Genomic DNA, 144,179 nt, shown 5'->3' on the forward strand with positions numbered 1-144,179 from the left:
CATGTTCCTTTAGTTCAGAGGAGTTTGTTATAACCCACCTTCTGAAGCCTACTTCTGTCAAGCCATGAAACTCATTCTCCATCCAGTTTTGTTCCCTTGCTGGGGAGGAGTTGTGATCCTTTGGAGGAGAAGAATTTTCAGACATTTTGCACTGGTTTCTCCTCATTTTCATGGATTTATCTACCTTTGGTCTTTGAAGTTGGTGACTTTCACATGGGGTCTCTGAGTAGATGTTCTTTTTGTTGATGTTGATACTATTTCTTTCTGTTTGTTAGTTTTCCTTCTAACAGGCCCCTCTGCTGAAGGTCTGCTGGATTTTGCTGGAGGTCCACTTCTGACCCTATTTGCCTGGGTATCACCGGTGAAGGCTGCAGACCAGCAAAGAGTGCTGCCTGTTCCTTCCTCTGGAAGCTTCGTCCAAGAGGGGCACCCACCAGATGCCAGCCAGAGCTCTCCTGGATGAGGTGTCTGTTGGCCCCTACTGGGAGGTGTCTCCTAGTCAGGATACCTGGGGGTCAGGGACCCACTTGAGGAGGCAGTCTGTGCCTTTTCAGAGCTTGAATGCTGTGTTGGTAGATCTGCTGCTCTCTTCAGAGCTGCCAGGTAGGGATGTTTAAGTCTGCTGAAGCTAAACACACACAACCACTCCTTCCCCCAGGTGCTCTGTCCCAGGGAGGTGGGGCTTATATCTGTAAGTCCCTGACTGGGGCTGCTGCCTGTTTTTCAGAGATGCCCTGCCCAGAGAGGGGACAGTCTGGCCGCAGTGGCCTTGCTGAGCTGGGGTGGGCTTCTGCCAGATTAAACTTCCCTGCAGCTTTGCTTACACTGTGAGGGTGAAACCGCCTACTTAAGCCTCAGCAGTGGTGGATGCCCCTCCCCTCACCATGCTGGAGCATCCCAGGTTGAGTTTAGACTGCTGCTGTGCTGGCAGTGAGAATTTCAAGCCAGTGGATCTTAGGTTGCTGGGCTCTGTGGGGCACTGAGCCACAACTACTTGACTCCCTGGCTTCAGCCTCCTTTGCAGGGCAGTGAACAGTCTGTCTCACTGGCATTCCAGGCACCATGGGGGTATGAAAAAAAAAACTCCTGTGGCTAGCTTGGTCTCTGCCCAAAGGGCCACCTAGTTTTGTGCTGGAAACCCAGGGCCTTGGTGGTGTAGGCACAAGAAGGAATATCCTGTTTTGCAAGCTGCAAGGACTGTGGAGAAAGTGCAGTATCTGGGCTGGAGTGCACAGTACAGTCCCTAATGGCTTTCCCTGGCTGGGAGATGGAGCTCCCTGACTGCTTGCACTTCTCAGGTGAGGCAACGCCCCAGCCTGCTTCAGCTTGCCTTTCTTGGGCTGCACCCACTGTCCAACCCATCCCAGTGAGATGAACCAGGCACCTCAATTGGAAATGCAGAGATCACCCGCCTTCTGTGTCAATCTCACTGGGAGCTGCAGACCCGAGCTGTTCCTATTCAGCCATCTTGCCAGCAACCCACATTAATGTTTTTAAAAATGATGGTTAAATACCTGTCACATACAATAGCAGCTGAAAATATCTAAAATATGAAAATGTATAGTGCTCTTTGGTTAAACACCTTTTCAAAAAGTCAAAATTTTGCTGCACATAAGCTTAGCTATTGTTTGGACAAATATTATGCTCTCTCCTTTTTTTACAAAGGAAAGAGGATCAAAGAAATTGCTTGGCAAGAATGACATATCTAGTGAGTCCAAAACCCGTGTTCTTTCCAAAACACAACATTAAAAACCTCATAAAATGGCACTTCAAAATATGCGTTGTCAAAATTATGGAAGGTTAAAAATCTAGAAATGAATCCGGGGAGACATAAAAATTTAGTATATGATAAAGGAGGCATTTCATACCAGTGGAAAGGGGATGGATGATTTCATAAGTGATCTTGAACACTGTTAAATCATCTGAAAAAACAAGTCTCTTTCTCACATCAAAATAAATTCTAGATAGACCAATAATTTAAATGTAAAAGGAGAAATCCTGAAAGAACTACAGCAAAATATAGGTAGTTATTTCTATACCTCTGATATGAAAATGATTTACTAAATATTACAACAAAATAGAAATCATAAGAGCAGCAAGTGATATATGTGATTACATGAAATACAAAAATTTCTTTAAGACAAATTATTAGATACAAAATTAATACAAACAGCACACATGAGAAACATATGCATGCTATGCCACAAAGCATTATTATTAATATCTAAATATTTCTTACATATCAATAAAAGGTGAACACTCTAAAAGAATAATGAAAATGTCTTAAATAGCAAATTCACAAAAATAAGAAAAAGAAATAACCAATAAACATAAGAAATGCAATCTTACTGTCACAGGGATTAACTAAGCTACAAGTTAGTATATGTCCAAATCCAGGATTAACTACAAGTTAAAAGATTTATACAAGGGTAAATTACTTAGTTTAACATTTCAAACTATGAAAAAGTCTCTGTTCCTCATTTTCCTTGCCTTTGATGTAATGGTATTAAGAGGAATTATGTCAGAGTATTTCATAGTGTTATTGTGAGGATTAAATTATGTAATTCATTTTAAATGCCCTAAAATGTGTTTTTCTGACATATAGTAAGTGCTGAAGAATTTTTAGGTAAACAATGAGAATTCATCTTTCACTTCTCATATTGTAAAAAACTTGTACACCTCATAATACTTCTAATAAGCCATGAAGAATTAGACCCTGATATACACAGCTAAATGAGTGCAAAATGTTGGAGTCTTTCAAAAGCACAAAATATATCAAGCCTTAAATATATATATGTATATATATATATCTCAAAATATATTAAGTTCTAAGCAAATAACTAACATTTATCAAATGTGTTATTTTCATTAGAGAAAAGTTAAATAATCAACAATCTGAAGATGGTTAAATAAATTGATATATTCTTTAAAAATATGTGTATTACATATATGTGTTTGATATATATGTATATACAGTAAATTTAGCACTATCTACATATTTGTACATATGTTTTATGTGGAATATAAGGCATAAAAGTATGATCAGATTTCAAGCAGGTAATATATATAACATGTATACACGGGTTGTTACTGAACACAGCCATGGCAGATGATTTGAAATTTCTTTTCTTTCTTAACTATAGTCTCCAAAGTTTTATAGTGATTAGTTTCATAATAAGAACAACAGTAAGAAAAGTGTGGCATTGTTGTTATTGTTGCTTTCCTTAAAAGGACAAAGAGGGAGTGGGAACTAGAGAAATATTGCAATAAGCATTTAGGAGAAGTTGATTTTAGATATCCATATGGTTCAGATTCTAACACGGTAAATGGGGACATTATCTCTAGGACTGCAACTCATTTAAGTAATGAGTGCCAACCCAAATCTTGCTAATGTATTTATAACAAAATAGATTGAGTGTTTCTTAAAACCATGGCAAAGGCTGTTAATATACTAGGCTAAGTCAAAAGCTAACTTGTTGACTTTCCCATCGACATCATATAAACCTTAGCAAACCAATCATCTAAATGCATATAAATAAGCAATTCACATGGATAATAGGAACATTACATTTGGTTTTCTAAAATATATTTATTGGGCATCTAATTTCACGCCAGTCCTATACCATACCCTAGGGAAACTGACCCTGCTCTAGCAAACTGCTCACTCAGGTTGGGGAGAAGAGACATTTAATACTCACTGTCAGATGGGAGGGGAAGTGCGGCATGCTGCTACTCAACAGATATTTACTAACTGCCTACTATGTGAGAGGTGCTGCTGCACACACTGAGGATACTGCCATGAATGCTGCTATTGAATATCCTTTCCCTTACAGAGCTTACATGCTAGTGAAGGAAGAGAGAAAATCAAACAAATAAAATACAAGGTAGGTGAAATTGTGGTAAATTCTAAGGAAAAAAAAACAACGGGAAGGTGGGTGGTGAATCATGAGCAACCGGAATTAGGTAAAGAATCATGGAAGCCTGCCAGAAAAGGTAATATTTGATGAAGACCTACTGGAGTGAAGAGGGTGAGCCATATGGTATTTAGAGGAGGATTATTCTGGAAGAAGGAAAGGAAGGAGAAGAAGGAGAGATAAACTGAAGAGAGGGCCCAGCATGGCAAGTCTAACACTTTCCCAAAACAGTAAGTAGTCCACATGGTTGGAGGCAGTGAGGAAGGAGACAATATAGCAGGTGATGCTGTCAAAGAGGTTAACAGTAATTCAGATCCTATGCGATCTGGCAGACCAATGTAATGGTCTTTGTGTTTTACTCTGAATCCATGGCAGTGTTCCAAGGATAGGAATCACATGATCTCTATGTTATAATAGGATCACTCTGGTAGTTTTATTGAGAATAGATTGAAGGAATGCAAATATAGAATTAGGGATACCAACTATAAGTATATTGTACTTGTGCAGATGATGACACAGGTAGCTTGGAATGGGTCAGTGGCAAGGTATGAGGTGAGAGGTTGCTGGATTCTGGATATAATTTGAAAGCAGAGTCAACATAATTTGCGGATGAATTGAAAATAGGGTATTACAGGAAGAGAGAAGTTAAAAGTGACTTTTAAAAATATATATGAGCAAGAGAAGAATGAAATAACCATTAAAAAATAAGAAAAAGCTACAGGAGAAGCAGCTTTTGAGAAAGAAAGATAATAAGTTCAGAATGTGAAGTTCAAGACTCCAAATAGACATCTAATGGGAGATGTCACAGAGGCAGAGGTATAGAAGGAATCTGGGGAAGGAATTAGGGCTGGGATATAGACATGAGCATCATCAGCATTTAGATGTTATTTAAAGTCATTGGACAAGAAGATGACTATCTTAAAGAGGGGCTATCAATAGAGACAAGAAGAGGTTCAAGACTAAGCCCCAGGACTCCAATGTTAAGAGACTGGGAATATAAGAAGGAATCACTAAAGGAGAGTGAGAAGGAAAATTTCTTACAATAGAAAGAAAACCAGTAAAATATCCTGGAAGCCACAAGAATAAACTGTTCTAAGGAGGCACAATGGATCAAGTGTAAAATGCTGTTGGTAGGTCAAGTAGAGGGAAGATTGAGAAATGACCATTAGATTCAGAAACATGGAAGTTATAAGTGACCAGGACAGAAACAATTTTAGAGAAGAGGTGGGGGTACACTCATGAAAGGAAAGGAAGCCAAGAGTTACATACAACTCTTCCAACAGTTTTGCAGTTTGAAAAATAGAAAAAGGAGAAAAATGGAGCCGATGAAGAAAGAAGTAAAATCCAGGTGGTGTCCAGATTTTTATTTTTAATGTGAGATAAATAACAATGGTCTGTATCTTTATAGGAAAAATTCAGAACACAGAAAAAGATAGATGATGCAAGAGAGGGGAGATTATTGGAGCAGTGTCCTTGAGTAAGCAATGGAGGACCCAGTCCACAGGTAGAGGGTGTCTTAGCGTGTGTTCTTACTAAAACAAAGGCTTATGTGTTAACATTTTATCAGGAGGGTGAAATCCCACCCAAGGAAGCAGAAGTGAGCATAAAAGGAGTGTTGTCTGAAAGAAAAAAAAAATCAAATATAAGAGAATATGTAGGATCTGACTGTAACTTTGTGACAAATGAATTGCTTAATCTTGCAAGACATCTTCAGAGATACTACTCTGGAGAAGTTAGTGAATTCCCAAAGAATTCATCCAAGGGGGAGACAGGGAGAAGAATTCGTTCAATTGTTCATTCCTCCCATATGTCAAAGTTGCCTCAGTGAGGGAGAATGAGGGGTGGGAGGCAAGAGGTGTGCGTCCCTAGCATGGAGTAAGGAAGCTGCCATTGAGTTATGCTTACCAATGACTGAAGACTTGAAGCAGCTCCCAGAGTACGCACCTTGTCTGGTGGCAGCAGCAGTATGAACCTAGCTTTTTAATGGTGTAAACTGTCATTGCTGCTCCAGGCAGAGAAAAAGGAAAGTACACTGATCTGTGGTGATACATAAACCGTAAACAGTACAATAGATTCAAACTTTTGGTTGGAGAATTGATAGTTCATCCAAGAGATGAACTAAGAGAGATGCCAAGTTATTTGGGCATAGATGGAGGTAGGTGGGTAATAGTGACACTTGTAAAAATGCACTTCTGTTTGCCTCTATTTATCAATAAAATTATCTGAAAATGAGAAGAGGGGATGAGGAGGTTTTAGAGGCTTGGGAAAAGGGGATGTTAAAATAGTCATGTAGGAGTATCGGGGTACTTGTTTAGAGAGTCTGCCACTGCTTCCTGGGGAAGGGAATCTTGAAACTGAGACCTTAAGAACAAGCTGTAGTTATTCTAACGAATAGAGGATTCATCTTCTGGAAAAGGGAATATAGTATGTGCTATAAGACCTGAAGACTGGGAAAAGCATAGCACATTTGAATCTGAATATTGCTGAGTCCAGTGCCTGATGAGAAGAGTAGGTTGGGATTATAGAAATAGATGGGTAGTAGATGTGTTTTTCAGGTCTTATATTTCCAGGAATTGTATAGATAATATCTATGCCAGGAAATAAAAATTAAAAATATACTAAATCAACCAAAATACATTAAATTTTAAAATAACTTATTATTCTTAATTACTTTTGATTAAGCAGGAGTTTGGTCTTGTCTGATGACATGGATAATAAAAATATCTGGTGAATTGGTTATTGAAGCACAAGTCAACAGAAGAAATGTATGTCTACTTGGAAATTTCAGATACACTGGAAATTACTGATTTCCCTAATGAAAGTCACAATTAGCTTCATGAACAGTAAGCATAAGTGCAATTCACAAACATGAAAAGTATTCATCATTTCACACATAATAGACTACATTATCCCCAGCTTCTCTGTAATATAGCTTTATAGCTATTACATTGGAGAGGAATTTAATGATGTACTTATGATATTTAGTATCTTTAGTAGAAGCATACTAAGAACATACTCAGAATTGCACAAACACACACCTATGCACAAACATATACATTCATAATTTTGCAAAGAAGCTAGATAAAATGTGAAATGGAAGAATATAAAAATAAAACCAATTACTATCTTGGCAATAAGAGTTCTTTCTACTTAGGCATCTCTCTGAAAATAAGAGTATGTATTAGCATCAATTCGGATAGTAATATGTTTCAATACTTACATCTCTAGGTGATTTTTATTCTTCTCATAAATACTTAAAATATACTTGGACATAACGGCATCTAAAACTATAGAGAATTAAGGGCAAATTTGATGGAGTAATAATTCTCTATTTAAAAAGGTAACATGGGGTATATTCAAATTTTAGGACTTCATATAAACTTGCTAATATTTCTGTATTTATCTCATGTGTCCTAAAATATATCTCTGAGGACAACCCTTTAATTTTATTCATTCTTCAATGTAGTATCAGTGTGTCTACTATGTTTTTAGAGTTATGTTAAAAGTTGTAGAGAATACAAAATACATCTCCTTGGGGAGATGCCCAGAAAATGCTTGTGAGAACTTCAGCTTTCCCTTCATCCCCCATTCAAATAAGGTAATCGGCTAGGCTTCTCTAACTGGAAGAGGGTTCTGGTAGAGTGCTTCCATCATTAGCCATTAAAATACAATGGAAAATTTAAGTCACCACATGCATGACATGCTGTGCTCCAGGAAGGGGGCTGAAGTGGCAGTGGCGTGCCTCCATTAATTACTCCCATGGAACTGAGCACATGTCTAGCCAGGGTCTTTTACTATTTTCCAAATAATGAGTACTCTAATGGCTTCAGCTGGAGCAGCCCGTGCTCATTCTAACACTCGGCAGCCAGTGTTCTTTCCTTTCTTCCTTCCCTCTATTCTCTACACACACATTCTCCCCCCTTCCTCCCTCCCTTTTTTTTTGGTCTAAATTTGATGAAGGTCTGGTTTTTACTTCCTGAAAGCTTAAGTGGTTGAATTAAATCCCAACTTACTTTGGTCAATCATCTAGGGAGCTCTTTAGGAATTGGGGAAACATTTTATTTATGACTCAGCTTTCCACCTGGCTGACATGGCATGGAATTTACAGCTATTATTGAAAGCGTTATAACCAGCACCTCAGAAATTCCACATTCTCTTGAGCTGCATTATTATGGAACATTTGTCAGGCAGCCAATTGTTGTGTCAGCCCCTAATTGATTTATATTAGCATCTGTAGCAATGAAGTGGGGTGAGGGAGGGGGTGAACCTGGGCCCACTTTAGACTACCTAATTGCCCAGTTACCTGTGGACATGAGAGATTTGCAAAAGAACTGAACACATATATCATATTTTTCTTTTTATTTTTATGCAATGTGTTTAACATTATACATGTTAATAAAGCCAGTATAAACTTTTATTACTCTGTGAAAAGTCCAGTGAGCTTAGCTTCTCCTTGCCATTATCACTTAACTATAAAGAACACCTGGCTCTAAAAGGTGGGCTTCATTTTTCCCTTGAGAGGGCATAAAAGAAAACCTCACAATTTTTTCTTCTCACAACTTTTATTTACACAAAAAAAGTAGTTAGCTTTAATAGTTCTTTTTTACATTTAGGCCTCACTCCTCCTGCATTAGAAACATACATTACTTATTTAGAAACACCTGGTCTGAGGTTGAGTCCAAGTGGAAGGAGCCTGAAGAAATTGGCAAAAGGGGGGTCATGGTGAGAATGCACAAGAGACGCATTCACTATAATTTTGGTTCTTGGTACAAATGGTTATATGTGAGAGTTCCCAAATAGTAGTGAAACTCCCAGAATGTCTTGACAAACATGATTTTACCTGTTGGCATCCTTGGTGAACACCGTGATCCCTGACACTTCCTAATGTATTATATCTGGCCTTTCCAGATGGTTGCCAGTCAGAACCACTCACTTCTTCTGGCTTCTGGACACTGTCTCTGCTACTCTTTGGGACCGCATTGAGATAGTGGTGGAGATGAGCAGGAATCTATCCCTTCATCTTATTAATCTTTGCCTCTTTAAAAGCCTGCCTTTCCTTCCCTTACAGAATATGACAGTACATTTCTATGAATAAATACTCAATGAACCTTTATTCGAATAAAGCTTCTCTTTGTAACCAACTTGCGGTGCTCTTTCTTTAGTAGAGGCTCTTTGCTGACCCCAAGAACAGTTAAGGGACTTGCCCTAGGATCATTCAAAAGATAGCAGCTCAACCACAAGAAGAACATGGGAATCCAACTTCCCCTGTGGGATCCTGGGTGCTTACACCTATTCTTCATAGAGCACTGTACAGTTTTCTGAGTGCTTTGGTATGTCATTTCCCTTGATCTCCACAACTTTCCCATGACAAAGACTATACTTTTTTCAATAACCACATTCCATAAGTGAGGAAATAAAAAATAATTTCCAGAAGCACTCAAAGTATAGTTTCAAGTTAGACCCAACTCTTTGATCTCTAATGTATGATCATAAGTATAGCTTTTCCTTTAAATCTATAATATCAGAGTGAGATAAGTGAGGTAACTGTAGGAGCAGGTCTCATTGTTCCAGAACAAATATAGAATTTGCCCTAGATTTTTACAGGCAGACATAAAACCATGTTTCCTATTTGCCCCATGTTACTCAATAATAAGAGTAAAAAAAAAAAGAAAGTTAGTAGCTCTGAGTGCTGGCAATCATGCACTCTTGCATTACATATAACAGTCATAGTAACCCTGAAAAGTAGGTGTTTTTCCAATTTACACATAAAATTGAGGCTTAGGGATATTAATAATTCATATATTAAGTGTGGAGTTAGAGTAGAGATTGGAGTCTAGATATGTCTGACTCCTAAATCTGGGATCTTGTTATTAAACGACTGTGCCACACTAAGTTATAAACATTTGTTTTTTTTGTGTAACATTTTCAGTGCTTGTTTCACAGTAATTAAAAAGCATTGATGAGGTCTGATATAATCTTTTTTATATCAGAAAGTTTTTCCCTTATTCTCATCCTCTTGACATATTTTCTCTTCATTCAATAGTAAATACCCAGACATTTCTAAAAATATGGCCTCCCTGAAAATAAACTCAATTGTAAATATTAAAACACAAAATAGATTTAGTTCATATATTTCTTTCCAACATTGAGCCTTCTTGATTGTGAAAAGGTAGATACATAATTTGACTGCTTTTACCAATAGGTATCTAACTGGTCACAAAGTAGTAATTTAATCATACAACACATCATTAGACTTAGCTTATCATTAAACTTTACAATATGGTCAATAGGAGTCCAAAGTTTATGAGCCATCTCGTTGTATTCTTAGAAAGCATTGCATTGGTGGGCAGGCATGATTAGTTACATCTGGCCACAGGGTGAAGACCTAATGTCTAAAGAAAATGATATTACAGTTCACAAGCTCAAACACAATTACATAATTGAGGATTAGGAACTACAGCTTCCAGTTCCACACAAAATACCTATCATGACCTAACCTCTTAAATAGGCTTTAGTTTCACTTACTTGTAAAATATCCGAGATGTTGTGGTTGGTTCTCAATTAGCCAAGATGACTACATATTTTAAGAATGATTTTCATTGACTCCATCTTCCAAGTCTATAAACTGAGTCATGTTTTTCCCCACCCTAAGTGTAACTTTTTTAAATCCTGCCCTCCTTCAAGGTACAAACTCATCTTTCATCCTCCCTTCATTGACACACTCCTTGGTAACAGTTTACACTTGTCTTCACCTCAAAACCACTATTCAACTCACATAGGTTCTACCACCACTGCTCTTCTGATATTGATTTGACAGTCATAAGAATGCTCAAAACTAAAGACCATTTTTGGCATGCCTTCTATTGGAGTTTTCCACAGAATTGACATAGAAAGAACACGTAGGTACATTCCTAGGCTCAGGCCCTGAAATTCTCTCTTTCTCTGTCTCCTTCTCTCTGTTTCATCAGTAATTTTTAATTGTCTACCAGATCTCTCTAATTGGCATATAAATATGCTGGGGTTTACTTATCATCTTATAAAACAAAACCAAACAAACCTCTTTTTACCTAGTTTTTCTTTTTCAGTGACTGTTCTATTTCTTGTTCCTCTGACAGTAGAATTGAAAGGATTGTTTATATTTTTTGTATCTAATTTTTTCCCCTCCCACTCTCTCTTGAACCCATTGTAATCAAGCCTTGCACCCATGAATCCATCGAAACAGTGACTATCATGGTCACAAATGATCTCCAGATTATTAAGTTTACTGATAAATTGTCAGTCCTCATCTTGTTAGCTGACTTGACATGGTCAGTATATTAGCCTGTTTTCATGCTGCTATAAGTGTTACTGGGGGCTCCTTGCTCCCAGAGCTACCAAGAAGGTGGCAGGCTGCATCCAAGATGGTGGCAAGCCTTGTGTTCTCTGACCTGGGGTTATTGGCCTCACAGATTCCAAGGAATGGAATCTTGGGCCATGCAGTGAGTGTTATAGCTCTATTAGAAGCTGTGGGTCATGGAAGAGAACCGTGGAACCCAGTGACTAGTGTTCAGCTCGATTAGGATGAACCTGGGCACTTAGCTATGCAGGAACAATGGCAAGCCTTTAGCCCGATCCAGAGTGGCAATGGGTGCCTCACTGGATCAGAAGCACAGCGGACACCCTGCTGGATCCGGAGGGATGGAAGTCAATGGTGGGTCTGCGATGGCAGCAAACAGCAGTGGTGGGCAGCGAGCGAAAGCTCGGCTCAAGCCATAACAAACACGGACCAAAAGAGAGCGCAGTTGCAAGATTTAACAGAGTGAAAACAGCTCCCATACAAAGGGAGGGGACCCAAAGAGGGTAGCTGTTGCTGGCTCGAATGCCTGGGTTTATATCCTGATCATTGTCCCTCCCGCTATGCTCTAAGGTGATAGATGATTGGCTATTTCTTTACCTCCTGTTTTTGCCTAATTATCATTTTAGTGAGCTTTTTTTATTACTTGATTGGTCGGATGTGAGCTAAGTTGCAAGCCCCGTGTTTAAAGGTGGATGCGGTCACCTTCCCAGCTAGGTTTAGGGATTCTTAGTCGGCCTAGGAAATCCAGCTAGTCCTGTCTCTCAGTACCCCCTCTCAATAGGAAAACCCAACTGCTGTTGGGGAGTTTGGCCGACGACCACTCTAACTGCTTCCTGCTGAATTGGGGCATAGTAGAGGTTGTGCAGTTGAGATTTCCTCGGGAGGGGTGCCTTCGATGTCATTAACATTGGAGCATGGGCTAGCAGGCCAGTCCAGGGGTCCCTAGTAGATTTTAGTCATGGACTGCCTCTGGGGATCCATTTGAAGAACTATTTGTAATTTTACAGCTTTGATTCTGGAAGAGACACACTTAACAAGGAGGTTAAAGATACAGGGATTGAAATGTGTGGCCTGCAGTGCAGGGGATTATTTCCTTGGCACACTTCACAGGCCCTAACTATCTGCTTGATAGTTTTGAAAAGGCCTGGTCCAGTAAATAATGATTTGGCCATCTGATGGTGCTATCAATGCCTAAGTGAAAGGTTTGGTGAAGGGTTTTAAGTAATTTCCATTGGTTAGCTGCAGGCAGAAGTATTTTTCCTTCTTCAGTGGCTAACCATCCTGAGGGGAGGAAACTATGTCCTCGTGAGTTTCCCCATTCTATTTCTTCTGCTGAGTACTGGGGGTTGGTTTCCCAGAGGGGATTACCCATACTAGGGGGTCTTTCTATAAGCATTTCTAATGGAGGGTCCTGCCTTGAGGCTCTTTTGGCTTCAATATCCGCTTGGCAGTTCCCTTCTATTTCCCTTTCCTTTGCTTTCTGATGACCCCAGCAATGTAAGACTGCCACCTCTTTAGGTTTCTGTACAGCCAATAATAATCTCCTAATGGCTTCCTGATGTTTGATAGGTGTTCCTTCAGGAGTTAGGAATTCCCTTTTTCTCCCTATTGCTGCATGGGCATGGAGGACTAGGTAAGCATACTTAGAGTCTGTATTTATATTTACCCTTTTTCCTTCTCTGAATTCTAGTGCCTGAGTGAGGGCTATTAGTTCTGCCAGCTGAGCGATAGTTCCTGGAGTGAGCGGATTACTTTCAAGTATTCCATTATCACTGACCACTGCATATCCTGCTTTTTGAAGTCCTTTTTCTACAAAGGAACTTCCATCAGTATACAAGTTGAGGTTGGGATCAGTCAAGGGAACCTCTAGAAGGTCCCCTCAAGCAGTGTAGGTTTGAGCAATTACTTATTGACAGTTATGTTCTATCTTTTCTTCATTGTCTGGAAGAAATGTGGCTGGGTTAAGAGTTGCATAAGTGCACAGTCACAGCACTGGCCCTTCAAGTAATAGAACCTGATATTTAAGTAAACAGTTGTCTGACAGCCACAAGTCTCCTTTAGCAGTGAGTATGCTGTTCACATCATGAGACGTCCACACAGTAAGATCTCTTCTCTGTATCATTTTAACTGCTTCAGATACTAAGACTGCTACTGCCGCCACTACCCATAAACAATGAGGCCGACCCTTTGCGATGACATCAATTTCCTTACTCAGGTATGCCACGGGTTACAAGCTCATCCCTCAGACCTGTGTAAGGACTCCTTAGAGCTATTCCTGTTTTTTTCTGTGACATAAAGAAAAGTCATGCCCCATTGGCAAGCTTAACACTGGGGCTTAGGTTAGGGCCTTCTTTAGGGTCTTGAAAGCCACTTCTGCTTCAGGTGTCCATCTTACTAAATGGGTATTGGCTTTCTTAGTTTCCTTAATTAGCGTATATAATGGTCTGGCTATTTCACCATATCTGAGAATCCATATTCGGCAGAAACCTATTATGCCAAGGAATGCTCTTAGGTGCTTTAGGGTTTTGGGATGAGGATAAGCCAGCATAGGCTGGATATGTCCCTCACTGAGGGCCCTGGTGCCTTTGGATAATTTTAGCCCTAAGTATTTAACCTGCTCTGAGCAGAGCTGAGCCTTTTGTTTGGAAACCTTGTAACCACAGGTAGTGAGGAAATTTAAGAGTGCTTGGGTGGCTTGATGGCACAAGGTTTCTGAACAGGCAGCTAAAAGTAAATCATCCACGTGCCGAAGGACAAGAATGTCTGGGTATGAGAGCTGGCCCAAGTCTTGGGCTAATGCCTGGCCAAATAGATGGGGGCCATTCCTGAACCCTAGGGGTAAAACAGTCCAGGTGAGTTGAGACGTTGAGTTTGAAGGATCTTCAAAAGTAAACAAGAATTGAGAGTCAGGATGTACAGGGATGGAGAAAAAGGCATCCTTAAGGTCCAGGACTGTAAACCACTCTGCTTCCTCTGGTATTTGGGAAAGCAGAGTGTAAGGGTTAGGTACAGCTGGGTATAGAGGAACAACAGCCTCATTGATAATCCTGAGATCTTGCACTAACCTCCACTGTCCGTTGGGTTTCTGTACTCTTAAAATTGGAGTATTGCAGGGGCTATTGCATGGTTTTACTAGGCCTTGGGCTTTTAGGTCCTTAACAATCTTTTGGAGTCCTTGTTGGGCCTCGGGTCTAAGGGGTACTGCTTTTGGTAGGGAAAGGAGGCGGAATCCTTTAGTTTAACTTGAACAGGATGGGCATTCTTTGCTCATCCATATTGTACTTCTGTTGCCCAGACTTCAGGATTAATTCCTTCCTCAAGCAGGGGACAACAAACAAGTGTTCCTTCTCCTATGTTCAGGTGTATAACGGCCCCTGCTTTTGCTAGGATGTCTCTCCCTAACAAGGGAGTGGGGCTTTCAGGCATAATTAGAAAAGCATGTGAAAAGAGTAAAGTTCCCCAGTCACAACTTAGTGGCTGGGAGAAGTATCTAGTGACTGGCTGTCCTAGGACCCCTCGGATAGTGACAGATCTAGAGGACAGTTGTCCAGGACAGGAGAGTAAGACTGAGAAGGCTGTGCCAGTGTCCAGGAGACAGTTAACCTCTTGGCCCTCAATGGCCAAGCATACTGGAGGCTCTGTGAGGGTGATGGCATGGGCTGGCACTTGCCTCAGGCACCCTTAGTCCTGCTGCTGGATTATCTGGTTAGTGGCTTCTGACTCAGAGGACCTTCATCCCCTGGGGCAGTGGGCCTTCCAGTGATTCCCTTGGCATAAGGGGCATGTACGAGGGGGTGGCTTATTTCTACTTGGACAATCTTTTTTAAAGTGTCCTTGTAGACCACACTGGAAGCAAGCCCTCTTAGGCATTCAATTTTCTCAGCTTTTCCCTTTTCCAGAGCCTCCAAAGTCTGCTTGCCTGAGGGCCATGACTAAGGCAGTGGCCTTTTTTGTATCCTGTTTGACCCATTGTGCTTGCTCCTCCTGATCTCTATTATAAAAAACCGAGGTTGTCAAGTTCAATAGGGTTTCTAAGTTTTGCTCCAGGCCTAAGGCAGATTTTGAAGTTTTTTTTCTAATGTCTGCAGCTGACTGAGTGATAAACTTATCCTTTAAGATTAGTTGGCCTTCAGTAGAGTCAGGTGACAGGGAGGTATGCTTCCTCAATGCCTCCCTTAGTCTCTCCAGAAAGGCAGTAGGATTTTCTTCCTTCCCCTGTTATAGTGGACATCATTGAATAATTCATAGGCTTCTTCCTAGTTTTCCTTAAGTCTTTCTGGCATGCAAGTTAGCAAATATCTGTGACACCAATCTCCATGTTCTGATTCTGTGTCCCAGTGGGGGTCTACACTGGGAACTGCCTGCTGGCCTGTGGGGAATCGTTCTCTTTCTTCTGTTGTCATCCTATCATTGACCTGACTGAGATACCAGAGATCGCCAAACTCTTGGGCTGTAGTTATGGTGGCACTTCTCTCATTTGGGGTTAGCATCTGATTTAGCAGTAACATTATATCTCTCCATGTCAGATCAAAGGATTGTCCTAACCCTTGTAAAACATCAATATAGCCATCAGGGTTATCTGAGAATTTACCTAGGTCTATTTTAATTTGCTTTAAGTCTGAGAGAGAAAAAGGTACATGCACTCTGGCTGGGCTGAATTCTCCTCTTCCCACTGCTTGGAGGGGGCATAATTGGGGAATATTGGCACTCTTTGGTTCATTGTTTACCCCTTTGTCTATCTCCTTTTGGACAGTTTGGGTTAAAGGGGGGTACTTATTAGTTGGGGAAGGAGTTGGGGGCATGCTGGGGTAGGGAGGTGGACTCTGAGGGCTTCCTGTAGGGCATAAATCACACTTTTTACATAATTGCGAATTGTCTCTTAATGAAAAGAAAGTTTGTAGGTATGGCATTCCACTCCATTTGCCTTTTCTACAAAAGAGGTCTAGCTGTAAGATAGTGTTATACTTTATACTTCCCCCAGGAGGCCAAGTTTCTCCCTCTTGAAGGGGATATCGTGGCCAGGTGGTACTGCAGAAGAATATAAGTCATTTCTCTTTTAGCGTCTGAGGGTCAAACTTGTCTCAATTCTCCAGAATACATCTTAGGGGTGTTTTTGCCTTGGGAGGAACATATCCCATCTGGAAAAAGAACATAGGGATGCCAGCACCCCTAGTCATTTTCTGATGAGCATTAGTCCTAGAGTGTCCTCTATGGTACTAATGCTTATTCCTTTCCAGGGTGTGCAACCACCATGGACTTCTGCTTATCAGATTAGTTACACTCACTGATGCAGCAGTCCTGCACCCCTTTTTCTGCCTTTCTTGACCACAAAGAAAGGGGTCTGGGCTGCTGAATTCTAGTGGTCCTTTACCAGGGTGCCCAACATTGCCTTTGTGCTCAGGGGTGAGTCCTAGAGCTGGGCTGGGTTCCTGAGTATTTCATAACAACCCAGCTGCCCCATCAAGATGCATTCCCATAAACAGTTCTTATGCAAATTCATTTCAGAGAGGGTGTAGGTAAACTTTTGAGTCAGGATTGAGTAGTCTTTTTTGATTCTGTAAGTACTTTAAGGCTTGGCTGAGTGCGAACAGCTCACACGTTTGAGGAGACCAATTATTAGGCAACTTTTCTAACTGCTTCCACAAGAGTCTCCCTATCAATTACTGAATACTCATTGTGGTTTTTTCCTCAATCACCTGGGAGGAACCATCTATCATCCTGTCCTGAAGGGAATTCCTCCTAGGTCTTGTTGGACCTTTATATGGTAATTAAGATTTAAATCCCCTGTTAGGAAATCTGCTGGGTTAAGGGAATTATCAGTGGTTGGTGTTAAATTACCTTTTTTTTTTTTTTTTTTTTTTTTTAACAGGATAGCCCCATACTTTAAGATTTTGAGTTAGTATGCTACCTTTTTCCTTTTTTGACTTAGGATAATTCTGAACTGGTGAGGTGTGCTCACAATGAGGTTTCCTCTAAAAGTTTCTTTTCTACTTTCTTCTGTTAGCAAAGCAGTTGCCGCTACAGATTGAATGCATCTGTGGGTTACAGGGTTAAGGGTAACCCGTAGGTTAGGAAAGCTATGGGTTGTCAGTGGTCTCAGTGTTTTCAGGCTACGCCCTTGTTTACACTGACAACAAGGTAGTATTGGAGTGTTATGGGGTCACAGAGAAGACCTTCAATTATCAATTATAGGTTTTAAATTTACCCTGGCTTTTAAAGGAATAGGGCACACTGTTTTTTACTATTACTATCTTTCTCTTTCTCTTTGACTCCCTCTTTTTCTCTCTCTCTCCTCCATCTCTCTCTCTCTCCTCTGTCTCTCTCTCCTCCGTCTCTCCTCCATCTCTCTCTCTCCTCCGTCTCTCTCTCCTCTGTCTCTCTCTCCTCCATCTCTTCTCCATCTCTCTCTCTCCTCCATCTCTCTCCTCCGTCTCTCCTCCCTCTCTCCTCCATCTCTCTCTCTCCTGTCTCTCCTCCATCTCTCTCTCCTGTCTCTCTCTCTCCTCTCTCTCTTCTCTCTCCTCCGTCTCTCTCCTCCATCTCTCTTGCCTCCATCTCTCCTCCATCTCTCTCCTCTCTCTCTCTCCTCCATCTCTCTCTCTCTCTCCTCTCTCTCTTCCCTTTCTCTCTCCCTCTTCCCTTTCTCCTCTGTCTCTCTCTCCTCCATTTCTCTCTCTCTACTCCATCTCTCTCTCTCCCTCTCTCCTCTGTCTCTCTCTTAGCCATTTACAAACTTGGGACCCTGGCAAGGGTGGTGGAGAACGGGTGCCACGTAACTGCCCATGTTGAGAGCTGTATGCCTAAATCGGGGGGACACCAGAGATAAGCTTCTCGGGTTTATTGTCTAGATGCCTAATGATGCAGCGTAGAGCTTCCTTAGATCCCTTTGGAGACACAACTTGCTAGAGGAAATGAAAGTCTGAACCATTAGTGCCTAGGAGGCAGGGATCAGAGGAAGTAGATTCAGAGGTAAGGAGAATTTTGGGGCTACACTTTCAAGAAAGTCCTGGTCAGGACCCAGGAGGTATGGGTCAAAAGGAAAGGTAGGGGTGCACACATGGGTGACTGTTGAGTAGAGACTTCTGGCTGTGCCATGATCTCAATGGGCTAATGCCTCTAGTCAACCCTCAGCTTCCCCAAGAAAATGGAAAGTGGAAGCTGGTTGTAGGCTCCCAACCCCTGATAGCCTCACACCTGAGTCTTAAGTCTGGCGGCCACGCTAATCATTTTTAATGGGCTGACAGGTGCTCGGTTTTTTCCTCCAATTCTAAGGAAGGATAGGACAGAATAGCAAGTGAAAGTGGTCCAATATTACTCACCACTTTGGAGGTCCCTTCGTGGTCACCAAAATGTTACTGGGGGGTCCTTGCTCCCAGAGCTCCCAGCATGGTGGCGGGCTGCTTCCAAGATGGTGGCAAGCCTTGTGTTCTCTGACCTGGGGTTCTTAGCCTCATGGATTCCAAGGAATGGAATCTTGGGCCATGCAGTGAGTGTTATAGCTCTATTAGAAGCCGTGGGTCATGGAAGAGAACCGTGGAACCCAGTGACTAGTGTTCAGCTCGATTAGGATGAACCCGGGCACTTAGCTGTGCAGGAACAATGGCAAGCCTTTAGCCCGATCCGGAGCAGCAATGGGTGCCTCACTGGATCAGGAGCACAGCGGACACCCTGCTGGATCCGGAGGGATGGAAGTCAATGGTGGGTCTGCGATGGCAGCAAACAGCAGTGGTGGGCAGCGAGTGAAAGTTAGGCTCGAGTCATAACAAACACGGACCAAAAGAGAGTGCAGTTGCAAGATTTAATAGAGTGAAAACAGAGCTCCCATAAAAAGGGAGGGGACCCAAAGAGGGTAGCTGTTGCTGGCTCGAATGCCTGGGTTTATGTCCCAATCATTGTCCCTCCCACTGTGCTCTCAGGTGATAGATGATTAGCTATTTCTTTACCTCCTGTTTTTGCCTAATTAGCATTTTAGTGAGTTTTTTTTTTATTACCTGATTGGTCAGATGTGAGCTAATTTGCAAGCCCCGTGTTTAAAGGTGGATGCGGTCACCTTCCCAGCTAGGTTTAGGGATTCTTAGTCAGCCTAGGGAATCCAGCTAGTCCTGTCTCTCATAAGGACATATCCAAGACTGGATAATTAGTAAAGGAAATTGGTTTAATTGACTCAGTTCTGTAGGGCTGGAGAGGCCTCAGGAAGCTTAAATCATGGTGGAAGGGGAAGCAAACACATCCTTCTTCATGTGGGGGATGGAAGAAGTGCCAAGCAAAGGTGGAAAAGCCCCTTATAAAATCATCAGATCTCATGAGAATTCACTCACTATCACGAGAACAGCATGGGGATAACTGCCTGCATGATTCAATCACCTCCTATCATAGGTAATTGAATCATGTGTGTGATTCAACTCCGTGTCCTTCCCACAACACATGGGGTTTATGGGAACCAAAATTCAACATGAGATTTGAGTGGGGACACAGCCAAACCTGGACACTCCCAAATGTCATGCCCTCACATTTCAAAACCAATCATGCCTTTCCAATAGTCCTCCAAAGTCTTAGCTCATTTCAGCATTAACCCAAAAGTCCAAGCCCAAAGTCTCATCTGAGACAAGGCAAGTCCCTTCTACACAGGAGCCTGTAAAATCGAAAGCAAGTTAGTTACTTCCTAGATACAATGTAGGTACAGGCTTTGAGTAAATGCAGCCTTTCCAAATGTGATAAACTGGCCAAAACCAAGGGGCTACAGGCCCCAATCAAGTCCGAAATCCAATAGGGCAGTCATTAAACCTTAAAGCTCCAAAATGATCTGTTTTGACTCCATGTCTCACATCCAGGTCACAGTGATGCAAGAGATAGGCTCCCGTGGCCTTCGGCAGCTCCGGCCCTGTGACTTTACAGGGTACAGCCTCCCTCCTGGCTGCTTTCACAGGTTGGCTTTGTGTGTCTGCAGCTTTTCCAGGCACAGAGTGCAAGCTGTCAGTGGATCTACCATTCTGAGGATTGGAGGACAGTGGCTCTCTTCTCGCAGCTCCAGTAGGTGATGCTCAGGGGGAACTGTGTGTGCGGGCTCCGACCCCACATTTCCCTCTGCACTGCTGTAGCAGAGGTTCTCCGTTAGGGTTGAACCCCTGCAGCAAACTTCTGTCTGCACATCCAGGCATTTACATAGATCCTCTGAAATCTAGGTGGGAGTTCCCAAACCTGAATTCTTGACTTCTGTGTACCTGCAGGCCCAATACCATGTGTAAGTCATCAAGGCTGGGGGCTTGCACCCTCTGAAGCCACAGCCTGAGGTGTAAGTTGGCCCATTTTAGCCACACTTGGAGCAGCTGGGATGCAGGGCATCAAGTTCTGATGCTGCAGACAGCAGGGGGGCCTTGGACCCCCTAGGGGTCCCTCCTAGGCCTTCAGGGCCTGTGATGGGAGGGGCTGCCGTAAAGGTCTCTGACATGCCCTGGAGACATTTTCCCCATTGTCTCGGCAATTAGCCTTTGGCTTCTCATTTCTTATGCAAATTTCTGCAGCTAGATTGAATTTCTCCCCAGAAAATGGGTTTTTCTTTCCTACTGCATTGTCAGTCTGCAAATTTTCCAAACTTTTATGCTCTGCTTCCTCTTGAATGCTTTGCTGCTTAGAAATTTCTTCTGCCAGAAACCCCAAATTATCTCTCTCAAGTTCAAAGTTCCAGAGATCACTAGGGCAGGGAAAAATTTTGCCAGTCTCCTTGCTAAAGAATAGCAAGAATCACCTTTATTCCACTTCCCAGCAAGTTCCTCATCTCCATCTGAGACCACCTCAGCCTGGACTTTATTGTCCATATCACTATCAGCACTTTGGTCAAAGCCATTCAACAAGTCTCTAGGCAGTTCCAAGCTTTCCTACATTTTCCTGTCTTTTTCTGAGCCCTGCAGACTGTTCCAATGTCTGCCTGTGACCCAGGTCCGAAGTCACTTCCACATTTTCACATACCCTTATAGAAGCACCTTCACTCCCAGTACCAATTTACTGTATTAGTCCATTCTCATGCTGCTATAAAGGCATATCCGAGACTGGGTAATTTATAAAGGAAAGAGGTTTAATTGACTCATAGTTCCACAGGGCTGGGAGGCCTCAGGAAACTTACAATCATGGCAGTAGGAGAAACAAACACATTTTTCTTTACATGGCAAAAGGAACCAGTGCCAAGCAAAGGGGAAAAAGCCCCTTAAAAAACTATCAGATCTCATGAGAACTCACTACTCACTACCACAAGAACAGCATAGGGGTAACTGCCCCCATGATAAAATTACCTCCCACTGGGTCCCTCCCACGATATGTAGAGATTATAGGAAGTACAATTTGAGATGAGATTTGGATGGGGATGCAGTCCCCTCTCCTTGACACTTTTTTCTCTTGGCTTTCACTACCTTTGCTTCTTTTCCTCCTACGTAACTAGTGGCTCCTTCTCAATCAGCTTAGATGAATACTCCCCATCTTCCAGACCTGTTACTGTTGGAGAGGCCCAGAGCTCAGTCTTGGACCTTGTCTGTTTTCTGTCTATGCCCACTCCCAAGGTGAACTAATTTGGTTCAAAGGCTTTAAATACCATCTCTATGCTAATGACTTCTGAGTTTATACATTCATCCTAGATTCATTCAACTACTGCCAACTTGACAGTTCCATTGAGATGTCCCTCAGAATCCATACATTTATCCAAAGCTGAGCTTTTTTTTTTTTTTTTTTTTTTTTTTTTTTTTGAGATGGAATCTTGCTCTGTCGTGCCCAGGCTGGAGTGCAGCAGCACCATCTTAGTTCACTGCAACATCCACCTCCCAGGTTCAAGAGATTCTCCCTCCTCAGTCTCCCAAGTAGCTGGGATTACAGGTGCCTGCAACCATGCCCAGCTAATTTTTTGTATTTTTAGCAGAGAAGCAGTTTCACCATATTGACCAGGCTGGTCTTGAACTCCCAGCCTCAGGTGATCTGCCTGCTTCGGCCTCCCAAAGTGCTGGGATTACAGGCGTGAGCCACAGCGCCCGACCAGCTGACCTTCTCTATGAACCTGATCCTTCCACAGACTCCCTCATCTGAGATTTGAAAACTCCATCTCTCATGTTACTTGAACCAAAAACCTTATGGTCATCTTTGAATCCATTTTTTATGTCATACCCTATAGCCAACCTATGGCTATATAAACAATAACCTCACTACCTTTACAGGCATAACTCTAGTCCAAGTTACTATCACATCTTGCCTGGATTATGAAATGGTTATAGTCTTCTTGCTTCCAGCCTTGCCCTCTTTAGTTTATCATCAGCATAGCCATAAAATGAACCTGTTAACATGCCTTCCCTCTGACCAAAGCCCTTCAACTTCTATGCCTGTCCCATAGAGAAAAAGCCAGAGTCCTTGCATGTAAGGCCATTTTTAGGACCCCTGTGTTACCTCTCTGGCTTCATGTGTGACTCCTTTCTCTCTTGGCCAGCTGCTCCTAGCTACCTGCTCCTGCCCCAACACCACTTCACTGGCAGTTTGTCCATTCTGTGTGGAGTGCTTTTCCTGCACATAACATGACTGGGTCCCTCACTTCTTTAGTACATAGGTCAAATGAGTGAATTTCCCCTATCTAAAATTTCAGCCCCCACCCCTTGTAAACTCATCCCCTTGCTTCTTCTTTCTAGCACTAGTCACTATGTAACATACCATATAGCATTTATTTTGCATCATCATCTGTCCTTCTCTATAGGCTCAATGAGAATAGCATCTTTTATCACTGTATCTTCTGCAGGTAAACACAAAAAATAAAAAGTGCTCAATGCATGTTTGTTGAATAGCAGGCAATGAATACATTTTAAAACTCTTTGTTGCTCTTCATTTTTCTTTTACCTTTCTGAAAACTCTTTTCAGGTTTCCTTTTAATTCCACTTCATCTGTTTGTCCCCTATACTTTTGTATCTTATCTACACACTCAACAAACTCTCTTCATCTTGTAACCTCTCAGAACCTAGACTCTAGCTTGCATGCAAGCGATTCTTGCCTCTTCAATCTCGAGCATTTTCACATTATACCCACTTTCTAAGAACCTATTGGAATTCTATTTTAGTTTTCTAATAAATCTTTCAAATTGTATAAAATAAAATGTATTATGTCCTCTCTCCAAACTTATCATGTTTCATATTTTGCTTAGTCATGTTAAACTCCATCTAATCACAAAAGCTAGAGCCACAGTCTCTTCCTCAGTTAGGAAATCCCTTTATGGCCAGAATAGCACTATGCTTTAATCTTTACCCAGCAAATATAAACATATATGCATGTGTATGTGTCACATATATGGTACATACACATGGCTACATATGAGACATAGAATTAGAGAACATATTTATGGACCACACTCAAGCAACAAAAAACAACAGACACACACACACCAGTGACAGAGACTAAAGTCAGTGCTCTATAAAGCTCTACGTCAGAAAACTGGCAGATCCAAAAGTTTAATCAAGAGCCAAAAGTTCCCTAGGTGTTGCAGGAAATGGAGACAGGCTCAAACTGGACATGGGAGCAGGGCTCTCCAACTATGGAAACAGCAGTGACCACTGACTACGACTAAGGTATATGTCAATCTGTGAACTTACAGTGCTTGAAGGAGGTAGTACTTGAGGCAATGCTGGCCAGCTCTGACTGACCATGACAAGTACCTACATCATCCCTAGCTTTTAATACAAAAGCTGGTTCTGGACTAAGAGTCCCGTGGTACCACAAGGCAATCATAAAACCACTAAAAAGGGAGAGTCAACCCTAAAAGGAAGAAAAGGAAAAAGATAAACCTGCAAACAAAAATTCCAAAGCACACAACCAAAACTAAGAGAGATGGTAAACGAGACAGAGATTGTGTCAGTTTTGAAAAAATAAAAATACAACCGTCTTTGCAATTTTGAAATAATTTTAAGATTATCAGAGACACAAGAAAGTAGCACTGTATAATTTTGTGAAACACAGGCAGATACAATTTAATAAGAAATGGCTAAAAACAGAAACATCTAGCATTCTGACATATGTAAAGATACAGTCCTTGACATAAAAAAGGACTTTTTAGATTGCAGCTAAAAATTAGAGCAGTAAGATAATCTTAATAATTAAGATAATTATTCACCTAGGAAGAACACGTGAGAGTAAATGAGAAATATAAAAGATTATTTGAGGCTCCAAAACACATCTTAAAGGGATTTGAGAATTTAAGAGTAAATGGAAAGACAGGTAAGCAGTTTTCTAAAAGGTCAAGGTTTTTCCAGAATTATAACAAATTTTCAGATTAAATGTGCATCAGGTCAGGTATGTTAAATAAACTCACATTTAGAACCATTACAATGAAACTGAAAAGGATGAGAGATAAAGCAAAAAGACTTAAAAACTACCAGAGGGAAAGATGGATCAGTAGCAGAGCACTAACAATAGAGTGAGAACAGATTTCAACAAACGATTCTGAAAGACAGTCAAGTAAAACGACCAACAATTTAATACTTTTTATTCACTAAACCATAATTCAAGTTAGGGCAAGATGAGGATATCTTTAGACCCATAAAAGCCATGAGAACATATTTTTTAACAGGTTAAAAGAATTCCTAAGGAATACACAGCTGGCTCTTGAACAGTCTGAATTTGAACTACATGGGTCCATTTATATGGAGATTAAAACACACACACACACACACACACACACACACACACGGACCAAAAGTACAATATTCAAGAGATGCCAAACCTTCATATAAGGAAAGTTGACTTCAAATATGTGGGTTTCACAGGGCCAACCACAGGACTCGAGTATGTGTGGATTATGGTATACACAGGTGCTCCTGGAATGACTCCCCGGAGTATACTGAGGGACAACTGTGGTTTATCAAGAAGAAAAATTAACCAAACATAATGAAATTAAAGTGATTGAAGGAATGGTAAAGTATGTTGGTCATTCTAATAAAGATGAATGAAGACAATGTAGGTGAGCAGGAAAAGTTTGTTAAATCACTATCTTTTCTGAGAAGACAAAGAAGTATAACCCTTTATTAGTAAAAAAAAAAAAAAAAAAAAAGAGGAGAGGGATAGAGAGAGAGAAAACATGTTAAAATTTTAGTGGTAACTTTACAAAGAATAAAAATATAACTAACCTGTAAGTTCCAAACTAGCAAGGGAAAACAAGAAAAAACTCAAGTCAAGAAAAGGAGAAAAAGAAAAATGATGAGAAACAGAACAAAAAAAAAAATAGCAGAAATAGTTCTGCAGAGCGTGCTGGCTCACGCCTGTAATTCCAGCACTTTGGGAAGCCAAGGCAGATGGATCACAAGGTCAGGAGTTCAAGACCAGCCTGGCCAACGTGGTGAAACCCCGTTTCTACTAAAAATACCAAAATTAGCTGGCATGGTGGCAGATGCCTGTAATCCCAGCTATTCAGGAGACTGAGGCAGGAGAATGGCTTAAACCCAGGAGGTGGAGGTTGCAGTGAGCCACTACACTCCAACCTGGGTGACAGAGTGAGACTCTGTCTCAAAAAAAAAAGAAAAAAGTTCCAAATGTATTCATAATTCTCAAATGATAATAGCATGAACTCACTGCGATGGTTAATTTTACATGTCAACTTGACTGGGTTAACGGATACCCAGATAACTGGCAAAATATTATTTCTGTTTTTGAGGGTGGTTCCATTAGAAATTAGCATTTGAATCAGTGGACTGAGTAAAGAACATCCCTTCACACCAATGTGGACAGACATCATCCAATCCACTGTGGGCCCAGATAGAACAAAAAACAGGAAGAAAAGTGAATTCACTCTGTTGTAGAACTGGGAAATCCATCTTATCCTTGTCCTTTGACATCAGAGCTCCAGGTTCCCAGGCCTTAGGTCTTGGACTGAAAGTTACATCATGTTTTCTGGTTCTCAGGTCTTTGGGTCAAGCTGCATTACATCACTGGCTTTCCTGGTTCTCCAGCTTGCAGACAGCATATTGTGGGATTTCATAGCCTCCATAATCACATAAACCGATTCCCATAATAAATCCTCCCATATATCTATATATATCCTATTGGTTCTGTTTTTCTGTAGAACCCTAATACACACACCTATAAAAAACTATAGATGACCATGTTGGGAAAGTTTTAAGTATATTTTGATTATAACAGACACAATTTTTTTATTGTGATTAAAACAACACAACATAAACTTACCATCTTAAAATTTAAGTATATAGCTCAGTAATGTTAAGCATATTCACATTGTTCAGGAACAGATTTCCAGAACTTTTCCATCTTGCATATCTGAAAATCTATACCCATTAATCAAGAACTCCCATTTCCCCCTCCTGCCAGCCCCTGTAACTACTATTCTACTTTGTTTATTTGGCTACTTCAGATACTTCAAAAATGGCACAGTAAGATTCGAAATGACAAAACTGGGAAAAATACACCAAGCAAATAAAAAATTAACTTTGTAATGAATAGACAGACATCAGACACTCCAAGCAAGTTAAACCTTGAGTAACATTGATTTTTAAGAAGTGGGCCATGGGACATACATCAATGAAAGAGACCAAGGAAAAAGACCAGCAAGACAAGTAGGACTGGAAAAATGTAGAGATTCAGAAAGGTGCTACAACAATGTTTTAGTCCAGTAAAATAAAAACTGTAAACATATGGTCAAGTTTGGAAGTTAGGAAAATTGGTGAACTTGGCAAAAGCAATTTCAATTGAACATGAACAAATTTTGATCTTCCGAGGTTGAAGAGGAACTAAGATTTTGAGATGTTTGAATGAGAAAAATAAGAGAGGGGATAATCTAGAGGCAAGGTTAAGGGAAGATAGATATCACATTATAGGATTCTCACAATTATATTTATAGGTTGAGGACAAAGTTAAGATGGAGGGACAGCAACTTCTCACTCCAGCTACATCACTATAGTTCGTTCCCCCATAAACCCCGTACTTCTTAACTTGGAGCCACTCACTGTTCCTACAGAAAAAAAAAAAAAATCTCTTGATGCACGTGGCCATCTGTTTACCTTTAGTAAACTGCATAAGTTGACTTCCTGCTAAGTGCCCACACATCATCTAATTCATCATGTGATTACACTGCTAAGTGCTAGACCATATCATCTGGCGACTGTCAAAAACACAGATTGTTTTACTTCATTTCTTCCTAGAAAGTATCTGATTAACACAGAGGTTAACTGTTTTTAGTATTTCTTATACAATGATATCACAGCTGGCTTAGTAACTATCTGCTTCCCTGTGATTTTCTCAGATGGTTCACAGGGCTCTATGGGAAAATAGCTGTTATGCTTGGGGTAAAAGCAAAAGCTTTGTCTTAGAAGAACTGGATTCTGCCAAGTGAGAAAGAAGAAAAAACATTTCAGGACAAAAGTTTTGTCATTTATCTAGCACTTTCTTGAGAGAATATTTGTCTTGGTAATGTTATCATAGCCATAGCATCTAAGATAGCACCTAGCCCTGTAGCCACTCAAATGTTTGCAGAACTGAAGATGAGATAATATATACAATGATGTTTAGTTTATAAAAGGACACGGTGCATAGGGGCAGATAAGGAGTACTGTATGGTCAAAACATTCGGGGGTGATGAGAGCATGGCTTGAAGGGTGAGCTGGGATGTGTACGAAAGGTCTTATATGACATAACTAGGATTTAAAATCAGTCATCGAAGGTTTTTAAACAGGGAGGTGGCCCATTCAGATTTATTTTAGAAAAAAGTATTTCTGGTGACAGCAAAGACAATGGATTGGATAAAACAAAGGAGGAGAAAGACTAGTTAAAACACTGCTACAAAAGACAGATAAGGGGCTGAAGTTCAGCTGTGGCAATGGGATAAGAGGGAAGGTATCATCAGCCTTGAGAAAACTCAGGAGGAAAACCAACAGGAATGGTGATTACTGGTGATTAAGCAAGAAAGAGTACCAGAACTGGAACTGCTGTGGAATGCAGGTGGAGAAAAGAGATAATTGGCTTAGCCTGGGACATGCTGGTGAGGTGCATGTAACACTTCCAGGTAGTACAGTTAGAAAGTAAACATTCGGAGACAATCACTGCCAATTACAGGGGCCTACTGAGCTATAGCATTTAACACATCGATAATAAGTATTTATTCATGAACCTGCTTCCTGTCCCACTGATAATTAGAATAAGATTTTATTCATTTTTCACATCACCAGAGCATAAGAAATGTTTGAAAACTGAGCGTATTGTTACCAAATTTTAACTCTGAGCTGTAGATGAAAATAAAGCCATAGGAAGTAATCTCAAAATAACCAACAAAACAACTACAATAACCTCATAAAAGTATTAGGTGTTGTACTGAAGAAAAAAAGAATTAAGAAAAAAGTTATACTTGTAAAATAGAAGACAAAGTTCAACATGAAACCCAACAAAGGTATATAAAAAAATTATAGAAGAAAAGCAAGAACTGTACAGTTGTGAATTCCCTTGTCATATTCTTTAAAATGTATTCGTAAAATATCTTTAATTAAAACATGTAATTTTAATTAAAAGCCACATGTGAATGTTGGTTTAACTTTTCTGGTCTTCATGGATATCAACCATCATGCAGGCAGATATGGAATCCAGATCTGACACTAAAAAAAAATAGGAATGAAAAATGAACTTGTAATTTTTACAATAGTAAGAATGGACTTGATAAATTATGCACATTTTAATCTAAAATATAGACTTTCATATGTTTTATCTTAATAATATACCTTGAGTAAAATAAAATGTCTTTGTCAAAAGGCATCCCATTCAGTAACAGATTTTTCAACAACAACAAAAAACCAAATGGCCCAAGATATTGAGGTAATTCAGAAAATATGTGGGCAAAACCTCTTCTCTATTAAAATAAAATACCAATGAAAATACTTCTGTGCCATTTTAGCTCACGTTTGAGACCAAGCAAGACAATTATTTCAGGACTTTCCTATTACACATTAGTTTAAGAAATGCCCCATAAAAAAGGTTAAGTTCTGGCACCTAGATATTTCTGGAGTATGAAAATTATTCAATTCATGAAGAAACTGTACCTCTCTTTGAAGACTAATTGTTTTCTTGGCAGGGTATTGTGTTATCCAATGTGTTAATAGAATGCTGTCTTAAACGATGAGTTCAAAATTATCCTATTACATAAATCTGATCATTTCAGATCGCAAGAGTGGGAAGGACAGCTCAGGCATTTTGCAAGGACATTTGGTTCCCATTCTCTTGAAGGATACCAGTGTAGCACATCTATCATAATATTGGTTATAAATTACTTCCTATCAACATTGAATTGAAAGAAATAAAGCCTCCCAAGTGTGTAGAAACACCAAACCACTTTCCTTCCTTCTGTCAATCTTTAAAAAGTAGTATGGCTCTATTCTGAGCAGTAACTTTTGGTTTCTTTCTGTAGAAAGGCTGTGAAAATAAATTATATATATTCCACAGATACTTAACTTTCATAAAATTTTGCCAGAACTAAGGAATATTTTTCCCCAATATCCTACAATTAGTGCCAATAGTGGAATTAAGATAAAAATAATACAGAAATTTTGTGAACATCTATTAGGATATGTTGTACATGAACTCATATCAAAAAGCATAGGATGATTAAACTGGAATTTTTAAGTATTCCTCCAAGCAATGTGACATTTATGTACACTAGGCTTTTTACCTTGCGTCTATGTTATTTTAGGTTATCTTACCACCTACTAGATTGATTTTGTTAATTCAGTTTGGAGTCTCAAAATCATATATATTCTTTTCCTGCAAATGTCAAAGAGAAATCAAGTTCCTACTCTTTCTCCAGACAGTTAACATTACATCTAATCCACAAATTTCAGCACATACACACAGTAAAAGGGTAAAATCATACTGATGTAGAGTGAATCTAATTTTTGAATTTCAGGCGTTAATGATTTAAACCTTTGTGCTTAAGTATGGAAAAATTAAATCCTTTAAAAGAAGTTCATAATAACTGAAAAAGGCCCCATCTGGCAATAATGAAGACAAATTAACAATAAAATTTTGAAAATCTGGCAATATGATCAAGCCAAAGCATACGAAATTACTTCTCTGTACTTAGTCACTGGTGGTCCAAAGAAGGATCAACTTCCTGTCTTGGATTCTGGCGTCTAAATTAAAGCAGGAAAATCGACTGCAATCTGGGTTCCAGGCTTCTGGCTCACAAGCAACAAAGCTCGAAACTCACTAAAAGCAGGAAGATTTTAACCCCAACATATTCTCTAAGAAGAATCTGCTTTTTGAATAGCTGCTTTCAGTTTAGTTCAAACACAAGACAATGGCATAAATTCACACCTTGGAGGTTAGTTGATTTTTAAAGCTTATTGTGCTATATTAACTCCTTTTGTGCCAATTTATCTTGAGCAAGAGGATTTTTCTTTAAACTACACATATGAGAGCTAGAATTTACTACAGAAGAAAAAAGTTTTATAATCTGAATTATTAAACTGAATTTTTTTCCTTTCAGTTATTTGAATTGTGTCATCTAGTTTTGAAAATATGGTTATATTCCAATGAGAACACATGGACATAGGAAGGGGAACATCATACACCGGGGCCTGTTGTGGGGTGGGGGGAGGGGGGAGGGATAGCATTTGGAGATATACCTAATGTTAAATGACGAGTTACTGGGTTCAGCACACCAACATGGCACATGTGTACATATGTAACTAACCTGCATGTTGTGCACATGTACCCTAAAACTTAAAGTATAATTAAAAAAAAAAGAAAATATGGTTATATTCATTTTTCTGTGTATATATGCCTGTCACGTAATTACATTTTTCAATGAATACTGTTTTAAAACAAATGTTTTAAATAGTTTTATGTGCTTAAGGAACAGATTTTATACTTAGTTTTTAACCAAACCTTGATGATCAAAGAAAATATTTTGGTAATTGTTCAAGAATAGCTTAGAAGTACCATTTATATACAAACTGCTCTTCCAGCAGAAAATCAATAAAAACAGAAAACAATTCTAGCAGCATCTCATTATAACCTGGAACAGTGCATGAAAGTCCACTTCTGCTATAGCCATTTTAGCTATAGACGTATGCAATAAACCACTTGCTTGTTGTAAGAAAAGGGACGGCAAAAGTGAAACTACTTGGATAAGCATAAGGCATTAGACCACGTAAACCATTATTATAATTAAAGAAACATGAATTGAGAAGTGATTTACGGTAGTTGTACTACATTACACCAGATTATAACAACAAATCTTTTTTTGTTCGTAGATTTAGAAATAAATTAATGTACCTTAAATCTCTGTAGCTCCTTCTCGTTTACAATTGTGCTTTCATATGCACAATCTGATTTCAAACTGTATTACAACAATCCTGGGAGGTAGAAAGAACGGTCATTTTTGTTCATACTTTAATGGGCTAAATATAATTCCTATGCAGTTTGAGACGCGATAATGTGAACTAATTAAGCCTAAATTGTGCTAAAAATAATAAAAATTGTTACTGTATAAATGGGACTTGGCATCAAATTGACACATTTTATTAAATATGTGCAAAATATAATGAAGTAACTTCTATTTAAAAAATGGTACAAGGCAGGTATTATTTAAAATGCTTTAGTAACTCATTTCCATAAAAAGAAATCTGGCATTATAAAAATACATAAAATAATCATGATTTATATCATTAATTTACGTAAGATACTTTTTTGCATAAAACAAAGTTAAAAAATAGTTTAAAAAGGTATTCTTATATGAGCATCATTCCCAGTATAAAAATTTTCATAACTTTTTGTAATTTTGGTTCATCTGTTATAAATAAAGCATTTTTATCCTTTTAAAATTCATAACTCCATTTAAAAAACATAAGATTCTCTCTCTTTTAAATAAAAGTTCACTTGAGGTAGTATGTTAAGCTTTTCCTTTGGTCTCATTCAGTCTATGTGTCCAAGTCATAAGACTGAAAATTTGGAGTCCTGTAGTTTTCTAAAGTCTGTTTAAAGGTACAAATGTGATTTTCTTCCTGAAAATCTGTCCTTTCTTTCCCATCTTCCTCTGACCCAGAGTCCAAGTCTGGGGAAGAATGAGCTTTCAAATAAAAGGCTCTTGGCTGACAATCTGATGGCTGTCCAAAGCTTGAATAGGCATCTAGGTGAGGTCTCCTGAGAGCTTTTCCAAATGTACCTGAAAGAAAGAAACACCTTGAGCACATGGGTCCCTTTGCTAGCATGTGAATCAATAAAACCCATGGCAAATGAAGGAACATCTTACCCCATGAATATGAGTAAGTGTTTTCTACAAGTCCACATTATGGCACTCACATACATGTACATCTGTGTTACAGACAGATCACTTCTAGAATGGAGCAAAAGATATTTGCCTTCCCTCATATTTACATCCACTGAACAAATGCATCTATTCTTTATCATTTCTCATGACCTGCAGTAATGTTAATGGTCATGCAATAAAGTTCCCCAATGTAAGTTTCCCCATATCCTAGCTGAGAGCCCACCAATTTTGGTGACGGGTGTGTTGGATGGTAACATCCAAGTTAACTGAGGCTAAATATAGAAATTTTCCTTCAAAATAAACCTGTGTCCTGCCCTTTCTTCATTAATTGTGGCCAAATATTACTCAATTGAATCAAGTTCTTGCCTCAGTCATACAAAGCATATTATTTTAATTTTTTCCAAAAAAGGAATGTAAATAATTACACCGGGATAAAACATAACATTTCGTAGAAGTTGGGTAAAATATTTGAAAATTCTCCTTTTTTTAATTTTATTGTCAACATGGCAAGTTGTGGCTGATTTTCCCATCTCTCTGTTCAGTGAAAAGATGACCTCAGCTCTTCCATCCTATTATCCCCATGCATCAGACGAAAAAATTCACAACCTAATCTCAGTGCCAGCCAGCGTCTAACACCACCAACTTGGACCTTAAGACTGGTTTTCTTTGCCAAAGGTAATCCAGCTTGTCAGACTAGCAGTTGTTGCTAGGTAGGATGCTGTTTTCCACCCTTCGACTGTGGGTTCAGTTGGAAGCCACCAGACATACCAAACCACAATCATGCAGAGCACACAACTCCACCCCAAAGGCCGTGGGAGCCCAAAACCACTTTTTCCACATGGCTGACAAGCTGAGCTCCTAAGTCCTCCCCAAACCCTTGTCTTGGAGTAGATGCCACACACGGTGCTACTCAGAAAGCTCCTGAGGCTTAGTTATAGATTAAACACATCATCAAGTAAAATCACACCTCTGACTTTGCTTTTGGAGGCATTTACACTAACTAGTCGGATGTCATGGCAGCCTCATTCAAGAAACCATTTTTTACCAGTTTGACATTAAAGGCTCTCATTGCTCTCTCACACACAACTTGGAGTATGGATCCTCAGACGAGGTACCTGATAACTTAATAAACTTACCCATGAAAGAATTACTCGAGGCAACCGACGCTGGCTCTGGATTTGCACTAAAATCTAAAGAGGACTTGTTTAGACACAGATTTTTCATCCCGGGTCCTTCATTTTGAGAGTAACTAGTATTAAGTAGCTTCCTCACATGTGAAGGCCATGCTACATTACTGAAGCTCCGTTCGCAGGATTCTTCTGAAGGATGAGAACATGGGTAGCACTCCTTTTTCTTTATGTAACTGGGCTCATAGTGGTCCATTAAAACTGTTCTTGGGTCAGGACTGCAACCTTTTTAATATGGGGGTAATAACAGAAGGAGATTACAGTTAGCACATCTAGAAGTCTCTCTAAGAAACAGAACTGTACTCAAGCAAGAAAACCACCTACCTGTATGATACGTTTCAAAAGGATCTGAGCCATACACATTTCCCTTCAAATACATAGGGCTTGTGGATCCCAAAAACGGACAGAGGAACAGATCTGTGGCAGCTTCCACATCAGCTTCACTGCTATTGTCAATATGGCAGGTCCCTTTGAAACAAAAATCTTAGTCAATGATCCAATTATTCAAGTGCCATTCAACATTCTCCCCAGTTTTGGCATCTTTCATATTTACAGACGAAAATTTGACTAGAACTTTTGTCACATAGACAAAAAAATTGCAAAAATTTACAGTAGGGTTTTAAGAAATTTATTAGAGGACTTGATTAGCCATTGTGCTAGGTGTGGCGGCCTTATTGCTCACTCAGTTTCTACGGGAAACTGATGTGTGCAGATCCTGCAGCCAAAGCAGCCATGCTCTAAACCACATACCATCAGCACTGTCCCCTTCTTACAAAAGGTCCCAGATGACCAGAACCAGGATTGGCACTTGGCCAATGACCTCTTAATGCCCATCTCAAAGATAAGCTCAGCTAAACATATCATCTCATGAGTATTTGAACCAAACAACACAGAAATGATACGCCATTTACTGCTGGACACAGCAGGTGAAGAGTAAGTGACACCATCAGGGTTAGAGATGTCAAGATGACGCATGTTTCTGGGAAGCAGAAACTGGGCAGTCAGAGGTGGTGGGCTGAGAGAAAAGCAAATATGCAGAATGTGACACAGTAATGCTGGTGGCCCAGAGCTACTCTGGGAGCAGTCTCATCTCCAGCCCCAGCATCTAGGCAGCCTGGCATTATGATGCCCCAGTTCTGTCCCTTTAGGTTTTCCTTAAGTGTCTGTTTTCAGTTAACCCCATTATACTTAAATGAGCTTGGGTCTCCACTCTTTGCCTCTAAATGGGTCTAACCAGAATACTCACTTCTATGCTCAGATCCTGTAACTCTATGCTCTCTATTTCTGGCTTGCCAAGCGCTTTTAGTTTATCTCACCTCTGACGAAACTGTGAAATTGAAAACATATACTTCTCTCCCAACTACAATGTCTGGCACAGAGCGTATAATAAATACTTATGGGAAAAGTTGGTCATATATTTTAGAATAACATCGATGGCTTCCACTTGCTGAGCCCTTAATATGTGCCTAGCGCCATGTAGTTTTCCATCTTCATTTCATTTGCACAAGTACCTCACCAGAAAGTACTGCATGTGCCCCACAGTACATGCAGTAAGTCGTAGGTCTTGTACCAAACCTGTGCTCTTGTATTATGCTGTCTCCATTACTATTCTCAAAACTATGCAGCATTGAAAGCAAGGGTCAGAATTAGACTTCTCAAAGAAGCTGGGCACGGTGGCTCACGCCTGTAATCCCAGCACTTTGGGAGGCTGAGGCAGGCAGATCACCTGAGGTCAGGAGTTCAAGACAAGCCTGGCCAACATGGCAAAACACCGTCTCTACTAAAAATACAAAAACAAAAAAAAGCATTAGCCAGGTGTGGTGGCAAGTGGCTGTAGTCCCCAGTTACTTGGAAGGCTGAGGCAAGAGAATCATTTGAACCCAGCATGTGGAGGCTGCAGCGAGCCGAGACCACACCACTGCACTCCAGCCTGGGCGACAGAGCGAGACTTCGTCTCAAATAAATAAAAATAAATAAATAAAAAATAGACTTCTTAAAGAAATAATGTAAACCGTTTGACTTTTAAGCCCATTCATGTAACTAGTTAATATCATTTAAGGGCCAAAGAACATTTGTAACGTAAAGGATATACAAATATCCTTTACACATGGAATAATTACATTTTTCTAAACCTACTAGTCTCTTTTTGTTAGAAACAAAGATTTATTTTTTCCTAGTATTTAAGAGAAGGGTATAGAACTATACAATTTCAACCTTGCTAGTGATCTTGGGCCAGGTCCTACATGTCAGTGTCTTGTGAAAATGTCTTGTGAAAATGAATATCATATCTGAGCCTTCCACCATATGACTTCAAAATAATTACAGCCCACGTTCATTTTAAACACTTACCATTACTGTCATGTTGTGGTAAGAAAAATCCAGCACCTGAAGATGTGACAAACTGGTGGTGGCTTCCACTTTCTGAAGACACGTACCCATCCTGCCTGTCAGCTAACGTTCCCTGAGATGACAAATAACTAGGAATATCTGCTGGCAAGTTGGTCTCATCTGTAGTAAAACAGCAGCAATTTATTAACCAAGAATGATCGTTAATTGTCCCACAGGCATCCCGGGTGGATGGCATAGACTATTTTGGCTTCTGCATACATCAAATTAGGGGAGATCTACTCTGGCAAAACCATCTCGATTGTACAGTACTCTGGAATGGCAAATTAGCGCTTTGCTGCTCTGGGACTTATAAGCTGACTTTCTGTTTTATCACCCATTGGATGCACCTCCCAAATTTCAAAACAACAAATGTTTAAACAGATTTTTTAAAAGGCTGAAGGCCTAAGAATTTTCATGGGACAGTATCTAAGCTTTCGAATTACGCTTGACTATTGCCATATTCCCTGCTTAATATTACTAATCAATATCTGACTTTGCACATACTAAATCAAGTCACAGCCCCTCTTCCACTAATAAAATCCAACCTAAGTACATTCACATACGCATACACAAGAAGACATACAACTACTGCAGACAGTAAACCTTATCATTAAAGGGCTGTTCCTGGTTCTCCATCACTATCTTATGAAGGAGTTAGAAATATTTTAGTCAGTGACTTGGATTTTATCTCACAGCCACAGGGTATCCTGATGTCATTTTAACAAAAGGTATTAATCTTTAAACATCAGCTTTATTTGGGGCTGGAGTTTTTTAGCAAATCATATTTCTGCAGCTTGAAACAAATGAGTCACCCTTCTGGGATGAATTCAGACTGCAAGACACACATTCTAGAAGTATTTGCAGAACCACAAATACACATGACTCCCGTGACCTGTGCCAAGCTTCTGTTTACACACCTGTGTTGGTAATGCTGCAATCTTCATTCCTCCGCCTTGTGTGGTATATGATGACCACCCACACGAGTGACGTGCCCACCACACAGCAAACCACGGCTATGATCACGACACCCACAGTGGCCCATCCGTCATCGTCTAACGATGGGGCGGTCATCTGAGGGGAGTCGCAGGTTGGAGTGGGGATCACACTGAGGCGCACGTTTCCTCTCTCAGTGCCAAGGGTATTAGACATCTCACATGTGTATTTCCCAGCATCACTGACATCTGAGTCCACAATAATCAGAAGCTGATTGCCTGCTGCAAAAAAGTGCCTCTCGGTTACCACTAAAGGGCTATCATCTTTGGTCCAGTTCAGTCTAGGGGGAGGGCTTCCTCCAGCAATGCATTGTAGGACGGCCGTTTCTCCCTTGGTTACAGTTCGGTCCAACAGTGGCCGCAAAAATGATGGTGTTTCTGAAATAACAAGTTATGCTTTTAATTTCCCAAATAAAATTTAGTTTCCATATCATAAAATGTAGCATTTAAACTTATTCAAACTGTAGCCTAAAATTTTATTCTCCCACAACTTACTGGACATGCTTTTTTAAGAGCCTAAACATATACAACATTCAGTATTTCACTATTCTGCTGTCATTTACTCATAACACCAGTTAAGGATAATATCTACTATTTTTAAAATCTCAACTTCCCTCATTTTTGCAAAAGTCGGGAAGCTGGTAGTAGGGGGGAGAGTGGGAAACAAAAGCTTTTTAAAAATAGAAAGTATAAAAATAATTTCAAGCACAAGGGTATGTTGATAAATAAAAAAAATCAGAATGTTTAAGTTTTTTAAGTGAAACTTTTTAGGGCCGGATGCCTAGGCCTATATTAAAACTCTGACAATAATTTACTTTTATTATTTAGTATCTTAATAGGTTACTTTAATTAGCTCTTTCAAAGATACGTGAACAATAATTGTGTTTACATTTTTAAAAAGCATTTGTTTAGGTAAAAGATGAAAAAAAAACTCTGACTTCCGGAGAGGTATGGTAGGCAGAGAAAAGACAGTAAGGCCTTACCAATTTGTTCCTACATTTTTTTTTAATGTTCTTTATGGTGTTAAGACTACTGAAATAGACAGCACAGTGGGGAAATTAGAGGAGGGTGATTCCCCCATAAAAGGGAAAGCATCCCAACTTTTCCTCGGCCCCTCTCTTCAGGATGGAGGGGGCAGAGATTCACCTCAGTGGCCAGACTTGAGGATGTCATGCAATCCCTGACTTCAAAGTGTTCGAGAGGCCATTTGCATTAATACTTCCCAGGAAAAGGCAATGCCCCATACATCTTCATCTCTTACTCTCACAACTTCTGGTACTTAGGGACCTTGGATGAGCTAGTATCTTCAAGACTGATTTATACTACAGAATCTTAACAAATTCACCCACCTAGGACAGTCAGAGTTGCATTTGCAGAAATACTTCCTGCACTGTTCTGAGCTGTGCAGCTGTATACCCCAATGTCCTCTATCTTCACATCCACAATAAAGAACACGTCATCCTCGGGCATCACATGCATGCGTCTCTCCCGTGCAGCTGGGAAGTCTGTGCCCCCATCCTTCTGCCAGGCTATCTGGGGGGCTGGGTGCCCCACAGCAGCACACTCCAAGCGTGCCATGGCCCCAGCTCGGATGGTGAGGTCCATAGGGGTCTTGGTGAATGAGGGAAGCACTGAAATCAGAGAAACAATATAGGCATCAGCACAATGGAGTCTTACAGGTTCACTTGCATTCCTTTTTATTATTTTTTTGTTTGTTTGATACTTACAGATTGTCCCTGACATAGATTGGGCACCAGTTAATTCCAATTTCAAGTCAAGGAAATTAAAGTTGAGATGGAAAGATTAAAAGGCTTGCTCAAGGTTACAGATACAGAAACAATGAAGTCAGGATAAAACAGAGGTCATCTGATTCTCAGAATGAAGGTCTTCCTGCTATTTTCTGCCACTTTTTAGTTTCCTCAATAATGAACTGTGAGATTTTGGGCATATCAATTAATCTCTTTGTACCCTGACCACTCCCTTCATCTATTTTTTTTAAAAGTCTCTCCTGGTAGCTCTAACATTCTGTGACTTTTAAGATGTATGTTTTGCCCTACAATTTAAACTCAAAACTGTTCTATGTGCCAGGCCACAGCCATCATTTGCTGAGTGAATGCATTAAAGAATCGTATTCAAAATCTTCTACCATGGCAGATACAGACAGTTAAATGATAAACTGGCAAGGATCCTACTGTAAAACTGTATACCTACCACACAAAGCAAACAAGAATAGACTTCTTGTTTGCTTTAACAGTGGCTAACAGTGCATTTACTGAGCACTACCTTGTAGCCATTTTGCTACATCCTTTACACATATTATTTCACTAAATAAGCATAATGCCTCTAGGGGGCAGGTCTTATTATCCCTAATTGAAAGATGTGGAACTGGAGGCAGAGACATGAAGTAACCTGCTGAAAATCACGCGGGAGTGGCAGGATCACACAGATCTCTGAATTAAAGGCAGTGTGCATCCAGCATGATGCTTTGCAGCCTTCCAGATCAGTATACCACACTGTAAACTCTCAAAGAGGAAAACACGGCTGGGCATGGTGGCTCACACCTGTAATCCCAGCCAGCACTTTGTGAGGCTGAGGTGGGCAGATCACAAGGTCAGGCATTCGAGACCAGCCTGACCAACATAGTGAAACTCCGTCTCTACTAAAAATACAAAAAAATTGGCCGGGCATGGTGGCACACGGCTGTAATCCCAGCTACTCAGGAGGCTGAGGCAGGAGAATTGCTTGAATCTGGGAGGTGAAGGTTGCAGTGAGCCGAGATTGCAACCAGGATGTCATCCAGCCTGGGTGACAGTGCAAGATTCCGTCTCAAAAAAAAAAAAAGAAAAAGAAAAAAAAAGAGCAAAACATGTCTGGTTCATCTCTGTGTTACTCACCACACTGAGTACGGTGTCGTCTTCAACATAATTGCAGGTTTAGATACAAATAACCAAGAATCTTAATTTTGTGGAATGAAAGGTAGGGAAAGGAAGAGTCAGGTGGGGAACTGTGAGAAGAAAAGACAGGGTTTAAGATTAAGAGAGAAAAACAGGTGCTTTCTATTTCTAAAAGGTATCTTTAAATGCTAAAGGAAAAGTCAGATCACATACTATTTACTGTAAGCTTGGCTTTGACAGAGTAGGATGAACCAAAGTGATTGGAGATGACACACTGATATTTCCCCTCACTGGCAAATTCCACCTCACGCAGCCGAAGGATGGTGGTATACTCCATCACCTCGCCACCTTGGGCCCGGAGGTGTGCATAATTTTCCATTTCGGCATCATGCAGTAGCTCATTGTCTTTTTTCCAAGCAAAAGTCATTGGGGAATCACTGCTGCTGGCAGCTGAGCAGATGAAACTCAAATTGGAACCTTTTATTGCCGACTGTGTTTCTGGCTGAACCGTGATCTGGGGTTTGGGAAAATCATCTGTTCAAAATGGAGAGGAGGAGACAAAACAATGTTAAAGCTCAAGAGTCCAAATACTACTGAAATTTGAACACCAAGAAATGCAAAAACAGCGGCTTAGGTTTTACCCTTTGTGTATGTTTTCCAGATAGACTAGCAGTCCCCGTGTTGAAATGATACACTGGGAGTGTTTATAAAGTAACTCATTTATCTCGAATACAGATGGAGATCTATTTATCAATCACTATTACCTGAGAAAAGACTGTTATTTTGGAGCTATCAGAAAACCCACACTTTATTCCTGATCCCTATGCTTTCTATAAGTAGAAGAAGAAAGCAGTCTAAAAACTTCCAGGCTCAGGGATCATTTTTGAATGCTACTACTATCAGCAACTGCAATTGTTCCCATGTTCTCCCCAGATAAGGAGCAGCAAAATTAAGAAATCAAACATCAATCATGATTAATCAACAAAGACAGCCATTAACACTCCATTTACCAAAACAGAACCACTATTAAAAAACAGTAATTTAGGTAGAGGCAAAAAAAAAAAAAAAAAAACCAGCTGAGAGCAAAACAAAAAGCATCTGTAAAACAAACTGTAAGACACTGGCTTCGGCCTGGAGCTTTGAGAGGCCAATCATGCTGCTGTGCTACCCTGTCAAAGCTACATTATAATTAGAGCTAAGCAACTCTTTCATTCTAAACAGTTATTTTTAGCTCTCTGTTACTTTTTGGAAAAGTTACCTTTTTGAACTTCAGTTTCTCAGAGATGATCTAAACCCAGAAGGAAACATCTGAGATCTACCAAAGTGTACCATTTGGGTGCTACCACTATTTGAAAAAACAACTTTTTGTGTGTATTGAATGGGTTATGGGGGATGCTTTGATAACTCCAGTGCTGCTATTTTTCAATGTCTGCATATTGTAATCGAGGTGGTTTCTTTTCTGTATTATTCTGAAATTCTCATCTAATTGTAATCTAGGTGGTTTCTTTTCTGTATTATTCTGAAATTCTCATCTAATAAATCGATGTTCAGATTCACAAGGAAGTGAAAAGAACTATGGATACTATACATGTGTTTCAACGTAATACGGGGATCAGATCTTGGGACTAAAAAACTATGAAATAAGGACCATGGGAAAGGAGAAGTTCAGGCCCTTACAGATGAATGCCAAAAGCTTATTCAGTTCCAAAAGCTACATCAGAGGTTTTATTTCCAGAAACTACTGGCACTGCTTAATGCTGCAACCTAAAAATATATATCGTGGACAAAGCAGTTTTAAGTAAATTTTTAAATGCCAAGGCAAAAGAAGGTTCTTAATATTTTAACACCCATGCTTAAATAAAAGCAAATTCTGATTTACTGTTTTATAAAACATATTTATTTTTACAGAGGTCTCCATGGCAGCTAATAGTAAATAGCAGCATCATGTAATAGATAGAAAGTTGCAACAGAGATGAAAACTTTTCTTTTAAATCCAGATCTGCTACTAACTAGCTATGTAAAGTTCAGGTAACTAGATTTCTAATGCTGAGATTCTTGGATGCTGAAACAATGGACCTTAAAATTATTTATAATAAAATCACATTTCCTATTACTTGTAAATGTTTTACCTGCCAATAGTTAATTTTTTAGCACCCCATAAATCATTAATAATTTTCTCTTTCATGTAAACCTCCCAACAAGCCTCAGAGTTGGGAAGAGAAGAAAGGAGAGTCCCCATTTCATGGATGCAGAGACTAACGTTTAGGGAATTTAAGTTAAGTAGAAGGGCTGGGATTATCCTTCCATTCTCCCAAGATCCAATTTCATTCTCTTTCCACCACACCATCCTGATGCCAAAACAAAGATGAAGCAACTTTAGAAAACTCTCTTTCCCATCTGTGAAATTAAAATAATCAGCAAACTACAGACCCATTTTCCTCTACCTCAGCAGAAATGAAAGCTTTATAAAGAGATCATAAATCTATTCAAAACCATTATTTGGATAAATGGGAGGGGGAAAAAAGAAGAATAAATAAAAGGCAAGGGCAATACTTATACTCACCACACACAAAGCCATCTGGGCTAACAGCAAAAATGCTTCTTCCTTTTAGCAGCTGAGGATGGGCACAACTGGCATTTACAAAGCTCTGAAAGTTGTTTTCTGCCACCCACTGTGGGAGCCATTTTAGTTGGCAATCGCACAAAAGGCTTGATGTATTTAAATGCCTGAGGAGAGTAATTACATTCAATTTGTTCTGTATGAAATGCAGATTTCTACAAGTAAACTAAACCCAAGTAAATATTAACAAAGCAATGAATTTGGAAACTGAATACACACATCCCATGGAATAAGTATCCTTACAGTCCATTTTAAAATACAAGAAATGTATCTAGCATGATTTTGTTGTTCTTACTGTCCTACTGAGACAGAAGTGTTGATTTATCAAAAGTTCTTTACAACTGAAAAAATTACTACTATATTGGGTGACTGTACTATATTTGGTCCCACAAAGTTGCGAATTTAAAATAGAAAGAAAAACTCATTTCAACAAAAAGAACAAATAAACTCCTTTTCTGTTGCCTAATATAAAAATTAAGTATGTTAAGAATGTGCCAGGCACTTTTTATAGATACATAATCTAGGGTGACACACCATATGACAGTTTTCCCCTCTATACTTTCAGACTCCTAGAAGGAAAAGAAAAGCTTACAATTGTTGCAGTTTCTTCATTTGTGAAAATGCATTGCCTTGTAAAGACATGATTGCGTTGTCACTCAGGTCTCTGAAAAATCACCAAATCAAATGCATCAGAGCAAACTACCATCATTTCGTGCTTTTGGACAAAGTTTGGGCCCACATTGTCCACCCCATCTGCCAAACAAATACTCCCTCTATGTGTTAAAATACATGACTGGGGCAACCCCAGAAGAATCTACTGCAAAGCTTGTGCTGAAGACTCAGGGCATTTGTATCACAGATAGGTTTTGTTTTAGTGAAAAAGATTCACTTTCTGTCATCACTTAAAGATTATTTGACTCATTAGGGCCCATGCTGTTCTATTATTTCATTCTATTACTCTTTATTCAAATTAGCAACTATTAGAAACTTCTAAATATACAAATAAAATTTCTCATAATTATGCTTTTATAAAACATTTACACAGTATTTTTGAAGATATGCACTCAGCTAAGTGATTTACATGTGTTACTGCATTCTTACAACCCAAAATATGATGGCATTACTACTTAGCTCAGCACGAAAGGGGAAGGGAAGGGAAGGGTTGAAACAATTATTTTCAATTCCAAAACCTGTGCTTTTAACCATTAACCTAATTCTGTCACCCACAGCTCACTAACATAAATGCAGTAAGATGTTCAGACAAGATATACTTGTTAAAACAAATACTTCAGGCAGGAAATTCATAAAATGAGCACACATTCTGGGTTAATTCTCTTTATACAGAGACTTATAAGCACTCTGCATTAAAGTATTCACCACAATGATTACCACTCTGTTTTTCTTTACAGGGGTCAGAGTATACAAAGGGAATACTGAGTGAGATAAGGGGAAGAGAAGACAAAGAAAGAAGGGACCAGACATGGCTAGATGAAGAGGCTGGGGCAATCAAGGAAGATTTAAGAAAACTGAAGCAGAGATTAATACTCCACTGATCCACTAATTCCACTTTCCCAGAAATGGAATGGGCCAAATGACAAACCCTTTTGGCCAGTTTTCTTTTCAAAATAATTGGTTTCAATAAATACCGCAATGTTGGTCTGCCCTTCCAAAACTCAGCTTTGCAGAATCATTCTACTATGATTTGAACTGCCACACTCACTGTCAGGACGGCTCACGATCCAAGTCTCCCTCAGACGAACTGGTGCAGTCAGAAGTGACAACACAGTGGTTTACAGATAACAGCTAAATCTTCACTCTCAATACACAGCACACATAGGAGAACCCAGTATGTATTTTAAATGGAAACTTCTTTTGTCCTGGTTAATACATATTAAAACTTCTGGCTATAAGCATTCCTTAACAGTCAGAGTAGATATTATACATTACTTTGTACTTTTACTGTACAAGCGTAAAACATACACCCACGGTCATAAGCAGCTGGTTGGTTCCCTTAGTTAAAACATGCAAGTTTTGATTCCTATCAATGTTAGCTAGCTTTCCTTTCTTAGTGGCTGAAAATTCCTGAGCCCCTAAATGACATTTCAGAAATGTGTGCCAGGAGTTACTAGGAGTTACTGGGAGTAGCGGCAGAGATTGTACAGGCAAGAGCTAGTGTGATGCAGGGACACTGTGAAAGTCGGGGCAGCTCTGGGTTGCGTCCTGCTTCTGACAGCTACTAACTGATGGGTCAAGAAGAAACAAAAGAAAACAACAAAAAAGAGAACAATGGTAAGGGGGGGTTGTATGTTTCATAATTAAGCAACAATAAGAGACCAACAATTCTCAAAGTAGTGCTAAAACTCTCCTATGTCACTCTTAAGGATTGTGGAACATTGTCTCTGTTCTTTAAAAGCCAAGTCATCTCCTTTAACTGTCCAGTGGAGTCAATAAACTCTTAGAAACTCCACTTAACAATAAAGATAATAATAGCTATTGAATTGTATTCTGATTAAGAATTAAATGAGAATATATGCGAATATGTGGTACAATGCCTGACATATAGTGGATGAACTACATCTAGTAGTTTGTTGGTTTTTTTAATTAAATAATCACTGTTTGAGAAAAACAATTAAAAACCCATTAACGAGATACAGCTTTTGTCCTTAAATACAAAGGAAAGCATATACCTGTATACTTCTATACAGGTAGGTAGGTAAGTAGGTAGACAGAGAAAAAGACAGAAAGATAGGGAGATGTTTAAATATATTTTATGGAACCGGAAGGAGCCAACAAAATTACATTCCAGTTTGTTTTATCTTTCATGACACATAAGTAAAAGCCATCTTAGAGATTCTCTTTAGGGTAACTAAATTCTAGCTACTCACAGATGCTCCAATGCATCCAAACCAGTGAAGGCTTTTTTAGTAATAGATCGGATCCGATTTCCTTGGAGTATCCTGGGGAAAAAAATTACATTGGAACACTTAATTTAAAAAGCCATTTTGGGGTGGAACTCTCATAAACAGAACTGCTTTTTAAATTATGTGTGAGCAATTCCTCATTTTCTTCAACTAAACAATATATCCTGTAAAAATGTGTCCATGTCATCTATTTCAATAATGTAGTTGAACATGGTTTTCAAAGCATTCAACAAAGAGCCCAACAAAAATAGGTATTCAAAAGTCACTCTGCTGATTAAGTTAAATCATTGTTTTTCAGAGTCCTTTTAGGAATAGGTAGAGACTTTATTTCAAGTAAAGTGTCTCAGAACACTAACAAAGCAGATAATAGTGAACGTTTTCTCCTTCGTCTCCTTCTCTGTGGATACCTTCCATCCACAGGAGTTTGGGACTATAGGGAGCTGAATTTGAATACTGCTGGCTTAAAACATGTAATTTGACCATCTGCAAGACCATTTTATGGCTAATTGTAAGATGTTTTCATCTTGTTTTGCTTGTAACCTACCGCAGCATTATCAGTGGCTACTAAATTACTTCATTAAAAAAATTCCTACGAGGACAGTACAAAATTGAGGATTTCAAAATGTGGAAATTTGCATGCACTAACTTTTACGCAATGATAATTCCAAAAGTCTAAGCCCTCAACATAGATGAAAATTATTATGAGGATATTAAAGTAAATTACACACACTAAAGTGTTGAATAAAACACTTTCACCTAAGGAAGAAAAAGTTAATAATATACATCTCATGCAACAGCAGGCATTTGGGGAGAGGATCAAGGGTGGTAACCAGATTAAGCACCGATTTCTCATCTCTTCATGATGTCAACTTGTATAGCTGACTTCAGTGAAGACAAAATTTTTAAATCAAAGAGTGAGCTAAATTATGAGGCAATTCATACTCACAGCCGCCTCAGTTTGTCAAGCCCAGAGAAAGCACCATTCATGTCTTCAATAGTCCAGGAAATTTCATTGTTCTTCAGATCCCTAATTTTAAAAGAAGCATTCCCTTTAGAGTGATAAGCTCAGAAAGCCTAATATCACCACCCAGGTGGCATATCATTTGTAAAAAATTTCTCATAATTCCCCACATTATCTCCACCTCTTTCAAAATAATAGAAAACTCTTTTTCTCCAACTTACTTCTTACACCCTGCCTGACTCCCTCAACAACATTTTAAGTTTTTCCCTAAAATCAGAAAAAACTGACACTGGCCCTATTAATTCCTCTATCAAAATGACTACATTCTGAATGATCCAAACAGTCTGAAAAATACATTAAACTTTAAAACCACTGTTCCAACCACACATGCAGAAGTTCGCCAAAGCATACAGTATGTCTTTCAATTATGTAATGCTTCAAATAGCGAACAGAGCAAAAGTTTCTGACAGAGCAAAAATCAAAAGCCCATTGCACAACCTTAAATTACCATTTGAGAAATTTTTCAAAGGTTAATTAATTCAACTCCCTTTTCTTTCTCTTAGGACAGAGATCAGGTTGAGGATATAACTGGAATGATAAACAGTATCTTCCTTGCCCTTTGTAGACCTTTTTGCTCTAAGTAATTTTTAACCTGTATTTTACAAAGAAAACTTAGTAGACTTAAAATTGTTTCCCTCTTAAGCAGTTACCAATTTCCTGGAGATCCTGAGAAGGTTCACTGTAATCACCAAAACAAATTGATCACTGTCCTTTTGAATCCCTTTACGAAACACATATGGATGAAATGGATCCATTTTAATCAAACTGATCTGGGAAAGATTAAGACACTACTTCTGAGGCTGTATGCATTTCCTTGACAACAAAGGAAATCTGCTAGGAGAAAAGTGGGCACATTTAGGAACCAATTAGGTTCGTGTACTGACAGCAAAACGTGTAACTTACAAAGTCTTTAAACTGGAAAGCCCCCGGAAGGCACAATCAGCAATGTAGCTGACTCTGTTGTTCCCAATGTGCAGTGTATTTAGTAAGCTTAGGCCAAGGAAGCTTGAATCATCTAACCTTGATAAGTGATTGAAAGTTAGGTCCCTGTAAAGAAAAAAGAGAAAAACAATAGCTTTTATTTTTCAATTCAACACAATGATTTCGTTTTCCAAAAGACAGGTACTGTTATGAGCTACGCTAATCCTTATTTTTAAATTCTGCCTTAATAATACCCAAGTAAATACTTCTAATATCAGTGATTAAAAAAATACATTCTCTTTACTTGAAAATAACCATCATTGCTTTTGCCAACGTGCCATAGAACTGCAACAGTAGAATTGGCTTCAACTTATCACAACAAAAATAAGACTAGGTTGCATGTGAAAAAAGCTGTCACCTTGGAAACTTTGTTATGAAAATTTCACAGATCAGCGGTAAGAAGCTCATGCCCTGGCATGATCCCTGCTCTCAAACCTGAGGAGAATAAAAGGCAACTCACAGCTCACTGAGCTTCTGGCAGAACTCCCAGGCATCAGGGCTGATCCTGTTGATGGCATTTTGGCTGAGATGAAGTTCCTGCAGCATCAGCAAGCCGTAAAGCCAGCCTTTGGTAATCTCTGTTAGGTTGTTATGGTCCAGCTGCCTACATTTACAGTAAGAATCAAAAGCAGGATCAAAACTTCATTATCTAGTCTCTTCAAAGGGGACATATGATTACAACCTATTACATATTCCTATTGTTATTAGATGTTTAGCTTTTGTTATATGAAGACATCAGCAAAAAATACTATATAGTCTATACTATACTAAATTTAGGTACTTATAAATTATTGATCACATTACCTGAATCAAAACTGAATATTGAATTATAAATAAGATTGTGGATGATGAGATGTTAACATAGGATTTCACATAAGACCTACTGAATGTACACTGAGCATTCTATGATCATACTACCTCAGTAGGAACTGTGATAACCCACACTTACAAAATTTCCATGTTGCTCAGCCCCCAAAAAGCTCCATCCATAAGTTTCGTTACTCCATTTCTTTGCATTTTCAGAGACTTCAGAGCACCAAGCCCTTGGAATGTGAGTCCATCTACATTTTTAATCTTGTTTCGGTTCAATTCGCTGCATTGAGTATTACAAGAGTTAGCTTATATGACAATTAAATTCTGGAGGTAGTAATAAAATGTATCATTACTACAATACAGTTCAACCAGTCAGTGTTCAATTACATAGAGTGTTTTCAGTTTCTAAACATTTTTATTGCAAAGAATTTCAATTTGTTAAGCAGGCAGTGAATTTCCTACTGAAATGTGTCATGTGTTTTTGGAATAATAAAATACTGAAACTAGACTGCACTTTAATTTCTAAAGTCTTGTCCACTCAGTATAGACACAAACAAATTAAGATTTGTTTTTAAACAATCCAGAATGAGATTATTAAATGTTACACTAAAACATGAGGTCTATCAAGGAGCTGGGCCTCAAGTTTATCCTGTACAATCTGTTTACAAGTTGGTTACTATCTTTCACCCTTCTTTTTAGGTTTACTGCTTTCTCTTTAAGGCAGTAGTTCTCAGCCTTGGTTGCACACTGGACGCAACCTGGGAGTTTTAAAAATTTCTGAAGCCTGGATCTTACCCTTAGAGGTCCTTAATATAATTGGTCTAAGGTGTGGCCTGGGCAGTGAGATTTTTAAAAGCTCCCCAAGTGTTTGTAATGTGTAGCCAAAGTTGCCCTATTGCAGGAGTCTGTTCACAGATCGCTCTACCATTATTAACGAGACAGACCTTTACAGCCACTTAAGCTATCAGAGCCTCCTGGAGTTGCCGGTATTCTCATAAATCACAGCTGTTGAGACCTCGGATTTTTTCAGTGCCACAATGGCACTTTTGTACCAGCGTTGTTCAACGATTACACTGTTCACTCTTTCAGTAACAATCTAACGTGTCTTGTCAAGCAGCAGCTGGCACAAGATGACGAGATGACGTTTAAGGCTCTTTCCAATTTGGAGATTCTACAGCTCCAACTCTCAAAGGAAAGGCAGCTACATCCTTGTTCCTAAACTCCTTTTTGCCACATTGTAGATTTTAAGGAAAAGACACCAAGGGTTTGGAGGAGGTGAGAAACAGTATCTAAGAGGACATTTTACTTACAGGTGTTGCAGTTGGGGCAGTTTAAACATCTTGGGTGGGATAGCTGAGATTCGGTTCCTGTTCAGCTTTAACACAAGGAGTGTGTTGGCCAAATTGTCAAAATACCCAGGTTCCATTGATGTGACTCGGTTGCTGTTGAGATACCTGTTGAAAGTTTAAAGATGAGCTTCTCCTTCTGATTTATTTGCAAGTTAAAGTGCAGGCCATCTCTGTATTAGAAGGAGTCTCCAGAGAACCTAACTGTCAATGGAAACTTAAAATAACTACTTTTTAGGTCCTCAAGGACAGATGTTAAGATTCACACATATTGCTGGGAAAAGAGTGATTAAAATATGTGACGGATGCAAAATTTTTTTTATAAATATCCACTTTTTATGACATTCATTTATTAATAAAACAAAGCAATGGTCTGATTTTGATTGTTTTTTTAAAAATGAGCACTTTTCACACCATCTAGGTTTTCTAATAAAAAATATGTAATTTTTTGTAATCTAAAAGTGTAAGAATAAACTGAAGATTGTGGTCGTTCGAGCTTACAGCAAATTTCGTCAATAAACTACACTTTCAATCCATCAGTAGTAAAGTAGACAAAGTTTGTTATATCTTATTTTTTCATTGTAATATTTTCATTACAGGTGAAAGTTTTTGCTAAAGAAAATTTCACTTACAGATATTTGAGCTGTAGGGCTGGAAATGCAGTTTTGAGCTCTGAAATATTGTTGCTGCTAAGGTCCAAAGTTTCAAGGGACTGAAACTCTTTCAGATGTTCAGGTAGTATTTCAACAATCCTGTTTCCAGCCCTAGAATTAAAAGAAACCACAGTTAACAAGGTTAACGGTACAACAATCTGAAAGAAGAAAAATATTTTCTATTCCTGACTGGTTCTTCAGAAATATGGAACTGACTAATCTATAAACAGTACTTTTAAAAGTTAAAGAGCAATACCATGGCCATTTTAAGTTATTCATTAAATTATAAATCATAATATTCAAATATGTGGAAAACATTCCTATATAAATCTGGGGTTCTGTTTAGCAGCTGTGGCTGTCTAAATGCTATGCACTTAAAGACAGCGGTTTGATTTTTATCCTATTTTTCTTTTTTTAAAAAATTTTTATTTATTGTTTTTTTTAGAGACAGGGTCTCACTCTGTCACACAGGCTACAGCGCAGTGGCACACTCATAGCTCACTGCAGCTCAAACTCCTGGGCTCAAGGAATATTCCCACCTCAGCTTCCAAGTAGCTAGGGTTACAGGTAAGTGCCACCTCATCTCGCTAATTTTTTGGTACAGTGGGGGGGGTCTCACTATGTTGTCTAGGCTGGTCTCAACTCCTGGCCTCAAGCAATCCTCCAGCCTCGGCCTCCCAAAGTGCTAGGATTACAGGTGTGAGCCACCACACCTGGCTATTTTTTTTTTAACAGCTCTGCTCCCTTCTCCTTATTAAATGGTATACGAAATGCCCAACACCAAGGTGGCATACCAGGCACTCATGAGTTAATTCCCTATTCCTTCTTCTTGATTCCTAATCTATTTCCAATTCTTCTCTTGAAAAGTGCCCATATTACAGGTGCCAATGAATTTAAAATACTCGTCAGATTGGGGATTTTTTAGAACCATGCTAGAGAGATCCCCTTTTCTTTAAGAAATAGCAAGTTTCAAGGCACTGCCATAGTCTTCAATACCAATGAATATCCTCCAGCCCTTTCAATAGTACAAAAGTATTACATAAGAGCACTCCAGTTTGAATAATGCCTTGGCATAATTAGATCCAAACATGTTTTACATTAAAAGTCTTAAACATCAGACCATGACGTCCAGTATGGCAGCCACTAGCCACATGAGGCTCTTTAAATTTAAATTAATTCAAATTAAATGCTAAAATTTAGCTACTTAGTCACAGTAGCCACATTTCAAGTGCTCAATAGCCATACACTCCTGGTAGCTATCAAATGGTACGGCACACATACAGAATGCTTCTACCATTGTGTAAAGTTCTATTGGTGAGTGTTATACTGAACAAATGGAAAGAAAGAAACAGAAAAAAAAAAAAAAAGAGGTCATTTCAAAGTTCTTCAAAAGTCATCAATCAATATAGTAACTCCCAAGAGAAAATGCAGCATTAAATGACAATTTTGTTAGAAAATAGCAATCAAACGGATGTGCAAGCCATCATAATTGTCATATTAGATCAGGCAGTTTGGTCTTTTTTAGACCATCTTTTGGCAGGAGAAAATAACGTCAAGTTAGAAAGGATACCTACAAATCATAGAAAGGTCTCCTCTTTACAACGCAAGAAACAATGAAACAATCTGAATGCTCTAAACAGAATTCTGTGTCTTATATAAGTCACACACTGGTGTTTGTACACGGTCTGCAGTTAATCTTCAATTAAAAAGAAAACTTACAAAATATATCTTGTGCATTTTTTGTACCCAAAACTGGATTTCTATAGTGTTCTGAGCTCTTCTGCATTATTATAACTCCTCAGTCTCTCACTATCGCAGTAGCTTCCCAAGTGAGGTGTACCTCTTACATATTTTCACAAAATCTTGTGCTGCAAGCTGACGTCGAACTTACACCACTGGTCTTCTCTGCCATACTGAGATATTCTTAGAAGCAGAATTCTCTCTCTATATCACCCTTAGAATGTGTATAAAATCTAATAATATTGAAGATCGATTAAGTGCCAAACCGTATGCTAAACACTTTTCACATATTATGCCCTTTAATCATAATAAAATTTCTCTGGTACAGACATTACAAAACATCTTAAAACTAGGGCTTTTCACCTAACAAGTTCAAGCATTCCCGAGCCAGCTCAAAGAATAAGCCCAATTGTTCCTAAAGCAATCCCTTAAGGCTTCTTTCATAGAATACAGGGTATGAAAGATATTCTGGCATTTAATTTCTTATGCAGATATGTACCTCCCTTGAAAAGGCTGCTACTTCCCACCTTGCAAAAATGCTGAACTTCTGGTTTTAAACTGATCTGGGAATCTACCCTGGCTCACTGAGCCATCATCATGCCAACATTAAGAATGCCCCAGAACAGAGGCCCTCCCAGTCTGTGCTTGCCCACTTTGCGGCTGAGAGGAGGCCCCAGAGCTTGCAAGTATTTACTATCTACCAGAGTCAGATGGCCGACTTTCTGTCAGGTGCCACCTTCTTCACAAGAGAATAATAAGGGGAGAAAACAGGCATACATTTTAAATTTAAAGAACAAATTAAGAAAGCATCTCGAAATATTGTTAAAACTCTTCTGAACAGTATTTTTAAGGACTGTGGGTGGATTGCCTTTTTCCAGCTTTAAAATCCAAGTCATCAGAAAATCTAATGTCAGGTAACCAGCATAGATAATGTATATCTTAAGAGCTGAACTTTATGATAATAGTAAAGTTTTAAAAAAGAGACCATTCAGCAGTCCCATGTACAAGTCACAAATGAATATCAAGCCCTTCAGATTCCCATAAAGTCTTACAGGCTTTTGTTTAGAGTCAAGTCAGCCACGACCTCTGATTTTGACCATTTCCCACATCTGGATTTGCCTGTGTATAAAGTCCTTGATCTAGCTGTGAGGTATAGGGTAATGCAAGTGAGACAATTAGTCAATTCCTAGGTCCCGGAGATGGATTCCATCCAGGAGACAAGCCACAAGGCCTTAGGGTCAGGGTGTGTGGGTTAAATAAAACCACACTGCTCTAGGGGACAAAAGTTTTCTCTTAAATGCATAATCCAAATGTTTGCATTAGTAGGATGTCCTCCTACAAACACTGGAGTCACTCTGAAGTGCCTGAGTGCCCCTCTCTCTATCCCCTCCCCCATCCCTAGCCCTATCTCCCTTCAAACTTTGCATCTGGTTTTGGTCCCCAGGCTGTCTGAGGCAAGTATAGATAGCTACACTTGTATTTAACAACAACAAAAACAAAACACTCAGCTATGGATGTGTGCAATAAATAAAGCAAATTAGTTGGGGGCGGGGAGGCAGGGAGGCCCACAGGTGTCTATCATGTTGGTCAAATAAGGCTACCAGTTAGATAACAGACCATACAATCTTTGGTTTATATATTCGTTTGTTTATAAGGTAATTATGAACAAGGTATTAAAACTGCCAATTACTTGAGTGACGAATAAAATTTTCCTTGCAGTAAAAGTATGCTCCAGCCAAAGCCAGCAATTTCCTGAACTGCACACCTCCTAAATTGCAGTGTGAAAGTGCTCAGTTATAGATGGAGCGTGCACAGTGCTGTCTTTGTCAGCACTGCTTCCTAGCACAAAAATCCCTTACAACTGCCAGAATAATAGTCCTTGTATCACAAAAATTTAATCTGTCCTAATGGAACTGAATTAAATCCAAATACTCGTTTCTTATTAGCTCTCAGACTAACTGGCAAGTAACTACCTGATATACACCATAACAGTTTAACACAAAACAAACAAATAAAAAACTTGCTTTGTATAATAAAGAGAGCTAAAAACGAGAGACAAGTACCTTAAAAAAGCTAGATTAAAAAATCTTTTTTATCATCTAAAATCCTCAAAAAAAAAAACATATTTTATGGAGTTGGTCAAAAATATCCACTTCTAGAAGACAAAGATTCAACTCAACCCCAGCTTTAATTTTTCTCCAAATAGGAATAAATGCCAAACTTGATCAACACATTAAAAAGCACTGTAGTTAATTAATATTTTTGGCAGGAAATGTGCAACACTTGAACAAAAACAAAACTCTGAATACCTTTTTCCATTACTTAGTGTGGAAATACCATCTTTCCATTGTTCAAAAATCACAAACTAAACTGTAAATACTGGAAGGTGTTTCAGTCTCGTACAAATCCATCTTAGAGACTAGGAATATTTTGGTCTTCTATGTTTGTTGATAGTACACGGAGTTCCACGGTTAACTAATTTCTGAAGTGAAGTATAATTAGTCCCTTGTGGACACACAGACCTGGGGACTTGGGTTGGTCAGGAACGCCAGATGGTTCCCTCAGGCTTCTAAGAGGCCACTGGAAAAACAGGAGTCCCAGGTATTTTGGCCTCAGCTTCTCGGGTCTAATGATAATGGTTTCATTTTGTTGCCAATTTCACTTTTCAACCAACTTTGCCAAATACCTTTAAAATGTAGAGGCAAACATGGCTTATCATTTTCATCTGATGATATTTACTCTGAGAGCACTGGAGTTCTACATGAGCAAGATGGACATGCCCCTTGACCTCACAGAGCTTAAAGTCTAGTGGGGAGGACAGCAGGCAACAGGGAGCTGTCCACAGTGTGGTAAGTGCAGCGACAGGAAAGGAAGAGTGGGCAGTGGAAGTACTGTGGACAGACTTCTAGAATGTTGGAGGTCAGCAAAACTTCCCAAAGGAAGGGAAGAAACGGCCACACTGAACTCTGTGGGATGAGTTAGCTCAGCAACGGACAGTAGAGGCTAGTGCTCTAAGCCGAGGCAAAGATTTGGGCAAGTGAAAGCAGAGCAAAGCTTCCCTTAGAGGAAATGAAGGAACACCTGATGGCTGCGTACAGAGTGCACGGGTGGAGAATGGAGAAAGAAGAGGCTCAAGAGTGAGGCTGCTGGGAGATAACAGCAGTCAAGTTGGGCCCTGGAAACCACATCAGGCATTTGACCTTTATCTCAAGATCAACTGTGGGGAGGGGGCCAGAGGATGTCAAATGGTGGGGTGACAATATCACATGTACATTTTAGAATGGCTACTCTGATGGCTGTGGGTGGAAAGACTAGGGGGAGGAGGAGGGCATGACCAGGTGCAAGGGCACCAATTAGAGGCTCCTAACTCCATGCAGGACAGACGACAGAAGGATGACGGGCGACCTTGATGCCCACTTGGGGGGCAAAGCACCACACTTCCTCTGGTTTCCAGGGCACACACTGTGCTTTTCTCCTTCCCTGACATACAGGATCAGCAGCTCTTCCAGCTCTGCAGCCTCTGGCCATAGGGACCCAGTTCAGCTCTACTGCAGTTCTCATTCACTATCCATTACCATTGCATTTGGTGCTTCTGATATGGGAGGTTTTCTAAGACGCAGAGTGCAGACTAGGGTCCCCCTGTGCTCAAGTGTGAGATGCTACTGCCCAGAACAGCCCAATACTGGCATTTTAATGCATCTGTAATCACTAAGAAAATGGATAAGTGCATTATTCTCACATATAAGAACTGTGCTAGTTTGTTCGGATACTCTTAACACCTGCCTTGAATCTAAATCTGGACCAAATTAACAACAGTAAAATACAACTTATGAGGTTAGTGATATGACCACTTACTGTGATGATTGGTTCTACTTCTTGATTCACTGTAATCTCCAGAAAGCCTAAGTGTCTCAAAAGAACGTTCATGCTCTCTTAAGTGGATATAAATGGTGTTAGTTTAATTCCAGGGTCTGAAAGGAGAACCACAGAGTGGAATATTCTTTGTTAGTGAGGAACCAGAATATCAGGTTTTCTCACGCTGGAATTCCTAAACCAACAAAAGTGTAGCTTCCTGTTGAATAAGATATATCTGTCGAAAGTTTTAGCTGTCTCCTACCTAGTACATGGATAACAGGCAGCTTAAGACCTTGCAGCTGTGATGTGTAAGGACATGCAATCTAGGCAATTTAGAGAAGGTACCTGCATGCAGCATTTGCCTTTTAGACGATGTGTGCGCTGAAATTTTATGTGAAGCCATTTTTTATGTTTGCAATACCGTCTTTTCTTAGAATGCATCACTCTAACCACATCCCCTAAGTCCAATTCAGTGATTGCAACTAACAAATTGCTGAATCTGTGGTCATTCCATACAAACAACCATCGAGCAAGCAGATTAAATGTATTGACTGGTACAGTCAAGCCTGGCCCCAAGGAATACTAATTTCTATATATAACTTGCAAACAACCAGCTTAGCACCATTTATAAAGGAATTACAAACTGTTAAAGAAAACACTACATTCTGCAAACACATTAAAGGTCACTTATATTTCCAACAATAACCCCCACTCCCTCCGAAAAGCTTCCTTGAAAACTATCTTGACTGGAATAATTAACACCCCATAATATCAGGCAACTTTTAACAGAAATTTGGCAAGCAAAGAACTCCTCTCATACAGATAAAAAATAAACTGTCTCTGCTCATCATTTTTCTAAAAAGATAATTAAGAGCTTTCATTAAAAGAACACATGTTTAGACTGGTCCATTGGTACTGTGGCATCAAAGAATAAAGCCAACTGAGGAAACTTGTGTAGGGAGACAGATTCTTGATGAAGAATTAAGGACACTAACCAGCAAACGAGTGTTGGTGTAAGAAGCAAAGAATCAGTTCTTTCAGCAAAAAGTCAGGTCAACACAAAATATAATTATCCTTTGGATCACAAACATAATAAAGATGGCCACATATTAATATTTTAATATAGAGGTCCTGCAATAATCAGTGTCTTATTCATGCACCAGTCATAACACATGTTAAAAATGAAAAAAGAAATATAAGCCAAGCTCCACGGTGCATGCAAGTAATTCCAGCTATTTGGAAGGCTGAGGTGGGAGGATTACTTAAGGCCAGGAGTTCAAATCCAGCCTGAGCAACATTGCAAGACCCTGTCTCTTAACACAACAACAAAAAATCAATAAAATAAAAATAAGTCAAAAGCCCCATTGACACCACATACAAAACAGCCCTTCTTTGATCTCCAAGTATAAATTCAATCTAGTCCTTTATGTAAATGGAAATTTGAAAAGCAAATCCTAGAAGACAACAGGATAAAGAAAACATTGAAAAAATATTTACTCTGAAGTAATTTATGTACAATAAAAATGGACTCTTTGATTTAGTAAACTTAAAAATTTTTACTTTCTTTTTTGGGGCAGAGGTCTTCCACAGTCATTTTCACACGTCGGACCATTGATCTCGTTTGAGTCTCCCCTACTAGGCTTGTGATTTACTTGTGAGTAGAGAGAACCTCTGATTTATCTTTGGTTCCCCAGAATTCAGAATAAAATGAATGGGTACAAGACCCCAGAGTGAACAAACTAGAGTCCATACACTCAAGAGCAGCTGTAGACTGCACCATAAGGATTTATCTTAGCTATTGTTCAAAACGCATATGAACATCAGAAAACAAAATGTCCATTACTGCTGCCAGCCAGAAAGCATAAACATAAAACTGTGATACTCTATATTAATCAACCTACTGATAGGATCTGACACAGTAACTCAAACTACAGCTCCCCAGAGAGGAGATTTAGATTCTATTCCTGGTTCTGTGCCTTTATCTACTATGTTTTTGTGAACCTTAATTTTCTCACCTGTAAACAGAGGGAAATGAAATGAAATGATCTCTTCCAGCTCTACTGAGTTGTGACTCTAGATCTGGATGAGAAACACTGCAAATGACCAGATTTGCTGCAGAGAAGTCATACAACTGCATCATGTAAATACTGTAGCCTCTTGTAGAACCTACCCTCCCTCTTGGGGGTTTCTTTCACCTCTCTCCTCCTGGGAGTCCCATTACCTTGGCTGTCTAGTCTTCCTCTTTCTTGGCTTGCTCCTTCATTTTCCTGGGGTCTATCTTTTGTTAGCTTTGCAAGAAACCATGTGTAAAAGCTGTCATTTCATGTTTGAAAATACCTTTACAGGACAATTTGGGTGTATATAGTTTAGGTTATTAATCCTTTTCTCCCTTTTACCTTTTCCTTGAGACGGAGTCTGGCTCTGTTGCCAGGCTGGACTGCAGTGGCACGATCTCAGCTCACTGCAACCTCCAACTCCCTGGTTCAAGCAATTCTCCAGCCTCAGCCTCCTGAGTAGCTGAGATTACAGGCACACGCCACCACGCCCAGCTAATTTTTGTATTTTTAGTAGAGATGGGGTTTCACCATGTTGGCCAGGATGGTCTCGATCTCCTGACCTCATGATCTGCCTGCCTCAGCCTCCCAAAGTGCTGGGATTACAGGCGGGAGCCACCATGCCCAGCCTCTCCTAGGATTTTGAAGACACTGCTCATGGATCATGCCAGCTTGGGGAGCCAGAGGCCATTCTGACTCTCTGCACCAGTGTTTTGTCAACTTTAACACACATCAGAATTGGTGGGCAGGGGCTTCTGGAAGACCAGATTGTTAAGCCCACACCTTCAGGGCTTCTTTTTCTCTGGGTGTGGGTGGGGACCAAGGAAGCTACATTTCTACCAAGTTCCCAGGTGATGGTGATGTGCAGTCCTCATAGGACCATCTTTGCCTTGTTTTCATTGAGACGTAACTCAGTAGGTCCTTTCAATCTAGAAATACATATGTCTCACTTGCAGGAAATTCAAAATTTTTTAACTTTCATAGTTTTCTCCTTTCCATTTCTACTGACGTCTCTTTGTGAAATTCCAATTAGATAAGTGTTAGACTTTTTAGTTCATCTTCCTATTTTCTTATTTTTTCCTCCCATGATTTCCATCCCTTTGTTTTTTGGTTCTTTTTTCTGAGTTTTTCAACTTTCTCCCAACATTTTTATTACCTTTTTAAAGTGTCTGGTACTGTATTTTTAACTTTTCTGAATATTCCTTTTACTGTTTTTATTTCACCATGTTTTTCTGATTTTGTGGACATAGTACCTTTTCTTTTCTCTCCAAAGATATTAAATTTGTTTTGATGTTCCTTTCTCCTTCCATTTATCTCTGATTCTCATTTCTCATTTGTTTCAAACTCTGACTTCATTGTTAGAACCGTCTTCAAAAGTCTGATGATCACTGGCTACTCATTCATACTTAATAAAAAGCAGCACTAAAAGCCTCCTGAGGGCTGTGTGTGGTATGGGCTTGTTGAATGGTGAGTGCCAGCACAGCTGAAAGAGGGACCTATTTTAGGACGCAATAGCCACATGTCAGTTTCTGTGAATCTTCTTTCAAATTCTCCAATCTCCAGTCTGGTGAGTACAGCTTGGATGCTACCATCTGGGAAGGCTAACACGAAATAAACTGAGGGCTGGGGGTGTTGCCTTCAGTATTCATATTTGACTTAATTTTCCTGATTTCAGAAGATGTTGCCCCCCTCAATCATTACCCCTGCACAGCTGGGCCTCTGTCCTGAATCCCAGATACTTTCTATTTAAGGTCTCCCAAAATTAAATTTCCAGACCTCTGTGTCATGGGAAAAGTAGTTACTGGGCTGAGTTTTGGAGGAGAAACCTGGAGGTCTGATTACTTTTATCTTCCTATACAAAAATTTTAACCAATCCTGTTTTCAGTTCTACTCTGCACTCCCATCTTTATAGGTTCTATAAAGCATATAAAATATGCTCAAAAAGCAAGATGAGAATTGAGCTGGGATAAGGCAGTGTTTTGGAATTTTAATCAAGCATTTTTACAAGGCCTATGTAAAAGCAATTCTTATGAAAAGTGACAACAAGCTTACTAATAACAGCTGACCACAAACTCAGTATGAGCCAATAATACAACACGGTACTTAAAATGCTAATATAATCTTAAACTTCATTAATGTCTGGTATTCTGGTTGACAGATGACCCCACCATATTCTGTATAAGTCAGACCACATCTCAGTTACCTTGTTCTGGCCATTGTGTTTATACTGTCATGCCAGACAGGTGTGTGATGGAGCAGAGTTTAAGGCTCTAGACTTGCATTTTCCAGTATAACAGCCACTAGTTATGAGTGGCTATTTAAATTTACACTGAAAATTCAATTCCTAGGTCACACTAGCCACATTTTAAGTGTTCAATATTCATGTGTCTAGTGGCTACCACCGGGTAGAGCACAGATACAGAACATTTCCATCACTGCAGAAAGTGCCATTGGACAGCACTTGTCTATACGCCATGTCATACAAGAAATGGGAATGAGAATTTGACCCAGGAGAAGGGAATGCTTTAAGAAAATCTCTTATTTTAAGACTTACAAGAACTATGCAGAAAAAAGAATTGCTATCTCCAGCACACAGAACTACGACAATAGGTAGAAGCTGCTGAAGGGTAGACCTCTGCTTAACGTATAAAAAGACCTAGCAATTAGAATTAGTCACTACGGAAAGGCTGCTCACCAAGAATGAGCTTTCATTCTTAGAAGTGATTAAAGAGAGGGCAGTCAGACAACCACCCTTCCAGGGATTTCTCTATAGAGAAAAATGTCTCTTCTGATTCCAAGTTACTAGAATTATGCAACAACACACTAAACTATCAACAAATGGGTTATAACCAGTTATATAATATAATATAGCAACCTGTTCCTAACTCCTTTCACTTTTTCTTTGAAATTTACATGGCAACTGTACTGAGGAAATTAAGACAGGAAAGGCCAGAGGAGAATAAGAAAAAGAGAGATTTATACAATTAATTGACTACTTCCCTGAGTCTGTAAACATCCAGTCATCTTTGAAGAGTACTGTCCTCTATCCTAGGTCGATACTTTGTGTGGGATCACAAAGCAACGTGACTCAATTCAAAAGCATCTTATTCTTAAAAAAAAAATTTTTTTTTAAATGCTCATTTTGATTCTATTTCATAATTTCTTATTTTAAAAATGGTTAAAATTGCTCATGCACACTAAAAATGACAGTCGAAGAATGTCTACTATGTTTATCCTACACTGTATGGTACCTGCAGCATGAATGTTACCTTAATATTTCATTTTGCCTTCCACCTCACTCTAGAGACTGCTCTATCTGCTCAATAAAGCTATATGAGAGACAGGGAGACAGTGGGCAGGTGATTTTAAGCATTAGAAAGGAGGTGTTTATATTTATAATTGCCATTTCTTTCATGTTTTAAATTTAGTACTTAGGCAACTTTCAGCCAAAGAGAGAGGAGGTGGTACTGCTAGAGCTCTGTTTCACTGCTTTGGTCTCTATCAAACGAGGGCCCTGAACCTCTGCCCTATAGAAGGCAACTGAGAAACCAAAATAAGGAAGAGAAGGGGGAAAAACAACTAGGCCAGGACAGAGACACATGTTGAATCTTGCCATCCCAATCATGAAAAGAAACTGGCTGTAGCTTTATCGTCTTGTCTCTCTTGGTAGAACAAGTCTCCTTTTGGCACAGAGAAGTCTCTTGGTAGAAGTTGTACCTGATACTTTAAAGCACCAACTGAAATGGCTATTAATAGAATGAAGGTGAGAGAGGGCATGACGGAATGGTGTGGGTTCAGGATAAATATCGGTAATACAAGAGTTTTTGTGGCAAGCTATACTGAAAAGTCAAGTCACGCAGGTGGAAATGAATTTTACGGGCTTCAAGAAACACCACAAAAAGGTTGCCCAAAATGGGTCATTGTCAAATCTAAAATTGTCATTACCTTGGAAAAACCAAGTCTTATTAAGGAAAACAATGGAGACACAGGAACAGAAAAGTTACCCACATATATTAATCTGGACTAAGCCATCCATTCATTCATCCAACACACATGTACTGAGCATCCACCATGGGCCAGGCACTGTGCTACATGCCAGGGTTGCAATGGGGAAAATAACAGACATGATCTCGGCTGCTGTAAAATTTCACTTTGGTGGGGGAAACTTTTAAAAGAATAACAAATAGATGAGTAAAAAATACAATTACTTATATGATGATAAAGTAGACATTATAATAAAGAAGATATAAAAATGTATAAGGGGAAACCTAAGAGTCTGATTTAAACAGTGCAGGCAGGGGGAGTATTCCAGGCAGTGGGAAATACGTATGCAAAAGAACCCAGGGCTGGAACAACCTGGCACATCTGGAGAACTGAGGAGTGACTCCAGAGACTGCTCAATGGGCCAACAGGATGCAGATCATGCAGAGCATTGTATGTCTTGAGAAGGATTTTTTTCTTCACCTAAGAGCAATGGGAACTGTTGAAGGGTTTAAGGAGCCATGCAGCAATTACAAATTTATGTGTCAAATACAGTCATTCTAAATTGAGAATTCAAAAACCTAGCAACCTTGAATTCTGGGGGCCAGTTTATATTTAAATGTGAAGATAAACTTACAGTGTTTGTCACAAATACAGCTCTGTGTATAGTAAACTCTCTTTTATGTGTAAGTCATCTATAAACATTTAAAATCCAATGAAAGATTACAACTTATCATATTAAGACGTTTATGTGTTTATTTTGTAAGACTTGAGCTTCATAAGTTTATTTCCATTAAATGTAATATCTGGTTTGTATGTACTGGTAAAGGTTGCAGTCCCCTGCTGTGGTTTTAACATGTGTCCTCTCCAAAACTCACATTGAAATGTAATGTTCAATGTGGTCGTACTGATAGGCCCTTTAAGAGGTGACTGCATCATGAGGGTTCTACCCTCGTGAATGGATTAGTCTATTGATGAATTAATGGTTTAATAGATTAATGAGCTATCATGGGAGTGAGACTGGTAGCTTTATAAGAGGAAGAGACACCTGAGCTATCGTGCTCAGGCCCCCTTGACACAAGATGCCCTACACCGGCTTAGGGATTCTGCAGAGTCCCCACCAGCAAAAAGGTTCACCAAATGAGGCCCATCAACCTTGGACTTCTGAGCCTCCACAATAAGAAATAAATTCCTTTTCTTCATAAATTAAAGATGCTATAGGTATTCTGTATAGCTTTCTGCATAGGTTTCAGGTATTGTTATAAGCACAGAAAATGGACTAGGACAACCTCTAATAAAATGATGTCCTTTACATGTGAAGCAAACAGCCCATTCATCTGCATCAGGACAGCACACGTTCTAGATAAATTTGGCAGTAAAGACGGTCAAATTCCATGGGCTTCTCTATACTCAGATCAGAGTATAAAGATGGGATATGGTTTCTGTCCACTTAATAAAAACAAAACTCTCCAATTTCCCCAGAAACTTAAGTTCTAATTGTGGCTAAAGCTGCTCCTCAACTTCCATAATTAATATGAAAAACTGATGACCACTTTTCAAATACTGAGTTATAAAAGTTCCCTTTTTTTAAAAAAGGTAGCAACTATTTGAGCTCTACTGAGATACCCTCACTTAAAAAAACATTTAATGCTTGCCTTCCCTCTTTGCAACTTTACCTCTGAATTCAGAGCATATTAAAATATCAATACCACTTTAAAGTTATAAGTTGAGTTTGATGAATTAAATAAACTCTGTGCTATGTACTCAAGCAACAGTCTCTCAAATGTTTCCCAAACTTGTTTTTTTAATGGTCTGATTTTTGAAATGTAATGAGAAATGCATGCTTATGAATGAAATTCTCACTTAATATGGTGCTGGGTTCAGTATATAAATAGCAGAATATTGCAGATCTTATTTGTGATCACTACGGCCAACTCTACCCATCATTCATAAGCTATCGCTCCTATGACTCCCACCTCGTGGCCAGTTTCCCTTTGTGAGAAAAAGAGATGTGGCCCTAACACATAGTAGGGCTCACAACACTGAACAGCTCCAGGGGTCAATGGATAAAAGGCATTTGGCAAGTCAAAATTATTATCAAAGCCACATTTATTTGTTTTTATCCACTTGATTTTGAAAATTAAATGACTTTAATGAATGAAAATGAATGGCCTTTAGTACTATCAAACAAAAGGAGAAAAAGTAGATTCTTTGCTTAACTGTAGTCATTTTATTCCCCTGCTTTAAAAAAAAAAAAAAAAAAAGTCTTCAATGAAGACTCCCCAAACATGCAAACCACCTAAGCATGGAAGAAGCTTCCTGAGCTGATCCCTACAAACTCACACAAGTTTCCTTCCTTCTCCAACTCACTTCCCCTCACGCTCCACACATCCTGAAACCTATGTGCTGGTACATGCCCAGGCATCTTCCACTGTCCCAGGCACACTCGACGTGTGCTATGTCTTTACTGTCTGTCTTCTCTCTTGTTCAGAGCACCTTGAAAGTGGGGGCCAAATCCTATTTTACCTTGTTCCCTAGCACTTAGCACACAGTAGGCATTGTTGCTGGGCATTCTGAAGAGCTTGAAATTCACCTTATAGTTACACAAGCCCCCAGGCTACAAATATTGTTGTTATTTATAATTAAGTACCCACCAAAATTATTAGAAACTATGAAGAGAGAAGTTTTCCTGAAAATTCACCCCCAATGCAAAATGGTTTTTCCTTCCCTCATCTCTTGCTGCCAGGATAATGTTTCTAAATCCTGCATTCCTCCTGTGACCCTCCCATTCAAGAATCCACTTTGGCCCACTGCCTCCAGTCTCTGCTCCTCTGCCAAGCCCACCACAATGCAAAAGCAGCAGCTGCCGGCGCTCACACTTTCAGAACTCTTTCATGTACATTATGCCATCTGATCCTTTACCGGAACCCCAGGAGAGAGATGGGCAGACATCTTAGACTGTTTTCACAGATAAACAAAGAAAAGTTAATTAAGTCTGTCTAAGGTCAGACAAGGTTAGTAGTGTGAGACGAGACGAAAACCTGTGCATCTGTGAGTCCAATTCCCAGCTCAGGGCTCTCTTCTATCGCACAAGGGCCCGTGATTTCTCTTGTCTACTTGATTCTTAGTGAGCACCTTCTGTGTGTCTGAGACTGTAGTGGGCTGAGGGGATTGAGAGCTCGCTAAGATAAAAGTTGGACCCTGGAAGGAGATGTGTGACCATGTCATTAGAGACTACACATGCTGTGCTTGTGGAAGCTTCAAAACTGGAAAAGAAAAATTGCCATCCTTGGGATTCTACAATAACGATAGTTAATGACACAAATTGCCAATAGTCCCTACCACCCAGTATTGATCTCTGTAGCATAGAAATGGGCATGACTGTCCTACTTTCCTGCACCCCCAAAGCATCTCCAATACAGAAGGATGCATGATGTGATGGAACCACATCTCGCGGCATTAGGTTCCAAGCCAGCAGATGGCGGAAAACCACATATCATCAACACACCCTTGAAGATCTCTTATGACACCAGCAAGGTACTTTATGTAGACAGTCTTCCCCCCTCTCAATGAATCTAACATGGGCAGTTTTCCTTCAGTGTGGGAAGAGATCAATGTGGAAAGAGGAGGGTTTTGTCATTGTTGTGCATTTCAAATTTTTGGTTCAGGGCCTGTTTAAGTAGTTCAGAAATGTGATCGCTTCTCGGCCTTTTGGCTAAGATCAAGTGTAGTTCAGAAATGTGAAGGGCACGGGGGCTGTGAAAAAGCTGTATGCTGAACACCAAAGTCACCCTCAGTGGGCTGAGATATTCATGCTTAGAAAGGCATATGGGAAAGGGGGCTTTTATTTCCCTCATACATACTCCAGGGCATGCACTCACTAGCTACGGTGGTCAGCTGAATCCTTGTGTTAAGTGACTTCTCTTGTTCTTTTTTTCCTTTTAATTACTGCTGCTATTGTCAGAATTATTATTATTTTCTCAAGCGTGCATAGTTGAACACAAGTTACGTAAAACATAGGTATGCTGTTGCCACTGTAAATCTTTAGCCACTGGTTTAAACTAAGTGTATAGAAGGAGATCTGTCTGAATTATGCTAAGTGCAGCAGCATGTGGTTATTCCATGAATATTCTTTAATTCATACATTCATAGATAATGTAATTCATACATTAATTAAGCACTAACTTATGCCATATACCTGCATTAAGTGCTGGGGAAAAGAAGAGTTAGCTACAGAGGCCTCAAAATACAGCAGAGGAGAAAAATATAAACAAAATTATTTAATTACTGCGTAAGTTGGATATACAAGGTAAAATGGGCCTGAATGTGGCAGGGCAGGCTCAGCAGAGATGACTCAATGTCCCCAGAAACACACACAACTCCCTCCCTCACTTTCAGTCCCTGATTCAAGTATCTTCCTCCTGGCAAGCCTTTCTCTACATCCCCATTTAAAACTGTAAAACCCCTCTTTGGCCACATGCTTCTGACACCTCTTCCCTGCTGCTTCTCTCCAGCACTTAATCCCCTTCTGATCACATCTCTTATTTATTTTTTGTGTTTCTCCTTCCATAAGCAGGTCAGCTATAGAGGGCAGGGATTCCTGTCTGCTTTCTGAATCCTAACCTTAGAACAGTACCCAGAACATAGTAGGATTTGGTAAATATGTGCCTTTCCTGACTACATTAAAGAACAATTGCCAGAGCTCTCTAATCCCTTCATTCTTTCTTTCCCTTCATAGCATTGATCATGAACTGATGTTATCTTTTCTTTTCTTCATTTATTCTTCTCTCCTCACTAGAATGGAAGCCTCAGGCGTCAGGATAAGAGGGAGTTTGTGTGCTTTTTCACTGGGTGTCCTAGCACTTAAAGGAGGGCTTGGTACATAGTAGATACTCAAAACATTGTAGTTGAATGAATCATCATCCTTATCACAGTTCACATTCACTGAGCACTCAGTACATGCAAGACAGCTTTACCTGTATTCCCTGTATCTTCACAATCACTCTATGAGATAGACACCAGCATTATTCTCATTTTAGAGACGAGGAAACACAGTCAGTCAGTAAGTTGCCCAAGGTTACAAATCTGGCAAAGGGTGGAGCCAGAAGTTAATTCCAGGCCACCTGACTTGAGCTTTACTTTTAATCACTGTTCTACTGACGTGACTTCACTAGAGAACAGGCCACCATGGCTTCTCAACCATCATGTGGTTTAATTATCTGCCCCTCTAAACCATCCTCCTGCCACCTCCAGGTCATTTGCCACACTAAAGACAGTATGACATTTTCAAATAGCAGATCTGATCATGTCATTCTGCTTTACATCTCTTCAATGGCTTTCCATTGGTAGAGTACATGTTTTGGTGTCCTACCAGCAAAGGTAATCAATATATATAATAACCTCTCTGGAATGATGACAATGTCACCTCTGGGAAGATGACAGGCTATAAAGACAAGATGCACTAAGAAATGCTTTACTTTTGAGATAAGAAATAAAGAGAAAAGGCTTACTTGATTATGATATGACCTTTATCAGTAATTCTAGAAATATTTATGCAATATCTGATTAGAATATTGCATATGTTAAAATGGATACTCCTGGGCCCCACCCAAATCTACTAATTTAGAATCTCTAGGGATAGTGTCTGATAATCTAACAAGTACCCTGGCAGGGCGCGGTGGCTCACGCCTTTAATCCCAGCACTCTGGGAGGCTGAGGAGGGCGGATCACGAGGTCAGGAGATCGAGACCATCCTGACTAACACGGTGAAACCCCATCTCTGCTAAAAATACAAAAATTAACTGGGCGTGGCGGCATGCACCTGTAGTCCTAGCTGCTGGGGAGGCTGAGGCAAGAGAATGGCGTGAACCTGGGCGGCAGAGCTTGCAGTGAGCTGAGATTGCGCCACTGCACTCCAGCCTGGGCGACACAGTGAGACTCCATCTCAAAAAAAAACAAAAACAAAAACAAAAAAAATCAAGTCCCCTAGGTGCCTCTTTGACAGTCACCGACCTAACATTCTTCAACTCTAGGACAACAGGCAAGTATCTGCATGCTGGGTAACACTATATAAACCATTAGCATCAAGACTAAGACCCAACTAGCTCTATTTAATAACCAACAAGGCTCTTTTGTTTAACTACAATGCTGTAGAACTTGCAGATTCAAACTTCCCTAACCCAAGGCACAGGTTTCAATCATGTCCAATGCTCGAGCAGGTCATTCCACACCATGCAAAGCCAGAGTTCGTACATTCAGAAAAATCAACTCCCTTATGTAAGCCAGGTCAGTAGAGTTTTACTGTAAGGTATGTTCATTCCGAAGACTATTCCACTTCTTTTAAAATATGCCATCCTGCAATAGCTAGGATATTGTGAGAGAAAAATTTAAAAAACATACAAATCATGCCTTGCACCTAGCACATTGGTTGACTTCTGAGCTAGTTGTGTGTGGAATTCAAAGGACAGCATGTCTATTCAGGCCTTGTGCATGCTAAAAGATTCCTAAAAAGGTTAGAGATGAGCTTTGTTAGTGGGAAGATTATCCCAGATTCCTATCATCCCAGATTCCCTGATATTATGAGAACAGGTCCCTAACTGAATTCGTCTCTGGACATGCGGTACCCTTTGATCTAATTATCAGCTCCTGGCTCCTATAGCTATGAGAAGACAAAAGTCTCACCAGGACAGTCCTCTCTGCATGCAGCCCCTCCATCTGTGGGGGGTCTTCATGGCACAGAGTAGAAAGAGTATGGAGCAGTAATATTAAATCCTATGGTTAAGACTTCAACTAATTACTCATTTTCTTTACACACAAGCTTTCAAACTATTTAACCTGTGCACATAACTCATAAAAATGTTTTCCTCTGCAAAATGTAAAAGATACAAACAAAAAACAACCACAAAAAATTCTTAATATGAAAGTCAAATCATTCTAAAAACTACTTTGAAAGGTATGAGATTTAATTGTGGTGCTACAGCAAGTTTTCAATCTGTGTCATGTTATATAACTTAACAGATTTTTTTTTTTTTAATCTCAGAAAAGTATTTCAGAACTCATTTTTAGCTTTATTTTCAAGTGTTTCTATATAAAAGAAAATGTTTTACTCTACACAACACAAATTAAAAGTGCTTGAGAAACAATGATTGCATATTACAATATCCAATCAAGCCTGCAGGAGGAAACAAAACATTCGTAGATGAAAACAACCAGAGAGGTAAATTTTTCAAGATATTTCATAGGTATAAAAAGAAGTTTTTACTCTCCACATTGAATTATCAGGCCCATGATATAAATTACTCTTCGCAGAGACTATGTAATCTAGGTAACACATTGGATGTATCATTATGTGAGATGAACAAAACAATCACTAGCCAGAGGTACTGTAACGCATTAAGGAGAAAGAAAGTGAAATTATTCAGGGTGATTTCACACCCAGCACTTGCTAAAGTGAAACACAAAAACAATATGGAGAAGAGGACAAATTTTAAAGGAGCACAAATTTCTAACTTTTGAGAGATCATTCTAGCTTTCTAATTATAAGTTATAACTTTAAAGTGTAAAACACTAGGGGCTGGGCGCAGTGGCTCACACCTGTAATCCCAACACTTTGGGAGGCCGAAGCGGGATGATTACGAGGTCAGGAGATCGAGACCATCCTGGCTAACACGGTGAAACCCCGTCTCTGCTAAAAATACAAAAAACTAGCCAGGTGTAGTGGCGGATGCCTGTAGTCCCAGCTACTTGGGAGGCTGAGGCAGGAGAATGGTGTGAACCCGGGAGGCAGAGCTTGCAGTGAGCTGAGATTGTGCCACTGCACTCCAGCCTGGGCGACAGAGCAAGACTCTGTCTCAAAAAAAAAAAAAAGTGTAAAACACTAGGTTACTTATAATTTTCTAACTTCCTCACAAGTTCTTAATGCTCTCAACGCTATACCATGCCAAAGAGTAGACTGCTTTCCCCACCCCGCCCAGATTACAAAACTGCACTGCAGATCCTCTCAGCCATGAAGTATGCCATGACCCTCAAGCTCTCTTAAACATACTGACAGAATCTGCCAATATGCAGTGTGAGGACAGCAAGAGCAAAGTGGAATTTAAAAAGGCCACCTTGGTCAAACAAGAATAGCTGCAGATGTTTACGATACCAAAACCAGCACTCCATTTAGATTCGAAACTTTTAAGCAATTGTAAAAGACAAAGAAAAAAGGTATTTATGCTAGCATAAAAATGTTTTTTAAATACAGTGTTTATTTGTCAAATACCAACTGCTTTTTCTTTCATTCCTTTCTGTTTCTGATCTTTGGAAAAACCACATCAGTATCAAATGTCACTTAGCTCTTATTCAAACAGAGGAAAGCAGACACAGCGGCTGCACCAGTGACTTAGCTGACCTGGGCCCTCAGTAAAAACAAACCGCTATAAATCACCAGATGTAAGCAATTGGGTAGTGATCACTCTATTAATTGAACAGCTTTCCTGAAATTTACTGTATAATTTCAACCCTCCCAACACCTCTCTCAGAAGCAACTAACAATGGTGGTTTTTTCCTTAAGTTGCTTAAAGAAAAACATTTTTTAACATCAGTAGCTTAACTATATTTTTAAATTATTTAAGATTAAGGTGGTAAGCTAATTAGATTTTAGAAATTAAACCACAGGAATTCTAAATGCTACCTTTAAATGCTGAAAGTCAAAATTATTCCAAAACCTACGTCAGTGCGTGTATATACAATGTTACCTACACTAAAAATACAGAAAACTTGGTACAACCTTAATTGTATTTGAAAACTCATATTTGCAAAACAACCTGCAAAGTTATTTCTGTCTTCAGTCACATATTTACTTTTTTTGAGTTGATGTCTCTGAACTCTGATTTCCACTGCAGGTACCACACTTAAAAGAGGATACTCCAATGGCTTATTCTCAACTCCAGTTTCTCCTCACAAAGGAACTCTGATCATTCTCCACTAGGAACTACGTAATATGTAACCCACAGATCCCCATGCCAACCATTCAATAATACCAGAATTAAAGTCCTAGTCTATAGAATATGATAAAATACACATTTCTATGGTGTAAAGCTGGCCCCTTTGAATCTCGAAGACCAGTTCAGCAACAACAGCAAAGTGTAAAGTGTGTTGTTATAAGAATACATGAAATTTAGCGGTGACAGAGTTAGAGGCTAGAAAACAAGTTAACCAATTTAAAGAGCATATCTGTACTATGCCCTGAAGAAAATATTCCATTTTTTCTTCTAAGATCTCTATGCTAGTCCCTATGGAACTCCCACTCAAGGTTCCTGCAAACATACATGAGGAATTCTGCTGATATTCACTTACAAGGAGAGAAGTGTAATATTTGCCGAGACTGGTCCCAGATTTGGAATGGTCTCCAATTCATTGTTGTTCAGTTTCCTACAAATGCCAAAAAAAAAGAAAAAGAAAAGCTGATTAGGTAATCTGTAATTCACAGAGGTGAAAACTTTACATATTATTTCAAGATACCTCCCAAGTTAAAAGTTTTGAATAACTTACTATAATCCAAGTATTCCTTACAGTTAAATAGCATAAGGGGTAATGTATTTTACTCAAACCTTAAACACAAAATAACGAAGACTCACACTTCTCGAAGGCTTTGAAGGTGGCTCATGGAACTTGCCTTGATGAAAGATAATCTGTTGTGACTTAAGTCCCTATAAGAAAACAAAAATAAAATTATAAGTCATTTCTAAAAATCACTAATAGTGCTAACTGGGCTTATGAAGTATCTCTATGAACACTAGTGGGAGCAGGAGAAATAATTGATCTATTCTGTCCACAAACTAGATGGCAACCAAAATGCCAAACTCAAAAATACAAGCTCCAAGGACAAAATTAGTTTAAGGAGACTGGCAGATTCAAATACTTTAAGCCCACAAACATTTTAAGAGATGTTTTTTGGCACATGGTGAACAGATCTTTTGTGAACTGGCAGGTCTGCTTCACCCTCCCATCTCCCCACTCCCAACCTGATATGATGACATCATGGTTTATGAAAAGGAGCTAATTAGGCAGGTTGCTGAAACTAAAGCCTCTACAGAAATCTTTTTATTGTCATACATTTAAGCATCAATGTCCTTATTGCAATCAAGGAAAACAGAAATTGCTTTGCATACATATTTGTTTCTCTGCGTTAAAGCACCAAATCATTTAAAGTATTATTTTGTGTGTGAGTGTTGAGAGGGTAGAAAACAATCTGAACTCTCTGCTTTCTTAAATTCCCCAAATCTCAATATCTGGTAATATATAATTTAAACCACATCGCCATCTAACAAAGTTCAGCAGATTGCACAAAAACTTGTGAACAGATTTCAATCATTAATGTGCTTCTTACCCAATAACTCAATTTAACTTAGTAACAATTTCCATAGAACATCATTACTATTAAAAACAATAACAAACTCATACATATACAATACTCTAGGCTAGAAAGTCATCTCATTTAAGATTCAAAATATGGAACAAATTCCAGCAACTACTCTTGGTTATACTCCCCATATGTGTTAATACATTGACTATGTGCCTTCAAAATAGTGTAATAAAAATGAAATGGTTCCAGAGTGATGAAAAACCGGGATAACAAATAGTATGGCTTGAAGCTTCCCACTGAAAGGGTTATCCAACCCATACTAATCTTTTCAGTGTTTAAAACGGAGATTTTTAAATAACCAAAGTTGATTGGAGAAAAGCATGAATTATTTGTTATATGCATAAGTACACCCCTCCTAAAAAATAAATAAAGAGAAATCACCTCCAGAGAAGCACAGTGTTACTCAGTGTTTAGTTAACAATTAGAAATCAGAGATCCTTTCAGTCTTTGAGTTTTTGTTTTGAGAATAAACCTGGATTCTCTTTTTCACCTAAAAAAAAAAAAAACTGCAAGGTTTTATTTGAAATATGTTTGCCCAAAGACCTACCAGACAGTGACAGACATGAGTAGATTTGTTCTGGTAGAGTTATAACATGAAAAAAATCTGGCACAGTCTTTAAACTATAAAAATCCTGCAATTACAACCACTGCTGTGCATGCTCACCACGCTGGCTGGAGCCAGACACTTTCCCTCACAGCCCAGCTCAAGTCCATCTGGAGTTCATCAAGGAAACCGTGAGCCCAACAACTCACGTTAGGATTCAAACAAAACCTGTGTGCTTTTAGCACCCCAGACAGTCACAGATTTCCCACATGGTTTAAAAAACAACCAAGGAAAAGAGTCTTTCACCTGGGAGGTAGCCTGAGTCAACAGAAAGTCTCATTTGGACCCACTTAACTGAAGAGCATTGAGCCAGCGTAAAACTGCATCCCTTATTGTTTCAGGTCTTAAAAAGAAAGGGGAAGCAATCTGGCATTAATATTTAACACAGGTGATTTTCTTTTTAATTAAAAATAAAAAAAAAAACTAAAACTGAGCACTAACTTCATTTTAAGGATTATTTCACAGGGCAATCCTGTGAGAGAAATGAGACGGAGTGCTTAACTTCTTTTCAACTAGTAATGGGATAAGATTCCTCCTACAAAAGACCTGTAAAAAATAAGAAACTCCCTTCAGAGACCAGTGCACATGCTGGGGACCCCTCATTTCTGATCCAGAAGCAGGAGCTTGAAACTTTGAATATTTCAGTTATTGCAACACACTTCCATTCCTGAGTTTTGTGTACTATTAAAACTACATTATATGTAGGAGGAAAAAAAACACCCCTTAAATGACATTTACTGCTAAATACTTACAGCTATGAAACTTTTAGTGCACCTAAATTTAGATTTAATATAGTTTACATTTGAGAAATGATTACTTTCCAGTTAAGGGATGTCACATTTTCCTAAATCTTCCTTACATTGTTTTTATGGCTAGACCATTAAAAACAGATTCAAGTTGTACAATGTCGATGTTTTCTTAAACCCAGATCATAAAACATTCAATAAGAAAGGCAGATTCTTCATGTTTGGAGTTCCATTAATAACATCTTCCCCACAAAACTTTTACAAAAACTTTTTGTAGTGGGGTTAATGAATGGGAAAGGTAGTAAGGTACGGAAGTGTTAACTATGTACCCAGAGCTCAGCTGGCCAAAACTTGAAAGTCAAACTCTTTCCATATGGTTAGACAGACTTCTCTCTTCCTGAATATTAGCAAATGAATAAATATATATGAAAATAATCAATTTGCAACATTTGGTTCAAGCTATCATTTTCTTCCTTTTAGCACTTGGAAATCTGACTTCCAAGTCAAATTTTAAATGCAAATCCAGCACAGCTTCTTAATCAATCCCACTGGGGCCTGCAGAGCTGCTAATTCAGCACAAATCTGGAAAGCTGAAAAACAAAAAGCCAGGCTATAGCTGTTTTAAGACACTGATCCAAAGTGACTCATAAATCAGCCTGCTATATTCAAGTTTTAGTCTGGAAAATATAGAAAAACAGCTGTGAAAACCGTAAGGACTATTACCCCCACCCCACCCCCAACTCTGGTCCGGACCAGAAGATTTATAACAGGTCAACACTAAAGAAGTCACACCAGCAGAAACTACCTTTGGGACTTTCGCCTGGGTCCTGTTGAGAACTCAAACATTTCTACATAAGACAAATAATTCTGAAATGCCAGTGAGAATTTAATAATACTGGAAGTTCTCATTGGCAATTTAGCAACTTTTCCGTCTCTGGGCTAAATAACATTCTAACAAGCACTCCTCTTTAGGTTGAGAACTGTTTAAGCGCAAACTCTCGACATAAACTCTAGCTTGCCTTTAATGGCAGTTGTGAGCAAGGCTTGGCGTAGTTACTGGGTTGTTTTTTTTTTAGACAAAGTCTCGCTCACATAGTTACTCTTTTAAGAGCCACTTTCATTAAAGCATTAGAGGTTATTTTCTAAAAGGAGTACTGATACAGTATTATTATTTTACAGCTCAAACTATTTAACTTTTCACACATGGGACTCCTATAGTAATAAATCACAACCAAATAAAGTGGAAAAAATACATACACACGTAATTTTTCTTAAACTTGCAAATTCAACAAATGAAACAAAAGATAGACACTGAACTTTTTCTGAAAAGTGCTTTCATAAGCCAGTCCAAAGACAAACTTCTACTATTTTGATTACCCAAGGAAAGGGAAGGTAAGATATGAGGAACAAAAACATGCATTTTTCTATTTATACCTGAACTCGGAAATCATCTCCTTAAGACGATTTTTCTAATTATGAAAAACTTTAGTAGCTTTTTAGACCACCTATTCTAAAATACCAAATAACAGAGAAAGTAAAACTCAATTCCACGTGTTTTTCTGCTCCTTTCAAAAGTGGAAAGAGGAGACCTCTAGAGCTTTAGGTAGAAACAAAAGAAATATTTACAATAAAGAATCCAGACCACATGGTTCGGTGACACCTACAAAGATGGTTAAAAGTCACAGAAGTACAAGAATGACAGAGCTGTCCAATGAGTGATCACAGCAGGGTTCCTGACAACAGACTGAGTGCTTATTTATACAAGTGGAACTTATTTTCACGTACATTTAAGGAATGTGGGCTAGTATTGAGACAATTTACTGCTGGCGGAAATGTAATTAAAGACTGTGCTAACCAAATAAACTCTAATTTGTTTTTAGTGTGCCACCAAATTATCTGCAAAACAAAATCCTAATTAGGTCAGCTACTTTTAAGACAATGTTTAAATAGGTATCGAACCCCTTTTGGTTCAACTCAACTTCTAATCAACGGCAACACAGATTTTTTTTCTAAACATCTAAATCCAGGAAAAAAGAAAAAAAGTACTGCACACTAGCATGATCACAATAGACAACTTGACATCGAAAAACTATCGAACACAAGTTAGATGCCGTGAATAATCTAAGCATATCTAAATACACTCCAGGAAGCACTGTATTCATTTTCTTTCTCATCCCTCTATTATTCCTAAGTGTTCACCTCCAGTCATTTACATGTTCAGTTCCATATGTTGTCAATAGAGCCATTCACTCATGAATAAGGCAGCATGACCTCCACAAGAGGCAATTGAACAGAATTAGCCACAACTAATTGAAAGTCTCCCTGCTTTGGGTTAAAGACCTTATCTCCTCTTCCAATTGCAATAAAAACTACTAAATAAAATGTCCCAAGATAAGAAATTAAATATCAATCCAATACTAATTCTACTTTATTAAACTAAGGCTTATTAAAAAGACAAGGAATATACTTTCTGATGGCCAACAATTCTACATTCACAAAAGTTATTTAGATTAGCACAATAATTTTAAAATATAAATTCTTAAACACCTGACCAAACCTCCCACCACATTAGGGCATTGGAATAGTTCACCAGAATTGTTTTAAAAACTTAAAATTTTCATTGCAATTCTGCTAAGTCAAAATATAAGATTACGTATGAAGTGCACTTTTATTTATTTTAAACAGACCTACTTTAAAAAATACAAGTTTTGATTGTTTAATTTTTACAGCACTCCAATTTTAAAACTGGGACTGAGAAAGAAAAGAGATGACATTTGGAAAAGATCAGCATTTCCAACTAAATTACATTTTCTTCCTTGTTCTTCACGCAGTTGGGAGTGATTTCAGGTTTTCAGACTTCGCAGCTAAAATCCAAAAACTTGCCTAAGAGCTCCCTGCGCTCTCCCCTAAACCGTCTGGGCGTTCTGAGGAGCTACAGAAATCACGCCCTTGATTCTGGATAATCGAGTTCTTCCCTTTCCATAGCTACCGACCAGTCTTTACAATCTGGTTGAGGAGTAGGAACTTACGGTCTGCTAATGTGAAAGCAAGCAGAGGGAGAAAAACAAAAGTACGTCCACCATAACTTGGAGAGTGACCGAATTCTGTTGAGGGGGCTTCCCAAATGAAAAGCCTGACTTCAATTACTGGGTGGGAACAGGAAAAGGAGTCTGACGCAGCTAGAAACTAAAACTGAACCAGACTCACAACTCAGCGAGAACTGCAAACTCCTGATGTGCGCAGGCTGCCACTTATCTCCCCTGCGCCTGGCAGAAGCAAGCATTTGAACCCCTTGGCTAGCTTAGGGCACAGGACTTCATCCCCGACCTCTGGCGTCGTCACTGGCCCCCACCCCTGGTCTACCTGCAGCCAGTTAGGACGCGCCAAGAGCCCACCTGCGCCACCCGCAAAGCACGTGGGAGGGAAACTGAGGCCCGGACAGTTCTTTTTCCACGCCCACGGAGCGCCGATCGAGGCCTGGGCCAGAAGGAGCTATCCGGAAAAAAAGGCAATGCACGCCGAACCCCAAGCAACCAGGCCCTCGGCGGCTCCTGTTTTCTCGAATCTCCAGCGGCCCGGCCCCCCTCCCCCCCGCGGGAAGAATACTTACAGCCGAGCGACCCAGGACGGGAGTGGCTCGGGAAGACGCGCTAGCCGCTTACGACTGCAGTCCAGCAGGTCCCCGAGGCAGCGGCAGGTAGTGGGGCACGGGCGCTCGGCGGCTACCCCAGAGGGCTGCCCGAGTTCCCCGCGACCGCCGCTGTCTGACCTGCCAGCGCGCCCCAGCACCGCGCACAGCAGCAGCCCCAACCCCGCCGCGCGCGCACGGAGGCTCGGCGCGCTCATCGCGGTCCAGCGGCCTCGGTCTCTGCCCGAAGCTCCCAGCCGGCGCGCGCTCGGGGCCCGGCAGAAACTTCCAGCCGAGGGTGCACGCCCGCCCTCCCGGTCGCGTGCGCGCTCCTCCCTCGCGCTGCCGAGTCAATTCCTTCTTTTACTCCTGGCGGCGAAGCCCTTTCATGCCCCCAAACAGCAGGAGGGAAACTGAAAAGAACTGCCAACTGCAACAGAGTTGCAGCTTGAGCAGCGTCGGCTCGCCGAAGCCCCTTCTTGTCGGCAAAAGAAACTTTTTCGCCTCCACCCCGCGGCGCTGCGCCGAGTCCCCGCGCGGCTGAGTAGCAAGGCGGGGCGGGGAGAGGCCGACGCGCGTCCATTGGCCGGCCTGGCTGCGGGCGTCCCCGTGGCCACGTGACAACAACACCGCTCCAGCCGGGGGCCTACGCGCGGGAGAAAGTGGAGCTGAGATTGTAGGAAATTCAGAGTTATATTTTCCAGCCTCTCCAGCCAGAAGTCTCCACTACGTCGTGGGAAACATATATCAAATGGAGTTGAAAGGCAAAAGGGAGTGAGCAAATACTGGGCTAGTTCTCGGAGTTGGAGGTATTTAGGAGAACTTCAGGGAAGTAAAGTTTAATTAGCAGTGTTTTCAGGAAACCTTTCAATTCCAAATTAAAAACACTGATAAATTATCCTACCATCCACAGATGAAAGAATGGTTTCAGTGAAAACAGTTCTTTTAACGTTAATGCTGGTGGGTTTTCCCCCATACATCGGCTTCAAAAGTAAAAATAATAATAAAACGTAAAACTCGAGGTTTTGGAAAGTGTATATTGAGTTACAAATAGCCAGCCTTCGTGCACTGGATAAAGCTGGGCGGGGTGGGGGATGGGAGATGACCTTCTAATAGACCTCGATGGCAATCATAGATTCCTGGTAATAGTAATAATAAAAGTAGTCACAGTGACATTTCAAAGTAAAATGAAAACTAAGACCTTGGAGAAAAAAATTAGTATATGCACCTTGGTCCACTTGCGCTTTGAGTAATGACACATGTTGATTGAGAATGCTACCAGGGTAAAAGTACCTCCCGGCCTCCTCAGCTGGGGGAGTGGACGTTTGGGGCTGGATTCAGGCTACAGGACTTCCCAGTGAAGTTTGTTCCTTAATTTACAGGTGATCAGCGCCACAAGATATTGAAACTAATGGAGACCGCAGAGATCATGTGCTAAGGGGCCTTCCTCCTCTGGGTAAGGAAATAGACCTAGAGAAAGTAACTAATGTGTTTGTTGCAAAAAAAAAAAAAATAAAAGCAAGACAGAAAACATGAACAAACCAAAAAACAAACCCTGGAAGCTTAAAGTAAGTTTTCACTTCTATACATTGTTTATTACATGCTGTTTGCCCAAGCTTGTCTGTCCTTGGAGTTGCGTAAACTGCTCATGATTATGGAGTGGAGATAGCTTGTGGAGTTGAGACTTTAACCCTGACTCTAAGGCCCATTGATTTTTCACTGTAGCAAATCACTCCCATTTACGGGGGGAGGAAAAGACTCACTTTGAAGTTAACACACCCTATTTTAGATACGGTATCCCATTTTCTTATTTCCAGCTACCATTAACAACAACCCCACTACCTTTTTGGATGATATATAATTATAATTAGAAAATATCTATAATGATGGCACCTTGGTTTTGAATTTATGATTTTGTCTGCTTGGGAGTGGACAAAACACACTACAGTCATGGTAAGGATTTTCCAGCCTCAGTATCCCCCATCTATTTTTATTTATTTTTTTATGTTTTTATTTTTGAGATGGAGTCTCTGTCTGTCACCCAGGCTGGAGTGGGGTGCAGTGACGTGATGTCGGCTCACTGCAACCTCTACCCCCTGGGTTCAAACAATTATCCTGCCTTAACCTCCCAAGTAGCTGGGATTACAGGTGCCCGCCACCACACCTGGCTAATTTTTTTGTATTTTTAGTGGAGACAGGGTTTTACCATGTTGGCCAAGCTGGTTTCTAACTCCTGACCTCAGGCGATCCGCCTGCTTTGGCCTCCCAAAGTGCTGGGATTACAGGCATGAGCCACCACGCCCTGCCCGCCATCTATTTCATACAAGGAAAATTAGGTATAATTCATTGAAGTTTTTAAAAAGAAGAAAGATTCCATTATACACATGCCATTATGCGTAAGCATGGTAGCATCAGTATGGAGGCTTGCTCTTGAGACATGAGACATATGACAGGGATATAAATGTGCTACCATTTTGGGGAGTTTTGGCTCATTTCCTTTTCTCATTCTTTATTCTCCTTGTATAATTTCATCTTCTTCCATGAATTCCATTTACATTTACATGCTGACATATACAACATCCGTATTTCAGCCCAGGTCTTTTTCCTAAACTTGAAATCCATATGTGCAATTACCCGCAGGTCATTAAAAATTGGATGTTCAAATGTAACATGTCTAGAATTAAATTTCACCACCCTTGAAACTGACTGGTTACCTCCCGAATTCACTGTCTTAAAGAATGGATACTTCCCTCCATCTAGATGAATGCCCCAGAAACCTGAAAGTCACCTTAACATTACTTCATTCTCACCACCACCACCACCACCACCACCACCACAGTCAATCAATTAGCAAGCCCTGTTAAAGCTAGCTCCCAAATATATCTTCCCTCTGTAGAAATTATGCAAATCCAGACCACCAGCAGCTCTTGCCACCTATCAGGCATTCCACTCCTTTCTCCTCAGGGCAGTCAAGTGATATCTCTGAAGGTCAAATCTCAGCTGTGACTCAACTGACCAGTTCTTTTCTTGGGTTCCTAGTGTCTTGAGAATAAAGTTCAAATTCTTTAGAATGACTTATACAGTTTTGTTTGTTTGTTTGTTTTGGCGTTGAGCCTCTACTTATCTCTTTAATTCATTGTCTTTCATCATTTTTCTCCTACTCTAGGAGCTACTTGCAATTCTCTTCCCAGCTGTGCACTTGCCTTCAGCCCTCTTGCAAATGCTTCTTCTGTCTAAATCATTCTCTGCTCCTTCTTCTGCCGGTTGATGGCATTCCTCCTTTGGCAAACACTTCCCTGAGTCAGGTTTAACTATCTATACCTCCAGTATACTCCCAGCACATCAGTATTGACTGGAATGTAATAGACCATTTTCACTCTAACCCCTAGGTAATACTATAGAATTTTCCCAGAACCATGTATTGCTTATTGCCTTTAAGGGTTTTCCCAGCTATTGTGAAGTTAAATTACTTAAGTTTTCAGTACCCCAGTTTCTCAGTCTGTAAATTGGGAATACAACAAAAAATGATCTTATCTGGCTGGCTTCCATTTATCAGTTACTGGATTAACAGTCACTCTGTTCTCTCTGTGCAACCTACTGACTGATGCCTATGACCAGCTGAAATCTAGAAACTACCAGCCTCTCCCTAGAACAGCCTTTGCATATTTGCTCCTACCTGTCAGGTGCTGATCCACAGTAGTTACAGACTTGTTTATATTTATTATTAATGTTACACAATATTGTATAAACCAAATAAATACAAATGCAACAAGAAAATACCTTTATTTCTATGATAATGGATTTGAAGTTTGGGAAAGATTCTTTAAAGGTAATCGCTAAAACAATGCTATGCAATTAGATGAAGATAAGACAGTTGTAAATATGGGAGGTGGAGATTACAAATATCTAGGAGATTTTTTTGGAAAGATTACTTTGCAAGTAAGATCTTGTTCCACTTTAATTGTATTTGGGAATTAATCAACAGAGAATGTTTTATGGGTGTGGCTTAAGCTTACTCAGAACTTAATGTGATCCTTGAGAGAGTAAAAGAGGATGACATGGAAAGAATACAGCACACATTAAAAATCACTGTTCTCCATTTCAATATGTGGTTAACCATGTGGTCAATACAAAGGGGAACTAGTCCTACATGAAAACTTTATTTTTTTATTTTTATTTTTTTGAGACAGGGTCTCACTCTGTCACCTAGGCTGAAATGCAGTGGCAGGATCTTGACTCAGTGCAGCCTCAACTTCCTGGGCTCAGGCGATCCTCCCACTTCAGCCTCCTGAATAGCTGGGAACACAGGTGCATGTCACCATACCCGGCTAATTTTTGTATTTTATATATATATATAGATAGATAGATGGCGTTTAACCATGTTGTCCAGTCTGGTCTCGAACTCCTGGACTCAAGAAATCCATCTACCCGTTTCGGCATCCCAAAGTGCTGGAATTACAGGCATGAGCCACCTGCCTGGCTGAAACTTTACATCAATGTAATATTTTCACAGGCTTCTCAAACCTTTCATGAACCACAGGGCAGAGAGAACTTCCACTGGGTATCCATCTGGGCAGATGAGAACTAATATCTTTTGATGTCCCTTACAGCTCTGTTCTGATTCCTTTATAGTAGATAGAAAATAGGCATGAAGGCAGAGTGACAGCAAGGATAGTAGTAATAGAGGAAGAAAGGGGTACATAAAATTCTGTTTAATCTCCCAAAATTTATCCGGGAATAACAGTGACCTAGAAACAGGATTAATGTATCACTGAATTCTCTGATACTCTTATGATGTCATTTTCTTGTATACACACACACACACACACACAAACACACACACACAGAGGACACAGTGCTATCAAATGTTGAGTCTCAGTTTTTGTGGCTAATGTCTTACGAATAAGAATTTAGTATGAGAAAGTCAAATTCATTTTGACCAGAGGTCTTTTAACATTTGAAATAAAATGAGATAAGATGTTGGATTTCTCTACTCCTTCAGAGGTTTACACCGGTTAACCAGGTAGCTGGAAGTTGGCTTTCCACTGGAAATTGCTGAGATCACACCAGACAGTTTCTCGTTTCCAACTGTGTCCCAGTGAATGGCAAGTTTCATCCATTTTCAAAAGGGTCTCCTACCGCCCATTTTGTGGTTAGCATAACCGAACCCCAGTGCTCTTTTTAGTTTTCCTGGTCTTTTTTCTTTCTCTGGCAAGTGTGAGACTTTCTTATCTTGAGTGCTGGCAAGGCCAGTGACTCACCGATAAAAAGTAATAGAGGTGCTAAACTGTCAGTTTTAACATCCAAGGACAAGAATGAAAGCTAAACACTCAGTACTTGCTTTATCATTACAATGAATGACACAGTTTGTGTAAGTGTGAGCTGTGAAAAGGGAGAAGAGATAAGGCAAAGGAGGAAGAAAAGCACAAAAATCCCCAGATAATGATGCCAAAAGCAAATGTTGCTGTACTTTGTAACTTAACCATATCTTTTTCCGTTCATTAAGGCATTTTAGAAGAAATAGATAACCTTCCTTTCTCTCTCTCTCTCACACACACACATACAAACACACAAAATGCACAGCTTCACTTAGAGAGCAGATTACTTTACACAACCCCTGCTATGAACATGTATTAACTTTCAGAAAATATTTAGAAAAATAAAGATAGCCACCCATCTGTTTTTCTCAAGGTGGCCAACTGTATGATATTATTTGAATTGAAAACAGTGTTATCTGAACTGCAAATTAATATATGCTATTTTGTATTTTACTCATTTCCCATGTCACCTTCTGGGAATAATGTGAGCTCTGAGGAAAACTCATACTGTAGACAACACTGGATATCCTGGAAATCATTTTGGAGCTACTGGGAGTCTGGAGATGGGGTAGGGAATGGGAAAACGGGGAGGGCGCCTTCAGCTTCCACCAGACCCTCCTCAAGGCAGAGTGTCCTTCCCAGCAGTAGAGCCTTTGAGTGGTCTCTAGTTTCCCCATTCCTTTGAGAACCTCAGAACACTTTCTCTTCTTTTTCCAATCCTTGCTGCTTCTTCTTCTCTCTTTTTTTTTTTCTGTAGCCAGCTGCAATCCTAAAACTCCGCTGAGAATCTCAACTCATGTAAAATAGCCTCCCCTGTCAGGAATACAGAAATCTAAATGCTTGAAAAATTGTCAGAAGAAGCGGGGTGGTCAGAAGGTGAAACGCTGGAACTTTGGATTTCCTCACACTTCTATGCTCCATTTTTCTCACCTGTAAAATCCAGTGAAAAATGATACCTTGCTGTACCGTACTACAATATTTTGTAACTATAACGTCCCATATAGATTCTAGTTCCTATTACTTCCAAATTGCTGTTTTCATTATTCAGGAAGACAAAGTGAGTGCGCTACGGAAACATCCCACTGCTGAGATTAATTTCCAATGGAATGTTGGGATTAAGTAAACCTTCAACTATTAATATGAAATAGAATGAGGAAAATAATATTTAATTTTAAAGTGAAAACAAAACTTAAACCACTTTTAACCTTAATACAAGGCTCTAAATCTGTCTGTTATGACAGCATACTGTACATATTCTGAGATTTTTTTTTAGTAGGAATTTTATTATGCCATCTCAAGAAGTTACTGCATAACTCAATTTGTTATGATTTATGCCATGAGTTCCGAAAGAATCATTAGGCATATTTACTAAAAAGACTTATATATCCCTCCTGGGAACTTTTTTGCAGAATGTTTTTCTCCCACTTCTTGGATGAACAGTTGGCCTATACGCTATTCTAAGAATTAATTTGCATTTCAGAACCATGAGAGCACTCATACATGAGTTATTTATTGCTTTTATTTATAGTTTCATCCTCTTACACATACTACATTTACCCAGGCCTGACTATCAAATTATTAAGGTGACTTTGTCACAAACATTGTCAGAATCAAGTTCCCTGCACTAAAAGCTCTGCTTCTGTCCCTAAATATAAGGATCGCTATCGAGTTATAATATGATTCCACATATGTATTTTCAAATAGACAGTGAGGGATAATTCTGGTGGAATGGGGTCAGTTTCAGCAAGATGCTGTGCACCTGTCACAGTAGGGACAGTACGAATACTTTCTTGCTAAAATCTTAGAATTTAGCCCAAAGCTTTCCACACTTCTGCTATGTGTATACATCCATGCAGAAAGATTTCCACTGAAACACTGACATGGAGCATGAAGATGCCCTGCAAGAACACCTCACTCATCTGCTTGCCCCAGGCACAACTGTGACTACAGCAGGAAACCTCTTCTGCTCCCACGGCAGTTATTTCAGACTTGAAAAACTTTTTTTTTCAGTCAGAACATTCATCTTTACAGCCCACATAAATAAACTTCTGCTCTCTTGTCATTTGAGTGTGTTTGATCTATTTTTTTCCTGGGCAAAATTGAAGCTGTCACCAGCAATATTCCTTAGCTATCTCTTTGCAAATTAAATAATTACAATTCTTTTTTTTTTTTTTTTTTTTTTTTTTTTTTTGAGATGGAGTCTCGCTCTGTCACCCAGACTGGAGTGCGGTGGCATGATCTCAGCTCACTGCAACCTCCGCCTCCCGGGTTCAAGTGATTCTCCTGCCTCAACCTCCCGAGTAGCAGGGATTACAGGCACGCACCACCATGGCCAGCTAATTTTTTGTATTTTTAGTAGAGACGGGGTTTCACCATGATGGCCAAGCTGGTTTTGAACTCCTGACCTCAAGTGATCTGCTCGCCTTGGCCTCCCAAAGTGCTAGGATTACAGGCATAAGACACGGCACCCGGCCTAATAGTTACAATTATTTTAAACACTTTTGCATGAACACTACTGTTCTTCTATTTCACACTCATGTGTATCAGGGATGTCTTTCTGCTTATGTGCCTTATAGAAATGAATATGGAGACATTGAGGTATGAGGCCCTTGCAGCTATACAAATGATAATATTTGACATTTATCAAGCTCTTATTACTCTTACTATTCTCTAGATACTTGATATTATTAACTAATTTATTTTTTATAATCATCTTCTAAGTTATTATCCCCATATTACCAGATAAGGAAACAGAGGGATGGAGATGCTAAGGAATTTACCTGTGATGGAGTTGGGATACAAACTCAGTCAACCTGACCTCACAGTGTACTCCTTGACCACTATGCTACACTGCTTTCCCCTAGAGTCAGAAGAAGCAAGGATTTTCATTGTCTTCCTTAGTGCTAAAAAGGAGTTTCCAGTAGATTGAAATCAATAAGGAAAGTATGGACCTTGCCTGGTTTTTTGAAGGTGGTCAGTTGCAATCACTCCCCCTCCTTTTTTTTCTCCTTTCCTCATTGATCCAAAAAAGATTAGTTTTATGCAGATGTATGAATCAATCACTTTAGGGTCCGATTTGTGAAGGTTGATGTCCTGCCCAGATATCAGAGTAGTGCTCGGAATCTAACCATTAGAGATGAACTATGGGTTCAGACATTACTGTCTTTCGGAAGTCCTCTTCGGCAATATCAATACACCCTCACCTCTAGGAGTGTTGCATAAGGTATCGTTGACATTTTAGGGTCAGTGTTCTATAAAACTAAGTTTGGCTCACAGGAGAACCTAGGTGGTTGGTAATCAGAAGAGGAAAAGGATGCAGAAAGGGAAACAGGCTTTTCTTTCTTCACAGTTTTGTCTAGGGCTGCACCTAATTAGGGGAACCATGAATGGGGTGCATGTGGTCCCACAAGTCCAGGGAAATGAAATATTAATGCTAGAGATTGTTTTTACTGTTGAGATACTTCACATGTGGTAACAGAATTTTTCTTTTTGTTTATGGGCAAATGCTAATTTTTATGCTTTTCTAACTTCTGAACAGTATAAGGAAAAAATTTTAAACAAAAGTGTCCCAAATTGGCTGAGTTTAAATTCTAGTTTCCCATTCAGCTTTTTATGTTTTGAGTCTGACCTTCAAGTCCACTGGCAAAGGAACATCTCAGAGGCTTCCGTTCTTTAGGAGACTACCTGAGTCATCTCAGTGAGGCTTGAGTTAGAATCTTCCCTCAAATTCAGACACAACACAAATTCTAAAAGTCATTATATTCATTTAAGTTATATTCATTGTCTTAATTTATACTTAAGCCATACAGTAACATGATAAATACTTTCTGCTATGAGTAACACAATATACATCATGAAAATGAACCTACTGTAATTCTGATAAAATCTGTATTTTCTGATAAGAGAAAGTACTAGAGACATATACTCCTTGTGTTAAAAGCTGTGAATTCATTTTTGAATTTTTATTATCATCGGATATTAAGAGCTCTAATTATGATTTTATCAGTCTATGCACAAAAGTAATTCATATAAAAGTATATTGAATTTTTCAGATATATAAAAAATATGTTCTTAAAAGTAAAGCTTATTTGGGCAGTTAGTCCTAGAACATTAAATTATTTAATGTAATGGTAATATTTTTTAAAGCCAAGGCATCTTAACAATAGGAATTTGGATAAAACATTTATTTCACCTAATGAAAATACACTATGAGGAAGTTAACGGAAACTTGAATAATTAATTGCATTAAATGTCAGTAGGTCTGTTCCAAAAGGATTCTATAGCATTAACAGTTGATGGACATTTTCTTGAAGTTTGTGATTATTCATTTAAATTGATACACTTGTGAAGTAAACAAGAAAATATACTGTATTTTTACCATAACTTTAGATCTTTTTCTGTAGTGTTCATGAGAGTACATGACAAATGTCTCAAGGTGAGGATAGTATTCTCCATGATGTTAATAATTACACTTGAGTTCTGGTGATCTAAGACAAGAATGGTAGAAACAAAATTATGCATAATTTGAACATACTGTTAGCAGCCACAAAAGCTCTTTCTAAAAGTTTTGCCCTAGGCAAATTTTTAAAAATCATCTTTTATAAAATCACTCAAATGTAGCATTCTTGCCTCCATTAAAAATAGCTTCAATATCCTAAGGCAATCCATATTTGGTAACTATAGTTACATCTTTAAGATGCATTTTATATGTGACTAGATCTGATATTAAGAGCTGTCAGCTTCTTATAACTCTGATATTTAAAAGAATAAAAAGTTTAGGTCAGAGAATCTTTAAAATATCTTTCATCTTTTATCCTCCTTAATTATGAAACTTTATCCTGAATATGAGTCCTCTGTCTACAGTTTAGAAGGCACAACGCACTAAGATAAAACTGAACAATTTATAGATGATAGTGGTTCTCCAAGGATAATCAGTGTAAATCTAGCGTCAGACATGGGGGAGGATTATTAAACACAAAAACTATTCAAGCCAGGTATGGTGGCTCATGCCCGTAATCCCAGAACTTTGCGTTGCCGAGGTGGGAGCATCACTTGAGGCTAGGAATTCGAGGTTACAATGAGCCATGATCATGGCACTGCACTCCAGCGTGGGTGACAGTGACCCTGTCTCTAAAATAATAATAATAATAATAATAATAAACCAGAAAGACTATTTGGCTCTTTCCCAACTTACTAAATTAGATATTCTACAGATGGGTTCTGGGGATCTGCAGTTTAACACACCCTCCAAAATTTGAGAATCTGCAAGTTGCTACTCTGGAATTGTGAGGAACAAGTTCTATTACCATGTAGCTCTTCTTATGCTTTCTTTCTATGGGTGATGAAATGCTAAGCATGCATAAACTCTTCTCTTTTTCCATCTTACTCCATCAAAGAATATAGATGAATCTTAAGGAATACAGAAAAAGACACTCTGATTCTATCTTGAGTAATCATCATAGCCTGGACAAGTTTGGAAATTTGGAGAAAGGGGGAGGGATATTTACTGGACAAGGAGAATACCTTCTGTGATGTGAAGGAATAGATACTTATATGGTAAATAACCATGAAGAATCTGCTGCTGTACAAACTAATTTGTACAGTCAGCTAGCACAGAAATATCAGATATCCACATAGCAGCAGGCCACATCATTCACTTGTCTATTTATGCAACTGACAAAAGGAGAATCATTTAAATAAAAGTTATGAAAAATCCAGAGATAAGGAAATTCCTGTGTATATTTTTATTGCAATACTTGTTAGGGGTAGGGGTGTGTGTGTGTGTGTGTGTGTGTGTGTCTATGTGTGTGTGTGCTGGTTGGTTTATTTCCAGTGATGTGAACTCCTTGCATCTTGAGTCCAGGGCCTGTCTTAATGATCTGAATACCCATCTCAGCTAGTAGTATCACTTTTTATCCACTCACCCAAATTCTTAGGTATCTTCCTCACTCCTCTCTTTCTCTCACAGTTTACAACCCACCTCCCACCTCAGCAAGCTCTGTCAGCTCTACTTTCAAAATACTGATTCTGACCAGTGTCAACACCTCCACTCCCACCACCCTATTTCAGCCATCATCGTCTTTCACCAGAATTAATGGGAAAGCCCCTTACCTCATCTCTGATACTAGTCTCAGATCCTGTAATCATTTCTTCACAAAGCAACCCATGTCTCCTTGTTAAGCATGGACCAGATTCCTCTGCTCTCCCACTCTGAATCTTCCCATGGTTTGTCTCACACTTGGAATAAAATCCAGAGGTTTGCCTGAGGTCTCCCAGGCCCCACAGGATCCATTTGCGTTCTCAACCTTATCTCCCCCTGGAAATACCACACTTGCTCCCTTTCCTTTTATTTCTGGCACATACCAAGGCTATTATCATCTGAGGCCAGTTGCCCTTGCTGTTCATTGCACCTGGAACGCTGGAGCCTCATGCCTCATTCTCGTTTTTTTCAAATTTCACTTTCCAGAGAAACTTTCCTAACCACATCTTCAAAATAGCTTTCTTCCTCTCCCTGCCTCCAGGCAATCTCTTGTCCCTCTGGGACTTATTTTTCTTCTTTGTATTACCACTACCTGAAATTATATCTGTATTTTGTATTGTTTATGCCCTCCACCAGAATATAAGCCCCGCAGGTTAGGAACTTGGTCCTATTTGCCACTGAAACTCCATGCCGAGAGCAATGCCAGCCATGCTGTAGTAATCAACAAAACCTTATAGAATGTTTAATCCCCAGCGCTGACACATAACCAGAGCTTCATGTATCTATGCTGAGGGTCTAAATGAATGAATATTAGAAGCTTTGTTTTTCTGGTTGCAAATATTCCCCTTGAGCAGAATGTACTCCGTACAGGTGGCCATTCTAGCCTAGTCCTAAATTCTGTTTCCTTGACCCTATTTCCCCCACGGGAAGATTTATTTTCTCTTGTTTGAATGAAGGAAGTCAAGGAGCGATCTAGTTCTTATTAATTAAAAAAAGATTTGGGATTTATTTCATCCTGTAAAGTAATCAGAAATTAATTTTGTCCAACAGAAGGATACAGGGTGACATTCAAGTTATCAGGAAGCAAGTCAATATGAGCGATAAAATAACAGAGAGTTAATAACGGGCAATTCTCTACTTGTTTCTATCTTACTCTTCTCCAGTGAGGACCTAAATATTCTAAAACAATCCAGCTGTGTCTCCTTGTTGTAATTTCAGATTCCTCATGAGATTACCAGGGGACACTGAATTAGGTTTTAGACACAAGCTGTCTTACTGTCACATTTCTAAACAGAAAGTCTTTCTTTATGGAACAAAAACAGTAGAACGTGTAGTTGGAAAGCTAAATGGAGAAGCTAAGACCAAGCAGCACTTTGGTCTCATGGAACAGTGTCTTTCTATTAGTACCTTAAAAAGTATCTTCAAAATATCATCTGCTTTCATAGGAAGAGAAGTATACCCTCTGAGAATATTCTCCGAAATGTTTTGGAAACTGACATTAATGATGAATGCAAAATAAAATCATACAATAGCTTTATGTTACAGTTTCTTCCCCATCTTAGAATCAGTTTGTGGAGAATTTCAATTTGTAGACAACTGATTCCCACATGTGAATTATAGTTAAATTATACCAATGATGTCACTGATGTGGAATAAAAAGTGCTGTGAATTTTAGTGATTGCTATTTCACCACAGCTGTGAGCAATGTGTTCCATAAAGACTGGTATAATTCTCCCAGGAGTCATGTTAAAACCTCACTCTTGCAACTCGTAAGCAACTAATGCTTAAAAATATATGCAAAAGACATTTACCCACAAGGTCAGTATTTTATGTATTTCCTAGCTAACAGGTTTAAAAAAGTTCTTGTATTATTATATCCATTAAACATTAGGCTAAAGTCCAGCGTATGCTATGTAAATAAGCAAGTCTGCAAATTAAAGTAAGAGAGTGATCAAATACAATAAAGGTGGTTTTCTGGTTTGAAATAAAAGCATAAGCACGTGATGCCTTTGAACTTTAAATATTGAAGAAAAGTAGCCTGGGTCAAAGGTAGAACAAGATTTTTCTTAAAGAGCTTTAGGATTGCCTACTTTTATTTTGGTTGGATTAAAGCAAATCGTTTGCATTACTGTAACCTGGGTCAGAGCTGGCCTGCGGGGATGGCTGTGTGCCCAGCAGACCCACTCCACCAGGGAACTGCCATGGTGGCCCTATCCACAGGTGTCCCATGGAGCACAGTCCTCTCCTTGGGGGGTCTCAATGAGTCACCATTGAATTTTCATTGAAGAGAGAAAGTTTCCCAAAAGAAAAACAACAACTGGCAACTAAAAATAAGCAGCTGTATTTAGTGTGGAGAAAGTGAAATTATTTCTTATATCCAGAATCCTTTACCTTTTTGCCCAAATCTGATGTGGTATGACCCTTAACAGATTACAGTCTTTGTCTAAGACATCTGTCTGGGTCCTTCTTGGCCACATTTTGCAAAAGAAGTATTTATTCCAGTCATTGAAAAAAAATAGAGACTCAGGCCGGGCGTGGTGGCTTACGCCTGTAATCCCAGCACTTTGGGAGGCTGAGGTGGGTGGATCACGAGGTCAGGAGATGGAGACCATCCTGGCTAACATGGTGAAACCCCATCTCTACTAAAAATACAAAAAAATTAGCCAGGCTTGGTGGTGGGCGCCTGTGATCCCAGCTACTTGGGAGGCTGAGGCAGGAGAATGGCGTGAGCTCGGGAGGCGGAGCTTGCAGTGAGCCGAGATAGCGTCACTGCACTCCAGCCTGGGCGACAGAGCAAGACTCCATCTCAAAAAAAAAAAATAGAGACTCTTGGGTTGAGATTATATGGCAGGAAAAGAGGGTTATTTGGGACAAGAGTTGATAAAAAGATTATCAAGAGTGAACGTGGATAATGTCTTTGCTATGTGTCGTCCCTACTATTATGAGCACTGAGAATGCAGAAATTATTTCTAAGTTATTTATCACCATACTCCCTGAACCTAGCTAAGTGTCCAGTGCCTAGAACACTGTACGTGCTGAAGAGGGGTGTGTGTGTGTGTGTGTGTGTGTGTGTGTGTGTGTGTGTTGAAATGAATAAAGGGAGAAGGGAAAAACTTAAAGAAGGAAAATGACCACGATCCTGAGTAGCAGGTCTAGAAAGTGATATATGGCCATTTTCAGAAGAACATGTAGATCCCTGAGCCTGAAGAACTAGGCTGTTGAACAAAGGACAAATCAGGGTGGATGTTAAGAACTAAGATGGTGAACTCTGCCAGGACATTGGGTGCCTTTCTAAAAAGTCCCAATAGTGTGGAAACAAGGCTGCCCGACAGCTTTGGAAACTGTTTATGACAGCCACAAATCCCCAGTGGACGTATTTGCTCCTGTGGCAAGTCCCACTCAGCAACACCTGACTCACTGGCCAGTGCTCCCTTTCCTTGCAACAGTCCCTCGTCCTGCTCTTCCCACTCGAGTGTACATGAATCTTAAAAGCACGTGGATCTGTCTCTAGTCTGGAAGACATAGAAAGGTTTCCGAAGACACTTCATTTACAATCAGGAAGTCTCTCAGACATCAAGCTATTTTGGCTTAATTAAGAAAAAAGATCCTTGACAGCTACAAGTGGAAAGTTCTTGGGATGGGATAGCCTTTAATAGCCCCAGACTTGGCAACCTTCTAAGAAGAAATCCTGCCAGTTCTTAATTTTAAAACTAAGGCTGTATTTATGCAACACTTAAACAACTGGTTAATTCAGTGAAACTATTGCCCCAATTTAATTTGACGACATGTAAATGAAGAGACCTTTGATTAACTAATTCACCTTCCAACTACTTGTCAAGATCTTCCAAAAGTGGGCTGATTTCTATTTCACACAGCTGAAATTTATGATATCATTAAAGAGCTAAGGTTCAATGACTTTAAACTATGCTTGAATTATAACTTAAAACAATGTCTTACATTAATAATGGTAGGGTTATGAAGATTTGCTTTCAAACTTAGTGCAACATTTCTGGCTTTTAAGTTTTAGTGACATATTTATCAAGGGCAACTAGGTGCTGAGTGCTCAAACGCACCTGTAATCATGCTTTTATCTTATGTTCAGAAAACTATAGCAGCCTTATTTTTTTTCTACATTTTGTGACACTAATCTCTTTCCTCTAATCTGTTTTATACTACTAAGGGAATCTCCTTAAATATTATTTCATAGTTTTCCTCCTCAGAAAACTTCAACATTATGTATGTATACATATCTCATTGTACCCAATATAATTGAACCTATAAAAATAATAAAAATATGAATAGGTATACACCAGAGTGATGCATATGGAAGTGTTTTAAAGATTCTTGTTTATAATCTGTGTTTTATTATTTTCTGCAATGTGTCTTACCTATGTAAAATAAGTTCATTTACTTTTTTTTTTGAAGATTCAGTAACTCAATTTTCTTGATTTAAAAAAAAGGTGGAAAGCATGTATGAGTGTAGAAATAATCAAAATATAATGGTAATCACTATTAATGTAAATAGACTAAACTTTCTGGTTAAAAACAGATGTCAAATTGGATTTAAAAACAAATAAAATACAAAAATCGAGCTGCATTATGTTTATAGGATATACACTTAAAACTTCTGGATAAAGATTTAAAGCCAAAAGACAGAAAAACTCTGTTTACCACTCATTGATAAACAAAATAAAGTTAATATAGTCATTTTATTATCAGAAAAAGCAAACTTTAAGAGGCATTCCTAGAGATAAAGAATTCAACCGCTGCTAAGATATAATAGTGCTATTCTTATATGCACGTAATAATATAGTCTCTGGGTATAGCCAGAGATTTTATACTACATTTCTCAGTAACTGATAAATCAAGCAGAAAAAAATCAACAATTCCACAGAAGATTTGAACAGTACAATTAACAAATTTGATCTGTGTAACATTCAGAGAACATCATACTCCACAACTGGGGTATAAATATTCTTTTCAAACACAGGAAAAACTTTATGAAAGTTGACTACGTTCTAGGGCATAAAGATATACTCAACAAATATTAAGCCATTGATAACCATATAGCTCACATTTCTTAAATACCACCCAAGGAAGTAAAAAATCAATCTAGGCATAATTCTAGGAAGAAAAAAACAAATATCTGAAAACTTACAAATACATTTTCAAATAACTGATAGGTTAAAAGAAAGAAATCATAATGGAAATGTTAAGTATTTAAAACTAAATAATAACAAAAATATTACAAAACCTGTGGGTTGAAAGTAAAGTAAATTTTGGAATGAATTTCATAGCCTTAAATATTTTAATTATATAAGAATGCTCAGAATTATTGAGCCAGACTGTTTATCCTAGAAAACCAAGGTTAATTTAATAGCAAATTAATTAATTTAATTTACTGCATTAATAGATTAAAGGAGAAGTGCCTAATTATATTAATAAATACAGAAAGAAAGTTTGGTAAATTCAATATTTATTAATGATAAAATGATCTTAGCAAGCTAGGAATAAAAGAGAATTTCCCAAATCTGAAAAAGGTCATATCCAGAAGTATATTATAAATGTCATACTTGGAGTGAAATATAGGAAACATTCTCTTTATAAACCAGAACTAGACAAATATGCTCATTATCATAATTTCTAACCAGTTTAAAAGAGTTTTGGAAATGTATTTGATAAGAAAATCTATATACAAAATTCAATTGTATATCCACATGCCTGTAACAATCAGGAAATGTAATGAAAATAAAACAAACCAAAAAACATTTTTTAATAGCTCTTAAATCAACAATAACAATAATAACCACCATGAACAACAAAAGAACTATTAAAATACACTAATGTCCTTTATTGAGAAAATTATAACATTTTATTGTAAGATATTAAGTAATACCTAAATAAGTAGAGACATATACAGGTTGAGCATCCCTAATTGAAAATCCAAAATCTGAAGCGCTTCAGAATTCTAAACACTTTGAGCACTGACATAATGCCACAGGTGGAGAAATTTTATGCCTGATGTCATGTGACAGGTTGCCGTCAAAATGTAGTCAAAACTTTGTTTCATGCACAAAATGATTCAAAATATTGTATAAAATTACTTCAGTCTATGTGTGTAAGGTGTATATAAAATGTACATAAATTTCGTGTTTAGACTTGGTTTTCATCCCAAGATGTCTCATTATATATATTCAAATACCTCAAAATTCAAAAAAATCCAAACACTTCTGGTCCCAAACATTCTGGATAAGAGATGCGCAACCTATATACCATGTTCTCAGGCTTTATAAGGAAGTGAATTCTCTCAACTTTGGTCTAAAAATTCAAATTAATTTCAACCTGGTTTTTCATGGAATTGGACAAACTAATTCTACAGTTTGTATCGATGAACAGAGATGATCCGTGTGCCACTTGCCCAATCAGATATTGTGACAGTGTAGCGTTGTCACAGTACAAAAAAAATAGAATAGGACCAAATAAAGAACCTAGACAGAGATTCTTTCCTTTTTGGTATTAGGCTTTTGGAAGAAGAGACATTGCAAATCAGTGGGAAAAGAAAAAACAATGTAATTAATGATGCTGGAAAAAATGATGACCCCTGAGGATGAAAAGTGAAATTGAAGCCCTAGCTCATCTCACACTCAAAAATCAATCCCAGTTGGATTAAAGACCTAAATGTGAAATGCAATATTTCAGAAATGTATTTTATTTTTATTTTTATTTTTATTATTTATTTATTATTATTATTATTGTTATTATTATACTTTAGGTTTTATGGTACATGTGCGCAATGTGCAGGTAAGTTACATATGTATACATGTGCCATGCTGGTGCGCTGCACCCACTAACTCGTCATCTAGCATTAGGTATATCTCCCAATGCTATCCCTCCCCGCTCCCCCCATACCACAACAGTCCCCGAAGACACAGGAAGGGGAAGAAATGTATTTTAAAAAGACAATATACGTCAGTATATTCTGTTGTTGGGATATAGAAGCATCTCTTAACATATTTAAATGCATTTAAATTAGGTATTTCTGGGCTGGGTGCGGTGGCTCATGTCTGTAATCCCAGCATATTGGGAGACCGAGATGAGTGGATCACTTGAGCTCAGGAGTTTGGGACCAGCCTGGGCAACATAGCGAAACCTTGTCTCTCTCAAAAATACAAAAATTGCCAGGCGTGGTGGCATGCACCTGTCGTCTCAGCTACCTAGGAGGCCGAGGTGGAAGGAACACCTGAGCCCAGGAGGCAGAGTTCGCAGTGACCTGAGATAGCACCACTCCACTCCAGGCTGGGCAACAGAGCAAGACTGTCTCAAATTAATTTATTAATTAATCATTTCTGTTCAGAAAAAAATACAGTTTCAGGAAACACACACACACACACACACACACGCAGAGAGAGAGAGAGAGTAAAAGATAAGCCAGGGACTGGGAAAGAATATTTCCAACACATGTCACTGAAAAATGTTTGCTAACTAGTATACACAAAGAACTCCTATGGTTTAAAAAGGGGAGAAAACCTAACAAAAGCTAATAGAGGAACTGGCAAAAGGCGTGAATAAACATTTCACAGAAGAGGAAATCGGAAAAGTCCATAAGCATATGAAAAGATGATAAACATCATTAGTAATGAAGTAAGATATAATTTAATATATTTACATGTTAAATCACAATGAGGTATTTTATTATGCACCAAATTGGCAAAGATTTTCAAAGTCAGAAAATATCAAGTGTTTACAAGGATATAGGACAGAGGCTGGCTAACTTTCCGTAAAGGGCCAGATAGTAATTATTTTAGGATTTGCATAAATTTTCTCATAACTACTTGACTGTGCTGTTGTATTACAAAAGCAGCTGCACACAATATTTCACCAAATGAACATAATTTTCTTCCAATAAACCTTTATTTACAAAAACAGGCAGCAAACTTGATTGGGTTCATGACTGAGATTTGCTGATCTCTGATGTGGAGGAAAAGAGAAATCACATGGGAGTATAAATTGGTATAAACCTTGGAAATAATCTTTGAAAATAGTTTATGTACAGTGTATCCTGGCATATACTATACAGGAACTCCAGCATATGTACACCAAAGGAATGTACAAGAATGTTCATAGCAGTTTGCTTATAATAAAATAACAGAACAACTTGTTTTAGCCTATTCAGGCTGCTATAATAATATATCATAAATTGGGTAGCTTGTGAGCAACAGGAAATTTATTTCTCACAGTTCTGGAGGCTGGGAAGTCAAAGATCAAGGTGCCAGCAGATTCAACATCTGATAAGGGCCTGTTCACAGACAGCACTTTCTCACTGTGTCCTCACTTGGCAAAGGGTGGGAGTCTCTCTTGGATCTTCTTTATAAGGACACTATCCCATTTATGAGGGCTCTTCCCAGGTGACCTACTACGCTCTCAAAGGCCTCACTTCCTTGTATCACTACATTGGTTATACACATTCAGATTATAGCATGATAGGTTAGGCTTTGTGTTCCTGCCCAAATTTCATCTTGAATTATAATTCCCATAATCCACACTTGTCAAAGGAGAGACCAGGTGGGGGTAATTAAATCATAGGAGAACTTTCCCCCGTGCTGTTCTTGTGATGTGATAGTGAGTGAGTTCTCACGAGACCTAATAGTTTTATAAGAAGCTCTTCCCCTTCACTCAGTACTTCTCCTTCGTGCTGCTGTGTGAAGAAGGTGCCTTGCTTCTCTCTAGCCTTCCACCGTGATTGTAAGTTTACTGAGGCCTCCCCACCCATGCAGAACTGAGGGTCAATTAAACTTCTTTCCTTTATAAATCACCCAGTCTCGGGTATGTCTTTATTGACAGTGTGAGAACGGACTAATACACAGCATAACTCACATTATATCATCAGTAACATGGATAAATGTATTTTGTAATGTTGATACAAAGAAATGCTATGCAACAGAGCTAGACGCAGTAATTCCTGGATGCATCTGAAAAACATAGTATTGTAAAAAAGGAGTGATCACCAAGGAATATGTACAGTATGAGCCCATTTGAATAAAGTACAAATAAACAGACAACACTAAAATACATATGTGTGTGTGTATATATATATATAATTTGAATCACATGCTATGTGACCGCACTAAATTGAGAAGCAAGACAATAATTAGTACAAACTTTAGGAATGTGTTCACCTCTTGGGGGAAGGACAGACTGAGATCTGGGAAGGCCAAACAAGGGCTTCTAAAATACTGGGAATGTTCTGTTTCTCAGTCAAGTTGGTAGACCTTTAGTTGTTGGTTTCATTTTATTCCTTAAATGCTAAGTATGTATTTTATATACTCTTGCATATGTGATATTTTGTAACAATATATCAATTCAACTACAGTCTGAAATCAAATTAAATTATGTTTCAGGAAGATCACTCTGGCAGAGGTATTTGGGACTAACTAGAAGAGGAGGAAAGTAGTGTCAGGAAGACTGGGTTAGGAGAATGTTATAGTATTCCCTGCATAAGGAGTGGTGGTCATGTAATTTGAGAAAAAGGAGTGCATTTAATAAATGTTTTGAGGTAAGGATGTAAAGATACTAGGTAGAGGTGATGGGAAGGATAGATAAGCCTAGGAAATTATTGTTGTTGTTGTTGTTAACAATTTGTACCTTTTTAAAAATAGTTTTTGAGTACTTAATGAAAATATTTAGGAAAATGAGGGGAAAAGCTATTGGAGAACTTTAGAGTGATCTAACCAAGTAATTATGCCTCCAGAGGAGCCTCAATGAAATGTTTACTTGGACACAAAACAGGAGAAAGGAAACAAAGTCTTGTTGTAGCAATTCCTGAGGAAAGTTGAAGAGCATTTATTTTGATATAAAGTAATGAAAGAATGTGTCACATTAATATTATTTAATGAATAAAGACCAAATACCTGGTGCCGTGCAATTAGTAGCTACTTAGAACATGAAAAGGTAGGGAGAAATGTTATTAACTTACCATGGTGGCTGAGCCCTGGGTTCAAATCCTAAGTGATCTTTGGCAATGTTTTGAGAGTTTCTAAGGCTCGGTTTCCAATCTATAGAACAGGTATAATAGTATCTATTTCAGACAGTTTTTTTGTGAGACTTAGTGTTTTTAATGTGCTCACTAGATTGCATAGCGTACAGTCAAAATATGATAAGTGACAAGAAAAATACAATGATTTTATATGATTAGCAACAATTGTGCTATTAAAAAATAACTGTTAGGTTTCTTTTTCTAATATCATTTTGGGTTGTTTCTAAAGTTTTTACAAGTGGAACTATCAGCCACTTGGCTTTTCTGCTTTGTTTTGCTGGAATTGCTCTCTTCCTCTGTCACTTTAACGAAACATTGGCTAAAATGTTGACTTTGTTTTATCTCATGCCTTGATACATTTCCTTATCTTTCAATTACTTTTGAAAGGGTATATTCACTTAGTAAGGCTAGTTATAATTTCACAGAAAATGTCTTTCACTCCTGTGACAGGGGTGTATTTTTAGGAAAAATAAAAAGTAAGTATACATCTTACTTCTAGCCACCTGCAAGAGAAAAATGAGTAGAAACGGGGTGTACATGCATTTAAATTTTGCTACTCCAGCTTCCCTTTCCTGTAGGAAACTGAGTTATAGTTAAAAAAAAACAAAAGAATAGATGAAAAGAAGGAAATGGAAAGCCCTTGGGGGAAGGAAGAATGTCACTGCTTGGAGTGAATAACTTAAATCAGCTACTGATACAGCTTAAGTTGAAGTTGTCGTTGCATTTCCTGTTTTATTTTTTATAGGGTACATTCAACCTTTAATGGTTCAAAACTTATTTTTTCCACTTAATAGTAAAATCTATAAAGTCGTGTCTTAACTATATGAATGGGGATTACTTTAGGATTTTTTAAAGAGGCATTGCCTTGGGAGAAAAACACATATAGTCTTCAAGGTGAAACTTAAAATATTACCTTTAAATTCTTAATTATATTTTATGGAGATAATATTTCAGTCTTACTTGACTTTTGAATTAGATTGTTTAACACGGGATATACACAGCTGCTATAAGAAATTAACTTTAGAAATATTTTAAAAGAAAATTGGAAAAAGAAAGAAAATGAAAATTTGGTTTCTCTATGAAAACCTAAATCTCTCTAGTCATTTTCTCAAACTGATCCAGCAGGTAATATGTTGATTGCCATATTTGTAATATTTTGTTTTTTATTTTTATATTTAATATATATTTTTTAAGACAGGGTCTCACTCTGTCACTGAGGTTAGTGTATAGTGGCAAGATCATAGCTCACTGCAAGCTCCAATCCCTGGGCTCAAGCGATCCTCCCTCCTCAGCTTCCTCAGTTACATGTGACCACACCCAGCTAGTAATATTTTAATAGTAAGTTATGAATCACCAAACTAATATCTATATAGTGCTTTAGTTATAGGTAGTTTTGCTATGTTTTATAAAAGAAGAAAAGTTAGGTTTTCCTAAAGATATAGCCAGTCTTTTTCCTTTTTGGGGGGTTAGTGTGGGTGAGCTAATCACTTCTATTTATAATTTGCTTTCATTCACTTGCACTTCTTATATAGGTTTTCAGATGTCAACCTAAGTAAATACTGAAAAAAAGAAACATCAAATACATACACATGGAAAATCAGAATCATTCTTATGAAGAAACTCATTCATTAGAAAAATTTGAAAATGGTTTCCTACCACTTCCTTCAAAACTAGGAGAAAATAAGTGGTGACCAAAACCATAAGACTAGAAGCATGGATAAATTCAATTAGCAATTAAATTTTTTTTCATTTTGGTAAAATCCAGTCACAGTAAATTATAGACTCTTAAACTAAATTATTTTAATACACATTTTGCTTTTTGCCTGTTAGGTAGACAGGAGCCAACCTCAATGTCAGTTTGGTGGGATATGAATCAGGTAGTTACAGTGCCCACAGCTCTTCTGTTGGTAGCATGAGATGTAGTGAGCCGTGGACTGAGTTGTAATCCTGTTTACTCAGGCTATTTACTATCTCCCGATGATAAAGGATGCAGTAATACCCAAGACTGGCAGAAAAACCCAGGAGTGTGAGTAAATAAAACCAAAAATGAGATGTAGGCCCAGGCTTATTAACCCCACAGCAATAAAAAGATGATGGCAGAGTCTAGACTTTACTCTCCAAGCCTGATAAATGATTATAATGGCCAGTACTTTTCAGTGTTTGCCATACCCTAGACCTGGAGTCTGCTACCCCTGGGCCATGGACAGGTAGCAGTCCGAGGCCTGTTGGCAGCTGGGCCACACAGCAGGAGGTGAGTGGCGGGTGATGGAGCATTACCACCTGATCTCTGCCTTCTGTCAGATCAACCTTGGCATTAGATTCTCATAGGAGTTTGAATCCTATTGTGAACTGCGCATGCAAGAGATCTAGGTTGCATGCCCCTTATGAAAATCTAACTCATGCCTGCTGATCTGAGGTGGAACACTTTCATCCCCAAACCACCTCCTCGCTTCCCATCCTGGTAAAAATTGTCTTTCATCAAACCAGTCCCTGGTGCCAAAATGGTTGGGACCACTGCCCTAGACACTTGACTAAGAACTTCTTCCTGTTTTTTTTTTTTAGATGGAGTCTCACTCTGTAGCCCAGGCTGGAGTGCAGTGGCATCATCTCTGCTCACTGCAACCCCCACCTCCCAGGTTCAAGCAGTTTTCCTGCCTCAACCTCCCAAGTAGCTGGAATTACAGATGTGTGCTACCACACCCAGCTAATTTTTGTATTTTTAGTAGAGACGGGGTTTCACCATATTGGCCAGACTGGTCTCGAACTCCTGACCTTGTGATCCACCTGCCTCAGCCTCCCAAAGTGCTGGGATTACAAGCGTGAACCACTGTGTCCAGCCAAGAACTTCATATAACTTATATTGTGTCTTGTTCCTCCTGATAATGTTATATAGTAATTACTCGTATTATTATCATTCCATCAATGGGGAAACTGAGGCCAAGTGAAGCTAAATAAATTTGCTTAAAGTTACAAGCTAAGTAAATGAAGGAGCTAGCTTTTGAACTGAGAAGCAATACTTCCTTTCTTTATTTTTCCATAAGTTATTGGGGTATTTGGTTACATGAGTAAGTTCTGTAGTGGTGATTTGTGAGATTTTGGTGCACTCATCACCTGAGCAGTATACACTGCACCATATTTGTAGTCTTTTATCCCTGTCCCCCTCCTACTCTTCCCCCCAAGTCCCCAAAGTCCATTTTATCATTCTTATGCCTTTGTGTCCTCGTAGCTTAGTTCTCACATGTCAGTGAGAACATATGATGTGTGGTTTTCCATTCCTGGGTTACTTCACTTAGAATAGTAGTCTCCAGTCTCATCCAGGTCACTGCAAATGCTGTTAAATCATTCCTTTTTATGGCTGAGTAGTATTCCATCATTCATATATATATATATGTATATATATACACATACATTTTATTACATTAAGGTATGTCCCTTGTATGCCGATTTTGCTGAGAGTTTTAATCATAAAGGGATACTGGATTTTGTTGAATGCTTTTTCTGCATCTATTGAGATGATCATGTGATTTTTGTTTTTAATTCTGTTTATGTGGTGTATCACATTTACTGAACTGCATATGTCAAACCATCCCTGCATCCTTGGTATGAAACCCACTTGATCATGGTGGATTATCTTTCTGATATGTCATTGGATTCGGTTAGCTAGTATTTTGTTAAGGATTTTAGCATCAATGTTCATCAAGGATATCAGTTGGTAGGTTTTTTTCATTATACTTTAAGTTCTAGGGTACATGTGCACAACATGCAGGTTTGTTACATATGTATACATGTGCCATGTTGGTGTGCTGCACCCATTAACTCATCACTTACATTAGGTATATCTCCTAATGCTATCCCTACCCCCTCCTCCTACCCCACAACAGGCCCCGGTGTGTGATGTTCCCCACCCTGTGTCCAAGTGTTCCCATTGTTCAATTCCCACCTAAGAGTGAGAACATGCGGTGTTTGGTTTTCTGTCCTTGTGATAGTTTGCTCAGAATGATGGTTTCCAGCTTCATACATGTCCCTACAAAGGACATGAACTCATCCTTTTTTATGGCTGCATAGTATTCCATAGTGTATATGTGCCACATTTTCTTTTTTTAATTTTATTTTATTATTATTATATTTTAAGTTTTAGGGTACATGTGCACAATGTGCAGGTTAGTTACATATGTATACATGTGCCATGCTGGTGTGCTGCACCCATTAACTCGTCATTTAGCATTAGGTATATCTCCCAATGCTATCACTCCCCCCTCCCCCAACCCCACAACAGTCCCCAGAGTGTGATGTTCCCCTTCCTGTGTCCATGTGTTCTCATTGTTCAATTCCCACCTACGAGTGAGAATATGCAGTGTTTGGTTTTTTGTCCTTGAGATAGTTTACCGAGAATGATGATTTCCAATTTCATCTATGTCCCTACAAAGGACATGAACTCATCATTTTTTATGGCTGCTTAGTATTCCATGGAGTATATGTGCCACATTTTCTTAATCCAGTCTATCATTGTTGGACATTTGGGTTGGTTCCAAGTCTTTGCTATTGTGAATAGTGCCACAATAAACATACGTGTGCATGTGTCTTTATAGCAGCATGATTTATAGTCCTTTGGGTATATACCCAGGAATGGGATGGCTGGGTCGAATGGTATTTCTAGTTCTAGATCCCTGAGGAATCGCCACACTGACTTCCACAAGGGTTGAACTAGTTTACAGTCCCACCAACAGTGTAAAAGTGTTCCTGTTTCTCCACATCCTCTCCAGCACCTGTTGTTTCCTGACTTTTTAATGATTGCCATTCTAACTGGTGTGAGATGGTATCTCATTGTGGTTTTGATTTGCATTTCTCTGATGGCCAGTGATGGTGAGCATTTTTTCATGTGGTTTTTGGCTGCATAAATGTCTTCTTTTGAGAAGTGTCTGTTCATATCCTTTGCCCACTTTTTGATGGGGTTGTTTGTTTTTTTCTTGTAAATTTGTTAGGGTTCATTGTAGATTCTGGATATTAGCCCTTTGTCAGATGAGTAGGTTGCGAAAATTTTCTCCCATTTTGTAGGTTGCCTGTTCACTCTGATGGTAGTTTCTTTTGCTGTGCAGAAGCTCTTTAGTTTAATTAGATCCCATCTGTCAATTTTGGCTTTTGTTGCCATTGCTTTTGGTGTTTTAGACATGAAGTCCTTGCCCATGCCTATGTCCTGAATGGTAATGCCTAGGGTTTCTTCTAGGGTTTTTATGGTTTTAGGTCTAACGTTTAAGTCTTTAATCCATCTTGAATTAATTTTTGTATAAGGTGTAAGGAAGAGATCCAGTTTCATCTTTCTCCATATGACTAGCCAGTTTTCCCAGCACCATTTATTAAATAGGGAATCCTTTCCCCATTGCTTGTTTTTTTCTGGTTTGTCAAAGATCAGATAGTTGTAGATATGCAGTGTTACTTCTGAGGGCTCTGTTCTGTTCCATTGATCTATCTCTCTGTTTTGGTACCAGTACCATGCTGTTTTGGTTACTGTAGCCTTGTAGTATAGTTTCAAGTCAGGTAGCATGATGCCTCCAGCTTTGTTCTTTTGGCTTAGGATTGACTTGGCGATGCAGGCTCTTTTTTGGTTCCATGTGAACTTTAAAGTAGTTTTTTCCAATTGTGTGAAGTAAGTCATTGGTAGCTTGATGGGGATGGCATTGAATCTATAAATTACCTTGGGCAGTATGGCCATTTTCACGATATTGATTCTTCCTACCCATGAGCATGTAATGTTCTTCCATTTGTTTGTATCCTCTTTTATTTCATTGAGCAGTGGTTTGTAGTTCTCCTTGAAGAGGTCCTTCATGTCCCTTGTAAGTTGGATTCCTAGGTATTTTATTCTTTTTGAAGCAGTCGTGAATGGGAGTTCACTCATGATTTGGCTCTCTGTCTGTTATTGGTGTGTAAGAATGCTTAAGATTTTGGTACATCGATTTTGTATCCTGAGACTTTGCTGAAGTTGCTTATCAGCTTAAGGAGATTTTGGGCTGAGACAATGGGGTTTTCTAGATATACAATCATGTCATCTGCAAACAGGGACAATTTGACTTCCTCTTTTCCTAATTGAATACCCTTTATTTCCTTCTGCCTAATTGCCCTGGCCAGAACTTCCAACACTATGTTGAATAGGAGTGGTGAGAGAGGGCATCCCTGTCTTGTGCCAGTTTTCAAAGGGAATGCTTCCAGTTTTTGCCCATTCAGTATGATATTGGCTGTGGGTTTGTCATAGATAGCTCTTATTATTTTGAGATACGTCCCATCAATACCTAATTTATTGAGAGTTTTTAGCATGCAGGAGTTGTTGAATTTTGTCAAAGGCCTTTTCTGCATCTATTGAGATAATCATGTGGTTTTTGTCTTTGGTTCTGTTTATATGCTGGATTACATTTATTGATTTGTGTATATTGAACCAGCCTTTCATCCCAGGGATGAAGCCCACTTGATCATGATGGATAAGCTTTTTGATGTGCTGCTGGATTCGGTTTGCCAGTATTTTATTGAGGATTTTTGCATCAATGTTCATCAAGGATATTGGTCTAAAATTCTCTTTTTTTGTTGTGTCTCTGCCCGGCTTTGGTATCAGGATGATGCTGGCCTCATACAATGAGTTAGGGAAGATTCCCTCTTTTTCTATTGATTGGAATAGTTTCAGAAGGAATGGTACCAGTTACTCCTTGTACCTCTGGTAGAATTCGGCTGTGAATCCATCTGGTCCTAGACTCTTTTTGGTTGGTAAGCTATTGATTATTGCCACAATTTCAGAGCCTGTTATTGGTCTATTCAGAGAGTCAACTTCTTCCTGGTTTAGTCTTAGGAGAGTGTATGTGTTGAGGAATTTATCCATTTCTTCTAGTTTTTCTAGTTTATTTGAGTAGAGGTGTTTGTAGTATTCTCTGATGGTAGTTTGTATTTCTGTGGGATCGGTGGTGATATCCCCTTTATCATTTTTTATTGCATCTATTTGATTCTTCTCTCTTTTCTTCTCTATTAGTCTTGCTAGCGGTCTATCAATTTTGTTGATCCTTTCAAAAAACCAGCTCCTGGATTCATTAATTTTTTGAAGGGTTTTTTATGTCTCTATTTCCTTCAGTTCTGCTCTGATTTTAGTTATTTCTTGCCTTCTGCTAGCTTTTGAATGTGTTTGCTCTTGCTTTTCTAGTTCTTTTAATTGTGATGTTAGGATGTCAATTTTGGATCTTTCCTGCTTTCTCTTGTGGGCATTTAGTGCTATAAATTTCTCTCTACAGACTGCTTTAAATGTGTCCCAGAGATTCTGGTATGTTGTGTCTTTGTTCTCGTTGGTTTCAAAGAACATCTTTCTTTCTGCTTTCATTTTGTTATGTACCCAGTAGTCATTCAGGAGCAGGTTGTTCAGTTTCCACGTAGTTGAGCGGTTTTGAGTGAGTTTCTTCATCCTGAGTTCTAGTTTGATTGCACTGTGGTCTGAGAGACAGTTTGTTATAATTTCTATTCTTTTACGTTTGCTGAGGAGAGCTTTACTTCCAACTATGTGGTCAACTTTGGAATAGGTGTGGTGTGGTGCTGAAAAAAATGTATATTCTGTTGATTTGGGGTGGAGAGTTCTGTAGATGTCTATTAGGTCCGCTTGGTGCAGAGCTGAGTTCAATTCCTGGGTTTCCTTGTTGACTTTCTGTCTCGTTGATCTGTCTAATGTTGACAGTGGGGTGTTAAAGTCTCCCATTATTATTGTGTGGGAGTCTAAGTCTCTTTGTAGGTCTCTAAGGACTTGCTTTATGAATCTGGGTGCTCCTGTATTGGGTGCATATATATTTAGGATAGTTAGCTCTTCTTGTTGAATTGATCCCTTTACCATTATGTAATGGCCTTCTTTGTCTCTTTTGATCTTTGTTGGTTTAAAGTCTGTTTTATCAGAGACTAGGATTGCAACCCCTGCCTTTTTTTGATTTCCATTTGCTTGGTAGATCTTCCTCCATCCTTTTATTTTGAGCCTATGTGTGTCTCTGCATGTGAGATGGGTTTCCTGAATACAGCACACTGATGGGTTTTGAGTCTTTATCCAATTTGCCAGTCTGTGTCTTTTAATTGGAGCATTTAGTCCATTTACATTTAAAGTTAATATTGTTATGTGTGAATGTGATCCTGTCATTATTATGTTAGCTGGTTATTTTGCTCGTTAGTTGATGCAGTTTCTTCCTAGCCTCAATGGTCTTTACAATTTGGCATGATTTTGCAGTGGCTGGTACCAGTTGTTCGTTTCCATGTTTAGTGCTTCCTTCAGGAGCTCTTTTAGGGCAGGCCTGGTGGTGACAAAATCTCTCAGCATTTGCTTGTCTGTAAAGTATTTTATTTCTCCTTCACTTATGAAGCTTAGTTTGGCAGGATATGAAATTCTGGGTTGAAAATTCTTTTCTTTAAGAATGTTGAATATTGGCCCCCACTCTCTTCTGGCTTGTAGAGTTTCTGCCAAGAGATCAGCTGTTAGTCTGATGGGCTTCCCTTCGTGCATAACCCGACCTTTCTCTCTGGCTGCCCTTAACATTTTTTCCTTCATTTCAACTTTGGTGAATCTGACAATTATGTGTCTTGGAGTTGCTCTTCTCGAGGAGTATCTTTGTGGTGTTCTCTGTATTTCCTGAATCTGAATGTTGGCCTGCCTTGCTAGATTGGGGAAGTTCTCCTGGATAATATCCTGCAGAGTGTTTTCCAACTTGGTTCCATTGTCCCCGTCACTTTCAGGTACACCAGTCAGACATAGATTTGGTCTTTTCACATAGTCCCATATTTCTTGGAGGCTTTGTTCGTTTCTTTTTATTCTTTTTTCTCTAAACTTCCCTTCTTGCTTCATTTCATTCATTTCATCTTCCATCACTGATACCCTTTCTTCCAGTTGATCGCATCGGCTCCTGAGGCTTCTGCATTCTTCACGCAGTTCTCGAGCCTTGGCTTTCAGCTCCATCAGCTCCTTTAAGCACTTCTCTGTATTGGTTATTCTAGTTTTACATTCGTCTAAATTTTTTTCAAAGTTTTCAACTTCTTTGCCTTTGGTTTGAATTTCCTCCTGTAGCTCGGAGTAGTTTGATCGTCTGAAGCCTTCTTCTCTCAACTTGTCAAAGTCATTCTCCATCCAGCTTTGTTCCATTGCTGGTTAGGAACTGCGTTCCTTTGGAGGAGGAGAGGCACTCTGCTTTTTAGAGTTTCCAGTTTTTCTGTTCTGTTTTTTCCCCATCTTTGTGGTTTTATCTACTTTTGGTCTTTGATGATGGTGATGTACAGATGGGTTTTTGGTGTGGATGTCCTTTCTGTTTGTTAGTTTTCCTTCTAACAGACAGGACCCTCAGCTGCAGGTCTGTTGGAGTTCGCTAGAGGTCCACTCCAGACCCTGTTTGCCTGGGTATCAGCAGCAGTGGCTGCAGAACAGCGGATTTTCGTGAACCGCGAATGCTGCTGTCTGATCGTTCCTCTGGAAGTTTTGTCTCAGAGGAGTACCCGGCCGTGTGAGGTGTCAGGCTGCCCCTACTTTGGGGTACCTCCCAGTTAGGCTGCTCGGGGATCAGGGGTCAGGGACCCACTTGAGGAGGCAGTCTGCCTGTTCTCAGATCTCCAGCTGCGTGCTGGGAGAACCACTGCTCTCTTCAAAGCTGTCAAATAGGGACATTTAAATCTGCAGACGTTACTGCTATCTTTTTGTTTGTCTGTGCCCTGCCCCCAGAGGTGGAGCCTACAGAGGCAGACAGGCCTCCTTGAGCTGTGGTGGGCTCCACCCTGTTCGAGCTTCCCGGCTGCTTTGTTTACCTAAGCAAGCCTGGGCAATGGCGGGCGCCCCTCCCCCAGCGTCGCTGCCGCTTTGCAGTTTGTTCTCAGACTGCTGTGCTAGCAATCAGCAAGACTCCGTGTGCATAGGACCCTCCGAGCCAGGTGTGGGATATAATCTCCTGGTGCGCCATTTTTTAAACCTGTTGGAATAACGCAGTATTGGGGTGGGAGTGACCCGATTTTCCAGGTGCCATCTGTCACCCCTTTCTTTGACTAGGAAAGGGAACTCCCTGACCCCTTGTGCTTCCCGAGTGAGGCAATGCCTCACCCTGCTTCAGCTCGCACACGGTGTGCTGCACCCACTGTCCTGCGCCCACTGTCTGGCACTCCCTAGTGAGATGAACCCGGTACCTCAGATGGAAATGCAGAAATCACCCGTCTTCTCCGTTGCTCACGCTGGGAGCTATAGACTGGAGCTGTTACTATTCGGCCATCTTGGCTGCCAACCTGCCACATTTTCTTAATCCAGTCTATCATTGACGGACTTTTGGGTTGGTTCCATGACCTTGCTATTGTCAATAGTGCTGCAGTAAACATATGTGTGCATGTGTCTTTACAGCAGCATGATTTATAATCCTTTGGGTATATACCCAGGAATGGGATGGCTGGGTCAAATGGTATTTCTAGTTCTAGATCCTTGAGGAATCGCCACAGTCTTCCACAATGGTTGAACTAGTTTACAGTCCCACCAACAGTGTAAAAGTGTTCCTATTTCTCCATATCCTCTCCAGCACCTGTTGTTTCCTGACTTTTTAATGATCACCATTCTAACTGGTGTGAAATGGTATCTCATTGTGGTTTTGATTTGCATTTCTTTGATGGCCAGTGATGATGAGCATTTTTTCATGTGTCTGTTGGCTGCATAAATGTCTTCTTTTGAGAATGTCTGTTCATATCCTTTATCCACTTTTTCTGTGCAGAAGCTCTTTAGTTTAATTCGATCCCATTTGTCAATGTTGGCTTTTGTTGCCATTGCTTTTGGTGTTTTAGTCATGAAGTCCTTGCTCATGCCTATGTCCTGAATGGTATTTCCTAGGTTTTCTTCTAGGGTTTTTATGGTTTTAGGTCTAATGTTTAAGTCTTTAATCCATCTTGAATTAATTTTTGTATAAGGTGTAAGGAAGGGATCCAGTTTCAGCTTTCTGCATATGGCTAGCCAGTTTTCCCAGCACCATTTATTAAATAGGGAATCCTTTCCCCATTTCTTGTTTTTGTCAGGTTTGTCAAACATCAGATGGTTGTAGATGTGCGGTATTATTTCTGAGGGCTCTGTTCTGTTCCGTTAGTCTATATCTCTGTTTGGTACCAGTACCATGCTATTTTGGTTACTGTAGCCTTGTAGTATAGTTTCAAGTCAGGTAGTGTGATGCCTCCAGCTTTGTTCTTTTGGCTTAGGATTGTCTTGGCAATGCGGGCTCTTTTTTGGTTTCATATGAAGTTGAAAGTTTTTTTTTTTGGTTATGTCCTTTCCTGGGTTTGGTATTAGGGTGATGCTGGCTTCATAAAATGACTTATGGAGGGTTCTTTCTCTATCTCATGGAATAGTGTCAAAAGGATTGGTACCAATTCTTCTTTGAATGTCTAGTAGAATTCTGCTGTGAATCCATCTGGTCCTGGACTTTTTTTTTGTTGGTAATTTTTAAATTGCCATTTTAGTCTCGTTGCTTGTTGTTGGTTTGTTCAGGGTATTTAATTCTTCCTGATTTAAGGTAGAAGCATTGTATTTTTCCAGGAATTTATCCATCTCTTCTAGGTTTTCTAGTTTATGTGCATAAGGTTGTTCATAGTAGCCTTGAATTATCTTTTGTATTTCAGTGGTGTCAGTTGTTATTCCATCTCCTGTTTCACTTCTTAGTAAGGTTATTTGGATTTTCTCTCTTCTTTTCTTAGCTAATCTTGCTAATGATCTATCAATTTTATTTATCTTTTCAAAGAACCAGCTTTTTTTGTTGTTGTTGTTCTGAGGCAGTCTCGCTCTTGTTGCCCAGGGTGGAGTGCAATGACACAATCTTGGCTCACTGCAACCTCCACCTCCTGGGTTCAAGCAGTTCTCCTGCCTCTCAGCCTCCCGAGTAGCTGGGATTACAGGCATGCACCATCACGCCTGGCTAATTTTGTATTTTTAGTAGAGACAGAGTTTCTCCATGTTGGTCAGTCTGGTCTTGTACTCCCGATCTCAAGTGATCCACCCCCCTCGGCCTCCCAAAGTGCTGGGATTATAGGCGTGAGCCATCGCACCCAGCGAACCAGCTTTTTGTTTCATTTATCTTTTGTATTTTTGTTGTTGTTGTTTTTTCAATTTCATTTAGTTCTGCTCTGATCTTGGTAATTTCTTTGTTTCTGCTGGGTTTGGGTTTGGTTTGTTCTTATTTCTCTATTTCCTTGAGGTGTGACCTTAGAGTGTCAATTTGTGCTCTTTCAGTCTTTTTGATGTAGGCACTTAGGGCTATGAACTTTCAACTTAGCACTGCCTTTGCTGTATCCCAGAGGTTTTGATAGGTTGTGTAATTATTGTCATTCAGCTCAAATAATTTTTTTTTTTTTTTTTTTGGGACAGAGTCTCTCTCTGTCACCCAGGCTGGAGTACAGTGGCACAATTTCAGCTCACTACAACCTCCATTTCCCGGGCATCCCAAGTAGCTGGAATTACAGGCATGTGCCACCACATCCAGCTAATTTTTGTATTTTTAGTAGAGACAGGCGGGGTTTCAACATGTTGGTCAGGCTGGTCTCGATCTCCTGGCCTCAGGTGATCTGCCTGCCTTGGCCTCCCAAAGTGCTGGGATTACAGGTGTGAGCCACCACGCCCAACCCAAGTAATTTCTTAATTTCCATCTTGATTTCGTTTTTGACCCAGTGCTCATTCAGGAGTAGGTTATTTAATTTCCATGTATTTGCATGGTTCTGAAGGTTCAGAGTTGATTTCCAGTTTTATTCCACTGTGGTCTGAGAGAGTACTTGATATAATACCAATTTTCTTAAATTTATTGAGGCTTGTTTTATGGCCTATAAGGTGGTCTATCTTGAAGAAATTTCCATGTGGTGTTGAATAGAATGTGTGTTCTGTGGTTGTTGGATGAAATGTTCTGTATACATCTGTTAAGTCTATTTGTTCCAAGGTATAGTTTAAATCCATGTTTTTTTGTTGCCTTTCTGTCTTGATGACCTGTCTAGTGTGGTCAGTGGAGTATTGAAGTCCCCCACTATTATTGTGTTGCTGTCTATCTCATTGCTTAGGTCTATTAGTAATTGTTTTATAAATTTGGGAGCTCCAATATTAGGTGCACATTTGTTTGGGATTGTGATATGTTCCTGTTGGACAAGGTCTTTTACCATTATATAATGTCCCTCTTCATCTCTTCTCTTTTAACTTCTGTTGCTTTAAAATTTGTTTTGTCTGATATAAGAATAGATACCCCTGCTCGTTTTTGGTGTCCACTTGTATGAAATGCCTTTTTCCCCACCTTTACTTTAAGGTTATGTGAGTCCTTATATGTTAGGTGAGTCTCCTGAAGGCAGTAGATTGTTGATTGGTGATTTCTTATCCATTCTGCGATTCCCTATTTTTTAAGTGGAGCATTTAGTGTGAGGTACCATTACATTCATCGTGTTCCTTGCTGCCTGTGTACTTTTGTCTTTTTGCTTTTGCTTTTTAACTTGTATTTTTGTTTTATAGGTCCTGTGTGATTCATGCTTTAAAGAGGTTCTGTTTTGTTGTGTTTTCAGGATTTGTTTCAAGATTTTAGAGCTCCTTTTAGCCGTTCTTGTAGTGATGGCTTGGTAATGGCGAATTCTCTCAGCGTTCGTTTGTCTGAAAATGACTGTGTCTTTCCTTCATATATGATACTTAGTTTTGCTGAATACAAAATTCTTGGCTGATAATTGTTTTGTTGGAGGAAGCTGAAGATAGGGCCCCAATCCCTTCTAGCTTGTAGGGGTTTCTGCTGAGAAATCTGATGTTAATCTGATAAATTAATCTGCTATTTATCTTATAGGTTACCTGGTGCTTCTGTCTCACAGCTCTTAAGATTCTTTCCTTCGTCTTAACTTTGGGTAACCTGAAGACAATATGTCTAAGCAAAGATCTTTTTGCAATGAGTTTTCCAGTTGTTCTTTGTGCTTCTGGTATTTGGATGTCTAGGTCTCTAGTAAAGCTGGGGAAGTTTTCCTCGATTATTCCCCCCAATATGTTTTCCAAGCTTTTAGTGTTCTCTTCTTCCTCAGGAACACTGATTATTCTTAGGTTTGGTCTTTTAACATAACCCCAGACTTCTTGGAGGCTTTGCTCATATTTTCTTGTTATTTTTTCTTTGTCTTTGTTGGACTGGGTTAATTTGAAGACCTTGTCTTCGAGCTCTGAATTAATTTCTTCTACTTGTTCAGTTCTATCACTGAGACTTTCCAGAGCATTTTGCATTTTTAAAAGTATGTCCAGAGTTTTCTGAATTTTTGGTTGTTTTTTCTTTAGGCTCTCTATTTCCTGGAATATTTCTCCCTTCACTTCTTGTATCATTTTTTGGATTTCCTTGCATTGGGCTTTGCCTTTCTCTAGTCCCTCCCTGATTAGCTTAATAACTAACCTCCTGAATTCTTTTTCAGGTAAATCAGGGATTTCCTCTTGGTTTAGATTCATTGCTGGTAAACTAGTGTGATCTTTGTGGGGTGTTGAAGAGCCTTGTTTTGTCATATTACCAGGGGAGGTTTTCTGGTTCCTTCTCATTTGGATAGGCTCTGTCAGAGGGAAGGTCTAAGGCTAAAGGCTGTTGTTGGCAGATGCTTTTGTCCCACAGGGTATTCCCTTGATGTAATACTCTCCTCCTTTTCCTATGGATGTGGCTTCCTGTGAGCCAAACTGCAGTGATTGTTGTCTCTCTTCTGGGTGTAGCCACCCAGCAAGTCTACCCAGCTCTGGGCTTGTACTGGGGGTTGTCTGCGCAGAGTCCTGTGATGAGAACTGTTTATTGGTCTCTCAGCCATGGATACTGGCACCTGTTCCAGTGCAGGTGCTGGCGGGTGGGGGGAGGTGCAATGGACTTGGTGAGAGCACTCAGCTTTAGTAGTTTAATGCTCTATTTTTGTGCTGGTTGGTCTCCTGCCAGGAGGTAGCACTTTCCAGAAGGCATCAGCCGTAGTAGTGTGGAGAGGGACCAGCTGTGGATGGGGCCCTAGAACTCCGAAGATTATATGCCCTTTGTCTTCAGCTACCAGAGTGGATAGGGAAGGACCATTAGGTGGGGGAGGGGCTAGGTGTGTCTGAGCTCAGACTCTCCTTGGGCAGGTCTTGCTATGGGTGCTGTGGGGGATGAGGGTGAGATTCCCAGGTCACTGGAGTTGTGTACCCAGGGGGATTATGGCTGCCTCTGCTGAGTCATGCAGGTTGTCAGGGAAGTGGGGGAAAGCTGGCAGTCACAGGCCTCACCCGGCTCCTGTGCAAACCAAAGGGCTGGTCTCACTCCCACTGTGCCCCCCGCCCCAACAGCCCGGAGTCTGTTTCCAGTTGGTGGGCAAGAAGGGCTTGAAAACTTGCCCCAGGCTATCTGCCTCCCAGCTGTGAAAGAAAAGGGCTTGGTTCTTCCCCTACCTTTGGAGTCTGCACATGAGATTTCTGCTCTCCCCATTTTTCTGGCCCAGAGGTTTCTCACCTGGTTCAAATTATTACAAAGTTCAGCTAGAGATTTTCTTCTCCCTGTGGAGTTTTATCCCCTGCTCCTCTGGTCACCCTCCCAATGGATCCCTGTGGTGCCAGGCAGGAATAACCTGCTAGGGGATGCAGCGAGCTCCCAGGAAATTGCTGCTGCTTCCTCTACCCCTATATTTTGCTAAGCTTTGAGCTGATACTTTAAACCTTTTACTGTTGTTCTGGAGTGAAGGAAGATTTTAACTGACTCCTAGTGTAGGAGATTCTATGGAGAGACCAGAATTAAGTGTTCATGTGTGTTAGTTAAGATACTAACATTCTTGTTCAGTTTGATTTGAGGATCTAGTAGCAATAACTATGCCCTGTGGGTGACCAATGGTATTATGAAAAATCTGATGAGAAATATTGCTTGTTATAATTTAGATAAGCAGTTGAAAAACATTTTTAAAAAGTTAATTATGTAAATTAGACATTTTGTTTTGATTAACTGTCATATCTCCAGTTGTGTATGGAGTTTCAGCAAGAATATCAGAATAAAGGTATCCCAAAATAATTCATTTTAGGGAAGCTATAATATATGTGTGAAACATGCACTAGGTTAATTATTGCAGTCATTTAAAATGACATAAGGTTTATGTAGCATCATGAAGAAAAATAATGAAAATATTGGGATATGCAGAGAATATATTGCATATATACTATAGTTATGACTATATTCTGAAAGGCACTTTAAAATATTTAGAAAGAAATACAGCAAAATGCTAATAAGTTGTTGGATCATGTAGGTGGGATTTTTTTCTTCCTCTAATTATGAGTTTTAAATAATGTATTTAAATTACTTTCATAATAGAAAAGAATGAATAGAACACTGAAACAGAAAAGCAAGAATGTATTTGAAAGAGGCATTTCAGGCTTGTAATCAACAGAGTTTCTTGGCCTGTGCGTGTGGCTGATGATCAAGAAGGAGGAGCTGAAGATGATTCCACGTTTTTCTGAAAAGTTAAATGGATTCTCCAAGATGGAAGGTGCAGGTTTTCAACGAAGGTAATTGAGTTCAGTTTAGACATTGTTGAGTATTGCAATTAACCCAAATAGTGAATATAGGAGGTAGGGGAAGGGATTTTTGAAGAAGAAAATCTGTTAAGTTTTTGCTGTCAGGTTTGTTATATGCTGAACATCCACCAGACAACTGGTAATTTTATACTGATGTTCGGAACAGAAGTAAGTAGTGATTATCAGTAGGAGAGCTACCTGCTGATACATAATGACTACAACTCTGAGTGTTTGTAACATCACCCAGGAAAAGATCTCAAGGAGGAAAGCAGAGCCAGGGAAAAAACCTTGTAACACTCAGTTGGGAGGAATGGACTTGAGTGGGTGAGATGGGGATGCAGAGTCCACTTCAGAGGCTAGTGCTTCATTTCTTCTGTGAGTTATTGAGGATATTGGGAATAGAGTTAGACACTGAAAGTAAAAGCTACTTAGGCATGTAACTGAGTTTAAGAGCTGATGAAGAAAGGAAATGTGGATGACTCTCAGTTAAGTACTATTTGAGGGTATGAATGGTAATGTCACCAAACTTATTAATGGAATAATAAGGGATCATGGATTTAAATTTTGAGTCTTAAGAGAGTTCATGGTACATCCAGGAAGAAATAATCAGTCGGCATGTAGATCGGAGTGGAGCTTATGAGAGAGGTCAGGGCCAGCAATAAAGACCAATGTGGAGATGATGGTAAAACCGTGGCACTGGGTTGACATCCCAGAAAGAGTAGGTCAAACAGTATCAAATACTGCGTAGAGGGCCAGGACAAAGACTGAGAGGTAGCCACTTATTTGGCTGTTGGGAGGGTCATTGGTACTTTGGTCAGAGGATAGGACAAAAAGTCTGAATGCAATGGGTGAGGTAGTGAGTGGGAAGTGAGAGACTGGCAACAGCAAATACAGGCCACTCTCAAGAACATTGGTAGATATAAGGTGCAGAGCCCCTTAGACTGGGGAAGAGATGCAGGTTATGGTTTTATAATGTAGAAAAGGAGCCAGGGAAGAAAGAGTGGTTGAAAAGACCTCCGTGGGAGATAATGGATCAAGTAGGCCCTAAAGAAGGTGGAGGGGAGTGGCGATACCTGCTGCTCTAAGGAGACCACCCTGAAACACCTTGTAAACACATATTCAACCAAGAGTTCTCTTCCTCTCTCTGTATACCTGCAAACTTAAATTTGTGTTATAACTAGTCTGGGATTGTTCCAGAAAAATAATTAACAATCTTTAAATAAATATGTTCCTGCTGTTCTTCACCCTTGAGCTAGCTATTAGAGTTACCCAAGTAAGGAGCAGCTCCATTATGAATCAGCTCCTGAAATTTGGATTGGCTGCCCTTTGATTTTGAAATCAAAGCCTATTTCTCCTCAATTCTTTGACAGTGGAGACTGCCTTACTTTCATCAATAGGTGCCTGAAGCGAATATTCCTTGGAGCTTATCTATTAAGTCCGATCACCCCAAAATATCCTCCAAATTTGGCAAAAATCCACCTAGCTTTTTTTCTTACTTTATAAGGTAGTAATAGAGAAAAAGTCAATTTCATTTACATATACATTAAGCATAAAGTGCATATTTTGCATATATTGCCCCAAACCTTCATTTTTAGAGTAAAGAAAAAACAAAGGTTTTTTCTTAGGGTCGTAGAGCTGGACAACAGCACAGCAGTAACCAGAAATGAGGCTCACTGGCCTGAGTATCTTATATTGTATGGCATGTGATTGCCAATTTATATCAAACATGAATGCTTTTTCTTTCTTTCACTTCTTTTTCTTTAAATGTGTATACTGTGTTTGTCGTACTTGGCTTCAAACAATAGGTTCATCTTCTTATTACTGTGGACGATCTGTTTGAAAATTTTGCTACCTTCAGGTGTGAAAGGATCTGGCTGCCAAATAAATGAAATACTGTTTCCACTTGCCTTAACTGTGATCTTATAAAGCAGCTATAATTGGCTTATTCCCTTTGTCAAAAGAATGAGTTTGTAGGACTTCTTAAGCTTTAACATTTGCACGGTTGCATATACCATGTCTGGAGTGATGTATAAGTAATAAAAAATAAAAATAAAATGAAACAAACCTATCTTAGAACTGATATATTATTGATTTCAGAAGTTGGTTGGTTCTAGTTTTATAGATTTAAATATAAAACATATGAAAAGATTCTTTTGAAATTGAGCCTTTAAGGTTTTCTTAGAAGAGGAGATTTTGTATGTGTCAATTGAATTAAACAAGACGTGGGATTCCCAGGGTGGAAATTTGAGCTCTTTAGAGAGTGTTAGGTGGTTGTACTGAAGGGACAAATAACTCAGAGACTTGGAAAGTTTATAGGTCTTATCAAATCTTATTTACCCTCTTGAGGGTGGCAGCTTGTAAATCAAATTAAGATGTGTCACTGTTGGTAACTAAATTCCATGATAATTTTTCAATTATTTTCTGTGGCCATAATCCTACATATTTAGTTTGGGTTGATTCCATTTCATTTTGGAACTGGAAGTTCATTTGTATATCGTCGACCTTTTTTGTTTCATTTGAATGATATATATTTTTGATGACAGAGTACAACTAAACAAAACAAACCAATAGCCATTGCCAACTCTGTTATATTTAAGGGTATTTCTTCAAAAACAAGGCATAAATAAAGTGTATCAACAAATAAGAATGGGTTGGTCTGACTTTAACAATTATGTGGGCAGGAGTAGGCTTAAATTATAGCTCAGCAGTTGGGGAAACCCTTCTTATTCTAAGAAGCTGAAGTCAGTGACTTGGAAATAACATCAGTGTGTTAAGAGTTCAGTGTGTGACATGTGCTACTTATTTGCTGTGGACATCACTATAGTGCATACATTTTGGCATTCTGAGGATTGAAAATTGTCATAGTGATGGTTTTTCATGTTTATGTCAGGTGATTTTCTTTTTCATTGATTTTAAAAGCCTACTATGCATCTTGTTCTAAATTTATAAAAAACAGAAAATTTAAATAGAAACACTGCCATATTAAACTTACCATGTAGAGGTAACTACTGTAAACATTTGGGTCTTCTTCCCTCCTGGATTTTAAATATATTAATAATAATAGTAATACCAATAATAATAAAAACAAAACAATAACATAATTATAATACCAGCTAACGTTTATTGAGAACTATGAACCAGACACTTCTCTATGTGATTTATATACATTTCTTCATTTGATTCTAACAAAAATATTATGGGGTAGGTAATATTACCATTCCAATGTTACAGGGGACTAAGACACAGAGAGGTTAAATAACTTGGCCAAAGGCACACAGAGTAAAGTGTGGAGTGTTTGAATGTAAATTCAAGCAGTCTGAACTGTTACCTTCTGCTGCCACAAATATATGCTCATTTATATTTGATTTAAATTATACGTTAGAAACAATATAATATTCTGCATTTTTAAAAACTTATTTTTGTAAGGATTTCTCATGTTAATAATTCTTTATAAATGTAAAGTCATCTCATTTTTCATTATATGGCTGTACCCTATTATATATAATTATTCCCTTTAAGTCAGGCATTTAGATTGTTTATAGGTATTTAATATAAATAATGCTATGATGAACTATTTTTATATAAATCATAGCTTATCTGATAATTTCCTTTCTTTCTTTCTCTCTTTTTTTTTTTTTTTTTTTGAGACAGAGTCTTCCTCTATCACCAGGCTGGAGTGCAGTGGCATGATCTTGGCTGACTGTAACCTCCGCCTCCTGGGTTCAAGCCATTCTCCTGGCTCAGCCTCCCGAGTAGCTGGGATTACAGGTGCCCACCACCACACCCAGCTAATTTTTGTATTTTTAGTAGAGATGGGGTTTCACCATGTTGGTCAGGATGGTCTCTGTCTCCTGACCTCGTGATCCGCCCGCCTCGGCCTCCCAAAGTGCTGGGATTACAGGCGTGAGCCACCGCGCCTGGCATCTGATAATTTTCTTAGGATAGATGTCTAGAAGTAGAATTATTGCCTGCTATGAAGACATTTTAATGTCACACTTTTCTAAATTATTATGACTACAAGGCCATTTGGAAAAAAATACCCCACATCTACACATAAACTTTAAGTCTTCTTTAAAAGTTAATTGATGGGACTACTTACATTTTAGAAGCTTTTATGATGTGATGAGAGAAGGCAGCAGGCTAAGCAACAGGGAAACCATTCTCTAAGTCAAGCCTGACCTTTGCTCATTAACAGCCCACTGCCTTATCTTTGTATGAAACTCCTGGAGTTAATCCATACACAGAGTACCCATTGGTTTTGAATATGCTGTGTTCTCAGAGCAGCTTTTTAGGAGAACACAGCAAGAACAGAAATTAGGCCAAAGATTGCAGAGCATGTGCAGATGCTTAAAAGGCACAGCACAAAATGTTGTTTTTAATCACAATTCTTACAGACTTCTTTGTAACAAAAATAAAAGAGCATAAAATAAAATTCTGTCCCAAAGGAGCAGTTAGCATGAATATAGGAATTCCAAGGTACATTATGAAATAAAGACAGAATGAGGCCTTGGGAAACATCTTTATTCTTGAAGCAGAAGTACCAGTGATTTGAGTACTTCTTCAATCACTACCAGTGATTTGAGTGTCCCTAAAGTGCTGCTGGTGGTGGTAGAACTCAGTTCCCCAAAATATTTTTGCTTCTATTAGTAACCCACCTGCTTTTCTCTATTTTCTTGTTTAGTTCTTCACTTCTGTCTTTCATCCTGGCCTTATCAATCCCACCCCCTAAAAACCATTTATTTGGCTTTATCTTAGTTTACATATGTATATGTATATGCATACACACACACGTGCATGTATGTGTGCATGCATATACATGTAAATATTTTTAAAAATATGTACGGTCTTCATTAGCCAATAGTCCTGTCACTTAAGTGAAAATATAAATCATTATGCAATGTCCCCTCTTTATTCTTTGTCTTCACTTGGTGTTTTCATGCTGTCCCCTGTTCCAGGCAGATTTTTTCACCTGGGACCAAATTTGTCATGGCTATTTTCTGAAAAATGATGGCTAACTAATCGAGTGAGCAAACTCATGCTAAATGAAAGGGTATGTTCCTGGCTCCAGTGAACTGAAAAATGAAAGCAAGAGGCTTAAATACAAAGTGATTACAATGAGAATACATAAATATCTAATAGCATTTAGGATTGTCTAGGGGATTAAGTTTCTGCAGTTATACCTTTCCTTAAATAACATACAAATGCCCCTTTCTCAATGCTCCCTCAGGGAAGGTAAAACTATGTATAATGTTACCTATTATATAGGATCTTTTGGTTCTTTATTCAGAGGCTTAGGTTTAAATTCTTGACTTTCAAGGAACACTATAGGAAAAACTCCCCCTTGGTGAGTCTCTAAATACCAAACAACTGTGGCTCTCAAATTTGGCTGCACATCTGAGTCCCCTGGAGAGATTTATAAAAATGCAATGAGGCCTGGGAATTTATATTTTTTCAAAAGCTCCCCAATTGATTTTGCTGCTCAGCCAGGTTTGGGGACTGCTGTTAAAGTGGCTACTTGGACATTAGCTAAGTCATTTTCTGTGCCTTCAGTGGATGTTCAGTAGGTGGCTAACAGTTATTGAGCATGTACATTGTTCCGATCACCGTGACATTTTACAGCCAAGGAAATTTGTTTAGGTTTGTGAGTGGCAGAAACTGCACTGAAGTGTCCAACCCTCATTTTTATGCTGCTTCTCAACAAAATGTTGATGATTTAGTTACCAAAAAAGGTAAGGGACAGGCTGAAGTTAAAAACTCACTCATTAACTTTCACGTCTTAGTCAGTTTCTTCATCATAAAAGGGAAGTAATATCTTTGTAAGATACTTTTCTTTTTTTTGAGACAGAATCTCACTGTATCGCTCAGGCTGGAGTGCAGTGGTGTGATCTTGGATCGCTGCAACCTCCACCTCCCGGGTTCAAGTGATTCTCCTGCCTCAGCCTCCCTAGTAGCTGGGACTACAGGTGCGTGCCACAATACCTGGCTAATTTTTGTATGTTTAGTAGAGATGGGGTTTTGCCATGTTGGCCAGGCTGGTCTCGAACTCCTGGCCTCATGTGATCCCCCTGCCTTGGCCTCCCAAAGTGCAGGAATTACTGGAATGAGCCACCGCACCTAGCCAAGATACTTTTTACTTTATTTTGAAATAATTTTATACTTAGAGAAGAGTTACAAAGCTAGTACAGAGAGTTTCTATATGCCCTTCACCCAGCTTCCTCTAATGTTAATTTCTCATGTAATTTATATCTAATATAAACATTTTACATAACCGTAGTATATTTATCAAAATAAGAAATTAACATTTGGGCTTCCCTAGTTTTTGTACTATCTCAGTTCATTCAGGTTGCTATAAAAAATACCTTACACCTGTTAATTTATAGATAACAGAAACTTATTGCTCACAGTTCTGAAGGCTGGGCAGTCCAAGATCAATCCAAGATCAAAACACTGGCAGCTCTTTTGTAGAGTGTCCTTCATTTTGGGTTTGTCTGATATATTTTCATTATTACATTGATGTTATGAATTTTGAGATGTATCCCAGAAGTGATATGTTTGTGTTGCATTGTATTGGGGCCTTTGTAAGATTTTTGACAAAAAATACATGTATTTTCTCATTAGAGATATTTAAGTAACAGATAGATGACTATTTGCAATGCTGAATGAATCTCTGTGCTGTGTGGGGCTGGATCTTCAAGACCCCTTTCAACTCTAAAAGTCTAAAACTAATAATTGAGCGTTACAAATAAAATGTCACATATGAAAGATGATTATGAAATTTGAGTAGAGCTCAAAGACTAGAGAATTAATTTTCCAAGTAGTGATCCCTACTTTAAAGAGTATTAGGGTTTTCCTACCTGGGGGCTGAACTCAGAATGTGTTCTTTCCTTTGTACTGGGGGCTTTTCCCAATGTGGAGCCCTTATTATAGCCCCTGAAGTGGCATCTGTAAATGAATGTTTGCTATGGGTAATTGAAGCTACTAGGTTTCTCTTGTGGTTTTCCTCTGTGTTACTAAAGATTAAATTGATGTGTAGTTGAGTAGAAAGCCATGTAATTTGAAAGATAGCAATGACCTGACTCTAACTATGACTATAGTTTGGATATGTTAAGTAACCTTTTTGTTTTAATTTTTCCAGCTGTGAAGCATAATTCCTACTGAAATATATTGACTTCTACAAGTATTGGACTAAAAACGTATCTCCAGAAATATAACACCTACCCCTGGCAAAGTCTAATGTAACATGGTTAACCTAGAAGAGTTAATGCTGTGTGTCAACATATGCCTTGTAAAGGTGCTACATTATGTAATTGTAAAAATGAAAACACTAAACAAAAGAGTTTATTTGAAATCTACTGAAGTCCCTCTGGTGAAAAGGAGGCACGATTTTAACACTATAAATGCTATGTTGGCATGTCAGCTGTATACCTTGGAAAGACCACAGTGTTATGGAAAATGGTCTCAGAAATTAGAATGCCTGATTTAGCCAAAAGGCTTCAGCCACCTGCCAGATATATGACCCCCTAACAAATCATCTAATTGCACCACTTGGCTTCTTCATCTGTTACAGTAGACAATCAGACATGATTTCTAAGATTCCACCTCCTAAAATCTATAATTCTTTGATTTTTTTCAAGACCTCAGCCTACATGTCCGTAAAGTCATTGATTCTGTATTGCTAATACTGTTCATAAATACATATTTCTGATATTCCTTTGACCATTCAGAAAATGCTTGGCTACCCATTTTTTCCAGCCTGAAAAAGCAACTTAAAAAATGGTTAATCATTTGTTTGAAAAAATTGATACTTTTTTGTTATATATAAAATGACTTCTTCAATCTCAACAGAGAATATGGGATCTGGTCATATTTGAAATAGAAAATGATGTCATAAGTAAATACATATAAAATTTAATGATTAAACTATCTGCTCTAGATGTTCCAAGTTATTTTATTGGCATGAAAACTGTAAAGTGTTTGGAAAACAGTTTCATTGTGACAGGTATAATCAACACATTTTCTATAGTTGCAGACCTGTTTACAAACAATGTTAAAAGAAAAATAAAGTGACATAATGTCTGGGAAAGAATTCCCTAATAGAAACAGACCCAAGTCCATGGTTTGTGGCTTTGCAAGTATACAATTCCTTCTGGGAGGCCTTCTGGACAGATTTGTATCTATCCTAAAAGGAGTATCTGTGTTTAACTGCACGAAGGTGATATCTCTTCTGTGTGGTCTGGTCCCTTCTGTTATCCTTGCTGATCTAAGAGAGAGAAGCATGTTACCCTGTCAAACTCCAAACTACACTTTATGAATGTCTACTTCCTTCTGTAACCTTTGCTAGCTCTGGCTAACCCTTAAAGGTTCAGGACAAAATACCTCTTGAGGGTCTTTAATGACACCTTCAGTCAATTTCTCATCATGCTGAAAGGCAAATGGAGCTTTGTGATAGGCCAAATGTGTCATGAATAAGCAAACATACCAACTCATGTTGAATTCTAGTGTGGGATCATTCCCATTTAAGAGTTATTTGTTTTTAAAAATAGTGGGGAATCAAACTCTTCAATTATGATTTTTTTGTAATAGTTTTAATGGTTTACAAGAGACCACCTTCAAATAAACATATCGGCTGCTTTGGTGATCAGTTTCAAAATCAGAATATTCAAATTTACATAGAAAATGGCAAAATCAAACACACTCTTCAACAATGCCTATAAAACTTGTCATTACACTGTAAATATGAATATCACACTCAATCTCAGTTGTGTAGTAAATGTTTAACAGCTAGCTCTCTGGGGGAAAACCTCTGATATTTGTAGTGTTTGCCCATGTTCATGGTGTGAATAATCTCATTATGGCCAATTTCAAGCAACCCAAGTTATTGAATATGGAATTGGGAAGAAATGTGTACAGTCAGCTGTAGTACACCACTGATCATACCCATTAGATGAATGAAGAAAGATGAAAACCATTTGGCGGAGTCATAGACAGCAAAAGGCCTGTTTCCCAGGTTCAGTCCTGCAAGCCCAGCAATTTCAGACATACTTGCCTACTTCACAACATTAAGAATATGTTTCTGGTCAGGTGCGGTGGTTCGAGTCTGTACTCCCAGCTACTCAGGAGGCTGGGGTGGGAGGAAGGCTTGAGATCAGTAGTTCAAGACCAGCCTGGGCAATGTGGTGAGACTCCTTTCTAAAAAAATTAATTAATTAAAAAAATAGTAATTTTCTGTACAAAAGTAGATTAAAACCAAATGTAATTTCTTTTTGATAAGACTTTTTACCACTATTTAAAAAATGAATTCTTAAGAATTGTGTAACTTTCATTCAAAATTATATGTGTAAGAGATTCTTCTACATGAAATTAGAGAGTACTCTTAGGCTGTTCAGCCATACAAAGCAGACAAATAAGTGAATAGTGAGTGTCCTGTTGCTCAGCCACTGAATAAAGACAGCCCTGGAGATCTTAGCTATCGCAGCTTCCTATAACTTTGAAGAAAAGAAATTTGAGAGCTAGGACTTTGCTCCCATGGGCTGTGCAATGTGATCTGGTTGCACCCTTTTGCCATGTCATAGAAAAGTCAAATCCTCTTCCTTACTTTTGGGTCCTAATTAAGCCTTATTTTAAAAGAACAGCTAAAATTACAATCCTGACATTTGACAGGAAAGACTCTGAAGATAAACTTGGCAAATGGTGACTTAAAGTTCTTAGCTAATGAAAGTATTTATTTGTTTTATGGTGTTTGCTGTAATCAGAACACATATAAGTTCACACCTCTTTTGAATGCTTAAATTCATTAAATGTCTGCTTAAAATACCTCTTCCTCAGGCTAAGGACTTCACTCTGTCCCATTTCTGGAGGGAATGATCATTTAAATGTTACCTTCATAAATCTTTTAAAAATAAATATTTTACATATTTAAGGTATATAACATGACATTGTCAAATACATATATATAGTAAAATGATTACTATGGTGAAACCAATTAACATATTCATCATGCCATCTAGCTACTCACCCACCCCACATCCCCCCACCCTCACCCCCATGACAAGAGCAGCTATAATCTCCTGAACACTTTTTCTGTTTCTCTTCTTTCTCTCCCTCTCTTCTTTCCTGCTGCCCTCTCTCCCCACTCCCCCCAGCTCTTTTCGTGAAGAAATAAACCCGGAAATTGAAACACAAATACAGGAAATTCCAGGGTAAGCTTCATATGGAGAGTTAATATGGCTATCAGGATGTTGCATTTTAGACTCTTCTGATGTATTGACTATACTAGTATAAGGTAACCAGATGTCCTGCATTAGGCAAGATGGTGTCTGAGATTTCAGCTTGTTTTCTCTTGACAATATTTCTCCTCAAATGCTGCTACTAAAGCCACCCTGTTTACTGGCTTATTTTGATTATAGAAATGCTGAAAGCCTCCCTGACAATCCTACTTGTCTTCTGGGGTCCTGGGAAGTGGGCATTTGACCACATGTTCTCACTTACAGGTGGGAGCTAAACAATGACTACACGTGGTATTAAGGTGGAAAGAATAGACACTGGGGATTCCAGAAGGTGAAAGTGAGGGAAGGAGGCCAGGCTAAAAACTATCTAGTGGGTACTATGTTCATTATTTGGGTTCACTAGAAGCCCAAACCCCAATATCATCCAACATACCCATATAACAAACCTGCACATGTACCCTCTGAATCTTAAGAAAAAAAGAGAAAGAGAGAGGACGCACAGATTTCCATTAAATATTTCAACTTTTCTGCGTGGCTGAAATTTTTCATTCAAATTAAAAAATAATAGGAAGAAAAAGAAAGTGGGCATCTGATCTGAGATGAGCTACGATAGTACTGAAAAGGCAGCAGCAGAGAACTCAATCATTCACTAGCTGGACCAGTCATTGCCATCTAGCAGAGAACAAGTCCATAGCCAAGGGCCTTCCTTTCTAGTGGGAGAGGTAAAGAAAGGTGCTTTGCTTGAGCATCATGAGGATTCTTTGCTTTACCAAACTTTAGTCAGGTTCCTGGACCTTCTCCTAGGCCCATCTGTGCACCTCCTTGTAAAATCCAGTTTTAGAAAGTCCCTGCTAAGTTTGTTTAGTCGGGATCCCCCATCCTCCATATCAGATCAGTCTTTATTTTATTTTATTTTATTTTTTTTGAGATGGAGTCACCCAGGCTGCAGTGCAGTGGTGTGATCTCGGTTCACTGTGACCTCCACCTTCTGGGGGTCAAGCGATTCTCCTGCCTCAGCCTCCCGAGTAGCTGGGACTACAGGCACGCACAATCATGCCCAGCTAATTTTTTTTTTTTTTTTTTTGAGACGGAGTCTGGCTCTGTCGCCCAGGCTGGAGTGCAGTGGCGCAATCTCGGCTCACTGCAAGCTCCACCTCCTGGGTTTACGCCATTCTCCTGCCTCAGCCTCCTGAGTAGCTGGAAGTACAGGTGCCTGCCACTATACCCAGCTAATTTTTTGTATTTTTAGTAGAGACGGGGTTTCACCGTGTTAGCTAGGATGGTCTTGATCTCCTGACCTTGTGATCCACCTGCCTCGGCCTCCCAAAGTGCTGGGATTACAGGCGTGAGCCACCGCGTCCGGCATTTTTTTTTTTTTAAGTAGAGATGGGGTTTCACCATATTGGCCAGGCTGGTCTCAAACTCCTGACCTCAAGTGATCCGCCTGCCTTGGCCTCCCAAAGTATTGGGATTACAGGCATGAGCCACTACACCTCGCCAATATCAGATCATTCTTGATATCTTATCAGGTTCTTCCTTCTCCACCACTCCCCAGGTGATGTCTGATCTCCCTGGTCTTCAGCAAGAATCCATTTAGGATGGTTTAGTAAGAAACTCCAATACCCACAATGTTTCCTTTATCCACTGACCCTCATCCTGCTCCTTGGCTATAAAGTCCCACTTGCCCATGCTGTATTTGGAATTTAATCTAGTTTTGTACTGAGGTCTCTTTTCACCTATTGCAATAGTCCTGCAAAAATTTGGTTTTACTGTTTTAACTGCTGTCCAGCTATGGTTTTTCTTTGAACCAGCATTGATGCAAGCAGCACCTGGAGGCAGGAGAAGAGGGAGGCTAGTAAGAAGGAAGTAATTATCTTAAGGAGGAGTGAAGTAGTAAAAGCCGAAGGCTACCTGGACACACTTGACATTTCCCCTGCCCCATTGTTCTCAGAAAATTCTGTCCCTAGCTTCATTTCCTGGTCTTACTTTCACCCCTGCTTTAAATTTTATATATATATATATATATATATATATATATATATATATATATATATATGTATTTTTATACTTGTATATATGTGTGTGTATTTTGTTGCTTTTTTTTTGAGATGGAGTCTTTCCGTGTTGCCCAGGCTGGAGTGCAGTAGTGTGATCTCGGCTCACTGCAACCTCCGCCTTCCAGGTTCAAGCACTTCTCCTGCCTCAGCCTCCCGGGTAGCTGGGATTACAGGTGCCCACCACCACGCCTGGCTAATTTTTGTGTTTTTAGTAGAGACAGGGTTTCACCATGTTGGCCAGGCTGGTCTCGAACTCCTGACCTCAGGTGTTCCACCCACCTTGGCCTCCCAAAGTGCTGAGATTACAGGTGTGAGCCACCACGCCTGGCCTGTATTTTTTTTATTTTTTTATTTTTTTTGAGATGGAATGTCTTCTGTGGCCCAGGCTGGAGTGCAGTGGCACTCCAGTAACATCAGTAGGGATAGCATCGGGTTCAGGAGGCTGAGAAAGAGACTCAGACCCAGCAAACAGGACATGGGGTCTTATTGAGGGAAACTTACACATAGGGCTGGTCCAGTGGCAGTAAGCTGTACAGGAGAACTGCAACCACTTGCAAAAAGCATGCGGTTTATATGACATTTCTAGCACCAACTCCCTAACAACCTCCACCTGGCAGCCTTCATTTAACCCAAAACAAAGGGGCTCGATTCCTCGAGTGGCCCATGTTCCAAGGGAACAGGCCAGAAACTTAGGTGTTCTTCATAGATAAGGAATGAATCTTGTTGTTGGCTACTCCTAGGTTCCACAGTTTGGAACTCTGAACGTATATACATTCAGGTGCATCTACCAAGCGGGGTCATTCTCAGGATATGATTAAGATTTTGCTAACGGGTAAGTCTACTATACATGATCATAGCTCACTGCAGCCTCTAACTCCTGGGGTCAACAGATCTTCCTGCCTCAGTCTCCCTAGTAGCTGGGGCAACAGGCAGGTGCCACCACACTCAGCTGATTAAAATTTTTTGTTGTTGTTTGTTTTGTTTTAGAAGTAGAGTCTCACTATGTTGCCCAAACTGGTCTTGAACTCATGGCATCAAGCAATCCTCCTGCTTCAGTCTCCTAAGTAGCTAGGATTACAGTCTCCAACCACTGTACCAGGCATCCATGCACCTCTATAAAAATTCATTTACTTTTGTTGCTCAAGATAATACTTATTTGTGAATCCAGTGGGCATTTATTCCTCTAATTTCCACAACCAGGGGAAAAGCCTATCAACCTGACTTGATTCATTCTCTGTTATCTGACAATGCTCATCTCCTGATTTTACACATCAGATGGATTTCTTAACCCAGAACATTATCAACCTATCAGTGAACATGCATCCCACATCTGTGCTGAGTCTCTATATTTGAAATCACATCTGAAATATATGTTGATTTTATGCTAGTGATGAAATCCTACATTTAAATTTGTGCCACCCCATAGTTATATAAGTAAATAGAGTCTGATCAGAGTATGTGGAGTATCCAAGCCTTCCACGAGCTGATCCACTCATGTTTCTAGTCTGACCTTCTGTCATTCATTACCTGCCACACCCAAACCTGAGCTCCTAGCATACGCACAGTTGAATCATCAGGCACACTTTGCAGCTTCCTATTTGTCTGTCTCCGTACAGGCTTTTCCTTCTGGCTGGAATGGACGCCTCTCGACTTCCCTTTTCTCACCTCTGCTTGAAATATGTGTACCTTTTCATAATGGTAAGACAAAGTACGGTTTTTATTTTAGAACTAGATAGAATTATGCTAAATATTATATAGTAAAATAAATAGGTAGGAGGTGCCAGAAAATTTTTGCAAAAGAATAGTAATACAGCAGTGGCAGGAGGTAGCCTAGTATATATTAATAGTACTATCAGATATTCATAAAAATAAATCAATTAAAGTAAATATTTCTTAGGTTTAGAAAAGTAAATGTGGATAAACAGAGACATATTGTAATCATGGATATAAAAAAAATCATAAAAACTGTGAATTCTTCCAAAATTAATCTGTAGGTTAAATACTACTTATATCATAATTTCAAGATTTTTTAATACAAATTGACAAGCTGAACCTGGTATGAAGGGAAAATATTAACGAATCAATATTTTTTAAAAAACAAGTAAACAAAGGGGGTGCTTGCCTTACAGTATTCCAAAACATATAAAGAGTTACTAGTTATTACAACAGTTTGGAGCTAGACAAATAGGATCGGCGGGATACAACAGAATCCCAGAAATGGACCATGTGTAAATCAAAATTTGGTATATGATAAATGTAGTGTTTCAAATTCATAGGAAAAATTATGGAACAACTCTTTATTTTGAAAAAAATTCTTTCTACTTCCCACCATTAAAGAATACAAGTCAAGTGTATTAAAAACCTGCCAGAAGAAAATGTAGAATAGTATCTTTTATGCCTTAAGGTGAGGAAGTCTTTTATTAAAACATCAGTTTAAATGCCATGCCAAAATAGACCATAAACAAAATTTTAAAAACAAGTGAAAGACTGGAAAAGTACATGTACCACATATAACAAAAGATTGGTATCTATATTGGGTATGTTAGATACCCCTAAAATTCAGTAAGAAAATGACTAATCAATAGAACAGCAGGAAGGTATATAAATAGTCAATGTATAGAAAAGAAAGTACAGATAGATAAAAATGTATATTAAAATGTAGTTCATTAATAATAAAAAAATACACAATAAAAATTAGGTGCTATTTTTAAACCACCAGATCAGCAAGCTTAAATATTTGCTAATAGCATATTTTGACCAGGTTGTGGGCGAATAGGCACTCACACAGACCTGAGAGAGCGATATGACCTCAACTATTAACATTTAAAATGCATATAACCTTTGGACCACCAGCTTGGCTTCACAGTAGACATCAGAGAAATTTGCTCAAAGAAGCATTTGAAACGATAGTCACTGAATGGTTGTGTGAAAGAAAAGAAATTCATTTTGTTTCATCAGTAGGGGATTTTAGAAATGTAAAGGAACTGTGGAATCCTGTTTAGCTGTTTCAAAGAATGTGGTCACTGTATGTGTAAGACATATAAATACAGTTACGATATATCGTTGAGTGAGAAGAGTACATTTAAGTAAGAATAAATAATATGATATAATATTTGCTTAAACTGAATATATATTTTCTGTGGTTTTATATTTATATGCAAATATTTAAGGAAAAGTTTGGAAGGCTCTACACCAAACTGGTAACAGTGGCTCTGTCTTGGATCAGAAGTTAGGTGGTAAAGAGGGAGTTCAGCTTCATTAAAATCAGTCCTCTCTTCCTTTTTCCCCCTCCCCTCCCCTCCCTTCCCCTCCCCTCCCCTTTCCTTCTTTGTTTTCATGTATTACTTAATTAAAAATTATATTAGGCCTGGTGTGGTGGCTTACGCCTGTAATCCCAGCACTTTGGAAGGCCCAGGCGGGCAGATTACTTAAACCAGGAGTTCAAGATCCCTTGGCCAACATGGTGAAAACCCGTCTCCACTGACAAAAAAAAAAAAAACAAAGCTGGGCATGGTGGCGGGTGCCTGTAATCCTGAGGCATGAGAATCATTTCAACCTGGGAGGCAGAGGCTGCAGTGAGCCAAATCTCACCACTGCATTCCAGCCTAGGCGAAACAGTGAGACTATGTGTCAGAAAAAAAAAATACGTTAAAATTTAATTCTTATCTATTTTGTGGTAACAAATCCTTTTTGGAGTAATAAATGTTATGGAAATAATCAGAAGTATATGCATTTCTATGTAAGAATGTTTATCACAGCACTATTGATTAAAACACAAAGTTGGAAACAATCTAAATGTTTAACAGTATGGATACCACCTGGTATGCATCTTCATATTCTCTTCCCAAATATCAAATAGAGGCCAGGCACAGTGGCTCACATGTCTGTAATCCCTGTAAGCACTTTGGGAGGCCGAGGTGGGTGGATCACTTGAGGTCAGGAGGTCGAGACCAGCGTGACCAACATGGTGTACCCTGTCTCTACTAAAAATACAAAAATTAGCCGGGTGTGGTGGCGCACGTCTGTAATTCCAACTACTTGAGAGGCTGAGGCACGAGAATCCCCTGAACCCGAGAGGTGGAGGTTGTAGTGATCCGAGATTGCCACACTGCACTCCAGCCTGGGCAATAAAATGAGTCTCTCTCTCTCTCTCTCTCTCTCTCACACACACACACACACACAATCAAATAGTTTCCTATTCAAATAGAGCTCTGTTTTTTTCCCTTTCAAGGAAACAGTTTACTATCTGATTAAGGAGTCCAAGTTAAGAAAGTACTAAATGACAATGGGAAGTATGCTTTGATTTCCCTTGAGTATTTGTATTTTAACAGATATTTGGAGTGAAGTTCTCTCCAAAGAAGGAATATCTAACGGTTAGGATTTTAGAAATGGAAAATGTATTAAGGCGAGCCAGACTTTAGGAAATTCTTCACATACTACTTTGTAATCAATGTTCTACTTTTCAGATGTGGCTGAAGGTCTCAATTCCTAATAAATTCCATTGTCAAAGACTAAGAATCTATGCCATAAGGGACTAAAAATGAGACATTTGGAGTAGACTGGGTAGCTGTCTTTAAATGTTGTAGGGTTGACATGTAGAAGGTGGATGTATCCTCTGTTGCTCCATGTAGTCAATACTGGGGGATCAGTGAGTAAACATTAGAGGAGGCATTTTATAACTTTTATAGGCGAAATTTCCCGAATAGTGCTGATAATACGATGGATTCCCTGGAAAAGCAGTGTTACTCCCATTTTTTGAAGTACTAGTAGATTTTGGATGAAGATTCACCAGGGATGAAGTAGACTAGATTCCTGAATTGTGTGAGTAGCGGGAGTGGACATCTCTATCGTTGTTTTCGAATATTTGCATTATGAAAACATGCAGTGAGCACTTACTATGTGCTTAGCACTGTGCTCAGTACTAAGAAAATACACAGATAAAGGAAAACAAGGGTTGAGTGGAAGACACCTCTTGTTGGAAGTGTCCGTTAAAGGAAAGAAGAGCTGGATGGAGATCGGCTTTTTGTTTTGTTTTGTTTTGTTTTTTTGAGACAGAGTCTCACTCTGTTGCCCAGGCTGCATGATCATGGCTCACTGCAGCCTTAAACTCCTGGACTCAAGCAGTCCTCCCACTTCAGCCTCCACAGTAGCTAGGACCACAGGCACACACCACTATGCCCAGCTAAGTTTTTTCATTTATTTTTTATTTTTTGTGAAGAGGGTCTCCCTATGTTGCCCAGGCTTCCTTTCAGGACCTTGGTGGAGAAGCCAAATCACTCATTGGCCTTGATTTTATCAAGGGAATGGGCTCTGACTGTAAGACTCAGGGTCCTCAGTGAAGGGAACTGAGCTACCCATTGACCTTGATTTCATTAAGGTAGTGGGCTTTGACCATAAGGCTCTATTGAGTTTGCTTCTTGGTCATGGGTTTAAGCAGGGATTATTTCCTGCTCTGTTCTCATTGTGTGTCCCTGATTCTCATGTTTCTGCAGCACTGCCTCTGGCACTAGGCTATGATGCATTTGTGATGGTTTATCTTTACATGTTTTACTTATTCTTGCTGCTCGGTCCAAGGGGACAAAACTGTGTCTTTTGGCAAAGCTGTGTTTTATGTTTTCCTTGGTATTAGTAGTCATATGTATTGGCACGTCAACTTGGTAGAAGCCCCAGAGATTTACAAAGTCCTTTCAAGATCTATTTGAACTGGGACTTCTCTATAGCCCTGCCCTGGCAGGAGACGCCAGTAAAGAACCTTATACAGTTTGTCCATTAGGGAATCTTCCTGTGAGATTGTGGTGGCTGCCATGCCCCATGTCCTCACAGGAAGATTTTAATTTAAGAAAAACTAACACTAACTTGAAAATTGGATATTTTGGGGAAGCTTGGACATGAGATAGTGCCACATGGTTAAGGTCATGCCACGTATTTTCTGTTAAGATTATTGTTACATCTCTGAGGGGAATTTATGCTTTCAAAAGTGAGTTTTTCGAAATGGAAATGTGGAAAATCCATTTTTTCCCTTCTTTTACCTTACAGTTCTTTGTGGCCAAATGAGTGCTTTTGGGAGCACTTGGTGTAGCTCATAAAAACACATACACATGTATAGACATACATATATATTTATATATGTATATAAATTTATGTACATAAATACCACCACAGAAAGGCCTGCAAAGTACAATCATTTATATATGTACATAAATGAATTATATACTTATGTATATGTCTATATGTCTATGTATATGTCTATAATTTATGTATATATACACAAATTATACATATATAAATGAATTATATACATATATGTATATAATTGAATTATATATGGAATTCATATATGTATATATGAAATTTACATATGTATAATTTATGTATACATATAAATTATATATAACTTATATACATACATGTATATGTATATAATTCATTTATATATGTATATAAATTATTATACTTTGTAGACCTTTTTTGGGGTATAAATATTTAGAGCTTTAGTCTTAGGGAATTCAAACAGCTATGGTCTTGTGGTCTTAGAAGATTATTCTCAGGCTTCTTACATGTCCTGGTTTTTTGTTCTGTTCTGAAGTTAATCAGGTGGTTGCAGTTATTCGGAGAGTATGTGTAGATAGTTGTTCATTTGGAATAATTGTTGTTGACTGGGCAAGTGGCCATATAGGGATTTCTCCATTGAGAATCTACGTGAACCCTCAAGGCCTTGAGTGTCTGAGCTGTGTAAGTAAACGATTGGGATGGGTTTGAACTTTGTCTCTATGATGTATTCTGCCCCAGGCTCTCGGTTCTTGTCATAGTTGAGCACCCTGAATTTTCCAGATAATTGCTTCAATTTCTAACGTTTCTGTTAGTTGATTTTTTGTAAGAAGTGTTAGGTCCTCTCCTGTTTATTCGTGGACCTGATTTAAAATGTCAAAAAAGATGCTGTTTAACTTTTGGAGTTGTAAATGCACCCATGAGAGAGATGAGTTACATTGTATTCACTGGAATAGTTAGTGTATTAGCACACAAAATAACGTCACATGTACATCAATTATATCTAATTTATATCAGGCTCAAGTCATATATTATGTCAGAGATGCTTAACTATGGTGAAATTTCTAGTGATTTAAATTATTAAAAATGGGCCGATAATTGACAACACAATTGTGAGGGGCCAGTTTCTGTTCAGTGTAAATTGGAAGGCCTGAGATGAGAATAGCTTCCTTCTTATTTCTTTCTTGGAAGTTTCATGATTGATTTGGTAAAAGTTACAACTTGGGCATGAAAAGATTTTCTTGTGTTTTGGTTTATCATAAACACCCATTACTCCCTCATTTTTACATCAACTGCAGCTTGTTTCTGTTTTGTCATTTTTTCCTCCTATAATTTCATCTCACTTTGCTTGGGCTTTTATAATATATAGTACCTATTACTGGATGCTATGTGGACAGAACATGGACTTTGGTATTGGGGAGACAGAACTTCAAAACCTAGCCCTGCCACTTAATAGCAGACTTGTTGTGTGACCTTTGACAAGTCTCTTAACCTCATTTAAAAATAGCATGTGTAGGCCGGGCGCGGTGGCTCACGCCTGTAATCCCAGCACTTTGGGAGGCCGAGGCGGGCGGATCACGAGGTCAGGAGATCGAGACCATCCTGGCTAACACGGGGAAACCCCATCTCTACTAAAAATACAAAAAATTAGCCAGACGTGGTGACGGGCACCTGTAGTCCCAGCTGCTTGGGAGGCGGAGGCAGGAGAATGGCGTGAACCCGGGAGGCGGAGCTTGCAGTGAGCCTAGATCGCGCCACTGCACTCCAGCCTGGGCGACAGAGCGAGACTCCGTCTCAAACAAACAACCAACCAAAAAAAAAAGCATATGTATTGCAAGAAATTTATGATAATTACAGAAAATTTTATACATGCACTAGTGCATGCACGTGTGCATGTGTGAATGTCCTTGTGTTTACAGTACAATAGTGCTCTGTAAAAGATACATTTATTCAGTGTAGTGTATTAAATTTTTTAATGTGTTCTTTTGTCTTCACCATTGCACTGTAATCTTCAAATGGGCATTAACCATGTATTATTTATTTTGCATTCTCTCCACAGTATTCAAGGTAATTTGTGTAAATTAGGTACTCTTCAAACGTTTGTTTAATTGAAGTTTTGAGTCCTTTTTTATAAGAACAGGTTTTTTTGTTGTTATTGTTGTTTGGTTGGTTTTTCTTTAGACCTGAAGTCTAAGGTTTACACATGCTGATGCATGTGAACAAGTTTTCAAAAAGAAAATACTTTGATGTAATAATATTTTTTCCTTTTCTAAAGGAGGAAAAAATCAATTTTTAACCCCAATATCTCTAGCTTCCTTTTGTGTCTTTTGAGCCAGATTATGGACTAGAAATCAAATGGGTGACAAGAAAATAAAATGTACAGAGCTACCTTGGGGGAAAACTCAACCATCTTAGTACCAGAATGTTTGCAGTTTTTCGGCCTTGCTTCATCTGTAAGTGATTTTGTTTCAGAGACCAGGAAGAAAGAAGTTAAAGGTCAAGGGAATCCAGCTCACTGAGTAGTTTGTACCAATCAGAAGAACACAGAAAGCTGAGGAAAGCTGAAGGTCTCCCTGTCCTGGCTAAGTGCACCATAAGGAATTTGATTTGTCCTACAAAAAAAGGGATTTAGGATGGGAGTGCATGGAAGATCCCAAGGAGAAATAAATTCAGTTTGAAGTTTTAACAAGGAAAAAGAAAGCTGAAATGTAAAGGCGATAAATGCCAATAATAATCTGAATCTGCCCCAACATGGTGTTTGGAACTTTTCAACCATGATAAAGAATGATCTAAGCAAGGGTGTTTTTACACCATTCTTCTAATGTTCTTTATTTCTTACTGGTGTCAAGATCTCACTGATGTGAATGTTTACCCACCAGGGGTAATTTCTGAAAGTCTCAGCGGCTTCATTTGCCTTAGTTGCTGAGATTTTCTGACACCATATCAAGGCTACAGCACTGTGCCACGTTCATGAGACCACCATGACAATGACGGGGAGGGTCTGATTCCATATGTATGTACGAATAGCAAAATCTCAGCAGTCCTGAGGTTTTCTAATATATGTATATGTTGACATATAATACAATATATCATCTATGTTATATATAAATATGAAAGAAAATTGTTTTAAAAATAGTTTTTTAATTTTCCAGGGCAAATACTCCTCTTAAATAAACTTCTGTAAGACAGAAATGAACAATAGTAGCCAAGAGTAATATATTTCATTCATTTATTATTCATTCAAAAACTATTTTTGAGTGCTGGCTATCTGACAGACACTGTACTAAGGAAGTAGCATTGAACAAGAAGTGCCTTTATAGATCAATAGTTTCGTAGAGGAAAGTGGAAAATAATAAGCATGATAATAATACTTAACAATATAACAACAGCAATAAGGTTACACTGTAATCAGTAGTATGATAAAGGAGTCAGAATTATGCCCAGCATACGTAAGGCTATCTAACAGGGAAAAGATGGAGGCTTTGACTAGAAAAATAAAGTTGTTTTTTTTTTTCTTTGAAAGCTTTCAAACAGCAGAACATGGTCAAATTTGCGTTTTGTAAGATCACCTTGAAGGGAATAAATTGGTTAGGCATGAAGTCACATACGATGAAAATAGAACTGTCCCCAGGAGTTTGGTAGAGGTCTTCTAGAAGTTCAAATACTTGTAAGCAGAGTGAAAGCATGTCAGGTAACTCTGGCAATACATTTCAGGAGGGAATATGCACGTGCAGGTCCATATTTGGAAGTAAAGGAAGCAGGATGGCCTTGTCAAGGCCTTACTAAACCAAGGTCCTGGAGGGACATGGGTTCATTACTAGGCAGGTAGGATGGAGGTGGCTGACCTTACTGGGTGCAAAGTAGTCGGGTGTTAGGAGTTCCCGAATGTTCTCCTCCCTGCCACCAGTGTGCCTCTCCTGCACTCCGTGTTTTGATTTGTGATCATTTTAGACCATGACTCAGTACATATGACTCTCTTTTCTCATAGGAGACTTTGCCTTCTGTTTGCTGCTTGGCCTCACAACTTCCCATTCTCTGAGCAGATGTACAAGCCATTTGCCAGTCATAGAAATTTCCCTTTCTAAAATCAATACAACTTTCAAAATGAAGCTGTGGGTTTATTAAGATAATTGCAAATGATAACATATCTGAGAGAAAATCTTAATAGAAAGTTATTTAGAATACAAGTCAGAACAAAACAATCTGTTTATTGAGGTAGACATTAGTCTAGACATTAAATACCATTAACAAAATAGTCTCACCTGTTATTTCCACCTAAACTCTATTTTCAAATTTAGGCATACCTTTTAAACTCTTCCTTATGTTGTCATTGAACCTGGTTAGATGCTGTTATGGTTAGGCTTTGTGTCCCCACTCAAATCTCATGTTGAACTGTAATCCCCGGGTATTGAGGGAGAGACCAGGTGGGAGATGATTGATAATGGGGGCAGTTTCCCCTATGCTATTCTTGTGACACAGAGTGAATTCTCATGAGATCTGATGGTTTTATAAATGGTAGTTTTTTCTGTGCTGACACATGCTCTCCCTTGCCTGCCGCCATGTAAGACGTGCCTCTTCCCTTTCCATGCCTCTTCATACTTCATGCATGACCAGACAGCTGTTGCACGACATCATGCCTCATCCTCTGTGTACAGATAGTGGACAAATAATATAAAGGGAGCAGAAAGCCACTTCTTTCCGGGAATATTCTAGTCCTTCAAATTGAAAGTGATGATCAAATGAAATGAGTTACTTCTAGTCTTGAAATGGAACAGAATTTAGACATTATGAAATTTAACTCTAAATGTTAAGGCAGACTTTGGATTCATCATGGAGAATATACCAAATGCTTAAAAGATTCTTACTTTGCTTATAGCTTTGGATGATCTTTGATACTGAGAATCACAAAGAATTATACTCTAAGTAATCACAGATGTACTGTGAGAGAATGGTTTCTCATACACACTGATACAGTTAGATTTGACTTTTAATTTTTCTTTTGGTACAATATACACCATAGTAATGTAATCAGATTCTAAACTCTAATTTTACTTGCTAAGTTTCCATATTTATTTTGTTGATAACTGATGCATGATTTATGAACATATGTGCTTTTCTATTATGTGTTCATATTTCCCTTCCTTAGAGTTTTACTGTTATTTCCTTCAGTAAAGGAGCTACTTTTTTTAAAAAAGCTAAATTATATTTCATATATTTAGGATAAAGTTTATTTCCTTTTATACTCAGTTATAATTAATGAAGTAAAGTGTAAAATTTTTAATGGAATAACGTTTGAAATTAATAGAGTTTTGAAAACTGGAGGTGTAAAAATCCTTGGCAAGAGTTTTTATCTCATATAGGCTGAATGAATTATTAAAAGCGAACTTCTACCTAAATCTAAACCTTATTTTCTTCATTATATTGATTTTCTTGTTCCATGAAAACCTATCAAGTTTTCTAGAAAGTTTATGGTAATATTTTTGTGTTGTTTAGTGATAACTTATTTTCATGTAATACATGCAATATATAGGTTTTTGGGGATAATTTTCAGTAGTCTTTCTAGATTACAAAAATGAATACCTATGGAAACATAAATGTATATAATTTTGAATATAAAACCATTTGTAGAATGTAATAGGAACACATTCAAAGCAAAGCTGCATCACAATCTTTTGCAAAGTAGAGAATATTCATACCATGAATAGTGACCATCTATTATATATCTCTCTCTGGATTCTGCTACTTTATGATTTTCATAAACAAGGCTATTTTCCTTCATGTGAAGACTAAAGATAAAATGCCTCTCTCCCTGATCAAACTTCTTCACACTGTTCTCCAGTAGCATCTTTTCCCACTTCAACATCTGGTAAAGCAGCCTAAAGAAAAGAAAATATTTCCTGCAGGGAATGCAATTTTTGGCCTTCTTGGTAAAGAGGACTTCAAATGAAACCAGACCTGGCTATGAGCTACCCATCCATCTTAATATTGCCTGGACTGAATTCACTTGGGGTAATCCTTACTTTCATTTGCAAAGGAATTGTAATCTGCTGTACTTTATTTGTGGTTTTTGAGAATAGCTTTTCTGTCTTCTATACTCTTCCTTAATATTACTTCCTCTGAGCCAGCCTGTCTAGCCTGGTTCTGAGTAGAAATAGCTCCAAGTGTGGAGCACTAATGCCCTGCTATTGCTGGGTTATGTGAAACCCTTTTTCTGTGTTGAACACAAGAAGCCCATGATTATTTCTACCACAGATTCTCACATTCTTAATCAGTTCCACCTGGCCAATAAACAGTAAAGCCAGGACAGCTTCTCTTCTGTGTGGGTTTTCTACTTTATGGGTAATAAAACTGTCCTTGGTGTTATTTAGGAATCCGTTTGATGCCTACTAGTTTACTGTATTGATATTTCAGGGGTATTGGCAGTCGCTGGTGAGCCTTCATTACTGGCATCCCTGAACTGTGGCAATGAAGTAGTTTGGGTAAATAATGGTGGGGTGGGGAACACAGCTGGTAAAGCTTGTTTTTTTTTTGTTTTTTTTTTTTTATACTTACATGTATCAAGGAAAAATTTAGAAGTGGCCTTATGGAAACAAGCAAGGCTAAGAAATGGTTAGATTTCTTTCAAACCTAGAGGAAGGAAGGAAGGAAAGAAAGAAAGAGAGAAAAAGGAGAGAGAAGATGCAATGTAATTTTTTGAACTTGTAAACACCTCACATTGTTTATTTGCAATGGTATTTTGTTAAAATCATTACTAGATACCAAGCGCCTAGTCTGCAAGTTAAAAAGATGAAGCTGGGCTAATTCTCAGCTTCTTTGTATTGAATTAGCTAGTAAGAATGCTCTCTGCAGATTTTAGGGAAGAGAGAGTATTAAGAGCATTCTTTGTCATCACTTTTCTAGTACCAAGTTTGAGTTCCATTTTCAGTACATGGTTTTAGTAATGTGTAAATGTTTCTCGAAAGGTGGCTTGTATTTTTATTTTTATTATTAACGTTTTTTTTAAAACCAACCAGTGTAGGATATTTGAAATGGGAAAAAGTACATGGTAATAGAAAATGAACTCATATTAGATTAAAAGAGACAAATAACCGATGCATCCACGAAAAGTAAATGCTTTGTGAACTTGAAGAGCTCTTGTTGGATGGCACTATTTATTTTGAACAAATTATTTTAACCACATTAACTGTTAAAATGGGGACTCCTTTGGACTTTGAAACAGATTTTGATATAGTGCCTTTCTTTGTATTAGTATTACTTATTCTTACCTTAATTAATTATTGCAGTCACTTCTTGAATGGAATAAATGCCATCAGCTTTATCATTACTATCACCATCATATTTTTATCATAAACAATATTAACTGGCTACAGTGTAAAGAGTTTTGAGTGTGTTTTATAATATACAAGAGAGACCTCTCCTGTCAGTGCCTAGTGCCCAAATGTTATTTATCAAATATATGATTACTGTTGACATCATTATGTATATTTTTAAAGATTCAAGTTTTTCTTCAAAAGTACTTTTCCCCCTGCTTTTAAAAAATATTTCTATAGATTTTTAAAATGCTAATAAGGAGAGATAAAGCCATTTTGCAGATGGTGAAATAAACTATTTGAGATAGCACCGTACATTAATATGAGCAGAATGTGTATGTGGGTGTTCATGTGTGTGCATGTGTTTAAGCTCATCCATTCAACGAATATGAACCCAGCATCGATTATGCATGTGCTCAGTGCTGTAATAGTTGCTGGAATACAAAAATGAATAATACAGAGTTATCACTCTTGAGAATCATATAGTGTCATGGGGTGATAGATTTTCAAAACAAATAATTACAATAAAAATAATAGTACTGTAATAGAGGCTAATTGTGCCTGGAGGAATTGAGAAAGACTCTCTGAAGAGGTAACTTCTGAATGGAGCTCTGAGTGGTGAACTAGGGTTTGGCAAGAGCAGAGCAGGGAAGAATGTTGCAGTTAAATGGAGAAGTTGAAAAAGTTTTGAGGATTAAGAGCACATGATTTGTCTGGAAATAACTGGAGTACAGATAATAAAAACAAGAAATAAGTTCTTGTATGCTATTGCATAGCAGCATGACTATAGTTAACAATATTGTATTGTATATTTTAAAATAGCTATAAGAGACAATTTTGAATGTTCTCATTGAAAAGAAATGATAAGTGTCTGAGGTGATGGATATGCTACATACCCTGATTGGATTATTACACAATGTATACATGTTTCAAAACATCAAACTTTGCCCCATATGTATGTACAAATATTAGGTGTCAATTAAAAATATTTTAAAAGAAAAAAAGTAAATATGGCAAAATGTTAAAAAAAAATTTAACAACCCTACCTCCAGCAAATTTTCTGCAGTTATTATTCTGGTATTTATTTTTGGTTGATTTTCTCCTAAGACTAGTTCAGAGAACTATAGAGTCTAATTTTTAGTTCAATCTCTCTCTTTTTTACATATGAACACTAAGTTTCATCTGTTAGCAACTTTTTGAAGCTAAACACATTGTATACTAAAATATATTTAGTATGTTTTTCCACTTCTTGTTTCAAGATGAGAATATTATCAGCGTTCTTTAGAAAATTTCCCATACCACTTCACAACTCTACTTTAGATCTTAAAACACCTAGTATTATCTGTCCCTCCCACCTCCAATATTTCTGTTTTAGAATTTCACTTGTCCTCTATTTATACTGGTAGTGTTCAAAGGAAGTTTTTTTATGACATTCTTATATGAAACTCCAGTATAGAAATCAGATTAAAATTTTTTTAGACAAAGGTATATATTTAGTTCAAATTCATATAATATGCTTATTATAAATCTATTAATAAGAACAATGAAATTACTTTGATTAGCACAAAAATTTAAAAGGTATATTAGAGAAGATAGTTGTAACCTTATATCAACTGTAGCATCAAATTGATTTCTGTATTATTTGGTTTCACAATATTGAGAAAACCCTGATTCACACATTAAAGTGGTTACAAATGGTAGCAGTGTTTTTTGTTTCCTCATTTGTTTTTATTTTATTTTTAATTTTTGTCTGTAAATAGTAGGTATATATACTTATTGGATACATGTGATGTTTTGATACAGGCATACAATGTACATAGTCTTATCAGGGTGAATGGGGTACCCATCACCTCATGCATTTATCATTTCTTTGTGTTAGAAATATTCCAATTCTATTTTTTTATTTTTTTAAATGTACAATAAATTATTGCTGACTATAGTCCACCCTGTTGTGATATCAAATACTAGATCATATTCATTCTATCTAACTATATTTTTGCACCCATTAACCATCTCCATAACCCACCCCAACCCTTTTTAAAACAACCTGCCTTGAAGTTTCAAGATACTCTTCATTTAAAATGATCCAGAAACTCAGAAAAGTTGCTGGAATCTTTTGTCCAAGATGATGCAGCAAAATCTAATATGTGAACCTATTTTCATTGTTAAATATTCAGCTGAGAGGTGGTTAATGTATTTCTTTTCTTTTCTTTCTTTTTTTTTTGTTTGTTTGTTTTTTTGAGACAGAGTCTCACTCCATCACCCAGGCTGGAGTGCAGTGGGAGGATCTTGGCTCAATGCAACCTCCGCCTCCCAGCTCAATTGATTCTCTTCCCTCAGCTTCCTGAGTAGCTGGGACTACAGGTGTGAGCTACCTCGCCCCACCTTTTTTTGTATTTTTAGTAGAGATGGGGTTTCACCATGTTGGCCAGGCTGGTCTCGAACTCCTTGACCTCAGGTGATCCACCCACCTCTGCCTCCCAAAGTGCTGACATTACAGGTGTGAGCCACCGTGCCCAGCCTGGTTAATGTATTTGTTAGCCAGCCTAAATTGTCATTGTTGCCTGGAAAAATACTCTTTCAAATGAATTTGTTGTAATGGGAGGTTTGACAATAAAATAATATATATGAACTAAAAACAATGTAATTTCTTCTTCTCTCTAATTTTTACTTACTAGTGTCTCTGGTAAAAGGGTTTATGCAGGAGCAAGTTGGTTGACACTTGTCATCAGTCTGCCACAGCTTGTAGATAATTGAAATTACGTTAGAATAGAGAAGTGAAAAATGCAGCAAATCTAAACCAGAATGGCAGGGTCTCCATGGAGGGCCTCATGACCACATACCTCATTCTTCCAGAATTATTATATCTGCTCATATGAATTCTCTGTGCATCCTTACATTTATTAGTAATGTATACTTAGTCTTTTTAAAAAGTACTTGAAATCATAAAGATTTTGATAGCTTAACACTATTTGATCACAATGAACATAGGGAATTTCTTACAATTATATAAAGTCAACATTTCTAGCTGGTTTTAAATAAGAAAATAACCTAGGCATTGATAAAATTGACTTTCAGTAAATCTGAAGTGTGAGGGGGAAATATTTTATCATGGTGTTTGTCTCTATGAGTTAATATTTATAATACTTTTTCTCATGTATTTTTCAATGGAGATAAAATTTATGCAAACACTAATAAACCAGTGTCATCCTAATTGAAACTTGGCAAGTGAGAGACACTAGGTTACCTGTCCTACATTATGCACGCCCACCCTTTCATACTTGGAGCAGATGAAAAGGGAAATGTCAAGATATCACTTGAAAAATGCATTTTTAAAAGTTAAATTA

General features: G+C 38.8%; 1 protein-coding gene across 2 annotated transcripts; it reads right to left on the reverse strand.

Annotated features, from left to right (window-relative positions):
* Nucleotides 1–31,760: 31,760 nt before the first annotated feature.
* On the reverse strand, nucleotides 31,761–77,916 carry LRIG3 (leucine rich repeats and immunoglobulin like domains 3). Of its 2 annotated transcripts, none has more exons than XM_002823456.5 (19): nucleotides 77,339–77,916; nucleotides 71,591–71,662; nucleotides 71,310–71,384; nucleotides 50,320–50,451; nucleotides 49,652–49,795; nucleotides 48,478–48,621; nucleotides 47,989–48,132; nucleotides 47,451–47,594; nucleotides 46,473–46,553; nucleotides 45,491–45,562; nucleotides 43,198–43,269; nucleotides 42,549–42,712; nucleotides 40,199–40,519; nucleotides 38,441–38,722; nucleotides 37,017–37,469; nucleotides 36,061–36,219; nucleotides 34,036–34,179; nucleotides 33,661–33,936; nucleotides 31,761–32,419 (listed from the first exon to the last, which is right to left on the reverse strand). In XM_002823456.5, exons 1-19 carry the CDS (start codon nucleotides 77,572–77,574, stop codon nucleotides 32,175–32,177), a joined length of 3,360 nt encoding a protein of 1,119 aa, XP_002823502.2. In that variant the 5' UTR covers nucleotides 77,575–77,916; the 3' UTR covers nucleotides 31,761–32,174. The 2 variants fall into 2 exon arrangements, with proteins under 2 accessions (XP_002823502.2, XP_009246239.2); XM_009247964.4 differs by lacking the exon at nucleotides 77,339–77,916 and adding an exon at nucleotides 72,760–73,388.
* Between the last annotated feature and the right edge of the window lie 66,263 nt (nucleotides 77,917–144,179).

This window comes from Pongo abelii, chromosome 10, assembly GCF_028885655.2.
Source record: "Pongo abelii isolate AG06213 chromosome 10, NHGRI_mPonAbe1-v2.0_pri, whole genome shotgun sequence".
NCBI classification, from domain to species: domain Eukaryota; kingdom Metazoa; phylum Chordata; class Mammalia; order Primates; family Hominidae; genus Pongo; species Pongo abelii.

What these genes read in the sequence shown, in the direction of transcription:
- LRIG3 (XM_002823456.5), bottom strand. Translation starts at nt 77,574, where the DNA reads ATGAGCGCGCCGAGCCTCCGTGCGCGCGCGGCGGGGTTGGGGCTGCTG. An exon ending in AATATTACACTTCTCTCCTT is followed by an intron (nt 50,452 to 71,309) that starts GTAAGTGAATAT and finishes TTTTAATTCTAG; the next exon opens with GGCTGGAAACAGGATTGTTG. An exon ending in CTGCCCCAACTGCAACACCT is followed by an intron (nt 48,622 to 49,651) that starts GTAAGTAAAATG and finishes TACTCAATGCAG; the next exon opens with CGAATTGAACCGAAACAAGA.